The 144,179-nt window shown below is 45.9% G+C and overlaps 1 protein-coding gene across 6 annotated transcripts; it reads right to left on the reverse strand.

The window, feature by feature from the left end:
• Positions 1–8,085: 8,085 nt before the first annotated feature.
• Positions 8,086–95,439, reverse strand: bbc (choline/ethanolaminephosphotransferase 1 bbc). Of its 6 annotated transcripts, none has more exons than XM_075690894.1 (10): positions 94,916–95,437; positions 69,771–69,918; positions 68,072–68,213; positions 64,240–64,324; positions 58,935–59,066; positions 52,769–52,927; positions 49,073–49,198; positions 43,845–44,013; positions 31,772–31,789; positions 8,086–15,244 (listed from the first exon to the last, which is right to left on the reverse strand). In XM_075690894.1, exons 1-9 carry the CDS (start codon positions 95,150–95,152, stop codon positions 31,782–31,784), a joined length of 1,206 nt encoding a protein of 401 aa, XP_075547009.1. In that variant the 5' UTR covers positions 95,153–95,437; the 3' UTR covers positions 8,086–15,244; positions 31,772–31,781. The 6 variants fall into 6 exon arrangements, with proteins under 6 accessions (XP_075547009.1, XP_075547004.1, XP_075547003.1 ...); XM_075690893.1 differs by lacking the exon at positions 8,086–15,244 and adding an exon at positions 18,621–19,456; XM_075690889.1 differs by lacking the exons at positions 31,772–31,789; positions 58,935–59,066 and adding an exon at positions 60,268–60,399 and having other exon boundaries at positions 94,916–95,439.
• Between the last annotated feature and the right edge of the window lie 48,740 nt (positions 95,440–144,179).

Here is a 144,179-nt window from a genome sequence, read left to right on the forward strand (position 1 = left end):
GCCCGCTTGCAGATCAAGAACCAGCAGAGGACCGACAGCCGACACTACAACCTCCGACGACGCTTCGTCGAGTACCAGCCCGGCGACAGTGTTTGGGTGTGGACCCCGATACGCCGACGAGGACTCAGTGAAAAACTACTGCGACGATATTTCGGACCCTACAAGGTCATCCAATGTATTGGCGCACTGGACTATGAGGTCGTGCCAGACGGCATTTCGCATTCACAGCGATGCAGCGCACGATCTGAAGTGGTCCACGTGGTGCGTCTTAAACCCTTTTACGAACGCTCACGAACTTCCTTATTTTGTTGTTTTCTTTGCTAGGAGTGCTTTTCTTTTATTACTTTCGTTTGTTTGCAGCATCGGGTCGATGCTTTTTAAGAGGGGGGGGGGGGTATTCACACATGTACTTATATTTAACGGGCGACCACGTTTCGCCACCTAACAAATGTTATTGCACAGCGCGGGACGCGTCTGCATGTATCCGAAGTTTCTGGAAAGTTATCGATGCTTCTATCCGCTGTCTGTTGTCGCCGAACCTTGTGTTATCAGATTTCATCGCGTGACTCGAATGTTGTAGAACTTTGTGGAAGGCATGCAGGTCCCAACAATTAGTCTGGAACATTCGATGACTGCTGTATAAAAGCCGAAGCACTTGACCCGCTGATCAGATTTTCGACGATCGCAGACTGTGTTCGCCGCTATCGTTGTGCTATAAGTGTAGCCTGTTTTTGTGGGCACAGGTTTGCCCAATAAAAGTTTGTCTTTCACAGTATTTGCTACTGTGTTCTTCAACGTCACCACCACGTGACAATATCGACCTCACCCTAGCATCTGCTAACCGCTCACTTGGTCTTCTCAAACGTAACCTCAGACACGCCCCTATGCACGTTAAAAAACTGGCTTATATACCTCTAATACGCCCTAAAATCAAATATGCTGTGGCCATCTGGGACCCTGAGCAAGCCTACGTTATCAATAACATCAAATCCTTGCAGAACCGCGCTGTTCGCTTCATATTTTCAGACTACTCACCCTTCACAAGTGTTACAGCTGCAACGGGGAAGCCAGCACTTCTCGTCTTCTTCTTTTGCACCAGCACCTCAGCACCATGCCCACTGCCCAGTGCCCTCAGTACAATCACTCGCCACCGAAAGAGTAGCCATCCTGGCGACCTAAAGACAGGAGAACACAGGGGGGTCATGGCACTGCTTGAGCCGGGAGACGTGGACAATTTCCTGGCCCCGACGACGCTGGTCGGAAGGCGTTTCAATTGGCTCGATGAGGTAGTTGACCGCGGATGTTTGTTTCAGTACCCGATAAGGACCGTGGTACTTGGAGAGCAGCTTGGAGGAAAGGCCTGGAGGAGTAGAGGGCACCCACAACCAGACCAGCGAGCCAGGCGCAAAGCACGTAGCCGTAGTGGATGAATCGTGGTGAAGCTTTTGGCGCCACTAGTCCTGGGATGTGAACGAACGAGCGAGCTGGCGACATTCTTCGGCGTAAGCAGCCGCTCTAGAAACAGTCGTCCACTCCGAAGCATCTGACCGGTAAGGTAGAATCGTGTCCATAGTGCATGAAGGTTCGTGTCCGTAAAGGAGAAAGAAAGGGGAGAACCCAGTGGTGCTTTGCGTGGCGGTATTGTAAGTATAGGTGATGAAAGGTAGAATGCGATCCCAATTCGAGTGGTCAGATAAAGCATACATGGCCATCATGTCACCAAGGTGCGGTGAATATGCCGTGGTAGTGCGGTGAATGATGAGACACTCCTTTAGCAATGCTGCAACGATGTCTGAGAAGAAAACGCGACCGCGGTCGCTCAGTAATTCTCGAATTGCTCCATGACGTAAAATCAGGTTTCGAAGGATAAAATTGGTGACGTCTTTTGCTGTGGCAGATGCTAGGGCTGAAGTTTCAGCGTACCGCGTGAGGTGGTCGATAGCAACAATAACCCAGCGGTTGCCGCTTGGAGTGTTGGGAAGCAGACCGTATAGGTCAATGCCGACGCGTTCGAACGCGCGTGCGGGGCATGGTAAAGGTTGCAAGGGGCCGGTGGCATGTTGAGGTGGCGTCTTGCGTCGTTGGCATATGTGGCATGACCGGACATAGTGGCGAACGAAACGGTACATACCGCGCCAGTAGTACCGAAGCTGGAGGCGAGAGTATGTCTTTAATACACCAGCGTGGCCGCATTGTGGGTCGTCGTGGAACGTGGCGCAGATGTCGGAGCAGAGGTGTTGGGGTATAACAAGCAACCACTTAGGCCCCTGGAATTGAAGTTGCGGCGGTACAGCAGGTTATCCCGAATGATGAAGTGCGTGGCTTGGCAACGAAGCGCCCAAGAGGTCGGTGTTGGCGACTGGCTGGACAGGAAGTCAATAAGCGAAGAGATCCATGGGTCTTTGCACTGCTCTGACGGCATGTCCGAAATGTTGAGGGCGAAGGCACCGCAGGTAGAAATAGACGAGTGGACGGGACCAGAGGGCAGGGGTGACCAGAATAGAGCGTCTGCGTCTGAATGCTTTCGGCCTGAGCGATAAACAACGTGGATGTCGTACTCTTGTAGGTGCAATGCCCAATGAGCAAGCCGACCAGTTGGATCTTTTAGTGAAGATAAGCAGCATAGGGCATGATGGTCGGTCACGATGTCAAATGGATGCCAGTACACATAAGGACAAAATTTGCCAATAGCCCAAATGATGGCCAGACATTCCTTCTCAGTAACAGAGTAGTTCGCCTCGGCTTTGGTAAGGGTGCGGCTGGCATACGACGACGTACTCTTCGAAGCCATCCTTGCGTTGTGCAAGAACAGCGCCGAGCCCAACACCACTAGCGTCCGTATGGATCTCAGTTGGAGCAGAGGGATCGAAGTGGCGCAGTACTGGAGGCGAGGTGAGAACACGTCGCAGTTCTTGGAATGCGTCGTCGCACACCAAGGACCAGGCTGATAGGTCAGAACTGCCGGTGAGAAGCTGTGTCAAGGGGGCAATGATAGAGGCAAAGTTATGGACGAAGCGTCGGAAATATGAGCACAGGCCGATGAAGCTGCGAAGCTCTTGCATGGTGGTTGGTTTAGGGAACTCGGATACAGCGCTAAGTTTTGTGGGGTCTGGAAGGATAGTCTTTTGAAACTACATGGCCGAGAATAGTAAGCGTACGAGCGCCGAAGTGGCATTTCTCCAAATTTAGTTGCAGTCCTGCAGTGGAGAGGCACGCAAGTACTTGCTCGAGACGGTTGAGGTGCGACGCAAAGTCGGTGGAAAAAACCACAATGTCATCCAAATAACAGAGGCACGTTATCCACTTCAGCCCTCGAAGAATGGTGTCCATCATTCGCTCGAAAGTGACAGGCGTGTTGCAGAGGCCGAATGGCACGACAGTAATTTCATAGAGTCCATCAGGCGTTACGAAGACTGTCTTTTGACGATCGGCCTCTGCCATTGGCACTTGCCAGAACCCGGAGCGCAAATCCAGTGAGGAAAAGAATTCCGCTCCCTGCAGACAGTCCAAGGCATCGTCGATGCGCGGCAGTGGATATACATCTTTGCATGTTATTCGGTTAAGGCGGTGATAGTCGACGCAGAACCGAATGGAGCCATCTTTTTTTTTTAACGAGGACAACCAGAGATGCCCAGAGACTGTTAGAGGGCTGGATGATGCCACGCTCCAGCATGTCGTCAACATGCTGGCCCATGATACGGCGTTCAGCAGCCGACACACGATACGGACACTGGCACAATGGTGTTTGTTGACCGGTGTGGATACGGTGAACAACTGCGGACACTTGGCCCAAGGATGGTTGGTCAATGTCAAATGAGGAACGAAAGCGTTGGAGGAGCTTGACAATTTCTGTGTGCTGCGCAGGTGTGAGTTCTGCGTCGACGGCATGAGTGAAGACGTCTACAGGGGCATCAGTCGCGGCAGGAGGAGTGACGGAACAAATTGGAAGTGATGCCGTATCACCAAACATGGTGGCCGGGAGAACGCTATCGAAAGCTGCAGCAGTACCCAGGCACTCGTCGCGGAGTAGGGATGATGGGCAGGCGGACGGATTGCACACGTAAAGGGCAGCAGAACCGTAGCAAAAAGTGACGACAGCAAACGGAAGCAAAAAGTTCCGGCGGCGCGCACAAGTGGCCAACGGTGTAAACAGAACAGATGAGTTTGCAGAAGAGTTACATGACACAGGAACCAGAGCGGTGGAGAAAGGTGCGATATCGATGTCAGAGGCGGCAACAACTTTAGGAGAAGAATGGTCGTCAGGGTCGAAGCACGGCACTGATAACGTAAGTTCGGCCCGAGCGCAGTCGATAAGAGCTTGATTGACAGATAGGAAATTCCATCCAAGAATAACGTCGTGTGAGGAACCAGATAGGATGACAAATTCTATAACATACATAACGTTTTGAATGACAACCCGGGCTGTGTACGACGCTGAAGGCTGAATGCGATGCGAGGTTGCCGTACGCAGAGAATGAGAGGTAAGGGGAATGGTCACTTTGTTCAAATTGCGGCAAAGCTTCTCACTAATAATAGAAATGGCGGCTCCGGTGTCTATAAGTGCGTGTACGGTGATGCCGTCTACGGACAGTTCAATTTCATTGGCCGGGTTAGAATGAGGCCTTGAAATGTTCGACATAAACGCAGTTCTTGCTTCTGGAACTGTGACTGTTAGTTTTCCTCTCGGGCTGGGCTGGGTCAGCGAACCATCGGGGAAATGGATCGGCGATGTGGGGAAGGTGACCAGCATGCATCGAAAGGGAGGCAGCTGTAAGATGAGTCTGGAGGAAGGCTAGATGGGTCCTGACGTAGAAGTTGAGCAGGCCTGTAGCTTGAGGCGCCCCTAGTGTCAGGTAAACGGGGGCTGCAACGGCGGCAGAATCGTGCTATGTGGCCCAGAAAATGGCAGAAATAGCATATTGGCCGGTTGTCAGATGTACGCCACGGGTTGATGGCAGGGGCTCCAGTGGCCGAGTAAGGGACGACCATCGGGCGTGAAGGTGGAGGCGGCACATGGAAGGTGCCAGTAGCCCGGTAGGCATCAGGAGCCGGAGGAGCACAAGGCCGGGCGACAACGTCAGCGTACGTTAGCGGTCCAGCTGCAGGCTGCGGAGGAGGGGCAGATGGCAGCGCCGCAGCAACTTGGGTCTGAATGACGTGGCGAAGCGAAGGAGCCAAGGTTGTTGACGGCTTGGGTGTGCTGTTCACCAGAGAGAGTTGGCGTGCGACTTCCTGACGGATGAACTGCTTTATCTCCGGCATTAAAGCAGAGATGTCGGCAGCGTTGCGGCCGAAATCCAACGGAGATAGATCCGTGGTGTCCTGCTGAGTAGAGCATGTTGATGCACGCTGCTTGCGCAGCTCGTCATACTGCTGACATAGCTGTATGACTTCGGCAATCGTCCGCAGACTCTTCGCGACGAGCATCTGGAAGGCATGGTCATCGACGCCTTTCATGACGTGCTTGATCTTGTCAGCTTCGTCCATAGATGAGTTCACGCGCTTGCATAGCGAGAGCACGTCTTCAATATAACTGGTGAAGGTCTCCTCCTGGCATGAGCTCGACCACGCAAGCGCTGCTCAGCGCGAAGCCAGCAAACGGCGCGACGGCCGAAGACTTCTGCCAAAGTTGCCGTGAAAGCCGACCAGGTGGTAAAATCGGCTTCATGATCGCGGAACCATAGGTTTGCCACGTCAGTCAAGTAAAAGATGACATTTGTGAGCTTGGCGCGGTCGTCCCACTTATTATAGGCGCTTACACAGTCATATTTGGCGAGCCAGTCTTCCACGTCGTGGTCGTCTGTGCCGCTAAATATAGCCGGATCACGCTGCCGGATCACGCCAGAACAGACGATGGCGGGGGGCATGGGAGCAGCAGTCTGGGACGGTCCCGGTTCATCCATTGCAACAGCTGGTGGTAGCGTTCGGCTGCGGAGTTCCAGGATGCCGAAGAGAAACCCAGCAGCTCCACCAAATGCAACGGGGGTGTTCGCCTAGCAGAAGGGTCACTAGTTATAGGTTGTAGCGCTAGGCTTAAACAGGTCGGCGCTATATCGTAACGGGGAAGCCAGCACTTCTCGTCTTCTTTTGCACCAGCACATCAGCGCCATGCCCACTGCCCAGTGCCTTCAGTACACAGCATTAAAAAAATGTGCCGAACTGGAAGATTTGTCATATCGCCGCGAACTTGCTCGTTCAACACTTTTCCATAAACTTTATCACCACCCCTCCCTTCAAAGCGATTTGTTTTAGTCACCTCATGCCGACTTTCCACACCGTGATCATTCTTCCAAAATTAAACGTGTGAAGTGTCATTCGTCGTCTTACGCCAATTCATTCATGCCCCGTACTATCATTGAATGGAATGATTTACCATCAGCCATCGCCACAGAAACTGACATTGTAAAATTCCACGAGTTTCTTCGCTGTGACAGAAATGTGTAAGATTTGCTGTTTTTGTTTGTGTTCATTTTTTCTTTTTATGTTATGTGTTGTTTCATTACATTTATTACTGAAATGTATCGAGTTTATTAAAAGCTGTATCGTCCCCCCCCCATGTAATACCCTCTCCTGGAGGGCCTTTAGGGGTAACGTGCATAAAAATCTGCGTGAACGCCCATTTCATTGGAAATAAGTCCTGGTTGCCCTTGAACACTCAGGAGCAATAGGCACTTTGCAGATTTGCCACCACATGATCTTGAAACAGCTCTAATACTTCACTGCAGTTTCATACTGTCATTGCTAGAAAAGAGTCTGGTGCCAGTGACTGCTTGTGGTACCAGCGTGGGAATGATAGTCAGTGCAGTGATTTATGTAAATGTAACCCTCCTGGCTTCACATGCCAATTTTTTGTTGTTAACCCAATGGTAATTTTTCATGTAGCTGCTGTCACTATTTGAATACTTTTAGGATAAAGAAAATGTCAAATTTACCCATGGTGAGCTCTGCAATGCCCAGCCAGATGTCTACGTTTTGTTGCACAATTCTCTGAAAGTGTCGCAATTGTTATTTCACAGGATGTCGTGCGACAAAGTGAATTACATAAAAATATCTGCTCTAAGCAAAGGTTGCGAGGCACGCGCACGAAGAACCGAGCCTCACCAAAAAAATGCTGCAATGCACTCTCAGCAAGGTTGTGCCAATTCCTTAAAAATCTGTTTAACACTGCCAGAGTAGCTGAACTGCAGCACCAAATTTTTTATCTAAGTTAAACAAGCAGCTCTAGCTCCACCGAGTGGCCTGCAAGCTTTACATTCTCACCCGTACATTACTATTATTTTTTGACAATTACTATTTTTCATCGGATTGTCACTGTTATCAATTTGTTGCGATTGTATCAGAGAATTCATGTATGTTGTCGAGAGATGTTCACTGCTGTTGGTGTACTTAGAGTGTGTGCTTGCACTTCTCGCCACAAGTTCGTCTGACAGAGTTCAGCATGCAAATTTGCAGTTTTGGCACTGTCAGGTTTTGCACCGTTGCTACACGACATCTAACTGCAAAAAAACATTACTGGCAGGAAGACGCTCACGTTAGAATTGGCATGAATTGTGTATTACGTCCCGACAGTATGCCAACAATGCGAGTGACTTCATAATGTCAATTTGTTTTTACACTACGTGACAGTCGTAATGTGATGCAAATAAATTTCCCGTCAGGCATGCATCACACCTTCCAATATCCCGTTGTTCTTTCTTGGCAAACTGTCACGCACACCTCTGGATGGCAGACAAACGGGAGTCCACACATTGCATGGGCTCTGCGATGGCACTAACACCTTCAACCTTGTAGGCCACGGCCTTGGCTAGACAATTCAGCAAAGGGTCACTTGATCGGTGGGTGCCAATCTTGCTGGCGAGCTCCCGCACTTCTGCAATGTGGTGCCATGGGCAATGGACCACACCAGGCATGAGCGAGAAAGGGGGCAAGTTTTTCCGTAGCATCTTGAACAATGACCGAGTAGTCCATTACGTTTTGACTGAGGCCAGCTGCTTGCGTTTCCATTGTCCTCTTGCTCATCTGTTCAATACAAAATCCAGTAACACTTGTACAGCGTACCTTCGGACCCAATGAGTGGTTGACACAGTCACCAAAACTGTCAGCACTTTATTTCTTGTTATAAAAAGCACAAGTGCCATTGGCTTCGTGAATTTGCCAGCACAGCAGACAAGGTGACAGAGCCGATCATACTACACAATTGAAACACAAGAGACTCCAAACATGTTGCACAGCCCAGGAAGAGGACATAGAAATAATTGTGCACAAAAGAAAAAAAAAAGTGCTGACACTTCCACTACAGCAACATTTCAGCCACTGGGTGCTCCATCAGTCGGAAAGGGCGTTCACGTCCATAGATGCCCACATAGATACCCGAGAATGTGGACATTGAAACAGCCACTGTCGTAGCACACTTGGTAGCGCATTGCACACGTAATGCGAAGGTTGTGGGCTTGGTTCCCACTGGCGGCAAGTTATTTTTTCGTCAAATTTCATTGCCCATTATCATTGCTACACTTCAATCAAAACTACACAACTTCCCTGTGCTTTCCTTGGCTTCATATGGTCGCAATTCAAAAATTGGGCCTCTTGGTCACTCCCACCCTTCCGCTCTCGTTAATTGGAAATTACTTCTTAATGTAAATCTGTATTCTGGCACTAAACTATCTTTTTTTGGCATTGCACAATTTATGGTACCCTGGTGTCCACTTTGTCTAAGGAATGTCATTTTACATGATTTAATGTTCTTGGTACGTTAATCCAGCACATAACTATATTTGGCTCAAGAGATTTCTCGCTCTACTGGCAGCACAACTTTCCGCAATGGAACTAGTATCACAAACAAAAGGTTAATGATATGAATTTTAATAAGAGTGGTGCATGTAATATCACACTGTGCCTGTCCAAATGCCCAAATTAAAATTACATTAACTGCAAGGTCTGTCACATTAAAAGCATGTAATATAACTGCGTACAGAAAAGTGAGTTTTGTACTACACAAACTATTATTGTGGACTACTGCTTTGTGCTTTGCACAAAATTTACAGTGAAATACCTCCTCACATCTTTTCATTATAAGAATCTTGAAATTTACTTTGTTGCATACATTGTTAAAATGAGCTTAGCTGTGCAGCCATGCTACCTGATCCAAATTTTTTTTTTTTAGAAAAGTCAGAAAATTGTTTTAGCCAACAAGAATTTTAAAAATTTCTCAGTGAGTAAGGCACAAAGATGATAAACTGAAGAGAGCAACCCTCACAAGGCCATTACACTAAACAGTAACAGGTAGTGGCCAATGTAAGTAAACTTTTGACCGACATTCTCAATTTTTTTTTTTGTACAGCGCTGATGCCACATGCCTGTCATTGGCACCCAGATTCTTGTTGCTTTGTCATAACCTGAAGAGCATGTCTGCTTCAGTGGCAAAAATATGCTCAGCCTAACGATGGCGCTAGTACATATGCCAGAGTAGTAGTTATGGCGGGAGTTTAGATTTAAAGCCAACACATTACTTCCTATTGTCGAGTCTACAGAATTGATTCAAAAGTTCTGCACGTAAACAAATGGTACTTGGAAGTAAACAAGTGTCAAGCACTGGCAGCTATGCAAGAAGTGGAAATGCTTGGGACCAAGTGTCTGCAAACTGATACAGTACAATTCACGCTAGACAAATGATACCCAAAGCATCAAGAGTGATTAGAAGAGTAGCAATACTAGACTGTTTCCCCAATTTGCAAATGCGCTTCTCTGCACTTTACATGTGCTTGACCAATGGTGGCTGTTGTTCAAATGAAGGAGCGCTAGCTGCACACACTGGCACTTGTCGCGCACGGTTTCTTCACAAGGCCCACATTCACATGTCACAATACGACCAAACTGTGCTTGTACAGTCGGGATCACTTGTGAAGAGTGGTCGAATGACTGGCTGCAAACTGTGCCAGCGTCCATAAGTGCTAGTTTCCACAAATGTTTCTTCTATAGCCCATGGACCCAACATGCAGCACGACCATGCATGGTCTGCGATGGCAGCCTGCACTTCTTTTTTTTTCTGGAAGACTGCGGCCAACTGATTACTTTAGGCAAGTGCGATTCAGACTATATGCAGTGTGCAAAAGCGAGCATCCCACCATTAGATGAGCAAACTGCCTCGCAGGAAAGCTGCTGCACAATTCTGAAAAGGATCTGTCACCCACCACCGAGTCTGCTACATCACTCTGAATGTGGACAGCAGGAAAGGCGGTTATTTCAAGTACCACTGCAGAGTCCTAGTTTTGCAAGGCATTCAGATGCAGTACACTTTTATCATGTGCTTTGCCTTCTTTCTAACAAACTACTTTGGGTCAACTTACGGGCATGCTTACAACATTCTTGAATGCTCGGACGCTCATTTCCCCTCGGTGACGGTGCAACTACAAAGACCGAGGATGCACAGTGTACTGCCAACTTGATGGTGGGGAGGCCTTGTGCAACACATTCGACCGCCTGGGGAGGTGCGGCCCTTTCTCGGTGCACAGACATTCATTAATCTCCTCTCGTAATGCAGCTGCCATAGCCAGGAATGAAACCAAATCGGTATTCTGTGCTCGGCCACAGTGGCAAGTGCTGCTTGACTAAGGTGACAGAAAGTATCTCAACGTTTAAGCCACAGTCCATTTGTCTGGACCCACTGACACATTTCACATGGGCCAACACCAGTGGCAATAGTGTAGGGCACAGCTTTTGCGAGGTCACAAGATGAACAGTGCCAAATTTTTCAACCCTTTGCTGGCATGCGCATTTGATGTAGAAGCCACATCATCCGAAAAAGCATTCAAGTAAACAGACATATACCGATTTATTTCAGCAAATGTACTTATTCCCGAGACTCTCAGGAGTACTTCAGCACTGTGTGGTAGCGTTTGAAACACTGCTAGAGGCCCAGATTTGCAGTGCAGCGCTGTAGGGCCCTTAGTGTCACTTTCTTATTTAAGCACGTCAGGAGGGTCTCGGCATGTGATCACAAAGGGCCTGTGCACAGGCCTGAACAGGCATCTCTTTCTGGCAGTGGTACTGCACTCCCCCCAAGCAAGCACACGGCCCCCTGGTTAGCCCACAACCACTATCTCGGACATCAGGGGAATAAAGTGGAAAATAAGGTGAACTCATACCCTCAAACACGATTATGTCAACCAAGTGTTAATATGTATGTACGTTGTTCTGCGCCCTGCAACTTATTTATATAGTATCATACATGACAGTATACAGCTTATAAGAATCGAAGAGCTGATTGTGCAAAATAGCCGATTAACTCATGGGAGCATCATTGCAGATGCGATAATACAAAGAAATAAAACTACTTTCCACATAGACTCTGTGTCAAATGAAATAGCAAAATGACACTAGGCAAATTATGCTGAATCTGGCTGTGACATACAGTGAGAGTCACCCTACACCCTCTGCTACGATTAGGAGGACAAATTCATTGCAGGACCATAATCAGAATATACATGCCGCACATGCCAGATGAGTGCTGAGCCTCACCGAGCAGACAAGAGCCAAGCCTATTTCACACTTAGTCTAGTGCTTTGGTAACTATCACACCAACTAACAAAGCTGTTATTTGATTGCTAAAAACAAAAGTTATTTCTTTCCTAGTTCATTTTCTTTTATTTTGTGGTCTCATCAACACTACGAAATGCAGGTAACCATGCCCCGACCCAGGAATTGATTGTCTCGATGTTGCACCAAACAAACAGGGCATGTAAGAAATGTTACTATTACACATAATAGTAACATGCATAATAAACATTCCCCAGTTGCAGATTTAAGGTCAGCGTGTCTAGGTGCCGTTATAAGCACAAACAATTTAACCTGGAGATACTATTATAAGTGGATTGCACCGTAGTTATTACACAGCAACAATAAATTTATGTTTGGAATTGCTTACAGTACCCGTAACTTAAACGTAATGCCATACGTGTGATTTGCTGTCCTGCACACAAGCACAGCTGCATAAGCAGATAGGCTAGTACCATGTTGGCACATGCAGTCAATGATGAAATGCATGAAAAAATTGTGAAACCGCACTTACTAAGTATTACCCAAATCTATCAACACCCAAGCACTGCGCAATTTTGATTGAAAGCAGCATATACTAGGCGATACATTGCATTTCGACATTTTATTTGTAAAGCAAGAATGATGCAAGAAACAAGGAGGCCAATCAGAACACGGAAACAGCAATATCAGAGATGACAGGTGCTCATCATGGCTCATTGTTCATTAGGTTTTGTTTCAAAGCTATACTCCAGGCATGAAAGGTATAAGGTACTGGAGACCTTAACCACAGGATGTAAGTACTTACTGTGCATCAAAATCTTAGTGTATCTGGATGCCTGTCACCCACATTATTGGTGGGTGACTGGGAATGGAGTGCTAAGCAGCAATTCCTTAGTCCCTGAGCTACCACAATATGTACTGCCCAGAATTCCCATAGCATATGCACAACAAAGACAAGGACATAGTGCATGTGACGAGCACCACTGCAAACTTGGAACCACGGTTGTCCCGTCTAGTATGTTGTCCGTTACTTTTTTTCTCTTCTCTAAAGTTCCTCGTCATGGTGCAGTGAACTAACCAGCTCCCCGAAATACCATAGCAGATTAATGGTTGCCAGAGTTGTTGTATGTGGGAGCGACGATGTGCCATCTTGCAAACCAATTCAAACATGGTCTTAAAGAAAAGACAAAAATGCACGTTTGCAAGCCAGGCTCAATGTAACCTGAGCAACGAGTGCTCATCCAGCCTGCTTCATATAGGGCACCCAGGGAACATCTAACTACAAAAAATGCAACATTGCGATCTATGGTAGACATTCAATTTCTTCACAATGTGCAGAAATATCTCACTGCATGAACCAAGGCCATGTTTAATGCAAGAGCGTTCACTCCACACAGTGCCATGCCACTATCTGTCAAAACGCAGCCACAGCAAAACTGAATCGGAAATAAGTTTTTCAGGACTCGGTGCTGAGCCAAAAAAAAAGACAAGACCACCAAGTTCTAGTAGTTACTGGGGCAATGGTTGACAAAAATTGCATGTTTAGACTGAAGAGTGAAGCACCGACTACGATAGCAAGGTTTATCAGTGCGCTTGAATTTCTCGGATGGTGTTGTAACTATATGTGTGAATGTGAATTCATGCACATGAATGTGCCAAATTTCTGGCACCCTTAAAGACGCCCTGCAGGGCCTGTAACGACATCCACAGGTACCACTACATTGCCCGTAAAGAGCCGCACCAGTAAAATTGCACCACTTTCAGGTTCGAGCACCGATGTTGTTTTGAACCTTTAATATCTAATAGTCCAAGAAGATTCAAAATAAAAAGGCATGTGCTGTGAATGTTATGCATCATGAAATTTTTTTGCAATCTGCCATTGTCAAAATTCTTTGGAATAACTGGTATCACCAACTTTAGTGATTGAATAGTGTAGCAATCTAACCCGCATATACGGCATGCATAAGCATATAGCACACATACACATAAATATACGTGGAGTCCAATGCTATGATGATGGCAAGAAATTGCTTGGGGTGTCCATATAATTGCTACTGCAACAGAATTGCGCTACACTAATGAGAGACACTGGCACCACTACACCTATGGCTTAGTGGGAGGTCTCTCTTTAGTACACGGCTGCTTTTTGGACCATATGACCCAGCTTGGTGAAAAGAATCTTAAACAAACCTAGGAAAACTCCAATAGCCTAGTTGCTGCTCCAGACTGTCGCACAAAGACCACGCGGTCTTTGTGCAACGCTCCAATTGGTGCACTGACTTTGCAGGGTGCAGCCAGGAAGAGTTCAGTAGGCTGCATATCGCATTTGTTCTCCAACATGCATGCAGAGCAACAAAAATGCTCAGACTGGCATGATGCCTTGACAGGCATCATGCCAGTCTCAAGGTTGCGAGGTCTCGGGTCTTAACATCAGCTCTTTTGGGCAACATCAGCCCCGGTCTTCTGCCTCTTCTTCCTTTGTGCTGTTGCTGCCACTCACCGAAGAAAGTACATTGTTTGCTGATGGATTGGCAAGAGTTCCCACAAGGTTCAGAAACCATATTTACCAAGAATACAGGGTCTCACAAGCATCAAGTACACATACACTACTGCCTTTTGTTACACAATCTGTCTTTTGTTGCACAAGCAGTCTTTGGCTGCCACAAGGCTATAGCAGCATCTGCACAAGAACATAAGCCTTGATTACACTGCACTTAAAATGCTGCCGAAAAGTATTCTGCATCAGAAAAAAGAAAGAATGCCTCTGTTGGAGTCACTTACTCGGAAGTGTAAAGACAAGAATGGGAATGATCGACTTCCTGCCAACTGCTTTTCATACCTGTCCGTCACAGCCAACATCTTCGACTGGTGCGGCTTGTACTGCAGCCACTCTTTTCTTCAGTGTCTTGCATTTGTGGAAATGGGATGGCAGCTTTTCAAGCATAACAAAGCCCTATCACCAGGTGTGTTCCGTACACAGTGCACAGACAAGGAAGCTTTAAAAGTACATGTGCCTTCAAGCTCTTCTAAAGCACGGCAGCACAGCTGCTCTCATATGGCTTCACAAAGAGGTAAGCATTCGCCCAGAGACCTGGCCCCCTAAAACACTTGAGTGAACAGTCGAGCGCTAACCCTGCCTCTGCAGTCACACACTGGCCGAAAGACCTCTTAGCCAGTGCAATCCCGATTTGTAGACTACCTATGCCTGGCAATCCAAAGTATGTTAAATGCTTTCTTACATTTGATAAGTGCACCTTACACAACACATATGAGCTTTCCTGTAAGCACATGTTTTCTTGTCTGTCATTTGGGGTAACCGAAGTGACAGTGACAGAGCTGTTATCAGTGCGCATGTACACTAATGTCAGTCAACATCTTGTGTAGGATGTTGTAGTGCACAATCTTGTCAAGGCATGTCAGACAGTGGGTGAAAACTGACAACGGGCACACATGCACGCACACCCACAGACAGCACTGGCCAGTCGTCATCTGCTTGGAGAGGGAGAAAGGAGAGACAGCATACGTAGTGCACATGTTTGTGATGCAGATGTCTGTTTTTGGCTGCCCTCTGCTCGTCATTCAGTCCTGTGGGAGGAGTACTCCTCCTCGCTGGCTCAGGCATGGACTGTGTCGCAGTCCAGCTCCATTAGTGACTCGTGGTACGGTGGAGGCTCCTCGGGCGTTAGCAGGGAGCAGGCCTCCTCTGCATCTGGAATGAGAGGAGGAGCCCTTCCGAGCGTCAGCGGCTGCACAAGCACATCACACACACACTGATGCAGCATACGTGAAACATCGGTCTTCCGAGTACAAAAGGACTGAGAATCAAACAAGCAAAAGTTTGCACGGGCAATGCATGCCCCAAAGTGAATGGCGCTCTTGTGCTTACGTAGATTAAAAGGCCGACGCTGCCACCTTCCCACACACTGCCTCGAACTAAGTGCAGCCTTCAAGGCCTTCAGTTGTTTTTTATAACTGCATTTACACACAAGTGGGAACTCTGCCAAAGCAGGCACTCTTGGGACATCTCAACAGAACATGGTGCCCAATTCATAGTAATTGTGTCTCCTGGGGCACCTCCAGCATTTCACAGACAAGCTGCAGAGCCATTAATCTGCCTCCATGCTTTGACCCTAAGACTCAATATGCTGGGAAATCTACACCACAGCTGTCAAAACTGCATTTTATTTTTTCAACTTAGTCTACTCTTCAGCAGGTCAAACACAGTGCACTTGTATTTCTGATCTTTGATACGAGATAACTATAGAATAGTTTATAGTTCACCACGAACCATGAATTTTAAAGGGCCCCTCTCAGGAGGCCTCATAGCGAATTTTGGTCATACACTGGAAGTTGTTACATGCTCTCTAGGGAACATTCCACTTACAGCAAGAATTTTTCAAATTGGTTCATTAATACAAGGGGTACAAATAGTTGTGTTGCAAACCCATGATTTTAGGAGGTGAGCTAGACTGCCACCGTAGACACCTCTCCACTTGTCCCACTTAGCTTCTGCAAGCAAAATTCCTTCCCCAAGTTCTCCCATACCAGAGCTGGAGGAATGCGTCAGGTCCTTTTTAAGTTTTTGCTGTGCAGAGCACTTCCGGCGACCATCTCGCACACGAGCTGTTGAGTTTGTCTTGTTTTGCACTGTGCATAAGAACACCTGCATTACTAAGTCTGTTACGATTCTGACCAGCATCAGAGACAGTCTATGTAGACAGCTAAGGAGACAGCTTTGAGGCCATGTAATGGAACGGGTTTCTAGCCGTCTGGAAGACTTACAGAAGACTCGTCTGCGACGTGACGCCACCTCACAGCAACAAGTTGAGAAAAGCACACATTATTTCTGTTTTTAAGTCTTTGTGCTTGCAAACCTATAAAAAACACAATGTAGCTTGCACTAAAGGCATAGGATCATGTGTCTAAGTTTTTTTGTGTGCAGGCAACTTTCCTGTCAGCTTTCCAAGTGCCCTGCTCAGCCGCCATCTTGTTTGGACAGGAAATTAGCCTGCATTGTTTTCGACTTTAATGATGTCTTTGCAAAGCTGTCTACTTTGACGTCTTCGTGAGATCTGGAACGAGACTGAAGATGGCTGCTGCCCACTTAGCCATCTACTTAGCCGTCTATGGCGAGTATTGGAACACAGCCATTGTCTAGCTGCTTCTGCACTACATTGAAATGAATTCCTCAGTGCACACAAGTTTGTTTCCTTCTTTTGCGTGCATGACTGTACAATGTGAGAACAAGCAGACGAAGCAGAAGTACATCCCTCTTTCTATGGCACAGAGTAAAACAAAGACCCGCAGGCATCCAGTATGTAGGTTTTACTGTTTCTCTAAACTTGAAATCGTCTAGTGAAGCAACGGATCGAACAAATAACTGCTGTAGCCTCAAATCATCCTTAAAGTCGCATGTCACGGTGAGCGACATTTCAGCAATATGAATCATGTAGGCACACGTGTGAGTGGGGCTCCCTCGAAGAGGGCACGCATAGTTTGGTTTCAAATTTCAGCTGTTTTCATAACATGCGGTGGTGTAATAATTGGCAGACAATTGTGAGCACACAATGTATACACTACACTTATTGTTTAAAATGGCCAAACCCCGTGAGGGGCCCTTCAAAGGCAGAGACAAGACTCGGCAGAAAAGCAAGAAAGAATGAGCTTGGTGACACTTGCCATTACTATTTACGTTAGAAGGGAATGTGCATACTATCAATCCTTTGTCATCACCATCACCGGGGGGCGGCAAGAAGGATAAACCAAAGCACGTTAGTCCTGCCAGGCATTCTAATGGCTTCCATTGCTTAGAATATGGCACCAAGCACAAGAAAATCCCATGAAGTGTTTGTGTGCAAGAGTACACCGAGATGCATGCGTGACGGGTGTCAACCTACAGGATTGCCATACTCTCTTGGTTATCATGAAATTCATTCTGTCACACTTCAAGGCATGGGAGCACACTTATGACACCAGGACTAGACACACACTGCAGATAAAATATGCAGTGTGCTTTACACAGTCACACACAGCAGTGCTGTACAAAAAAGAAACGTGGACGAAAAGTGTTGTACATATAGATAAAGATGGTCTTCTTATGTGGTTCCTAAACTGCAATGTGTGCCTTACAAACAATTACTCTGCAATAAAGAAAAGCTACCCCTTGGCACATCAATGATAGAAACATGCGATTGGTAACATGCCTCTTTGTAAGGATTGTATGTTGATTTATGGTGTTAAGCCTAATGGCAAAGATAGCTATAGCCTTTACGAATGTCACAATGCCTCCATGTACACACACACTTTTGAAGAGACTTTACAACAGAGTTAAGAAGCAGGCTTTCGCTCAAAATTCTTATCAGTCTGTACAGTAAACCCAACCCAGACAAGGCAACGTGTCTTGTCCAGAAATCAATACAAACAATCTGTAAAGAGACAGAAGTAAGGGTAAGAAAGCAATGACGCTGCAGTTTGAAGAACATGATGCCAAGCGATGCTGTACGCAGTCCCACAAGATGGAGTGCTACAAATGAACAGAACCATCAGCAAAACACAGCAGCTAATTAAAAATTCAGTTGTTTACTACTAAAGCATCTACAGCATTGAAATGTCACACTGTTTCATCGTACTTGGGCAATTACTCTATACATGCATGCATAGAAAAACCAAACACGTAACACACACAGTTAACTATTGGGATGCATCAAAACTGGAGACCAGAGCAGCAGCGTTGACACGAGAGCAACACAAGTCATGGCGCAACAACTGTAGGCATTTTTATTCATCTACAAAATCTCTACCACCCCGACCTCCCTGGTTGGGGAAAGAGCAACATGGCTTCACGTAACGATATCACTGCATCTCACCGGCTAACAGCAAAGCAGTGAACGGTGAACACGTGGCACAAATGTCTTTGGGTGAAGTTGACGCTTGCACATTGCAAACGGGGCAGTTTGAAAAGCAAAATGGGTGAACCACAGCAGAGCAGAGCGAACAAAAACTACCAGTCAAAAAGAAGGGACTAATTGAAATCAAGTTTTGAGCAGCAGTTAGAAGTGAATTGCACAGAGTAAGGCTACAATGCAGACAGTGAGAAACTTTTTATGCAGAAAACGAATCTTTTGAAAAAAGTTTTTGTAATAGAACACTAATGCCAAGCAAGCCGTCGTATGGGATTTCACAGTAATTTTTCCCGGTGACAATGCAATGAAAAACACTAGAAAAAAATAGAAATGAAGAGAGCGCAAGGGAAAAAAGGGAATACGGCACAATGACTCGGGTGTCATTCTAACCTAAAGGAGTGGCCAGCTGCAACACACAGCGACTGCAGCAGCACACAACCGTGGCCCTCCGAGGAGGAGCCCTACACACGCACACAACATGCACGCCTTCGCAACGTACTTTCGCGTCGCTTTACCGAAGCAACCAACGAGTTCTGCATGCAAGTGCACCTCTCTACTGCCTCGATGAAGCATATCAATATCAGTCCAATAAAAAACAACTTAAAAGATCTTCTTCGGCGCCGAACACACACAAAACCGCAACTCTCTAGATGTCGTGTAATCTCTCTAAGCTCTTGTCATGCCGCGCATCTGCAACAGATGGGCAGTCCCTATGCCGGTGCAGCGACAACCTCTTTGGCAAAGTTTCTGTGCCCCTCGAGTGTACCGCTTGTTTTGGCCAGCCACTGCACAGCCGAGCCGACGGGCACACGAAACGAGTCCCTGGTGTTCTTTTGCAAAGCGTTGCCGTCCCGATGCCGTAACCAGCTCGGCTGCGATTGGCAGGATCGCGTCGGCGGGTGTCGTTGGAGGCCTAGGTCTCTAGAGGGGCGGCACATGCAATGCGTGTCGCAGCGGCTCCGTTCCTTGTCAGGAGCGCAGGCGGTGTGGCTGAAGGTGCATCGCAGGCCGCCGAAGATCTACAGGGTGAAAGGCAGAGAGAGGAGAGAGAGAGAAAGACGGGGAGAATGGATACAGCGTGCCATCCGTCAGCAGGTCCAGCCAATGATGGTCAACTCTGATTGACCCCTTAGGACACAAACAACTGGAAGTTATAAAGTCACCAAACGTTGCATAAATGCTAGGTCTACATGAGACTCTTCTCTTGCTGGCGCTCGACTTTCATGCTCCAATGTTCTTTCATGGAGCACGCAGTTTGATGTCACATTGCCACATGTGAATGCATTACTTGCCTGTATCAGACAAAAGGAATCGGAGGCGCACAAAGTCTGCAGTGACAGAACAGAAAAAAAATTGCAGACTTTGCTGAAAGAGCGAAGTGGTACGACCTATCGCCACAATAACAAAACATGGCACATGTTTTACCCCAACAGATGGCACCACTATTTTGTTGCAGCAAGATTTAATACATTACGCATGTTAATTTTTTCTTGATAAATGTAATACATTAAAAATGCAGCATTAAACTGCATGTACCATGAAAAGCCACCTCAATGCAAAATTTGAGTGTACGTAAGCCAGCAGTTTGGCCATGAAGTTTTTCAGACCTGGCGCTCCTATTCCTATGACACTTGATATTATTTAACATGTTATGGACAATTGATGAGAACAACACATCCTTCATTTGTTTAATAGAAAACTTACACAACCATGTGAAACCAACCAGCCTTAAGACCTCGAAGCTTTTACTTACAACTTTAAAGCCACACTCCAAAAACATGCAATTCTGCACACAGTGTACATTTATTTTCAACATACTACCGCACTAAGGGGTTAGAGGAAAAGAAGGGAGAAGAGTGGGTAGAAATGCAATGCTGTGCACAAACTTAAAGAAGAAAGTCAATGGTTCACAGCATTGGCACGGTGTTTTCAGATTGAGTAAACCGATGGTACATGCACAGCAGTGGAAAGAGACTCTTTCTTCCAGTCATTGCTCATCCTTCAGTGTGGCGTCAAGCAAACAGATGTCAGCGGGAAATCTAGAAGCCCTTGGCTGGTCACTGTGTCAGCTGGGGGTATTTGGCATTGTTTAGCAATGCAGCCATTGTTTTCCGGCACAGCAGTAAAGTTATGCAAGAGGCTATAAAAGAGCGCCACATCTTCAAAAACTAATGACTGTGCTGTCCACACATTGGTAATTCTTTGTGTGGTTTTCTGTGCATATATGAGTTGAGAAAGGGTCTTTTGGAGTTATTTGTGTGGCTTGAATAAAAGTTGCAGTTTCACCCGAAAGGTGAAGCATCAATTGCGATAGCAAATTAGCGGACAGCTATACGATGTAAGGATAGCAGCTTTATCGGCTGTATAAACTTGTAAGCATTTGCTTACTAACTAATTTATCAAGGATTGGTCATGCGCACACAAGCAAACAAACACGTCTCACTCAATGACCCCGGAAACATGCTGTCGAAACGCTGGAGTGAGGACGCAGGGCAGCATCAGTGAGCGAACTGACCTTCGTGCTGCCTCTTGCTGCAACATGAACTAAGTGGTGAGAACACGCTCGGTGCACTCTGTCCCCATCGCAGATTACTTTCAAGATAGGGCCCGTGCGGCTGCGCCATATGCAGCCACCACCAGAGTTGAACCCCCACGGTGCCTTGCATGGGACGAAGACGGCACACTTCCTCTCCGCTTTCCTCTTTTGCATGTGCGTGATTGAGCCACCATCGACGACTCACCCTCGCATGCTTGCACTCGTACATACAGCATACGGCAACAACATTGTCACCCTTGGACTTTATACGAAACATCACAGTGGCGGCAGAAAAGCGCCTGGGGTGTCCATTAATTGCTATCACAATAAAAGTCTGTTGCAAGTACTAGTATGATTGTCTGCCCTTTTCCCTTGTGTTCTGCTTGACATCTAAGACACCGCAATTGTGATGTGAATTGGCAAAGCCTGAGCGTTAGTTTTAGAATAGAGGTGCGGAAAGCCAATGTTAAATTGACTGGTGAGAAAACAAGAGTTCAGTATTTATAGTGCCTTGAAACCCTTCCAGGGTATGTTTGTTCTTGGGCAAGTAATCGCAGGGTGCCTGACTGATAACAGGAAAATATCTAGATTAATAAAAATATTGCAGGCACTTGGAATAGCAAGTCGCGAGTGGTAGCTCATCAATATCCTCGAAAAGAAAAAGGTACAGTCATTGCATTCTAGTGGAACTAACATGTGGGGCATGAACTTGAAGGTTAACAAACAAGACTGAGAAGTGATGACCGAACACTGAGTGACAGAAAAAATTATAGGTGTAACATTACAAAACGGGAACATGACTACGTACAGTTGACTCATTAAACCCTGATGTGAAATAAAAAAAAAAGAAAGCTAAAATACAGCCCTGCTTCAGTTGGCAGTACTTGCCCTCATTTACTTGGCAGCGCAAAAAAAAGGAAGGAATAGAAGTGGAAAGAAGAAACACACGATCACTCCACTTACAAGTGAATTACTAGCTAAAATATGGTCACTCCACAACAACTTGCCTAATTTTAATTAACTATTTTTCATGGGGTAAAAGTAGAAAAATACTGTAAAAATGACATAACAGCTCCTAAACAATGTAGACATCCAATCCATACCTGACTGAACAAGAAAAATGTAGCGCACCTCCAAATCTGCCAATTGAGAAAAGATTAAACCAGGAAAGTCTACTTTCTCAGAACAGAAATTTATTAACAATATCTTTAACAAGAACACTACATTGAGTGAGTTGGTTTATTTGTAGGGTAGCTCTAGAGCTACCCTTCAGATCACGAATTACACTTTCTTTACTATTGCTCACTTTCGGACAGTACTTTATTGTTGTCTCCGGCGCACATGTCTTATGTAAGGTTAATTGCATGTTTCATACTCTGCATTTATCAAATGACTCAGCAACAATCACAAACACAATGGTGTCCCATGCCTAGACCACGGTGTAAGAAGTAGCTTAGGTGACTCAGCGGCGCGGGCTGCGCGCTAAGCGGAGGGAAGGCTTGGAGTTCTTTCTATCGTGTCAAGAGAGGGCGCTGGAAACTAGCGCCCGCTGCGTCGACTTTGCGCGCGCCGAGATCACTGACCGATTGCCGCTGTGTTGTCGCCACGTGTTTTCTGCGCACCGTGTTTTGTCAACGCATTTTTCACTTGCCTGTCAGGTACGTCTCATCCTTCGAACTGTTCCATGAGTCTGCATAATGGGAAAGTGTTTCGTACCATTTTGCAACAGTGGTTACAAGTCTTGCAAACAAAAGTGCTCGCTTTTCAAGTCGCCAAACGAAGAAACAAGACTTGAAGCGTGGAGACGAGCTATACCTCGCAAAGACCGCGTGCTCCAAAGGACAGATCGAGTTCGTGAAAAACATGTTACATCTCATTTTATCCTGAAGACATGGTCTGCGGAAATTGACGGTCATATCCTGATGTCTGGAACAAGAAGAGCGGGCCTTTCAAAAGACGCTGTGCCGTCTTTCGAATTTTCGAAGGTGCACCAAGCTACCTCTCCAGGAAAATTAAAAGCCCTCGAAAGCAAGTGAGACGGCCAGGGCTTCCCACGGCTGCTTCAGTGAGCAACCCGAGCAGCGACAACAACAGCGTGCCGACGTCAGCGAGCAGCATAGATGTTTCTCCAGCAGACACCATGGAAACGTCTTCCGACTATACCATTTGGGACGCAAAGTCCAGTGAAAACGGCTTTTCAGTGCAGTATCTTGCATTAGCCTACCACAGCCTTCATGAGCAGCACATCTCATCGACGTAGCAGGAGTGAGGGACGTCGTGTTTATTGACGCTGCGGTGGCGCATAGGACAAGCGATGGATCGTCGGTACTGTTTAACAGGAAGGCACTCCATATCAAAAGTGACATGACAGTCCAAGTCTACATCTTAGACAAGTTGATAGACTACTGCAGTGGGGGTAAGTCCCTTCGCCACGTCAAGCCTTGAAGTTGAATCCATGTTGAAAGTTACAGACAGCATAGACGTGTGCAGCGGTGGGCCAAGTTTAAAGGACTTCCCTGATGTATACCCTGAATATGGACTCTCAAAAGACCTGGAGACACAACAAATGCCTCTTGGTAAGTCCTCAAGGTGCAATCTGTCGTCTGTGTTCTGGCCTTGCTGACACAGGATTCACGCTGATCGCCGAGCTGCGCGAGCCAAGCAGGAAATACCTTTCAAGCGTTTCAGATTGTCGGTGGCGCCTGCCCAGCAACAGAAGCTTTCTGCTTTGCGACATGCAAGGTCCCCATTTCAGCGGTCAAGAGCACGACTGGCAAAGCGCAACAAGCTGCTATTGGGCCAGTTGCAAGCGGCGATGCAGCAGCTAACAGATTTGCAGGAGCAAGAACTCAGTGAGAAGCTGATGGGACTTGATATACCGCCACCTTTTGATACAAGAGTGTATAGCAGCGGCTAGGTGCGCATCAAAAACAAGCAGATGGTATACAGACGACTGGACTCTGTTGTGCCTTTTGCTGCACATACGAAGCCCGGCCACGTACTCTTTTTTGAGAAATAACGACACATTGCCTTTGCCGTGCGTCACCACAGTGAGAAAATATATAAGCATGGTTGGTCAGAAGTGTGGATTTGATGAAAACTTCTTCAAAGCCCTCAAGATAAAGGTTGCCGCAAAGACCACATTCCAGCGGAGGGGAATCCTGATCCTGGACGAAATTCAAGTAAGGAGAGAAATGGCTGTCAACTCGCAGACAATGACATACACCGGCCTTGTTGATCCCAGAGAGCAAAATAATCAAAGTAATGAAATGGCAGATCATGGCCTCGTCTTCGCTTTTGCTCCGTTAGGTGAAGCCTACTTACAGCCAGTAGCCGTGTTTGCATCTAAACGACCAACTAAGGGGACGCTGCTTTCTCAACTCCTGATCCAGTGCATCGTACACCTGGAAAAAGCCGGAGTGTTCGTCGACGGCGTAGTGTGTGATGGTGCATCCACCAACCGCACGATGTGGAAGCATCTAGGCATCACTGGTGCACTGGGTGAAGTCCGTAATTCCTTTGAGCACCCATTGGACAGCTCTAGAAAAGTGTATGTACTGTCCGACACTCCATCTCTTCAAGTGCGTCATAAACAGGCTCCTGGATAAAAAAAGCTCTGAAAGAAGACGGAAAACTGATAAGGTGATCCTATTACGATGCCCTGTTCGTTGCGGACGGCATGAACAAAGCAGAGCTAAAGGTGTGCCCCAAAATAACATACAATCATGTAAACTCCTCCAAGATGCTGAGGATGCGGGTAAAGGTTGCCACTCAGATATTTAGCAACTCCGTGGCTAAAGGAATTCTTTTCTACGCAAAGAGAGGCGTGCCTCGTTTAACTAATGTTGAGCCGACGGTCGAGTTCACGCTCTTTTTTAATGATCTGTTTGACGCTTTAAACCGGCGGTTCCCCGCAGAAGGCTTACAACTGGAATGCAAGGATTTATGTGTTCTAGAATCTGCATCCGAATGGCTGGACTCGTGGGAGCAACAGGTCGTGAGCGGTGAAATCCACAAGGACCTTTTTTTGACGCAGTCAACCGCCGAAGGGCCTACGCGTGACACTGAAATCTGTGCGCGAACTGTCAATTTACCTGCCGAAGGACTGCGGCTTCAAGTACGTATTGACAGCGAAGATGAATCAAGACCCGCTGGAGCGTTTCTTTGGCATAATCCGGCAAGCTGGTGGTCAGAATGAGCACCCAACGTTCCCCACATTCCTACAGCTGTACCGCATGCTGAGCTAGTGTTCTTTGGTAAAACCGCCAAAGTTTGGGAATTGTACGGTGCCTGATAAAAGCCAAGCCGCCGTTGTGACTTTGGCTGATATCAGAGAGATATATAAGGGGTCAACAACGCAACGTGCAGGAAAGTTGCATGAATTGAAGCAAAGGCTTGAAGGGCTCATCAATGAAGGAAGCTGGGAGTGTGACGACGTTTTCGATTTAGACGAGCCTGACGCAGATGCAGCTGTAGTAGACTGCATTGTCTATTATGTTACAGGGTTCATGTCAAGAAAAATTCACAATGGAACAACCTGCTCCATTTGCAAGGATGCTCTTGAGGGAAAAAAAGGTCTCGCAAATGTGTCCGAAGCCAATCTCGTGAACTGCAAAACCAGGGGCTGGCTCAGGCATCCAAATATGCACCTCTTTGACTTCTTCAAATACACTGAAGAAAAGCTCGCTAAGTATGCAGGTCACAGGGATACATACGACAAAACTACTGACGCCGTGCTAGACAATTTCCACTTCACGTTTCCTTGCAGTACGCACAAAGAAGAAATGCTGGCGAAGTTGCTGCATTACTATATATGCCTACGCATGCATCAGTACTGCAGGCAATTGAAGAACAAGCCTGGTGCAAAAAAGAGCCATGACTTGCGCGAAATGTCAAAGCTTGTGTGAACACGACCTCTTCAATGAACTGAGCATGAACTTTCTTGCTTTTATGCATTCCGTGTGCTTTCATCGAACATATTGGGACTTCTGTTATTGCTTTTTTACTTAAGCTTCTAAAATTCAATCAATAACTGTGAAGAAAAAACACGTGTTGATGTGATCTTATGCTAAATATGCATAGAAGAGCAAACAGATACGACTGAGGCTTTTGAGCAAGTGATGCGAAATAAAGTTGATTAAAATATTACATGCGTCATTAAAAATATGCGATTGCACGGGCTGTCGCAATCGCGTATCACCTCGCAATTGCGATTTCCCGCGCGATCGCACAAGTAGCTGTTTTAAAGTCCTATAACACCATGTAAATACCACCATATTGCTCAGGCCTTTTGTCATTCAGGCAATATATATTTATATGCAGCCTCCACCAAAACTGAACCACAAGCCGGCAATCATTCTTCTGCCTGATTTGTTTCATACTGCATGTGAAGTGCAATTTGCGGGATCACGTTGATGCCATCGTATTGCTGAGGCATCGACTTGCATTATTAAGAAAAAGTAAGTTATATGCAATCTCCAGCAGAACGACAACACGCTGGTACCCATTCCTCCGCCTGGTTTGTTTCATACTGCACATGGATTTCAATTTGGGTGTGAGACTTTGTCGGCACCGTGCAACTCATTATTAGCATTGTTCAAATGCCCAGGTCTCACAGTAAGTACAAACTGTTCGAAAGTCGTTGAAAGCACTGCGTTGAAACGGAAAGTTTCAATGCCTTGAGCAAAGTGCTTCTAACATCATGAGCGGGGCACAGTGACAGGGCGTGCGAAAAGCAAAGCCAAAAGGGCGTCAGTTTCTCGCGCCATCTATCGGCGCTCCCTAGAAGCAGAACTTTACCGCGGCGCGCCCTGTGACGGCGTCTTCTCACCTAAGCTACTTCTTACACCGTGGCCTAGACTAATTACTTTGCTAGTCAGTCCCGTGAGGCATGCAATTCTCAGTAACGCCAAAAATGGCTGAAACTTTTGCTGCCACCAACTTATTGGTATGTACAATAACTATATTTTGAATGAGCTTTTGTAATCAATTCCTAGAAGTGGCACATTGTCCTTGCTATCCCTGCGTGATAACTTGTTCTGTCACCATCCATAGGTGACAATGGTGACGACGCTGGCTCTGACAGTCGCAATCACTGCGAACACTGCTTTGTATTTTATTTCAATAAGCAGGCGATATTCAAACCAATTTTCCGAATATTCGGTGTCTGAAAGATCGGTTGCTGACTACAACTGATTGGCAAAGCTTGGGTTATGGAAAACCAATAAAGCACCTCGTAAAATATTTGCAATCTAGTAAACATAACTTTCAGGCATGTTTCTCAATGAATACAGGCCACCGAGTGTGCAGGTCATGGTGCAGGGAGTCAAACAACAACGAAAGAAAATAGAATAAAGCTTAAAGCTAGACAGGTGGAGTGCAACAATGAAGAGCACACTTTTGTATCTATGCAACCCCACCTGCATGGTTTTTTGACCGCAGTATATCCTAAATAAAACTTACCTAGAAGAGACAGAAAATACAACAATATAGAGCTAGAAAACTGGGAAGAAAGATTGAAAGGAATGGTCCTATGATATAACTTGAGGGGCTAGGGCAGGCTGTCTCAGAGTGCAAAGCTGTAAAAGTAGATTTACCCGACAAGATGATCTGTGTGTAGCATGTAAAAATACTGCAGGGACAACTATACACATCTTGTTGGAATGTCATAATATAAATCTAAACAAGGATAAATATGTGGTCAGCCTCCATGAAGCCTTGGGATTGAAAGGCAAGAATGAATGGGTAAGCATATAATGGCAATAGACATTCAAAGAGATGTTGTGAATATTGGTGGTACATAGGTGGAGGAAAAACACAGTGATGTCTGATAAATTTTGCTATATAGTCTCAGAATATATAACTATGGATGTATTACAGATATCAAGGAGCTGGAATATCTAACAATGGTAAAGACACAAAAATTTGAAAGGACCCTGAACCACCCCTCGGGCTTGGTGAAGTAACATAGTCTGCGGGTAGCATACGCTGCTGTAAACATCTCAGCCAAGTTTTTCTGTTGTACGTGGTGCGTGGAGATCGCAAGCAGATCGCGAGGTCACTTTTCTCTCAAACACTCTCTTGTTAACCAAAGGCCCTGTCCTCACTCTCTTCTGGATGCTTTATTTTGTCATTCCTTTAGACAGCTGCTATTGGCCGATAGCCGACATCAAGCTGCGGTCAGCTACACAGCATAGATACCATGGCCACAGACATGAGTCCACTTGCTAAGCGCACTGCAGCTCGGTGAAGACATCCGCATTTGGCTTACATTGAGTATGTCATAGGCACCAAAGGTGGAAGTCGTGGCGTCTACGTTAACATCCAAAATGAAATTTCAGCTGCATGCCACAATGACATTTAGAAAACGGAGCACTGTTGGCACGCTCCACTGTGCCGTAGCCTTCGCAGTGCAAGGCATTGGAGACGGAACAGGAGCACAGCGGAGGCCATGGTTGATTGCCAAATAACTTCGCTTCTGCTGAACGCATTGAAGTACTTTTTGCTGTAATGTACTTCTGAAATAGCCTGTTTTCGCTTCAAATGCCTTTCTTCACTTTGATAAAAAAACTGGTTCAGGGCCCTTTTGAGTACCATATGCTGGAATGTTATGGCACATGCAACCGCCTTACTTAAAAGTGCAATTTGTTTATAATCATCATTGGCATGTTGATAACAAGGATTATAAAAAGACACAGCTTTGACACGAGTGTAATGGCAAATACAGCAGAACCTCGTTGATACGATCCTGTGACTTATGTTTCTCCCGGCACCAACGTTTGCAATTGAGAACACAAAAAGTGGCCTAATACAGACTTGTTTTCTACCGGTTTATAAGTTCTCAGAAAATGCAATCCCCAACGTTCAGTACATCGCCAGACTAGGATCGCATAATATGTTTTCCCGTCGCTAGATCCCGTGCAAGCGAGAAAAGGCACGAGGTGTGCGCAGTCGAGAATAGTAGCCATCTGTCGCCACAGCAGCCTCTCCCATCATACTCGCCTGTCTGTCTCGCGCGAAAATGCCAGCATGCCTTCAGTTTCCCATTTTGGTGCCAGCAAATTTCCTCCAGCTGCACGCTGCATTCACAGCTATCACCACAGGTGCTGTTGCGATAAGCATCTTCACCTATCTGTTCCACAGCATGTGGGGCGTGGTGCCGTCGGAAGCGTACTGCACACTTTTAACCCTTTGAAGGTTTTTGCCGTACATGTATGGCGGCGATTTTCTGTCCCGCAAGGTCTTTGCCGTACAGGTACGGTTTCGATTCTCCGTTTGAAATTTCACGCCAAAATGACGACGCGTGCTCACTGGGAGGTGCTACCACCTCTTAGGACTTGCAAGAAATGTTTGAAATTTGTGCTACCTTCTTGGGGACATAAACAGAACTGATTTCTAGCTTCAGCGCGTCGCGCAGACTGCAACAACACCCCTTTTGCGGTTTTGGTTCCGCCGCATGATCGCAACAGAGGCGCGCAAAACGTCAGTTTTTTCTTTGTCGGCACTCTCTTGCAGGGGTGGTGGAAGTTGATTTCTATCTTGATTGGCGCTGCTCTTAACTTGTTTATCACCTCCGCTTGCGAGCTATTCTCGCTCTCAGCGGTAACGCGCTTTCGCGGTTTCGGTTCCGCTGCCTGATCATAACAGAGGCGTGCGAAACGTGATTTTTCTCTTTGTCTGCATGTTCTTGCAGGGGCGGCGGAAGTTGATTTCTATCTTGATTGGCGCTGCTCTTAGCTTGTTTATCACCACTGCTCGCGAGGTATTCTCGGTCTCTGCGGCAACGCGCTTTCGCAAGAGGGTGCCTTGGACCTCTGCCCAAGGCAGCCGCACGCAGAGAAGATGTCATGTGTGCGCCAACACAACTCGTCGCTCCAAGAGGAGAACAGACATGCATTTTAGGTGTGCAGACTGCGATAAGGTGCTGTGCGTAGAACAGTGTTTCAAGGGGTACCACACTCTGAAATACTATTGAAAATTTTGTAGTTCTGAGCGATGCCGACACCAAAATACTGCTCCTAATTTTTTTTTACTATTTATTCCCGACTTTATACATTTTGTACATTCAAGATCCGCAATAAAGTAATTTGACCACCTGTGAAAGTTTTTTTCAAAATAATTCAACCCTCAAAGGGTCAAACTCAAACGCGGCGCTGCTGTTCCATGCTGCAGGTGGCACGAACTCAACGTCAATCGTGTTGCAGTCAGGTGGCATCATATTCCAGTGTTGCCCACAAGCTCGATTTTGTTTTGGTTTCACAAAGGAAAGTGACAACATGCGATTGAATGACAGAAGTCACTTGGGAGCTACGCAAATCAGCGTCTTGTGCCATTTGCGCCGAGTAGGCACGTGAAAACTTCCCGCCAAAGTGCCCCACTTTGAAAAGGCTGGTGACCCAGGCCGACTTCGAGGAATGCAAACGAAAGCTTGCTGAAGCTGTGAAAATGGCAATGTGCATCTTGGGTGGCTCGGCGCCCATGAGGGCGGCGTGCATCAGCGTCTTGCGCTGCAACGGTTTGTGCAACACTTCACATTACGTAGATGCCAACACGTAGTGTTTCCACTTTTCGTTGCGCAAACACGGCGGTGCATCGTCTCCATCGGGCGGCCCGGCAGAACAACAAGCCTCAGAAATCAGCACAACGGCCTCCAAGCGCCCTGTGCGTTTGCGCATTTGCGCGTTAAGGCACATCAAAATTAACATAATTTAGGAGCCTTGCCAGAGAGCGTTGTGGCGTCGTGCAAGTGAGAACTCGCGTCATGCCGAAACTCGGATATAAAAGATGCCAGGTGTTTAGCTTAGAAAAAAATCAGACATCGTTCGTGCTATTGAATGTGACACGAAAAGTCCATGCCGGCACGCAACATGGGTCTACTGTTGACTACGGTGTGTAACATTTGGAATGCGAAGAAGTTGCTCGGCAGTGCTGCCGTGACTGCGAAGACATGTCGGCTACGAAGTTCGACTTTTTGCCATCGTTGCCTCTGTTGTTGCCTAGTGTGATAAGGACGACATGGAAAGCGACACCACGGGCGATTCAGGCCCGACAGTGGCAGAAGCTGCGCATTACGCCAGCCTCATAAATGCACTCGTCGCGACGAGAGCAGCACCCCGCAATGAAAAGGTATCCCACGACTTCTGCAACACTACCGCGCCTGTGCACGGAGAATATGTAATGCCAATGAGGAATCTGCCATGCGAGTGTTTGCCGAGAGGAGGGGGCTGGTTGAAAAGCTGGCTCAGAGCTTCAGAAAGTTTGAGGCCGCTGTCGTCACTGCTGGGCTGCTGCGGCATCGAACGAAAACAACACGTTTGTCGTGCGAAGTAAATAAATACTGCATGTTTTTTCCCCTTTCATCGCACTCTCTCCAAGTTCCGTGTTTTACAGGTAAATGGCTGATCATCCTATTTCGGTTAGGCAGTACTACCGTTTAGTATGTACTTTTTCCAAGCTCCTGCCAACTATGGTTTAACGAGGTTTCACTGTAGTAAGTTTTCTGTCACATTTTTTTCCAGAATGTATAAATGAGGTTCTACTGTACTGCCTCGCCTACTTAAGTGTGTCAGCCACTTTGGTTTGTCTTGCCAGACAAAAAAAAACATGAAGATGCTACCAACATGCTGAAACACTAACCCAACCTTGTATGTGAGGTAGGGAGTGACTTTGACACTGTGTAATAACTTGGGACTAAAAAATAAAAGGCCTTGCCTTATACTCTAATCAACATGGTAACTACACTGGAGATAAAATGTGAAAGACGTTAGTGAAAGAAGGAGGAGAGGTATTGCAAACTCACCGCACATGTGTCACTGACCTAGAAGTGCGAAAACAAAGCAAGCATTAGGGGAGCCGCAAAACATGCAGGCGTTACTGCGAGCAGGCACTGCAGACAAAGGTGTAACAATGCTACATAATACATGCTTGTAGTAGTACAACCAATCAGCAGCAAATAAAGGGGCAGTCATGAGTTGCTGCACAGAAGCCATGCATGACATTGCACAAGGCCAGAGGGGGAAAATATCTAGACCAAGAGCGAGTATCAAGCATAGCTACAGCATAACTCACTTAAAGTAGTTGGAGGCTTCGTAATAATAGGGTCTAAAGTAGAGGGCTGAAATTATAGCAAAGTGGTTGATCATGTAGAACAAGATTTTGTACTGACAGACAAGGGAAGATGTCTGCCAACACAACCTTATCCAACCATAATGAACAGCTGCAATAGTGCGAGTACAGTCTGCTTACTGCATTCCCTGTTGTGCCTGGTTGCCAATTGGTTTGCTTGAACTATTGACAATCTTCCATTACAGGCAGAGTTTAGGGGACAGTGAGGTGTTGAACACATGTTATCTCCCATTGAAAATGCCTATTTTTGGCCTGCCCTAGGAAGGTTTTCAAGCAAATAATGGCAGCTCACAATGTCTGATTACGATATTTACTCGATTCTAACATGCAACTTTTTCTTTCATAACAAAATTGAGCCAAACGTGATCACGGCCTTCGTATGGTTTGCTGCATAACAAGGCTGCACGGCGAAGCTGAGTTTAAAAAGTGTGCAGCATAATTTGTTAGAAAAGCAGCTGCCACTGTGACCTAACGTATTAACAATAGCGCTAAAGGCTCCATGTCGCAAAAAATCCGATGTCAGCGTTGGACGCCACTTGGCGAGACATCATTCCAAACCACAACCAAGCAGGACATCCGCGTGGCGCACAAGTTGGCATACAAGAAAACATAACTGTTACGTGGAAACGCAAACACAAACCCCTTTTCCAGCACTTCTAACATACATAGGGCAGCCGTAGCCTCCAAGATTTGTGCACCAATCTCGGAGGCAGGCCATTGAGCGGTGCGCCTGTTTCTTTGTAACACCTCTAGATGGCGCTTGCCTCTGCCACATCACAAAGTGGTTACGAGTTTGTGGAGGACGGATGTGTGTTTCCAGGGCTCCGTGGCGGCGATGAAAACTTTTTTTTTCTGCATGCCTTGAGCTTGCTTTCGTTTTTGATTTGCTGATTTTGGCTAGTTTTCATTTTTTTCTTTTTCGTGTGTGCGGGTATGTTTCGTGCATATTTGGTTTTGCAGGATAGTCGGAGCGTCCTTTCACGAAATGAGTTTCAGCACATGCAAGCATGTACAGAACGCTTACGTAAATACCTTGGAAAATATCTACAGAGGTTCTACAGCTGCCTTAATTCTACATAAGAAAAGCAGGAAGATACCTATAAAGAAAGGGGCCACATAGGGAGACACAATCTCTCCAATGCTATTCACTACTTGCTTGGAAGAAGTATTCGAGCTATTAAACTGGGAAGGCTTAGGAGTAAGGATTGACAGCGAATATCTCAGCAACCTTTGGTTTGCCGATGATATTGTTCTATTCAGCAACAATGCAGACGAGTTACAAAAAATGAATGAGGACCTTAACAGAGGGAGTGTAAGAGTGGGGTTGAAGATTAATATGCGGAAGACAAAGATAATGATGAATAGCCGGGCAAGGGAACAAGAGTTCAAGATCACCAGTCAGCCTCTAGAGTCTGTGAAGGAGTATGTTTACCTAGGTCAATTAACCCTTTGAAGGTTTTTGCCGTACGGGTGCGGTTCCGACCCACCGTTTGAAATTTCACGCCATAATGAGTATTCACCGGGAGGTGCTGCCACCTCTTAGCACTTACAAGATGCGTTCGAAATTGGTGCTACCTTCTTGGGGAGATAAACACAGCTGATTGCTAGCTTCAGCGCATCACTCGGACTGCGGCAACGCCCCCTTTGGCGGTTTCGGTTCCGCCGCTTGAGCGCAACGGAGGCGCGCGAAACGTCATCTTTTTCTTTGTCGGCACTCTCTTGCAGGGCAGTGGAAGTTGATTTCTATCTTGATTGGCGCTGCTCTTAGCTTGCTTATCAGCACTGTTCGCGAGGTATTCTCGCTCTCAGTGGCAATGCGCTTTCGCAGTTTCGGTTCCGCCGCATGATCGCAACGGAAGCACGTGAAACGTGGTTTTTCTTTTTGTCGGCACGCTCTCACAGGGGAGGCGGAAGTTGATTTCTATCTTGATTAGCACTGCTCTTAGCTTGTTTATCACCACTGCTCACAAGGTATTCTCGCTCTCTGCGGCAACGCGCTTACGTGAGAGGGTGCCTCAGACCTCTGCCCAAGGCAGCCGCACGCAGAGATGTCATGTGTGCGCCAACACAACTCCTCGCTCCAAGAGAACAGACACACATTTTAGGTGTGCAGACTGCGATAAGGCGCTGTGCATAGACCCATGTTTCAAGGAGTACCACGCTCAGAAATACTATTGAACATTTTGCAGTTCTGAGTGATGCCGACACCAAAATACTGTTCCTAATTATTTTTTACTATTTATTCCAGACTTTATACATTTTGTACATTCAAGATCCGCAATAAAGTCATTTGACCACCTGGGAAAGTTTTTTTCAAAATAATTCAATCCTCAAAGGGTTAATCACAGGGAACCCTGATCATGAGAAGGAAATTCATAGAAGAATAAAAATGGGTTGGATCGCATACAGCAGACATTGTCAGCTCCTGACTGGAAGCTTACCATTATCATTGAAAAGGAAGGTGTACAATCAGTGCATTTTACCAGTGCTTAAATATGGGGCAGAGACTTGGAGACTGACAAAGAAGCTTAGAAGCTTAACAAGTTAAGGACCGTGCAAAGAACGATGTAATGAAGATTGCTAGGCATAGCGTTAAAAGAGACAGAAAGAGAGCAGTTTGGATCAGGGAGAAAATGGGTATAGCTGATATTCTAATTGACATTAAGAGAAAAAAATGGAGCTGGGCAGGTCATGTAATGCGCCGGTTAGATAACCGTTGGACCATTAGGGTTACAGAATGGGCACCAAGAGAAGGGACTAATGTAGTCGAGGACAGCAGAAGACTAGGCGGAGCAATGAAATTACGAAATTCGCGAGCGCTAGTTAAAATCGGTTGGCGCAGGACAGGGGTAATTGGAGATCGTAGGGAGAGGCCTTCCTACTGCAGTGGACATAAAACAGGCTGATGATGATGATGGTGAAATAGTAGCTTGGAAGTCACAAGCCTATTTGCTATTAGTGGTTGTAGTGCGTGTGCATTGGTATTGGGAATATTGCTTTAGTAATACAGCGAGAGTGTGGCCACGTGTTTGAACATGTATCATACGTTTAATCCGTGCAGCATTTATTGCTTCTAAATCATTGGTGATAATTACTTTGCAGCATTTTAAGGATTTAGATTCTGTGCATATCGGCATTTGCTAGAAGGCACGTGTTCTGAAAGTCAGTGTTTGTATTAGAAAAAGCCAAGTGCAACACGTGGCAAGAAAGACTGTAGAGCATGCAGAGTGCGCGGGATCCCCCACGGTAGACGAGGGGACGGATGAGAATAGAGAAGAATTAGAGTCAATCGGCAGAAAATGTGATGTTGATGCTAGGCTGAAGAAAATGGTGGCTTTCCAGGATGAGCTTGTCAAGCAGGTTGAGGAGCTCAAAAATGAACTAAATATTCAGTGTGATGCAGGGAAGGTGGTGGAGAAAAGACCAAGCAGCCAAGGAAAAGCTGAACAGGGCCGCCATCGTGAATGAGGATGGTTGTGACAGTGGAATGCAGCCTGCTGATGTGAGAGGAGAGGGACTGTCAGCAAAGCATGTGGAATGCGTGCAACCTGGGGAGGGGGTAGCGGGAAAGAGCTGCACCTACCTTGACACGGCAACAAAGGAAAGCAGGAACGCAGGGGTCATTGCCCCTTGTCAAGTCCAAATCGCACAGAAAAAGATGACAAAGGGAAGCAGGGAGAGGCCTCGGCAGTAGCAGAGAATGAAAGGGCGATTATCACCGGCGACTCAAACCTGGCCACGAGCTCAGAGGCAATTGTAGAGAGGGTAAAAGGTGACAGAAGAGTGGTGGTAGGTACATTTCCAGCACAGACACTGGATGCTGTCATGGCGTGATCAAAAGCAAAGCTCACGGACACAATCTTGCCATAGTAGCAGGGGGCTAAACGACGTCCTAAACAAAAAAAGGGACAGAATTAGCCCAGCGCTTGGCAAAAGGGTAGACAACTTGCACGAGCTGTTTGCTCAGGTGCTGACTGTGGTGTGCACGGTGCCGGAGGTGCCTGTACGTGACAGTTACGTACAAAGAGCCATAGTGGCTGCTAATGAGGCAATATGGAAAATGAGTCAAGAGAATGTTTCAAGGTTGTCGAAGTAAACATGGAAGTGAGGAGGTGTGGTGGTTTTGAATGAGACGGGATCTACTTCAATTACAGGCTTGTACGAGAAGTGGGCTGGTGACTTGCTGGTCGCACAGTTGCTTTTTTTGCATGGCCCACGGGCAATCAAAGGAGGCCAGTGTAGGCAGTAATGAAGAATGTCCCCTAGGGGAACCCCAAACAGTGTCGCCATCAATAAGAGAAAGGAGGAAAACAAGAAAGCGAACTTGCCATGGAATAGGCTACATAAACATGCAGGGCGGCAGAAGAAAGGAAAAGTGGGTAGAGATTGAGGAGCAGTTAGAGAACAAATAGGTGTGTATGTGGTTACAGAAACGCGCCTTAGAGACTCGCAAGAGCTGCCAGTGATTGAGAATAATGTTTGAGAAGGGTGCAACAGAACTAAGTCAGAAAGAAAGGGAGGGGGAGTTGGAATGCTCATCCATCAGGGAAGCCAAATGCAAAAGAGTACATTCAAAACCTCAACAGAGTCTTTGGTTATCATGTACAATGAGTGGAAAGAAAACTTGGCTGGGCATAATGTATTTGTGGTCTGGAAATAATTACCGAAAGAAGAATCAAGAGTTAGTGGAATGCCTAAGTGCCGATATTGAAGGCTTCGGGAATGATGCCGAAATTATCCTATTAGGTGACAACAATGCCCACATACAGGATCCAGATGGCTATACGAACAACAGGAAGTCAATGCTAGATTGTTATGAGCAACATAACCTCTTTGTTGTGAATACAGGGCCTAAGTGTGACAGGCAGATCACGTGGGAAACCGGCAATCGACCATTGATTACTGCCTGGTGACAAAAGAAATCCATGATAAGTTAAGGGAAATGGTTGTTGACGAGGAAAGGTATAGCAGCTTAGGGAGTGACCATAAATGCATCATTTTGAACATGGCATATGTAGCTGCAAAGGAGAGCCAGAAGCACAGAATGGCCAGTTGACATTTGAACGCTGTGCAAATAGCAAATATAGTCACAAGGTCTAGGAAGAACTTGGCAAATGGCCCAGCAAAGAGTGGGAATTTGGTGAGCTAAGCGCAATAACGACAGAAATATGCAAAGAGAAGCAACATGTTAGTTGGAAAGGAAAAAAGAAACAAAAAAGCTGGTGGAACAGCGAAATATGAGAAGTGATCGCTGAAGGACAGAAAGCATCACGAGAGCACAGGCAGGCAAAGGCGCAGTTGCCGCAGGATGGAGTAGCCAGTAAATTGGAAATATACCGGGAGAAAAAATATGGTTCCAATACAGGCCTTCGTCCTGCAGTGCACAAAAAATAGGCTGATGATGAAAAGCTCGTTAATTTAAAGCTAGTTAATTCAAAACCCAGCTAATTCGAAAAATCAGACGATTCGAAAAATCAGACAATTCGAAAAATCAGACAATTTGAAAAATCACGAAAAATCAGACAATTCGGAAAGCCAGACAATTCGGAAAGCCAGACAATTCGGAATGCCAGACAATTCGGAATGCCAGACAATTCGGAATACCAGACAATTCGGAATGCCAGACAATTCGGAATGCCAGACAATTCGGAATGCCAGACAATTCGGAAAGCCAGACAATTTGGAAAGCCGGACAATTAGGAAAATCAGACAATTTGGACAATCAGATAATTTAGAAGATCAGATAATTCGGATTCATCCTCTGGTCCCGGTAGGCGTGTGCATTATTTAGTCAAACTCTTGGTAATTCAGATGTGGCTGCACATCACTTAATTCCGAAAACTCTGGGAGATCAGTGAGCACAGAGCACTGCAAATGCAAGACATAAAAGAACAAAAACGGCACTAGCATTCAACAGAAACAAAGTGAGGCAGTCCAAATCACCATAGTCATCAGTGGAAATCGTACGTAAAAGACGGCAAGATTGGAATGCTTCATCACTATTCGTGCCTTTAAAGCTTTTATTCTTGCGTTTACCATCACGCATAACACTGCGTCGACTGCAGGCGTTCATAACTGCGTAGTTGCCATCTATGATTGTGTCGATAGTGACCACGATTTCATACGCAGTTGTTGCAGGAACCAGCAGTTCTCTTTTGACTAGGTGTGTGTCGGCCCTGTGCCTTCAGAACAGCAAGGTTGCCGTCCGTGATCGTGTCGACAGTGGCTGCGGTTTCGTTCACAGAGGTTGCAGCAAACAGTAGTTTCATTCTAACTCAGTGCAAAGCTGTCGAGAATAAAGAGCCCCAGCTGCACTGTAATGGACAGATGATCTGTTGACGACCAGGTTCAACAGCTAAAAAATTAACGGGATGTGCACGCAATTGTGAAAGGCACATCTCAGATGAAGACATGTGCTGCTGCCACACTGGGAAGGAAGTCGCAAGGTATTCGCCATTGCGAGCGCTAATCAGTCACGAGATGACCGAGAACTGCTGCTTCCACACTGCTTTTGTGCAACATAGAAAGAGGATTTACCGATTCATTCAGTAAATAAAAGCAGGTTGGCGTAGCATGCATCTGTTTATTTTCTTAACACCCTCGGTAATTTGACACTTGGTTAATGAGGAAACCTTTTTTCGGTGTTGTGAAATCTGTATTAATAAGGTTTTTCTGCAATTGCGAACCACACTTAAACTATGGGATAAAGAGCGGCTACATTGACTCCTTTATGCTTAAGGGGGACGTGGCTTTGAAAATCAACTTCCTTATTTCTTCGTCGATCTTGATGAAAATTGGCACAAATGTTTAGAATGTCTCCCTGATGGTTCCATAAAAGTTTCAGAGCGATATCTTGTAAACATTTTATTGAATTTTATTGAGCAGAATTTTTCTCTCTCTAACTTTCTGGAGAGCTTGGGGAACTTAAGAAACGTCATAGATGGCTTGTTAAGTACTGACTGCATAGCTAAGTGCGTGGTGAAGGTCGTGACATTCTTGATTTTTTTTTTTTCGCAATACAAATTTTTCGGAGTGTCATTTTTTATGTAACCTTCACATCAAGCAAACTTTCGGCGTAGACATATAGCCATATCGTAAACTTAAAGGGACCCTGAATCGCTTTTGACGATTTTCTACAAATGTACTGAGTCGTTAGAGTAGGTCCTTCTGATAATTCATTGACACATCTAAGTGCTATGCGTAAAGCGTGTAATTTATTATAAAGTTTTGAAAATGCACATCGCTGCCAATCGCAGCACACTGCTCGGCGGAATTTTAAGCCGCCCCTACCCATATGACAAAAATCACCCATATGACGTCAGTAGGGCGAGCTATCCGATTGGCTGACCAGGACGCATGATCGATAATTTTTCCACCTTTATGGTAAACAAATGATCTTCGTAATAGTTGGAATGTTAGTTTATTTGTTTTTATAAAAAGAAAGTAACATAAAGAGAACGCACAAGAACAATTTTTCAGTACACTTAAGCACTTCCGGCACACAGCAAGTGTCATCTGCTTGTGTTACAACATACTCCATTTTGACGAGAGCTCCAAGGTCAGAGTCGGTCTCAGTCTTTTCGTGAGCACTATGATTTGACTTTGTTGCCTTGTGGAGTGCAAACGTAGCGACTGGCAATACGTCAAGCTCCGACATCGTGTCCCTGTGCAAGGCAGCATACGAGCGAACTGGCTGCTGCACATCGAACTGCCGCTATCCGATCGGCGCCAGAATTTGCGCGTTGGTGGCAGTCACTTTACACTGGAAGAATACTAACGCAATATCGTTTTGTGAGTCTGGTATTAGGGCAAACGCAAGCGTAAGAGGACAGGGTCTGGCCGCTTGACTGTGCCGTAACAAGATGAGCCATGAGATGAGCCGAAAGGCAAACGTGAATGGTCTGCACGATGCAGCTACCTGGTGGCACAGAGCTCAACCATACACAGTAGCAGCAACGAAGTGTATTCTTCTTTGCTGCTGGTGTATTTTTCACAGGAGTGTAATCATCAACACGTTGTTCTTATAAATGTTTAAAATGTTTTACACTTAATTAAAGCAATATTAGCGCTTTGTTTGGTTGGTTAAGCGCTGCGCCAACAAGTGTCTGGACCGTGCAGACCGATCAGGCCGCTCACGTACGTCTATGCTAAAGTTCCTTCATCAGCTTGAGTTTATGCCTCCAGTCATTTGCCGAAATGACCAGCTTGCCTGTAGTTACCGGAATACGAGACACGTTCGGTGCTAGGACAGAATGCTTGCAATGCACGCTGCTTCGATAGCTCTTGCTTGAGGTCGACGGCCACGCGGCTAGCGGAGAGGTCTCGCGCGGGCGGGGCGGGCTCCAAACCAACCGGAAGTGGACGATGTGACGTCGCATCGTGACGCAGAACCAGTGAAGGTGGAGCTTAGCCCCGCTCGCTTGGCGAATGAGTTGAGGAGGAAAAGCATGGCTAGGGAGGAGGGTAACTTCTAATCGCTTGTAGCTCCATTAATACGCAACGCTTCACTTAAATTGGGGTGCGGATGTAATACTTAAGCTGTACCCTACGTGTCTACAAAATTTGTCCGAACCGTTTCAGGGGCCCTTTAAGAAGAGTCAAGATAAAGCTAGAATGTCACGACCTGCACTGTAGCCCAAGGGACATGACCAAAAAAAAAAAAACTGAATAAAAATATGCTAAACGGTAACAAAGAAATCAGCTCCAGAAACTGAGTAGAAAAGCAAAAAAAAAGCAGTTTTGAGAAAATGGCTCTCAAAGTTTCACCTTCTCTTCAGTTCACTAAAAGGCACCAAATCTGTATTCGTTGAGGTGTTTTGTGATGTGGGGCTTCCTGTGCATATGGCCACTGGTCTGTTGTGCTCCCCCCCCCTTTCTTTTTATATGGCATTCTTTGCTGCTGCAACTCTACAAAGAGCATGGTGCCTGGGTATCAAACGAAGTGACGTGCAGAACTCTGTGTGGGGATAAATATAGATCCAGTGTTGTACCTGCAGGCTGCCTGATTGATAGCAGCCTCCAGTACAATCAGTAAGGTATTTTTTTTTTATTTGGTAGAATTGACCATGTTACTGAATGAAGGCATAGAGTGTCGGCAGCCTTCCAAGTCATTTTTACTTGACAATGGCTGCAGAACTTAGGATCAGAGAGCCAGTTATGCAGCTGCTAGGTGCTTTCTAGAATTGTACTTTTGTACAATGCCTCGGTCACTTCTGCAGCCAGGTGTCTGTGCCAGTCCAAAGGGCTTAGTGGACAGAGCTCATGATGAGATTCTCTTTATGAAGGGGTGGTATGATAGATATTGTTACGAGCTATCATGACAATATGACAATAGAGTGAACGTGCAATATGCTTCGCTGCGGGTCCGAGGTGCCAATGTGTGAAATGCCTAGCCGCAGATAGAAGTGTCCGACGCACAAACTGCAGTCCGAGGTGCCGAAGCGCGAAATGCCTAGACGTGGGCTCGAGTAGTCAACGCTTAATGTGCTTAGTTGCGCAGTCGGAGGCACAGATGCACAAAATGCTTAGATGAGGGTCCGAGAAGTCCACGCGCAATGTGCATGATCGCCGAGTCGGAGACTCCCTATGTGCGAAATGCTTAGCTGTGGGTCCGAGGATTGCGTGCACGATGTGCTTAGTCACAAATTCCGAAACAACGAGTGCTGAAAGGCTTAGCCGCATGTCCGAGGATTCTGTGCGTGAATCTTGGTCGCGAAGTCCGCGTCACCGATGCTAGGAATGCTTAGCTGCGAGTCTGAGACGTTTACATGTGTAGGTATCAGCCACGCTACTGCGATTTCCGCGTAGCGCCCATTTTGACACGTCGAGATTACGGCGAGTGGAGACGGCCAGACTTGTGAGGTGCAAAGAGCTGAGCAGACGACGCGAGTGACTGACCAATGGCGAACTGCGCTGGAGCCACATAACGGCCGCGGCCAATCGCAGACTCCAGCATGACCTTCATTCATTTGCTTTTTGTGTGCTTGTTTCTGTACAGAGGAGATAGGTGAAGAGCAGATTTGAAGATGGAGAAAAGTGCTTTCCAATGAGACCAAGATGGCTGTGTTCGGTCGCACCATTCCGGAGATATTCTGGCTTGAAAAACGCTGTTCTTTCTCGATTTCCGTGAGATTTTTCGCCAGCTTGGCTGGCAACGAATTTTTTAGAGCACTTCTATGTGGTTTACAGTGATGATATTTGGGAATCAGACAGAAAAAGAGTTACAGAAACTGAAAATGTGATTTTCAAAAAATCTATTTTTTTTTGGCCATTTTTCGCAATGTGAAAGCCGCGTCCCCCTTTAACATGTTAACAGTGTTAAGAGCGTGTGTGACACAGTGCTGCACTACTGCACATCTTCCTTAGTAACCAGAATTCCTGTTATGTTCTGATTAACAGGAATTATTTATCTGGTCCCTCGAGGTTACGTTTAACAAGCTTCTACTGTATATATTATTCCAGAAATGGATTCAAGGTGCTCTAGCTCCAAAGAAGCTGCCATGCCATTACATGGGTAGTGATTGGTACCAAAGTAAAAAAATACTAGCTGTCATGTCACGACACACAAGCAAAGGTAAGAACCAAGGAGAATTGGCACTCAAATAAATACAAGTGCCATCCTTGCAGAAGTTTATACAGTGCTTGCAATAAGTAAATCTGACTAGTACACGCAAACTTGAATATGCATAAAAATTTGAACTGCATGCGAAAATCTTTCCTGGCTGTCTACTTCTACGTCTTTCTCTCACCCCCAAAAAACACTGCAGCTTTTTAGCTTTATTTCAGAGAAATCAGCTGCACTCTGTGGTAGCAATGCATTGTTGAGGTTTTGTCAACAAAAAGCGCCATCACACAGTCTGTTTATATACAAAGTTGAAGATCGTGTAGCCCAGAATCTTGCCTGCATATTCTGCCGTTCACACACTAAATGTAGCACCACTGCAAAAAAGATCTGTAAACAGCAAAAGCTGACATCCAGTAAGCTGCTATAAAGGAAGGCCAAACAAGTTCTTCAAAGAAATGATGCTGAAAACTGCAAAAAATATTTGTTGTACAGGAAACATGCTAGATCTCTCGCTCAGTGAGGAGGTTGCTTTCCCATTTAATGTAAAACATTACGTGTTTCACAATCACGACAACTTGTGTTTGCAAGTGCAAAAATGCTGGAAAATAATTGTGCGCCATGTAAAAAAACAGGTCAAGATTGCCAAGGTTCTTGCCCACATCTACAGTCGCACATGTGAGCTCAAAGTTGCAGGCATAAAAGTCATTAGAAACGTCTTTCTCCAGCTTACAGTACAAAGAAAAATTACTTCCGTGTTTACAAGTCAAAGTGTAGTTCACCATAAACATAGGACATAGAAGCATAGAGGAGCAGAGTTTTATGGCATGGCACCCCCCCCCCCCCCCCATTCGACTAGTCACTTTCAAGCATTCTGCCAGCACACTTTACATTTGGCTAGTCAAAATCAAGCATCCAGAATGCATTCACCTGGTCCGTCTTTGAGCTGGGAGCGCAATTAAGATTAGATATGATTCTGCTGCTCCAACTGCTCTGGGAGCAGCTGAATGTTCGGCTCTGGTATGCTTTCCCTGGCTCGAATCTCGAGAAGGCCCCGCACAGTTGAAAAGTCAGTCAGAGAATGGTAGGAACCCATTTAACATGCCATTACTTTTCAAGCTGCAGCTTCACAGCACGGCCATTGGCCAAGCCTGCCACCCAAAGCAAGAAGAGCCCAACCACTCACCGGCCTGTGACTGGGTGGCCGACACCTTGTCGGAGGAGACCGATGCGGAAGCAGGGGAGGCGCCCACGGCATACCTGGGCACAATCCGCAGCAGTGGGATCTGCAGGTGGGCGCAGATCTGGTTGCACACTATCACCGAGTAGTGCAGAAGGTCTGCCACCGAGTACACCTGCACACACACAAGTCACGTGTTAAAATACAGCGGGGGCTTGGCGTCCCGAAGCTGCACACTGAGCTGCGAGTCAGGAAAAGGCTCCAACGTCAAAAATACTGGGCTCGTACCATATCAACCGGAATGTAAATCAAGATATCTTCTTAAGAAAAAAGCAGGCTAAACTGACCCTTCACCTTCATACCGCGTTACAGATATTACCGTATTTACTCAACTCTAACACGCCCTCGATTGTAGCGCGCACCCGTTTGCCGTGACCTAAAAAAAGAAAACTCTTTTACATTACTGCGCACCTCATTTATTGTAGAAGTACAACTCTCTCTTATTTGGAAAAACAAATATTTACTCCCAATGCACTAAAGTTGCGATAAATAAAGTCACAGTTTCGCCCGAAAGGCAAAACATCCATTGCGATAGCAAATTAGTAGACAGCTATACGAAAAGAAAGGATAGTAGTTGTATCGCCCATATGAACTTTTAAACGTTCACTTACCAACGAAATTAACCAACTAAATAAACAAGCATGGTGCTGCATGGGCACAGGCAAACATGAGCACGTCTCACTCGATGACCATAGAAACTCTTTATCAAAACACTGGAGTAAGAAAGTGTGGTAGCAGAACCAAGCGAATCGACCTTTGTGTGGCCTCTCGGTTCAACAGGAACTAAGCGACGAGAACACAGCGTGGTGCACCTAGATGTGCAGAGTCTCATTGCAGATCGCTTTGAAGATGGGGGCCGCGCGGCCGTGCCGTGAGCAGCGGTTGCGGAAGTACACCTCTCCTGTTTGCGCCAGTCCCGCACGCAAGTTTCGGGAACTCCGAACGCCCTTGATGCGGCCAGATTTCCGTCTGTCTCCGCACCCGCGGTCACTTTCCTCTTAATTGCTACATTGTGATGAACTCGGCATGTCCTTGCAGTCGGCACTTCCATGATGATAGAGTGAACGGAGAAAACGGGAAGACGGACGGTGGACTAATTTACTTGAAGAAAAGAGCACTACAGTAAAGCGCTACAGAGTAAGAGTCCTACAGCGAGGCATGCTTCATTTTATTGGAGGGCATGAATTTGAGGCAGCCACTGACAAGCCATTCGGTGTAGAGCGCCCAAATTCTATCTTTCACCGGCTTGTTCAAAAAAACATCGAGCGGATGGAGCTGCGATGTCATGCCGCCAAGTATCACGATAAGGTCGGTGTTGCATGTAGCCAGCTTGTCCTTGATGTGCTGGTCAAGGTGGCACCTGAAGGCATCGAGCACAAGCATGCCCCGCAGACCCAAACTGCTACCCGGTCTTTTCCCCCAAACGTTGTCAATCCAGTCAGCAACCAAGTCCGTGTTCATCCAACCTTTTTCATTTGTGTGCACTATCACGCCACTCGGAAACACGATTCCTTTCGGGAGCGTCTTCCGCCTGAAGATAAGATACGGGGGCAGCTTGTGCCCATCCGCAGTGCAACAAAACGTTGCGGTGACTAGTTTTTTTGTAGCCATAAGACAAAATGCGCACTTGCTTTGCCCCTTTCTTTTCAACGGTTGTGGTGGCAGGCATGTCAAAGTAGAGTGGCATCTGATCGGCATTTCCTATCTGTCCAAAGTGGTAGCCGTTTCTATGACGCAACTTCAAAATGTACCACTGAAAACTGTGCAATTTCTCTTCATTTTCTTCTAGCAATTTTTGGCATGTCCCTGTCCGCCTTCCAAGAGAAAAGTCTTTTCTTTTCATAAAATTTGATAGCCAGCACCTGCTCGCTTTGAAGTCACTCCACATTAGGCCTTTCTGTAGGGCTAACTGCATCGCCTGTACTTTGAGCAGATCGGCCTTCACAGGCCACTGTGCCGCTCACTACTCTTGCACGTATTCTGCAAGCTGCTCTTCTATTTCGGCAAAGCAGCCCTGCTTCATTCCACTGAAACCCTTCCTTCGTGCTTTGCTGGCAAAAATAGTCTGTTTGCGCCAGTCCCGCACGCAAGTTTCGGGAACTGCGAATGCCTGTGATGGCGGCCTGATTTCTGTCTGTCTCCACGCACATAACTTTCTTTTTAAATGCGGCATCATGGTGGACTCAGCGTGTCTTCGCAGTCGGCACTTCCATGATGATTGAATAAATGCAGGAAATGGGAAGACAGGTAGTGTACCAGTGCCTGGTTACAAGTACAACATGGAGGTATGCACATGGAGGAAGCTACAGCAGCTAGGCTAGAAGCGCATACGAGGCGGCCATTTTTCAACTGCCGATGGTGATATGGTAACGCGGATTTAGGGTCGTACTCGATTCTAATGTGCATGCAATTTTTGGACCCGTTCTATCGGAAGAAAGGAGTGTTAAATTTGAGTAAATACGGTACTCAATTCATCCGCATATATCTTTCTGGTATACAGCACATATGGAGAACACTGCATCCTGCTGCAATGCACTGAAGTCGAAGTCTTGTCATATCATAAAGATACACAAGTGTCTTAGTATATAAGTCTTATAGCAAGAGGTCCCAAAGTGAAAACTGTTCGGGGGACCTCTATCAGTATGACATTGGTTGATTACAGGGCAGGCGAATCTGAAGCAGTTGGCATACAAATGATTAAAATATGTAACAAACGAGCAATACGAACAAAATACAGTTAAACCTTGATATAACACACTTCAACACAACGCAACTTTCTATATAACGAAATAATCAACCTTTTATACCTTCTTGTCCACAGAACATAATGTGTTCAGAACCTCAATATAACGAAGTGTTTTCAATGTAACGAAATTTCACTGCCTCTGAGAAGGAATACTGGGACAATAAATGGAAACTTCTGCAGACACAGATGGTCAAATGGTTGAATTACAAGCAGCTGCTTGCCAAACACCTCTCAAATCGCATGCCACGCAACCAAGAGGGACCACTGAAACAGAGCAGTGTCTTGTTTTGTATAGAATCCCAAGGCTGATGTGAGAGTTTTTTTCTCGGCAGTGGTGGCTGTCGGTGCGGCTGAGCTCATACACAGCCCGCCTGCCCTGTTTTAGAGGCAATCTGCCACATGTGCAAAGAGCAGGCGGGCCGAGATTGCATGGCATCATGCGCACGGTCTGTCCGCATGTTTAGTACTCCAGTACTTAATCTCCAGTTTCAGAAACACGCCGAAGGGAGAGGCAGACAAAGTGTTCGTTGCAGCCCTTTTCATGTTCCACTGTGGGTGACACTATCAGCCATGGGGGCAGAGTAGATGCAAAAGCATGGCTGCCTTCATCACTTCGTACTGCCCGATGTGAACATATCGCCGGCTTTGCATGAAACTATCTTTCGTCGCAGACTCAAATTCAACAAACTTAATTCTTTTTCTTATTGAAATTAGTTTTTCCACTTGGCTGATATATCGGAATACTTTGCAGACCCTTCCGTGTAAGAAAAATCCATTGGCGATTGTACTTATTTGCATAATAGGTTGGATTTTAATATAACGAAATTTCATATAAAGATGCAAATGGCCGATTTTACTGACTTTATTATACTGCGCTACATTAAGCACAAATTTAAATTATCAACAAGAAACATACAGTAAGACAAAAAAATTAAAGAACGGAAAAGAAGCAGGATATTTATCCTAGAGTTTGCAAGAAAGCACCTTTCAAAATACAGATTTATAAATTATAAAAAGATAGCAGTAGACAATGTACATGTCATACAAAAAGCACAAATATATGCAATATGTAAACACATTAGTTCTACAAGAAATGTCAGACTGTGAGAGGGAAGTATTTGCAATATGCAAAATCTAGTATAGAAGTTCGAATAAATGATCTTTCAAGCTGGTTTGAAGTGATGCTAAGGTTGGGCATGTTTTAATAAACACAGGCAACAGCTTTCAGGGGGTAATTGCAAGAAACAGCCCTGTCTGCTTGCCGTAATTTGCGTGAATTTTCGGCAATAGAGAATTATAGTGGTAGAAGAATTCCGTGCCAAAATTTGTGAGGCAAGATGACAGGATGCATTTAAACTCTGTTTCATTCATACGCACATGAAAAGTTATAATTCCTGGCCTAAATTACCCTATTTACTCGCATAATGATCGCACTCTTTTGTAAAAAAAAATTGACTAAAATTCATGGGTGCGATCATTACGCAGGTTAAATTTCCGGCAAAAAGAAAACAAATTTAATCTGACATTTGCTACGGGATGACAACAGGTCAACAAATAGGCGGCTGCCGCTGTATGTGGTGCTGGACACCAAAACAAAAATGGCAGCCAGCGGATCAAGCCAAATGCGATTTTTTTTTTCTCTCGAGTACATTAAGTGCATTAAAACAGTTTCTTCCGTATCAGCAATGAATAATATCGGCAAGTTTGCGGCACTAACGCAGCCATGTCCACTTTGAGGGGACAGAAACAGATGGGCGCACTTGGCTGCCAGTGACATAGGAACACATGGCGGGCATGCTGCGGAAACTGCGGCATTTGTCTTCCCTGCTATCCTAATACGGCCAGTTTCCGCTAAGGGTGGGTGAATATCTTAGCTCTGTTACAAACGTCGGCGTATGAATAGCGTACACTTCTAACGTATCAATGTAAACGTGGCTGCTATCATTGCCGCTTCCAATTTGTTGCGTGCCCCCGAGTGCAGATGAGAAGAAGCGAAGGCGCCTTTTTTGTTGTTTTTGTTGACCACAACCATTATAAAGCCTACACATAATAAAGGCAAGTTTGGTTGTATCTTTTTTTTTTTCATGGAAGTGCGGAAAGTGATAGGAATGAAATGGGGCATCTGCTTAATGTTTTGTGCGTGCAGACTGCTCGGTTTGTCTTGAAGAGTCGTTCGCATAGCATTTGACAGATGGTAAGAGCGATCATTATTAGCTAGACTTGGCACACAACATATCGCTGCGGCAAGTTCGGGGCGCGATCATTACACGGGAAATTAAAAAAATAGAATTTTGAAGACAAAATTTAAGGGTGCGATCATTACGTGAGTGCGATCATTATGCGAGTAAATACGGTATATGTCATAACTGCCCTTGGAATGTACAACACCACCGTTTTGAATAAATCAAAGTGAGACTGAGGGCCTTACTAGACAGACGAGCAGAATGATGTACTCGTTGATGAAAGTATTGAAGTACTGATTGAGGAAAAGCATGCCGGGACCCAGCAGTGCAGAGTCCATGTAGTCCATCTCGCTACGGCACATGTGCGCCACCTGCACGAGCATCGAATTAGGTGGAAACGATGCATACTGGCAAACAGCTACATTCATAGAGCATGTGACAGCACACTAGTACGATACCACTGATAAAGGCCCAGCTGATGCTCAGCCAAGGCCTTGAGCAGTGGCTAGGTCCAAATTCGGCAGAACCTCAAATTGTTAACCCATTAAAACATCAACTAAATAGTACTAAAATCTGAGACAAGCCCAAGCATTAATTAGGGATAACTTCACTTTGGGCATACAACAAACAAACAAACAAACAAGACCTAGCCAACAACAAGGATGTGTGAAGCACATTGCTTCCTTTGCAGAACATCGTTCATGCCATTATACCTTCTTGTACTGCAACTCAGGCCACATCACTTTCAAGTTGTAAGCACAGTTAAGGCACTTAACACAAAACCAAGCCCCTAACTTACAATATCAACGATGAATTAACTTCCAAGCTCTTGTGTGTATAGCATGCCAAGAAATTAGGGCTAGCAGCTACTTGTGCAATTGAACAAGTGTGCACCGTAGTTGTCAACTTCAGAACTTCGTGTCACATGTGCAAAATCAACCCTGCTGTAGAAAGGCAGCTTATACCTCGCTCTGCTCTTTGCCATCAATATACAATGAACCCCCCCCCCCCCCCCCAAAGACCCAACGCCGATCACCTTCAGCTGTGAGTGATAACTTAGGGTGCAGAGTCGCACTCACAAGGCCATGTTGAGAAGTCCGGCTAAACATATTTGCCGCCAACTGCACCAGTGCAACCTGGCTTCGTCATCTGTTTCACTTCATTTGGTTATGACTAAAAAAAAAAAATCCAGCCCTTGGATTTTTGTATTATACTTGCTCACTGCATAATGAGGGCTTCAAATGTGGCAGTCTTGATGCCATGAGAATGCATACGACGACTTATTGGCACAGCTCGCTGCACCTATGCCAACATACTATGGTTAAAATAACTTCCAGATCAGCTGTCATGGCTGCAAAGGGCTAATACTCCCAGAGCTAATACTTGGAGTATGCACTAGAGTATACAAGCACAGTTTGCAATCCAGTCCCAGAGACTAACGTTGCCACTTTGGAGATGAATCAACAAAAAGCTGTCCAAATAACCATCTAAACATTTCGTACTACCGACTCTTCTACTTCCTTAATAAACTACAACGGCATACCAATACTTGAAGCTTGGTGTAAATATCTATGGCTAGCATTTCCTTCTCTGCTAAAAATCAAGTCGTCAATGAGTATCAATTCATATATAAATGCTCTGACACAACTAACAAGACATCGTGACAAACAATCCCCTTACGCGCAGAACAAACACTTTTTCTTGCTCCCTAGAACAGCAACCAACTGGAGCTAGCTGCTGCTGCCAAACATATTAAACAACCATTAAGAGCTTTGATAATTTTCTACCATAATTTGTGTTATATTACTGTGCTAAATATTTTTTCTTCATTGTATAATTCCTCTCAAACCTGGGCCTGACGAAGACTGGGAGTATTGTATAAATAAATAAAAATACACAAACATCCAAGTTTATGCATAGGAGTGTGGCCACCACCAGTAGCTTAAAGGGCCACTAGAGGAAAATATTAAGCCGAGCCAAATCGATAGCCTATTTGTGCAGAAGACTATCAACTTTTTCTGCATGCTAATAATATGTGAAATTACTGTGTAAAATATAGCCACCTAAGGTCCTGCTGCTCCTCAATTTTAATTGCCTGTGCCAAAATGAACAGTCATGTGACCTCCATCTCCTGTTGCTCTGAATCAGCCAGTGCTGACCTCATTCATAGTCCAAAATAGGTGGTGCCACTCTAATTTTCATCATTTTATCACTTACAAGAGCTCTGTTCGCGCTACCAATGACAAAGTCATTAGAGAAGGCTAACCTTTCAATCTCGCTGGACTTAGCATTTTCCTTTGGTGTACTTTTAGTTGGTACAGCAACTCAAGCGTAATGGAGAGGTTGGGGTTCAGCTTCCATGTGCAGCAAGTACTTTTTTTCTGCACACTTTCATTTCCATTTTTCCTAAGACAGTAGAACCCGGTTAACATATTTTTCAAGGGACCACAGGAGAAAAAATGTAACAGCGAGGAAAACGTAACAGTGAGGAAGGCCACAAATCACCACATCAACATCAGAAACAGCTCTGTATGGCTGCCAGTACAGCCATTAGAAATCTCGGCGCTCATACTGCGACAGGAAACAGCATTTGCATGGTGTTCCGTGACAGTGGCCCCCTTCAACTTTTGGGTTTGGGTTTATTTAACCAAGTGGTACACAAGAAATGCGCGTTTGTGGTTCAGTACGATGGGAAAAAGGCTGCATAAAAGCAGCTTGAAGGGCCCCATCACCCCTAAAACAAAAAAACAAGCACAAGCAGCAGAGAACAACTTTTGATATGCTTCACCGCATAATACAGCTTTATTGCAGTGAAACTGACTAAAGAGAGCAGTGATTACCCATATAACATATATAAGACCCTTGCTGGCCCCAGAACAAATGCAGCCCAGTGCTCGGCGGATTTGGCCCAGTGCGCATGGTTCCCAGTAGCCCACTATGCTTGTGCTACTTGTGCAGTGCCTGGCTTTTACAACTTCGGTTGCTTGTTGCAACGTACCAGTTGCTTGCTTGCAACATCAAAGAGCAAACTTTCCTCTGCACTGCCAAGTTTACCTGACAGTCAGTCACGTTTAAGCAACGCAAGATGAGGGAGTGTTACAGAATGGCGGCATGTTAAATGGGAACACATGGGAGTCAATGGGATTACGGTCAGGACCGCAAAAATGCAACGTAGCAACTCGTAAAACGCAACAGTGAGGCATATACCAACAGAATTACATTGTATTACTACGTTCCAATTAAAACATAATTAACTTCCCTTATGCTTTCTCTGGCTTCATTGTTTTCTTCATACAGATAAAACTAAATAAAAGAAATTAAGAGACACTTGCGTCACTTGTCACACACACATGGGCACTTCTTCCAGATCAATATTAAGTAGATGATCCACAAGGGAGGAGTAAGGATTGCTCTCTGGCAAACAACAAGAAATCATGCATCAATGAGTGCCTCAGTGATGTCCCGATGACAGGCATTTCTTTGCTCCACCTATGTAAATTTGTGCTATCCTTTTCTGTCCAGTTATTTGCAATTCAGATGTCAGGTCAGGCCAGGTCAGCTTATTGCCTTAATTAAGGCTCTGCCGATGGGAGCGTTACATAAGGGGCAGTGCACAAGCAATGAACACTAACATTACTTTGGTGAAACAACGAAAAAGGTAAGTACAGTTTTAAGCATAAAGAGTTACAATAAAAAAGCAAACGCATGTGTGCTAGATGATGCATTCGTACAAGAACAGACTATTATCAATTTAGCAATGCTGAAGAAACATCAGCAGCAAGTGGCTAGTGGCTGATGGCGACTGGTGATAGCAACAACATGGTGGGAAAGGGCATTCCAGTGGGATGCTGATTTGCGAAGTAGGAAGAGAATGCCATAACACGCTCAGCAGAGCCATGAAGTGATTGTGCCTTGGCAAGAAAAAAAAATAGGTCACCCACCACAAGCCTGTTTGTGACCTTGGCAGCAACCATGCCAAAGGCGATGATGTACAGGCACGGGTGGTTCTCGTAGATGCTGGTGCTCGACTTCTGGTAGATGATGAACGCTGGAACCACCACCAGTGCAATGGGGATACTTGGAGATAGAACGCTCGTGCCCTGTTCATCCGTGACAAGAAGGCAGTGCCCAAAGGGGGGGGGGGGGTTGTCACAACACCGGACTGTCTATGAAATGTCGCAAAATGACACTACAGGCAACATGCTCTGGTCACTGTGTTAAGGGCCAACTGCAATGAAATTAACTTCCCTGCCTTTCTCTCATTTGCATCTCTCTCTCTCGCAACAAAATTTCTCTTTGGCTGAATTAGTTGTAACCGAGTAGTATGAATTACTGAAGCAATCTTGGCAAAGCCACAGTGCCGGTAATTGTAAAATTTTTCTTATTAGCAGCCTCTAAACAGCAACCAAGGAGATGTGTGCACCCACTGGGTAGCACTATGACGCAAGCCCCAGCATGTTGCCTCCAAGAGTTGCGTTACAGGCACTGTCTAATCTTGGAGGTCACGCCAAGGAGCTGTGAAACACCTTTGGAAAATGGTAATGTCTGTGTTTTCTTTTTTCAATTTCGGCATCAAAAACAGCTATTTGTGCGAACTTTTCGGGACACTTCCACTTTTATAGCAATATACAAAAGTTTAGCTGCTACTTGCACAATATAAAATTATACAGAATGCTTTCATATGAAGCAGTTCTCCCAGCTAGCCCACCTACCACTTTCTCTGCTCTAGGAAACCTCCCTGTAATTAAGTTTGCAGTGCAGTTCTTTCACACAGCTCTTATGCTTTCAAATCAATGTTCCTTGAGGGTTGCTTAGCCTCAATTTAAAAAAATGCCCAAGGGCCATCATTATGCATATTTTATTTTTCGTTGCAATTTCTCTTCTGCAATGTGCTATCATTCCAAGGTAGCTGATCCCTACTGACACTCACGGGATACTTTCTCCATTTCTCACTTAAACATTCTGCACAAGCATTGCACGGACAGGAACAATAGTCAGTTTTCATGTTATTGCATATTACATAGCTCATTCCTGCAGTCATTCCAATTTTATTAGAAATGCCTTCGATGACGAGATGAGAACAGTTGCAGAAATTGCAGTGCAAAATGTTTTAGGAGATGTTGCCCACATTTGGAAGCGCCATTAAGTTGGATTTTAATAGCTTTTAAGGTGCCTTGTAACCTTTAGTGCCTGTCAATTTTATCTTCCCTTTGGTCTCACGGTTCGTACTTCCGTCTTTTCCAAATATGCTGCAACAACTCGGCCAAAAGAACAATCATAAAAAAATCTAAATCATAAAAAGTGCCAGGACTAATATACTTTCCTGTCAATGGAGTCATTTTCATATAAGCTAGTGAACTACCTGTGTAAAAAAGTTCAATTATTCAGCGAAACTTAGCACAAGCATTTTTGTTGTTTTGTTGACTGTCCGAAATTTATTGTATGTTCCAATATATGTTTATAAATAACGTCACAGTTGTACCTTGGTGACTGATTATCGCAGTGGTGAGCAAGTAAAATAGTAACCTACTAAACAGCAAAGCTAAATTAAGCACTAAAACTAAACTAAAACTAAAAGCTAGAAACTAAACAATTAAAATGGCAACTTAAACAGCAACTGGCACTAGAACCCCAAGCAACGAGAAATGTTAGAAGCCATAGACCCTTCCTGTGGAACGGTTTGCTCAAGAGGTACGAGATGATGCTTCCGGCTGCACATTGCCTCAGTGAAGGCGCACGAATGTGAAACGATCACTGCTGCTGCCCTGCTACTGTGCATTCACATGCCCGAAATCAAACTGGGTGCTTGCGCATTGCGCTCCATTCATGCTGCAAAATGTGGAACAGTAGAGACGAAAGACGTGTGCAGTAGTTGGCTGCAAAAATAGTGAATGGCATATTGAGGAACGATACGAATTTGTGTGAGCAAGTTTACTAACCGCTGCTAATTAAGGACTGCATGCATTGCTGGGTCTTCATGATGCATGGCTTTCCTCAAGGATAAAAAAAAGTTCACCGATCCGCCAGCGTTGTATCACTAAGCTCCAAAGTAAGGACATCAACCCCTGTATGTCGGCAACAGTTAGTACTGCTCGTTATACAATGACAAAGGGAATGGCACCGCTTCCCGGCAAAGTAAGTTTCTCACACTTTATTTGCACATATCCAGCCCAACTCACACGCAGACTTACGCCCACTCTATCGTCGATGTATGAAGACTAAGTGAACGGGTGCAAACTTGCGTCAATGCGCTGAAATATGGGTGACGGCAACTACACCGACAGCTCACGAATGTTTGAAGCTGTACATTTCATGATGGCCCACAGAGTAAGTGACTAACTAGCGATAATAAATTTTTGCTACATGCTATTACAAAGTACAGAAGACCCAATTCCAAGCCTTGTGCACAACGAGAACAAATCTATTGTAACTAAGCACACCTGCGAGCGATTAGGCAGAAAATAAATAATCCCATAGTGATTGCATCGAGGAACTTTACCGAGTCAGGAACATGACAAGCCGCTGCTTCAAGGTGTCTGCCAATTAAAGAAAGAACAGCAAAACACTGATACTGACTTATTGGTAAGTGGAAATTTTGGACAGCTTGAGAAATAAATTTCTAGCGTCGCTTTTAGGACAAGCACTGTGCATGCTGCTTGCACCATTTCATCAAGGCGTAACGAGCACTGAAAGTGCTTACACGTCCTCTGAAGCCAAAGCTTGGTGGCAGCTACCCAATCACTGTCTACAATATCTGTCAAAACAAAGGTTTGCTGAACCACACAAGGGCGTCATGCACATCCGTCGTAAACACAGAGGCCAGCAATCGACATGTCACTATGTGGTGGAACCCACGGGATCACAGTGAAAAGGGTCTACACAGTCTTGGTATATATAAAGTTGAGTTTTTTCTGAACAGCACTCTACGTTCTTGCTAGCAGCTGTGCTGGGAGCAGGAACTCAATCAGTTGTTTAACGCACAAAGAAAGGGAACATGCAGCTCTCTTGAAATCCACAATTATTGATATAAAGACCCTAAATTGCCCCACCTTCTTCAAACTGTATTTTAAAGCAAATTATTACTCAAATTTCTTTATTCTTTATCGACTGCTTGCATTGACATTTGTGCTCGTTAAATGTGTCCTTCCATTTGTCAAATTATTATTATCCTTACTACGAGAGTTGATCCAGAAATAGGGTTCCCATCAATTTTAGAAATACACAACATTGTTTATTCTTATAGAAATTTACATCATTGGAAAGATGAAACTTTTCTCTATTTTTCTACATAATCACCATATTTTTATATGCATTTTTGTAAACAGTGCTACAATTTCTGTATCCCAATGTCGTAGCACTCCGCCGCCAACCCGTTGAAGCGTTTCACCTCTTTGACTTCGTTGTCGCTCCGGAAGCAATGGCCACTCAAATGTTCCTTTAACTTGAAGAACAAATGATAATCACTAGGCGTGAGGTCTGCGCTGTATGGTGGGTGGGGCATGACAGTTCACCCAAAGTTTGTCAAAAGTTTCTGGGTTTGAAGAACGTGAGGTCGGGTGTCGTTGTGAAGCAGCGTTACACTGGCTGCCAGTTGTTCTCACCAGCGGTTCTGGTTAGCTCGCCCGGGTTTTCTTAGTGCTGCACCATAACTGTCTGAGTTGATTGTTATCCCATGTTCCATGAAACTGATCAGCAGTATCCCCTTAGGATCCCAAAAAACATTGGCCTTGACTTTGCCAGAACAAGGAGTTTGTTTTAACTTCTTTGCGAATGGTGACTCCGGGTGACACCACTTTTTGAATTTTTGTTTTCTTTTGGGAGTGATATGAAACACCAAGTTTTGTCTCCCGTAACAATGGAGTCCAACAATCCTTCCTTATCTTCTTGACACTTTTGAAGAAACAGGTGAGCACAGTCAAGGTGTTTCTTCTTGTGGTCTGATGTCAATAGCCGCGGTACCCATCGAGCACAACACTTGTGATACCCCGATTTTTCAGTCAGAGCTCTTTCCACTGTACCGTAAAAACTCCCAGGAATATGAGCAACAAGTTCCGGGATGGTGATCCTATTGTTTTGAAGCACTTCGCGTTGAACCATCTCGATAACCGCCTCCAAAACTGATGGTATTCCACTCTGTTCTTCACCGTGAGCTTCCTTCCGACTGGTACTAAACTCCCTGCACCACTTTCCGACGTGCTGAACGGACATGCCCTTGTTGCCATACACCTCTGTCAACTGACAATGAATATCCACGGGTGGAGTCCCTTTGGCATGGAAAAAGAGAATTGCAAAACGAATTTCGCACTTGGTGGGATCAACAATGGGACGGCTGCTGAGCCAAGAATGAGTGGCGCACTGAAGCGCGGCCAGGAGGAACAGAGTGTGGGGGAACAGCCGAGCGCAGCAGTGTTGCCGGATTTCGGCTCGCACCTTCCAGTGTGGCTGGAGCTCTTTGGGAACCTTATTTCTAATCAACCCTCATATTAATATTGTTGTTGTGTTGTTGTTATTATTATTATTATTATTATTACTATTATTATTATTAATTGAATACTGTCTACCCTCTACTGAAGATGATTACAAGGAGGAGAAAAAAATCTAAATCTAAAGAAACCCTAATCCACACAATGTGACCTTCTGTTCATTAAATGTGTCATGACTGAATGTGGCATTCTGCAAGTGGCAACTAGGCTATAAAAAAATTAAATTATGAGTTTTACGTGCCAAAACCACTTTCTGATTATGAGGCACGCCGTAGCGGGGGACTCCGGAAATTTTGACCACCTGGGGTTCTTTAACGTGCACCTAAATCTAGTACACAGGTGTTTTCGCATTTCGCCCCCATCGAAATGCGGCCGCCGTGGCCGGGATTCGATTCCGCAACCTCGTGCTCAGCAGCCTAACACTATAGCCACTGAGCAACCACGGCGGGTTGGCAACTAGGCTGACATGACATTTATTCTTAGCTGAACTCGCTAAGAATAAATCCTACCAAAACGTCTTATGCTTTTTCATTCGAATCATAGAACACCAGAATTCATTCCCACTGTCAACCAAAGTCTTTTGACATCAGTGCAGTTAATGAATGCTCATTTTTTGGTATAATTCCTGACTCAATATTAAAATTACGAAGCATATCGCCTATTTGAAGCGCAAAATTTCTCCTGATATTAGAATTTTACTTAAATCTAGGTATTATTTTAGCAAACCAACATTGCTAACTTTGTATTATTCTTTTATTCGCAGTCATCTCAATTACTGCATTACAACATGGGGTAACACACATCCAACTCATATAGCACCACTACAGCATTCAGAATCAGGCCATCCGGATATTGTCGTTCAGCTCATTCTACTGCAATGCTGCTGATATGCTTCTCCCAACCACAGAATACTTTCAGTAGATAATCTCGGGAAACTTAAATTAGCCGTAATGTTATTTAAGGTAACACATAATCCTCCCCCAGTAAATATAATTTCTGAGGCTACTTTGGTTAACTTAAAACCGCACAAGATTTGCCGCTAACAACAATTTCTTATTGCCACTAATATACATACTAATTATGGAAAAAAAAATCTGGATATTTCGCAGCATTATGTACTTGGAACAGCCTCCCACTAGATGTCAAGCGCTCTTCGTCTTTAGGTTTCAAGGAAACATTCATTTTCTACTAGACAGCCAAAATAATTCACATATCTAAGCTATTCACTTCACTCCTGCTCATTTCCTTTCTATTTTTCCCTTTTCTTTAGTTTCTTTTTCATTTGTAGCCTTTATAAATATTTTTGGTTTGTTCTGTCGCGAATGCCTTAAACTACTGTTAATTCTACGACTAGTTATTGACTTTAGATTATTTTGCAGTTTGTACTATATTTACTTTGCATAATCTTCCACTTAGTGACTACTATATTGCTGTTTTATGCTGTGTATTTGCTCTAATGTGTATATTTTCAGATAGGAGGTCCCCTTTTAGCCACATGCTCTGGGACCTCCTTCCGTACACTTGTGTAAGCATGTATATTTACTTATTAAAGAAACAAACTGGAACTGGTGGTCTTATAAATACACATGCAGACACGCATTCAGATGGGCAGGTGTTAACTTACAGCCACGGTCGACCCGTTTTTGCCCACGCCGCCCGAGAGAATGACCATGATGTCTGCATACCACATGATGGCAGAGACGGACAGTGCCGTTGCCACGGGCAGTAGCCGTAGTTCCACATTGAACAGCGGCAGCTGAGGCATCCACCACCACCGTCAGCGGTCATCACATTTCCAGTGCAATCCATTGTGCAAGCACCGGCCAGGAGGAGGGCAGACAGGCAGAAGCAGCAAAGACGACATTCATCCATTCGTATTGGTCAGTCGAAGGTCAGGGAAGACGCACAAGGTAAACAGGTGATAGGGGGAAAGAGAGAAGGAAAAGAGGCAGTCAGTTAGTTGAAAGGGGCAGAAGAGAGCCATTGAGGAGGCACCTGCACAAACAGACCCCTTATGCAGCCTAGTATAGACCTCGCCCTGTTCGACTGTACGGGCACCTGGGTCACGATATCGTAGCAATGCCTTTTCCGATGCTTTTCCTTTTCATGCTACCTCAGTGGTCAGAGTGACGCTCCGCCTGCATTATTAACAGGATTAGCCGGTAATGGATGGTGAATGACAAGTGTGGCAAAGAATTTAGTACCTAAATGGATGGCCATCTGAGGAAATCTCCGTACCAGCCAAAACGGGTACTAAGCTAAAGCTAACAAGAAGTCAGCACAGCGGTGCACACAAGGCTTCGGTGAGTAGTAAATTGACCTGCAGACACAATTAACAGCCAATCACATTAGCTAAAAAATAGCCTGTTATTCTTCACTTTCTCCCAGCTTAACTGTCTCATATACCATTCAAATAAAAGTTATGGAATGGGAGTTTGTTAAAGTGCCTCCTCGAGAAAAGTTTAACAAAAGATGCACTAGCTCTGGTATAAGCTCTCTCAAAAAAATTTCGATTTGCGAGAAAAAGGTAGACCACTTCTTTTACTGTCATACACAGATAAGCATGGGCAAGAAACAGCACGAGCCAATGTGCATTGACCTGAGTGCACAATTGTCAAAAAAAAAGAGCTCGAACTGCTGCCAACGTATCCTGTCTGTACAGTTATGTTCAAAAAGAAGAGAGGCCAAGCTGAGCACAGTGAAGTGGGTCGCTGAAAAAAAAAGGTTAAGAGTCAAAACAAGACAAGATTGCCCGTCTGTTCACCAACCACCCATGCACAGCACCGTGCCTGGTTTTAAACGCAAGAAACACCAGAGAGACAAGGCTGATTAATGACAGAAGTGAGTTGCCGGCTAGAGGCGTTCTCCAAAGCAGCGCAGGCACAGAGAAGGCAGACGTCAACCTGACGAAGAAGGCGCTCCGCTGGCGAAAGGTCGACGACACTGCCCCGACTTACGGCAACTGTCGAGCCATTCTTGCCGACCCCACCGGTGAAGATGGTCCCGGCATAGCTGAAGAGGGCAATGCTGCCTGCCGTTAGACCCGAGCAGAGAGGCAGAAACTTGAGTGGCAGCTCAATGACGGGAACCTGCAGCGCCCACAGCTCAGCTCAGGGCACATATTTTTTGTTGTTGTTGTCGCCGTGCAATGTGTGGACTGCTTCTTGGGCAAAACCACCGAACAGAAATTTCACTCCCGCAGGTACAACACAGAGTGTGAAAATGGCACCTGGCACTGACGGTGACGGTGAAGTTCAGATTGCAAGTGCTACATATAACCAAGGCTTTTGTACTAGGAATATAAAGTAAGGGTGTGCGAATACTCTAACCGAATCTCATAGTGAATGTCCAAATAATTTTATTCGCGAATTGAGTATCTACTATGACTTTTGGAATATTCTATATAGTCAATGTAGAGCCCCTCATGCTCCATGCCACCCAAGTGAGCGTTTCACTTCATTTTCGGCACAAAAGTAGGGCCGAACGTGCCATGGATAGGCCATCCTGGCTGAAGCGGTAACGGACTTAGTCACTGCGCGTGCTCCCCTACGACGGCCCTGTGCGGGATAGTGCACAGAGCACCCTAATGCCGCAATTCGCAGAATGGTGCCACATTGGCAGAGGCTATTTCTGTGGGTACAAGGTGTGTCTGGGTCGACGGGACCGATTGAAATGATAACGAGACACGGAGAGAGGGAACAGCAACAATAGCAGTGCATATTTCATAAAGTGCAAGAGCATACATAAAGATCGGGCCGATTAGCTGCTGATGCGAGCAGATACACGGTGTTGGATACATGGCGACGCACTTCACACCAGTTGAAGAGCCGTCAATCTAACCCACACATGTGATCTCTGGACCAATCACTGATGATCGACCCGTTTGAACGTATCTGCAGCAAGCACTCCACGATTGCTTGCAGCCCGTTACCACATTGGCCAGTGGCAAATTTTTGTCACTGCCACACTGCCTAGGCCATTAGGCCTAATTGGCATCACTTCATTGGACATCAGTTTGGAGGTGAACGGTGTGGGGAGCACACGCGCCCATCTTCCCCTGCGTCGTCGCGGTTGCATCGAGAGCCGGCGTAGACACTGGAGAGGCGCACTACGCCTTCTCCCGCTTCTCCCTCACTCTCGCAATGCACGCGCACCCTTCCTCCCTGACTAGCAGGAAGGTAGCTGATGGGCGAGGAAGACATTCCCCTTGCCAAGGTAAAAAGGTGCAAAACAGCGCCACCGGGGGAGACCCTCTCTCTTTGAAACTGGACCCCTAACCTGCCGGACTGGAGTACCTGCCGCAACCTGCTAGTGACCTTGTTTGCCTGACTATCCCGGGCAACGAGGCCAGCCTGTTATTACTTATAACAGAGAGGACGTCCCTCTGCCAGTGTTCTTTATTGCTGCTAGCAATAAACATTGTTACAGTTGACGCCATTGGTTGCCCTATTCATTTAAACCCAACGTAGCCGTGATTCCCACGCTATGGGTTGGGGAGTACCACGGAGCAACTGTGTGGGGCTAGATCTGGAGCTCGCCTTCAGCCATAGCCGCATGCAGAGTGGAACCCCTACAATGGACACTGACGTAATCACAGCCGCCCCACAACAATCAGAAAGCCAAGAAACCACCTCGCAAATGAAAGTGAGTGTACAGTGATGGTAGTGTACGGAAGTTGTTCATGGCCACCATCTTTGCGATGTATCTCTCGTAAGCCTCTCGTTCGTGACACCATTTGTAGATGCACATCGGTGTCTTTTTGTAGCTTTGAACAACCCATTGCAAGACAGTTGCATGCCCATGTGCAGACGTCAGATGAATAAGGGCCGAGTGGAAAGGGGACTGGCCCTTTCGATATCAGAATCTGACAGGCGGCAAATGATGTGCCAAACCTGACAATGAAACTGTGCGGATAGCGCCTGCTATTGGCCGTCAGCCCCAGCTACGCGCAGAGTGGTGATGAAGTCAGGTGGTGCGCAATCATTTCGCCTGTCACGCAGGTTGGCCTTACGATAACCCAGCTGCTGTAAGGTTGTGACAGCCCTTTTGTATTATGAGAAAATCTGGAAAGCAAAATTTTCTATGCAATAAATAAAAGATTGCCACAACACACAGGCCCCCTATTAAACTGAGAACCTCACTGTTATTCAGTATAGCAGGACATCACTCATTGACTAGTTTCAGAGGAAATAAAGCACTTACATTGTTCAACAGAAACCCTATTGATGAAAAAAATTAAAAGACCTTCATATACAACAACTGAGCTGCAATCAGTGCTGGCACACTAATTTGGCGTTCCCTTTAATAAGAGTAGACCATACTGTATATTTTGATTTCTATGTATCTAAGTTACTGATAGCTTGCTACATTCTTGTTATGCAATGCTAGGAGACTCCCGGGCATGCGCCGCACTATGTTGTCCTGCCCCAAATTTGTAAGCATGAAGTTTTGTAAAAAAAAAAAAAAAAAAAAAAAAAAGAGTATCTGGTTTCTGATATTCATCTTTGTTTTTTTGTTTCGATATTTGATTCAAAATCTACTAGTATTCAGTATTCACACACCCCTACTTTAAAGTGCTGTGCTTAAGGTTTATGTCTAGTAGAAGGGCTCTGTTATATGTATCACCTACAGTCCAGCTTCATCTGTCGTTGTCTTCCGAGCACACCCCAGAACAATGTGTGGAGTCCAGCAGCTGTGTGGCCGCATGCAACTGTGGCTGGCTGCCTGGTAAGAAGCCTTCTGTCCGGCTAAATGCACGCATGTGCAACAGTACTTGACCATTAGGCAAGACCTTCTGGTCTTGCCTAATGTATCATCCGTACACTACAGCATGACTCTGCTCTTGACAACTAAAAGAAACGTGGTGTAGCAAGGCGGCAAAGTGGGCTAGTCTTCTGGGTTTCTTTCTTATTATGGTGTTAACAAGGTGCAAAAAAGTGGCAGACAGGCTTCTGATGTTGTCAATACAGTTTTAAATTTTTGTGCTTAATGCATCCGCCATCTTTAGCTGGCGATACTAGTGTGTGAATCCGTGTACATTCATGTTGTCGCCATGTTAATAATCCCTTGTGTATCAGTTCCTGCCTCTGTCGGCCTTTTTTCGTCTCGTTTCTCATGCTGTTACTCGTCCTTAAGAGCGAACTTCAAGAAGCTCTACACTTATGCACGGAGCTGGATTTTATTATACATTCGCATTTGGCCGCGCCTTGTGTATAATGTAGAAAACAATTATGCCTAGCAACAAGAAAACACCACTAGATGTCGCAATGTTTTTGCAGTATGTGTTGTAAGCACACATCACAGAGGAGAGGAAAGGTCGCAATGGCAGCGAATATCTTAGTTATGCTCCATCTCTGTACGCTCATGGACAGCTTTCAGTTGCTGTGCTGGCAAAGCTACAGAACCGAAGCACACATGTGGACTGCGGCAGGACATGGTCCCGAGTTTAACAGCTACGTTTAAAGCATTAAATATAAAATTTAATTTAATATAGTAGCTGCTTTTAGTACTTGGAAGAATAAACACCCGGAACAAAACAATGGCACGGTCCTAGCTTAGTTGACTGCATGGTTCATAGCACAACAGGCGCCCCTGTGTCAACAAAGTTCATTTGTGCCAACAAAAGCACCAATGGTGTCTAAGAGATTTTTTTTTGCTGATCTGGCCACTCAATGTGAACGTTCATTGCAATAACAGCAGTTTCACAGCAATTCAGGACAGCATTCAATACACAAATAATCCAACACGCAATCCAACTGCTCATGTCAAGCAAACGGTGCTACCTTCTTTCAGCGAATAACTTGAGCAAAAAAAGGCTCACACACACCATCAAATGTACGCTGAAAGTGACAGCTCACAGGTCAGCAGCAACTCAAATAATCAAAGGGAGTTTCTAGTAGGAAAAAAAAAATTCAGCCCGAGTCACCCACCTTGGTTGCCCAAATGTCGGGGCCAAAGAGTGCAGAGACGATGTGGATCATCATCACCGAGAACTGCGCTTCCGTCACATCAAACCTGCCGAGAGAAACACGTGGAAACAAGAGACCATCCAACACTGGAAAAGAATGCAGCACACAGAGTTAATATCCCACTAAATTGACTGCCTTCCAATTCTAACAGCAGGTTAATTCTACACAATCCCTGCCTAAAAATTTGCCTAAGCACAGTAGCCATAAATGCTATCAGCAAAAATCTAGATGTAGCATTCCCAAGATATTCCCAAGCATTCCCAATTGATTGACCAGATTTAACATATTTCTTATGACCTTGTTATTGTTCATACCTCGAGAAGGAAATTTACAGAAGAATAAAATTGGGTTGGAGCGCATACGGCAGACATACTCAGATCCTTACTGGAAGCGTGCCATTATCACTAAAAAGAAAGGTGAACAATCAATGCATTGTACCGGTGCCAAGATACTGGGCAGAAACTTGGAGACTGACAGAGAAGCTGGAAAAGAAGTTAAGGACCGCATAAATAGCAATGGAACGAAGAATGATAGGCGTAACATTGAGAGACACGATGAGAGCAGTGTGGATCAGAGAGCACATTAAGAGAAAGAAATGTAGTTGGGCAGGTCATGTAATGCATAGGTTAGATAACCAGTGGACCATTAGGTTTACAGAATGGGTGCCAAGAGAAGGGAAGCGCAGTCGAGGACGGCAAAAGATTAGGGGGGGGGGGGGGGGGGTGATGAAATTAAGAAATCCATAGGTGCAAGTTGTAATCGGATGGCGCAGCACAGGTGTAATTGGATATCGAAGGGCCTTTATCTTGCAGTGGACTTGAAATAGGTTGATGATGATGATGATGACCTCGAGCCATTCAGAAGCTGTCTTTCCTGCTGTGCTTTGCCACCTGGCAGCTGAGATAACAGCATTTGGTAAGCTAAAACCAAAATTTGAAAAAAAAAGAACATAATTGAAAAGGTGCTTTGTCAGACTTAAATTACGGTGAAAAAAGAAATGCTATATTTGTCCAAATGCAGTAATAATCACAGTAAGCTACAAGACTGGCTATGACTTGTTACAGCGAGTGCCCGTTGGATAGTGGCAACCACTTAGCCTCAGAATGTGCAACGAAATCTCGGCAAACACGAATTAATTTTGCTTGCAATGGCAAGCAGCCACTGAGACCCCAAAGTTTCACACTAAAAATACTAAAAGGGAACCTGGCAGTGCAGTTGTTCAACCTGTTATGGGAATTATGGGTAGGAGATGGGTTTTTCTACAATTTTGATACAGCTCTATTAATAAATTGCGTTGTGGCTTTTCTATTACAATTCTTTGTCATTTCATTACATTGCGTTCTAGCCTCATGATGTTTCTTTAGTGCTACAAGCATTAAATGTCAACAATTAAGTCATTTCGTTATGCAAGCATTGCACAATTGAACACTTAAATATGTGCGTCACTAAGTTTAGACAATATCTGAGCAGCAAGACTGCCTATAGGCAAATAGTATTTTTAGGCTTCCTGTTCTTTGTAACATCCTGAGAAATGTTGAATGGCAAAAATCAGTGGCTAATTGAGGCTAACCATTGCCATAGAACAAATGTGCAAGAAATAATTACCTCGTAGATGGCTGTTCACAGCCATGACACTTCAGACATATTGATCATCATGCCCATGCTAGCTGAACAGTCATACTTGCAATGCGCATAGACACCAGTGCCAGTTTTTCCTTGAGCGTTTCCAGTACGAGCAGGGTGTCTACCATGTTGGCATTTCCAAATTCCCTGAGTTTTCCAGGTTTTCCCTGAGTGCCCTTGCGAAATTCCCTGAGTGATGAACTATGCTTTATGTCAAGACGGGCTGAAACCATGGCGCCTGTTGCTGGCACTCTCTAATAAGCATATGAAAAAATTTTAAAACGAAACCGACTTAATCCAATTTGAATACTAAGGAGCAGTGTTTATGTTATTCAAGAAGAGAATAGAAGGGGGTGGGGTTAGTAAAATGTACAGCAAATAAAATGTCTTCGAACAAAATTACAAATGGAGTCGGACATTCTCAAATACGAATAAAAAGGAAATGTATACAGAAGCAAATATTTTAGAATTTGAACTATTTCTATCAACTGACCGCAAGCTCAGCAGTATGAGGCCCGAACTTTGTCACAATTGAGATTCTCTCTCAACAGCTCGTAAGCCAACCTCAACTGCCCTGACATATATGTCAGGACAGTTGAGGTATACCCTCAGCCTGCGCACGATGCCTTAGTGTTGTGTTTCACTGCTTTAAAGAGCTTATTTTGGTTTGGATGAGGGACACCTACATCTTGGCATCAGCCAACACTTTGTTTTTTGAAAAAGCTCATCTCCTTCATAACGGCAGTAGCACGCTTCCTTTCCCGTTCATTCCTCAATGCGTAAGTCCTTTCTGTTCTTGTCCTCCTTCCGCCACTCGTTTGTCCCACGGACTATTTGAAGCATCTTCTTGGTCAGTTGCACAGGCAACATCTGATTTTTCAAACTCCCTAGGGGCCGTGAAAACATTAGAAAAATCGGCCAGTTCGAAAAAATAAATGCATGTCATTTATTGCCCTTAGGAGCTCAAACTGCCACAGGCACGTTCGGAAATGCTCTGAAGGCCTGTCGGTACACATATTAGGTATATCGGTGCTTGTACTGTGACAGGCAATACCGCGTGCACGCGTGTATAATTAAGGAATACATATTGTGCCTTGTGGCAATAGCCCCTTCCCACACTTGTTATGCTTCACCAAGTAACACTTCTGTACAGAGGCAAAGCTGACTTTCAGGAATCAGCATTATGCAACGCACCGAGCTTTCCAAGCTTCTAAGTCAATCACGAGGACCACAAAGGCGGAGTCCGTGCCATTGCTGACCAGCACCGAATTCTTTCAATAAAAAACACGGCACCCAAACGGCAAGAAGCTTCATAGCGAACATTGAAGCAGCTAGGCCTAGCGTTGCCACAGCGGTGGCTACGGCTGCCAGCAGATCTGCATGCTAGAGCGCCAGTTCGAGGCAGCGAAGTAATCAAAATGGCAGCGGTGGTGGCTTTGATTAATGCCATTTCAGACCTGCGGTCACGGCAAAACGTCTGGAAAATTGACGGCAAAGAGTTCTTGCGTCCATAAATTTCAGACGTTCTGATACACTGACACTATGGGGTAAGTGGTGGTGCCGCGAAGCCGTCCAAATTATCGGTAATCCGGAAAGTCGGTTGTTGGCTGTACACTGGTAACTCCTCCAGCTGACAACAGGGCATCGAAGACGATTCATTATGATTGCTGTCTGTTACTCGAGCCAGCATTACCACGACTATCAACCCTTTCAATAAAATTACAGCTAATTTTCCCTGATAGAGGCACAAATTCCCTTAGTTTTCCCAGAGGTTTTCTAGACTACTCGAAATCCATGAGAATTCCCGGTTTTCCCGGTTGGTAGATACCCTGATGAGACTATGAATGCAGCTATTCTTGAAGACTGCGTACTTTGCAACAGAAGGACTCGACGGCTGAAGCACTGCAGCAACAAGTGGAGAGAAGGGACCCAGGCAGAATAGTGTTTGCCTGAGCTTGCTCATTGACCATAGCAAGAAAAGATTGCCACAGAAAGCATAGACATGAACAAACGGGCACTGCAGAGTTTGTCTTGCAATATGAAAAGTGTCAAAGCAAATATTAAATGTTCAGTTGCTAGCCCAGCAGTGTGTTGTCTTGCCCTCCGACCTTGTAAATGATTTCTGCTGGAAAGGCTTTCTTGGTATGACACACAAAGAGGTGCTGCTCACTTTCCAAAGCGCAGTGTCCCCGACACGTAGGTCTGCCAGTGGGCACAGTAGAACAGGGTGATGGCCACAAAGCACTGGAAGAACATCCAGCCCGGGTATGAGCCCAGCTTCACAGCTATGCACACCGCCAGGGCTACGAACACTGAAACCGGAGAGGGCAAACACAGGTACTTGCCAGTGCTGCTACAGCAAAAAAAGAGTGTCGATTAAGAGTGGCACACCAACACCAGGAGCTGCAGGAAGATATTACAAGTAAGAAAGATAGATTCGACACATAGATGACAGATTTGACCAACTGGGGTTCCTTACGGTGCACCCAATGCCTGGTACGCGGGCGACTTCGTATTTAGCCCCCCTATGGAAATGTGGCTGCCACGGCCGGGATCTGATCCCACACCCAGAAACAGATCTATGTGACACTGAAAATATGTTTAACAGGAAGATGGACACCAGTGATTGAATAACAGATGTCTGTCTGGGGCCAATGTTTAGACAAGGGGACCAGTCTTTAATGACAGACACAAGTACCATTGTTAAAACACTGGCTCCAGACAAACACCTGTTGTTCAACCACCGTTTATCACTGTAAACAATGTGTGAGAAACATGCCACTGCTTTGAATGGAAAAAATAAATCCTCCATAATCAACCAAAAAACAACCTGAATGCATGTGCCCAACACACACATTTCATTACAGAGCGAAAAGCTCCCCAACTTATAAGTAAACCCAAAGCAACGCAGTAAACACATTCCAAATCTTTAACCTGAACCATGCCCTATTCTAATGTTAGGTTTAAAAAAAACATGCAGCAGTCACAAAAGTGATGTGCACATGAACTGTTATTTGCTGCTGCTTACAAAAGATTTTCTGAAAACTGAAAAACAAGAGAGTGCATTCATTTCAAGCCACAAGCGAATTAAAGAAGTACTGATCATGCGCAATCCTGCAGCACTTGTCATGCATCAATGCAGGAGTTTTGGAACATTATCCCTCTCACTTCTTTTATAAATTCTGTACCTGTGCTAAGTTCTGTCCCTGTCTAACTTAGTTCTCTTGAACCGGCGCAATCAGTTGCTGTGCATGCATTTCTTTTGAAAATACTTTACTATGCAAACAGAGATAGCACAAACTTCATGCAAGTAACCACTACGTGACGAGGTAGCATCAGTGAATTCGTCCATAGGAAAACAATAAAATTGGCCAAATTGTGTTTTCTTTCATAACGAAATGGAATGTAATTCACTCTTTGTTATTAGCAGCGAGTACCCTTTATCAATTATATATGTGACACATTATGACTGGGAGCTGGCCCAGTCTTTTCGCCCAGGTGGCACCAATCATGTCCCATGTTTGTCACTATTCTTGCTTATGGATGCTCTGTTCTCGGTAAAAGTTAGGCTTTGTATACCTTGCAGCATCAATCTCTCAAGGCAAAGAAAAATTGTCATCCACCTGAAAATAGTGTTAAGTCACAAAGGAAACCCAATATGCAATTCTGAGAAATAAAGCCTCACAGAAAGAAAGCTGCAAAGCTTTCCAAGATACCCGTATTGAGTGGCTAGTATTTGAGTGGATGAGAATTTTACATTTGAAGAACCCTCCTCCACCTCATATGGATTTCTGCAAAACTGATTTACTAATCTGTTGCAGTAGCTTGCCTCAACATCAGACTTGAGCATCTTGCCGTGAGCCACTTACCTGTTGATATGGAGTCGCAGCCGTGGTCGAAGAGCTCCCCGAGGGGAGTGTTGGTGCCTGTGCGGCGCGCCTGCTTCCCATCGCAGGCATCGAGCGTCTGGTAGACAAAGAGGCCAAGTGCACACAGAAGGAATGCCCACCGAGGAACCTGCAAGGAACGTGCCGGAATGCTTCAGTGTGTGGACTTCAAAAATTTAGATGTTTCAAATACATTTTGATAACCAACAAACTAAGAAATAGCATTTGTGCGAGGTCCATGCATGACGGGCTGTACAAAACACAGCACAGCACCATCATGTTACAAAGCCGGGACACAAGGCTAACTTTATTCTGTGGCTACGAGGAATGTTCACAGCTTGAAGCATATGCACACTGCAGTGCTCTGTGGAAGACAAGCACAGAGAGGGCTCTGTGAATACCTTAATGACCTTAGAAAAACAGGGGTATTGTAATGACTAATAGGATTTTTTTTTTATTTCTCCCCCTTTCCCTCCTTTACCTCAACACTACTCCTGTGAGCCACCACTGTAAAGTTGTGTAGAGTAATTTTGACCCCGTGGTGTAATATACACAACTGTTCCTGCATACCACCAGTACTATAATCAAGCCTGCAACATTTGGGTTCGTGGCATGACGCCATAGTTTGAGCTACTGTCATGTATTTGGCGACATTTGGTTGGCGACAGCACATTCTTCTGTGCTGTCATGCGCTGAGGCACTTTGTTCGTGAACAAAGTTTTGTAACTCAAGAATGAGGTGATCGAAACTTCAGCTAGCAGCCTACTCAACCAGCAAGCATACAATCACCAATGCCCTGTACAAGCGTGGAGACTTTCAATGGTACAATACCATTGAATAACAATAACAGGCTTGGCAAACCAGAAGGAATGCAAAAATGAAACTCATGGGGCTGCTACATAGATTCCTCCACCATATTACCATGACAAAAGATTATGACAGTGTCTCCTTGGGTCTAGTTCAACTCTTAAAATGCTTGCACTCTAATGCTTAAAACCCTAGTAACCAAACATTCAGAACTAGCGAGTTTCAAGAACTTGTTTCCGCACCAAGACGGCCTAACTTCAAGATTTGAAATCTGAGACATCTTACTGATGTACCTGCACAGAGACTGCAGCACGAAATTCAGAGAAAGCAAGCATAGCTTTCACAATCCAGTAACAATTTTTTCTAACGAATAAAGACAGAGTTCTGAAATAATCCTACAAAAAAATTCAGTTCAGTGTTTTAAGATCCATTTATTGCCCCGAAGCATCCAAATGGCTATGAGAAACGCTGTTTATTCGTCTACCTATTTATTCATATTAGTATTACACTATAACAGACACTGAAGGAATAAGCTAAGGTGCAAGCTACTTCTCTTGCTAAACAATGCTGCTCTTGCTAAACACACCGTAAACAGCCTTCACACGTACCAATATACCTGCAGCTGCCCAAAAGGCTCCAGTAGGACAATAAAGACATTTCTTGCAAACAAAAATGGTGCAAGAAAAAAAACCCAATGTAAATAAAGAACGCAGCTGAGCACTGCAGATTAGCTTTGACCAGACAGGGTTCTTTAAACTGAACCTAGAGGCAAGGTTTGTACATAACTGAAGCGAAATTCAAGGACGATTCAAGGAATCCCAGGTTGGTGAAGGCTAAAATGCAAAGAGGTTGAAACAAACTTCAGTCACAAAAACAAGCTAAGGAATATTCAGATCTCCTTCCTAGCATCAACTCTTTAGAGCTAGCAGGGACTGTATTGCGCACACACACTTTATGCTCTTCAAGTGGCTTTTCTAAGTCAACCTTCCCGCTGTAACAATGTCAATCACCTTGTGGTACATCGCACACTTTGCTCAATCAGAGTTAGTAGTATAGTGTCCGGCTTCACCCAAAGATACTCACCACATTGAAGCCTAATGGCTGAAACTTTTCTCCAAGCATTGGAGCTCGCTACAATGATGGCTGCATTGTAAACCAAATAGGAAAACAAAGATGGTGGTAGAGCTTGGTCTGTCTTTGTCGAGCACCATGATGGCAATGGCGATTTAAACAATTCTATCACAAGTGGCTGTAGACATGCCACACCACAATTGCTTAGCAAAACTCAAAAAGAGAATTAGATAGGACATTTACATTTCCTGACAATGTCCACAGCATAGCGCCGATGCGGAGTTTGTTACTTCGAATGTTCAGAAGTCACCCTGAACCCCAGATTTCAAGGTAATCAAGGAGCATTTATTTCCAAGGAGATTTAAGGGCACTTAAACCTCTTTTTCCAAATTCGACGGGCATGGCATGGCAAGAACTTTATTTTAGTCCAGAGAAACTAGGGTCCGAGGGCACAAGCCCCCAGGCTAAGTCGGTGGCTCCGCCCACGTAGGAACCGGTAGGCCAAAGGCTTTCCCGATGTCTTGAGCTCTCCGGACGGCCAGGAGTTGATCTCGGAGGACTTCGCTGGATATGAGCTGACTCCAGTCCTCCTCACAGTTGAGATCCGAAGCCCTTTGGTTGGGGCACAGCCAGAACATATGATCAAATAGACACGGAGTGTGTCTACAACTTTTACATTCCGCAGGAAAATCCTCGTCAATTTTGTTAAGCACAAAAGGTGTGGGATAAGATTTAGTTTGAATCATTCGTAATGTGACTGCCTGAGCTCGGCTGAGCTTCTCATGGGGGGGAGGAAAAAACCTCCTGCCATCCATATAGTGTGAGGTGTTTCAGAGAATTTCAAGGAGGTGTACAAATCCTACGGGAGTATTTTTTGCATTCCATCAACCCCCAATGGAACACGACTGCTGCAATCTCACGGCTTGGCCACAGAATGCAGACAAATAAGCAACATTTTCTGTAAGGCTTAAATGATCACAAGTTGAATCCTGATCCATGTTTCCACAGTTGGCATTCAGATGCCCTACACCTCAAGAGGGTGTGGATACAGGAAAGTTTTCACAAGCACTAGCACGATGGGCCACACAAAATGGGTAGCACAAAACAAAAGAATTGATACACACACAGACACACATGCATGCACAGGAGAAAACAGCACTGTGTACACGCACATCTGCTCTCCAAATGTGCACAAGCTGTTCTTGTTTCAAAAATAGATGTGAAGCTGACAGTGACAAGTTGACATTGATAATCTCACAGAAGGCACCAGTCTCAAGGAGAGGCACACGTTTTTGACATTTGTAAGCGATTAGAGATGCTTCTGGCAAATTTTGACTTGGATAAATTTTTGCAACAGCAAAAATTGCATTTTGGAGTGCTTTAGACTGACCAAAAATCAAGCTTGTAGCATCTGTTGCAGCGCAAATTCCCCCTTCATTATTCCTTGCTCCAAATGCATCAAGTATATGCTTCGATACCATAAATAAAATTAGCTCATTTGGTGAATGCTTATCCCTAGCTGTATGTAAGCCATTAATCCACAATTACATACAGTGTGTTTCTGCAAAGATTATTAAAAATAGCAGATGCAAGGCAAAATGAAATTTCTTTCTGTCCAAGTTTCATAGCAGTGGCAGACATCATAATATGGTGTGATAATAATGGGGAAGATTTTCACTAATGACCCTTTAAAGTAACTCTTGGCAACATGGTGTAATTTTAGAACTGGAATCCTCCAGTACTCTAAGTATAACGGTTTGCTAGAAACACCTTACGTTGCATCAGCTTTGAGAAAGTATTAGTATTACTCCAAATGTGAAGCAAAAGGGACTGCTGTTCCTGCTAATATTGTAAGTATTCCCACTGCGTGGAACTAGAATGGAAATGCCTTTTCACTCATTTTCATATTTCACTCATCCCACAGCCTGTGGCTGCTGCAAGCTAGGAATTGAGCTCGCAACTTTATGATGCCAAGCAGCAGAACACCACAGACACCAAGCTGCTGCAGCGAGTCCTTTGTTTCAAGAAACAATACCTTTCGAGTATGTAACGAACACATGGCAGTGCTACGGGTCAAGAGCGCTCACTGTTAAGAAAGATGTGCGCTGGGAAGTATGGGTGGCCTCAAAACCATAACGGAAGCAAATGAAAAAAGTCTACGTAGAAATATTTTAAGTGACTAATGCTGTCATCCACAGCACATTCAAGGTCGCAAACATAAACACTATAATTATGAATATTATAATAATGTAGAAGCCTTCCCAATACCACTTAGAAGCATACCATTATGAACCCTTATGGGTGAAACATGCAATAATGCAAATTTTGAGCGCAGCTCTATATGTGTTTTCATGTCACGATATATTGAGGCATTGCACCGACTGGCAGAGCCGCGACGGAGCACTACAGAAAGACTGGCCACACACTTGCCGCTTCCCTGCAACTGCAGCTTATGCAACCGTAAGCTTTAGTGGGAAACGCTTGCGGCAAACAATGTGCGTGAAGGTGGGCTTTCTGGTTCTTTTTCTTTCCCCCAGAAGGCCAGCGCCGCTGCTGCCACAGAAGCACCGACGTGAGCGCTATCTGGTGGTGCTTCAAAGTGGCTTCCTCCGCTTTCCTCCTTGCTCTCTCTTCGGTATCGCAGTCTACTTTTCTCCTCACACTTTTGCCATACTCTCCTCCTCCACTTTCCACCTCATGCTTTCACTATAGCCTCTGCCTCCATTTTCCTAATTGCGCCCTTTTCGCTATCACCTTCTTTCATTCTCTGCTGCACTCCGCATTTGCTCAGTTATGCCAAGGGAGGACACGAGGCACACTGACTCTGAACGCAGGAACAGGCGCCTAAGAGCTGCACTTTAAAAGTTCAAGACTGCATAACGGTGATCTAAAAGGAAATGATAAGCTTATCATAGAGCTGGCCAGATTGGAGTATGGATTAGAGGTAGAAAGCAAATGGAGCACACAATCTGGTTGAGAGATTAAGGGGGCATAATTGCAATCGAGCTGGTTGTGAAATCCGTAGAGAAGGCAAGTGCACACCAAAGGAAGGGAAATGAGCATGGTTGGACTTTAGTACAGAGCCGGGTCATTTCCAGGATAACTGAAGTAAAGGAAATCAAAAATTAATTTTAGAGCAGAAAAGAAAAAACGAGGACAAGTTTGAAACAATGTGGGCACTAATTCAAATTAAGTTCATTTGCTGGCATTCAATATATATATATATATATCGCAATGCCTATTCTGTGGACAAGACCACAGCATAAACCCTCACTATGCTGTGGACCAGACCACAAAATACACGTCAGCTTTATTTTGTTGGGTAGTGCGGTAGTTCCCCCTGTCGGTCGGTTGCGCTAGCGAACATTGAACGATTGGGATCTGCGCTTAGTGCCTGCTTCGGAAGTCTGCACGTCCTTGTGCTGTGCGTTGTATGCCATGAAAGCGGGATGAAAGTTCTCCTCGTTATAGGAACTCCGATCGGCAATAGCCGACTATGAGCGCACGGTTTACGCCAAATTTTGGATTAGTAAGTTGCGAACCGTTCATGCTGCAAGAAAGAAAGGCATCACACGCCCCATTGACAAGAACCTGACCTACTACAGTTTGATGTATAGCTGCAAGCACGGCGGAAGAACGCACAAATCCGTGTCAACAGGTGCTTGTCCTAAACAAATGTGAGTTATTGACTCCTCCGCATATTTAATTCACTTTATTGACGTTTTACGAATTGTGAAATAATGGCATTGGGAGGGTATAGCATAGTGCAGGAATGGCGTACACCACGTGGAAAGCCGTGAATGTATGTGGCAGGAGGAATGTAACTTCACTGCTCCTATGTATCTATTTTATACAGGACATACAAGATCAACTGCCCGGCCCACATTTCCTTCCTTGCCACCAAAGATGGGAAATGCTTGGAAGTAATTGAAGTTGTTGACCAACACACTCATACGTTGAGTGAGGTATGTCTACTAAACTGCCATTCAATCAACAAATTAGTTTCCCTTTATCCCATAACTGTACTTTAATTGAAAACTACAAATACTACCCGCTGTGCTTTCCTTGATATCTGTTGGCTTCATATGGTTGCGTCTAACAAGAACGCTAAGGCCCTCGGTCAATTCTTTCATACAAAAAATGTAAATATATGCAGCAGTAGATGAGCTCCTGAATACATTCTTCTTCCTTGCAGAAATGTTTCCAGCACCTGCCACGCCAAAGAAGACTCAACGAAGAGGAAACAGGTGAAGCGAAGAAATTTCTTGCACTCAAAGCTAATAAGAAATGCATACAAGGGCACTTCTTCAATGATGGGAAGAGAATACTCCTGCGTGACCTTCACAATTTAACAACAAAGATGCAGGTGGAGAAAGTGAAAGGCTCAACGCTCGACTTCATTGCCTCCCTGTGAATCTGGCGGCACTATGGACATGCTTGTAGATAGTGATGATGTGCTGATTGGCCTTTTCTACCAAGATAGTGACATGAAAAAGGCATATGAGAACTTTCCAGAGATTGGTTTCGTTGATGCCATTCACAAGACTAATGATAAACAGATGCCATTGTATGTTGTCCTTGTGGAGGATTCCAATGGTGAGAGTGAAATAGTGGCATTTATATTGTGTGCAGGTGAGGATGAGGCAACATTACAAGCATTGTTTTCAAGGTTTAATGTGAACAACAGGTCAACCAAGGACACTAAAGTTAATATGACTGACAAAGATTTTGTAGAAAGAAAGACCTTGAAGAATGTGTTTCCCTGTGCAGTGAGCACTAGATGCTTATTTCATGTCCTGCGAACATTTGAAAGGGAGGTGACCATAGAGAAGACGGCTGTCACTAGTCAGATGAGGATGCACATTCTGGAATTATTGCAGAAGTTGTGCTACTCTCAAACTGAAGAATACCAAGAGACCTATAAAAGCTTGCAGAACACTGGTTGTGCCAAGGTTCAATATTTCGATAAAAATTGGCACCCGATACGCAATGAATGGGTGGAAGGTTTGAAACATCAAGCCACAACCTTTGCAAATTCCACAAATAATCATGTTGAAGCCATCAATCAGAAGATAATGCAAGTTGTCAAGTGGTATGCCCCTCTCCACGAGATGTTTTCTGACCTGCTTACTGTCATGAACAGTCTGCGTCTTGAACGGGATCAGAGAGCAATGGAAGCCTTGCTGAAGGCCCCAGCGGGGAGAAATTTAACAAGTTGTGAAGAAGAATACTGCAACATCTTGACACCATATGCATTTGCTATAGTCTCCAAGGAACTGAAAAAGACAAATGAAATGGATTCCTTACAACAGTATGCTCATCTGAGGAAAGCTGCTCTGAGGAAAGTGTGTCCTCTGAGTGTCTGAGGAAAGCTGCTCATGTAGACTGTCCAAAGCAATGCGCCTGCCATGTAAACACACATTCTTTTACCGTAAAGAGCTTAGTCTACCAATGTTCTTCGACAACTCAACACCAACAAGATGGACAAGAAGCTTTTATAGTCAGTCTTGTTGACTCTTTGCCACAGATCCAACTGTTGCAGGCCAAGCTAACGTGGTCTCTCATCTAGCTACAAGAAAGGTCATGTCAGAGTGTCAGAAGCATAGACAAGCTATGACGATTCTACTAAATATTGCAACACTTGTCGGGGAACTGCCAATGCGACAGTATCAACAAACAGTAGAACTGTTGAAGGCATTGAAGAAAAGCATCAAAGAAAGAAAAGAGGTGTTCCTTGTTGAAATAGCAGCACATGACGGTTCAGACGACGTCAGGCAAGTCATAGACAGTACAAGTGAGTGTTTTGTTTCTTGCATTTATGCCTCGGCACTAGTTTCATATTTTATGTGGCGACACGCATAGCACCTGTGAAAATCAACTGTACATTTTTATGGCAGGCCAGCCCATGGACATGCCAGCATCCAGCAAAGGAACAACAGGGCCCGTGCCACTACCTACTCTGGAAGGAGTGCCTGCAGCAACATTACAGCAAGCATGGAGTGCAAGTGGTAAGCTGCATTGCAGTTTATGCCTCAGCACAAGTTTCATATTTTATGTGGCGACACGCATTGCACCTGTGAAAATCAACTGTACATTTTTATGGCAGGCCAGCCCATTGACATGCCAGGATCCAGCAAAGGAACAACAGGGCCCGTGCCACTACCCACTCTGGAAAGAGCGCCTGCAACAATATTACACCAAGCATGCAGTGCAAGTGGTAAGCTGCATTGCAGTTTATGCCTCGGCACTAGTTTCATATATTATGCGGCGACACGCATTGCACCTGTGAAAATCAACTGTACATTTTTATGGCAGGCCAGCCCATGGACATGCCACCATCCAGCAAAGGAACAACAGGGCCCGTGTCACTACCCACTCTGGAAGGAGCGCCTGCAGCAACATTACAGCAAGCATGCAGTGCAAGTGGTAAGCTGCATTATTGTTGCTTTCAGTGATGCATTTCCATGATTTTTCTGAAAAGATGCCAGTTCTGTCTTATCTTGCACTTAATTTTTTTTTTATTTATAAGTTTATACCCTCAGGACCCAGAGGGCATTGCAGAGGGGGTGGGTACAGTATAAATACAAAGCTATAATAGGGATTCAAAGGAAAATACATTATGTTTGCGAAATACATACACTGTTGTGAAGCTTTTTATTGATGTTGAAGAACTGTTGTATGATTCTAGGTTCTGTGGACCACCTTGACCACATCAAGTTACCAGCTACATTGAAGCACAGTGGAAGGCCAAAAGGAAGGGGGCAGACTGGTAACGGTCTTACCACAAAACAAAAGTGCACACGTCCAGTTCCATTCACTAAGAAGGCACCTGCTGATCGTGCGACAGTCATGCTTGGATGGCTTGTGGACAGTTGCAATTTGGAAGCTGCAATGAATGGCACCAAGATTTCTGAACACATGGTGGAGGTATTGCCAAAAAAGGTGTCCTCGGCAATTTTAGATGATGCCTGCAGTTTGGCAGAGATAAAGCCATACTTTGATGATGATGATGCCTGGCTCTCTGTAAAGTCATTAGTAGAAATGAAGAGAAAACCGGTATGGTTCTGTCCCGCATGCAAAAAATTTATTGGCAAGACGGATTCAGTATGTTGCGATTCCTGTCTGGAATGGAGACATCTGAAATGTGCATGTCTTGATGGTTTGCCCAAATCAAGTACATGGTTTTGCAGAGATTGCCATCAATAATGGATGACACCCTTGTTGCCACTTCATTTTTGTATTTTTATTGCAATAACACTATCTATAGTGTTTTGGAAAAATAGTTCTAAGTTTGGCCTTCAAAACCTGTACAAACCATACAACTTGTAAAACCACTGGCATTGCTACCATCGTGGTCCCTCTGTCAGAATCATTGTTGTGGCAAGAATACGTTGTAATAAATATTCATTTCATCTGCATTAATATGGCTATTTGTGTGCTTTAATAACCACTCTGGATTTGTTCTGTACATGTACTGCAGGCAAGCTTTTATGAACAGCAATTTTAAAAATGCATTACTTTACAAGCATGCTGTTTGTAGACTGATGCAGAGATGGCACGCGTATTTGCATCTGAGCAGCAATTGCAGCCTGTTAACTGTCAAGCTAACATCGCCAGAATCTAAATACCTTTATGACAGGCAAGTTCGAAGTAAAGTGGGTTTCGAACCTATGTGAACGAAGTTATCTCTGCGCGTTTACGGTTCCGTTTTGCAGCTTCCACTTGCTGATCTGAAAAACCACATATGGCAGGTGAGAAAAACTTGCTTGGGGGCTATGGGCTACAGCACATAGCACATGACTCTGGTCTAAAGCTAAGGCGCATGACGGAAGTCTATTTCGTGCTGTCCCCTGGTACACAAAATAAAGCTGAAGCGTATTTTGTGGTCTGGTCCACAGAATAGGCACTGCGTGTGTGTATGTATATATATATATATATATATATATATATATATATATATATATATATATATATATATATATATGCAGATGGTTATGAGCCATGAGTACAGTCAAAATATGGAACTTCTGTTTACATCAAGTCAAAACATGCGCATGAATACACTATTTTTAATACAGACCATGAAGACGATAAAATGCATTTGTTTGCAAGCTGCATAGACTGCCAGTCAGGCTTGCAAAACACTATCACATAACACACACAAAGGATGAAGTGGCACTTAACATGTGACAAAATATGGCATAAGTATCTGTGTACACCTCACATGCTTTTCCAGCCAGTTTTAAATGTTCACACAAGATGATGAGCCCATGCCCTCACAAACAAGCAAAGATTTCCAAGAGTACATCTCAGAGAGAACAAACACAAAGGGCTCCTGAACAGTTGCACAATCTGTTCCTCGTAAGCAAAGCCAAGTTTTTCTCATGAGTGTTGCAAACCATTATTCTTTAAATTGCACCCAGAGGCAAACTTATGCCAGCAGTTACCACAAATATGCTCTAGCGGTGGCAGGGAAGAAGTTTGGGCGTGCTGGTGGGATACATACAAAGTGGGATACACAGCGCAAGAAAGACACGGACAAGCAGGAACACGGGATAGCGCCCGTCCCATGTTCCTGCTTGTCCCTGTGTCTTTCTTGCGCTATGTATCCCAGTCTGGCGGTGGCCCAAGTGCTCTGGCACACAAAGTGTTTCAGCAATGCAGTGGAGTCGCATGCGAAACGGGGTAACGAGTAAGCCAGCTAGCATGTTAGGCTGTAAGCATTCACGCATCCCATACACTGCCTTAGACGTAATGTCACCAAATGAGTTCTGACTGATGAAGCATTCTTTAGAACTAATTAATTTTGCATAAGAGGTCGATTACTACAAGACAAAATGTAGGGCAAACTTCTATTTACTGAACTTTGTGCTGTAACTCCATTGCCGATGCATCATTATGACGTGAATTGCATATAATTTATTGTACCTGTTTGTCCAAGGCCTGAACAGATGTGCTATCATACCAGACGTAAATTGAAACAGAGAGGAACAAAAGACATCTTACGCTTAATTACTCAAAGTTCTTACCTTGCCAGTTTTCTCAGAACTTCCCTCATGAGACTTATTATTCAGAGTGATTATTTTAGTTTACACAAAGTTTTCTGTGTAACTGTCCCTTACGTATTATTACAATATCTGTATTAAGTTCTACACACAGTTCACATGTTTGACATTTTGCTGTACGTGCCTGTAGGTCAGTTAAATTAAATTATGGGGTTTTATGTGCCAAAACCACTTTCTGATTATCAGGCAGGCCATAGTGGGGGGACTCCGGAAATTTGGGCCACCTGGGGTTCTTTAACGTGCACCTAAATCTAAATACACGGGTATTTTCGCATTTCGCCCCCATCGAAATGCGGCCGTCGTGGCCAGGATGCCTGTAGGTCAGTTTATTATTATTATTATTATTATTATTATTATTTGAATCATTTGGCTGTGTTGCCACTGTTTCATCATTTTCGTTTGTTTGCGTCACATTTTCTCTACTACACGAGTTTAAGTGCCTTGGTCTAAACACCTACTGCTCACTATTCTCCAACATATTTTAGCCCTTTGACTAGCAATGCACATTTCGTATATCACATCTTGAACTTTGTGCAATGCACCCCCTGACAATAATGTTCACTAGATAAATAACGAGACTCAAAAGCAGATTTAGTTACAATTGTAATTTCTTCAGAACACTGACTATAATACAGTGAAATAGCCAGACACACAACAGAACAACCTATTATATTTAAAGACAACTGATGCCACTGCAAAAAGAAGTAGTAGCTATCCTCACTGAGCTACGCTATCCATGAGGTCTAAAATGCACGAGGTATAAAATGTAGGAAGAGCCAACTTGTGGAACGACCACTGTTGTTAACGATGACATCATCAAAACTATGTTTTAATGGCTGTTAATAAAATTTCTTTTTTATCCTGCCCTGAGTTTAACATGCAACAGAGGGTCCAGAAGAGGCACAACAAAAGCGTTGGGCATGAAACAGGGAGGAAAGTGACAGAACAAAATGTAGATAAGTCACTGCCAAGGTAACAACAAATGCGCACATGGAAAATGTCACATGGTGACAACGACCACGTGCTGTGAAGGTACGTCAGGATGCACTTCAATATAGGCAGAGTGGTTGCTGAATCACAAACTGTCAAGAAAAAACAAGACCTGCAAATCTCCGCTTGCATATCAGCTGACAAGAGCAGGGCAACTAGTACCGCGTGAAGATGAGATTGTTACAGCCTTTATCAGATTTGTCACTTTTGAGCATATCTACATTGATAAAAGATTATGCTCGTGCTACTGGTGATGGCAGAGACTGAAAGGCTAGCGGCAACTTGCAAGTTAGGTAAGAAAGCCTGCAGCTGTGCCATAAAAAGAGTACAAAGTGGAAATGTTTCATTACAGTTCAGTCTGCAGTGGTGGAAATAGGGCACATTAGTAAGTAAGACAACACACGCACACAAGTGCCGGCTGTCGAATAGCATCTCGTGGAACAAAGACATGATGCATGCTTCTGCAACAACTATCTTAAACAACTAAAAAGCAGGGGAGTTGACATAAAATGATAACCTCTGTTGACCGGACAGGTCATCATTGAATACGACCCACTTTGTTGTTCAGCATACTTAAAGGGACTCTTAATCGATTTTTAAGGGCTTAGTTCCTTATGGTGCCATGAAAAGCTCACCCACTCTAGGGAGTGTTTACACCTGCAGCGGTTACTACCCAAAGCATGTGGATATTTTGTAAGCAGAATTTTTCGAGCTGAGCGGCCTCTATGAAAGAGTTCCTCCTCCAGCAACACTGAGAATGATGTCGATAGCCCAGCTCGCGAATTGCGAAAGCCACCTATCATTCTGTTTTCACAGGAGCAAGTGCAACTGTGGCTAACCACCTACGTTTTGACCCTTTCAACCACTTTTGAAAATACATGGTAGACCTGTAGACCTTTCTTACATTTGTACTGCGTTTTTCCCCAAATATACGACTACGTCATGGCTGGCTGGCCCCTGTCGTCATTATTCTGTCGATAGACTAGCAAAGCCAACTCGTCGAAAACGAAGGCTTATCTTCACATTGTAAGTTAGAATAAAACTTATAATAGAAAAAAGCGTAGTGCATTTCAATACTAATAAAAATACCAGGAACCACGTACACTAATAGGTCTTGTGACAGGCCACTTACGCATCTTCACGTTTCTGTGACATGGGATGCCAAAGGTAATCCCTCACGACTTTTAGTGAAGAATTAAAAATATAAATCCACATTTAATGAGAGAAAACACAGTACCCTGCCACTATGTGAAGAAGGATAACCAGCAAAGCTGTGTATGTGGGCCCCTTAATGGAAACTGCCCCTCCGCTGTGGGTCGGCACGGCATTTCACTATCTTTGGGATGGACCACATATGAGGAGTGCTTAACGCCTGCGTCAGCTCCAATGCGGGTCAGCCCTCGGCACTGTACTAACTTCGGGATCAGCCCACATATGGGGAGTGCGTAATGCCTGCCTCACCTCCGCTGTGGGTAAACCTGGCATTGCACTATCTTCTGCATTTTTTTCTACATGCGGACATGATAGTGGGAAAAGTAGCTCTAACAGCTTCGCTGTAAAACATGGCTCATTTTAACTTGGCAATTTTTCCATCAGGAGGACTATCTTGATTTTTTTCTCAGCTGTTGTCCATTCCTTTAACAATATCAGTCCCGTGGCTCTACGATGTGAGAACCTAATGCTTGGTATATTGCAGTCTAATGCAACATCAGAGTGCCCAATTAGCTGCTTGTCCATGGTGCTGCATGCATAGCTTCGCGAAAAAAGGGGGTTAACCGAGGGGCCCAATTTTTATTAATTGTATCATGAGAAGCCAACAAACAAACACACCAAGGACAACATAGGGGAAGCTACTTGTATTTACAAATTGAATTAAAGAAATTATAAATTAATGGCAATGAAAGTGGATGAAAAAACAACTTGCCACAGGTGGGCATTGATCCCACGTCTTCGCATTAGCATTATGCGTGTGATGCTCTAACCAGTTGAGCTACTGCGGGGCCGTTTCCCCATCCATTTTCTTGGATATTTATGTGTTACTACTAGAACTAACCTTGGGAGTCCAAAATCAAGAAAGGGGCTGACTGATGGAATAGCACACAGTGGTATAAAGGTTATAAACAGGGATAAACGCCTCAGAAAGGCTGGCCAACATTTCGATAGGTGGACCTAACTTCGTCAAAGGCAGCCTTGTCATCCTCAGCATGTTAGTTTTAAAGGGTTAGCAGAGTGACATCACTTGCGGTTGTTGTCGGTGGCAGCTGGTTGTGAAGGGAGAGACTCATAATCAGAAAGTGGTTTTGGCACGTAAAACTCCACAATTAAATTAATTAAATTAGACTTCAGAGAGAATGAGTGTTGTCGCTTGACGTCTGTAAGCGTGCTTTCTATGACGAGGGGACAAGAGCAGGAGAGTGGGAAGGCGGGGAGAAAAAAAAAGAAAAAACCCCCCTCATGCCTTTCTTTTTCTTTTCTCATTCTTTTTTTCCTTCTTGGTGTCATTGTTTCCCTTTTCTTTTCTCCTCGCCTTCCCACTATCCTGCCCATTTAGTTTGGGCGACAGCCCAAACTAAAGCCAATCACTCCTGCTCAGTGATGGAGTAATTTCTCTCGGCAGATGACAACAGGCGGCTGGCATAAGCTATCACGCACTCGGTACCATTCTGTTGTTGGACGAAAACAGCGCTGATATCATGGCCGCTTGCATCAGTGTGGACTTCGGTCGGTGCAGATGGGTCAAAGTGGGCAAGTATAGGAGGGGTGGTCAGAAATGCGATGAGAGCAGCAAACGCATGAGCTTGCTCAGGGCCCCATAAGAATGACGTGTTCTTTGGAAGGTCTGTCAAAGGCCAAGCAATGTCGGCGAAGTTTTTGATGAAACGGCGAAAGTAAGAACAGAGGCTGACGAAGCAGTGCAAGTCAGAAGCAGAATGGGGCACAGGGAAACTGCGTGCCCGGATGCGTCAACCAGGTGTCCCAACAAAGAAATCTGACGGCGTCCGAATTGACGCTTCGTGGAGTTCAGTTGGAGGCCGGCTTTTCGTAAGACCGCAAGAATGGCAGCGAGTCAGGTAAGGTGGCTGCTGAACATGGGAGAAAAAACAATAACGTCATCAAGGTAACAAAGACAGGTGGTCCATTTGTAGCCTCGCAGAAGAGAGTCCATCATACGTTCAAATGTCGCAGGAGCATTGCATAAGCCAAAGGGCACGAATTTGAACTAATATAAGCCATCCAGCATGATGAAGGCCATCTTCTTGCGGTCCATTTCATCAACTGAAATCTGCCAGTAGCCGGATCGAAGATCGATGGACGAGAAGTATTTTTCTCCGTGCAAGCAGTCTAAGGTGTCATCGATGCGTGGTAGTGGGTAGACGTCTTTTTGGGTGATGATGTTTAAGTGTCAATAGTCGACGCAAAAACACCAGGTACCATCTTTGTTTTTCATAAGCATGACAGGCGAGGCCCAAGGGCTGGCTGATGGCTTCTTTGCGGAGCATTTTGTCCACTTCTGATTGGATGACTTGACATTCAGCATGTGATCCACAATAGGGACGCCGACGAATAGGATTCGTGTCTCCAGTGTTTATACGGTGGTGAATAACAGATGTTTGGCCTAAAGGCCTGTCGCCGAAATAAAAGATGTCCCTGTACGATTCAAGCAAGAGATGCATGTCCGTGGCCTGTGCCGAGGTGAGGTCAGGTGCAATCATTTTCGCAAAGTCATCCGTTAAGGAACCAGAGCTGTCAGCTGCAATTGGTGCTAATAAGCAACTCTCGGCATTCAGACTCTCAATGTCCAATTCGCAACCACTAGAAACGCCGGCCACGAACATGCCGGCCGGAAGCACTATAGGGCACAGGCTGAAATTCAGAAGCGGTAGAATGACGTCGTTATTAGTAACTGTGACCAACGTATGCAAAACCACAACGGTCCAGTTCAAAAGCACGTCAATGATGGGGTGAAGCACATATTCACCGCCAGGAACCTGTGGCTGAGCGATCAAAGTGATGTAAGTAACTGCTTCAGGTGCCAGACGCACATCATGAAATGAGCATGAGTGCAAAGGGGCGGTGCTCGGAGCATTGGCGAGTTGAGGCAGTTCTAACTGAAGAACCCCGATTGCGCAGTCGATGAGAGCAGAATGAGTGGATAAAAAGTCCAATCCAAGAATAATGTCATGAGGGCAGTTGTCGATCACAGCAAACAGAACAGAAGTGGGGCGGCCGGCTATACCTAAATGCGCAGTACACATTCCAAGAACAACCAGCATGCCGCCGTCGGCCACACGAAGCACTCGGGCAGCTGCTGGGGTGAGGACCTTCTTTAAACGTCTACATAAGCTAGCACTCATCACAGAAACGTGGGCTCCAGTATCGACGAGTGCTTGGACAGGTATGCCATCTATTTTAATGTCAATTACGCTTCTCCTTGTAGGCACAGACAGAGGATTTGCTGCAGTAGTAGGCAATGCAGCACCACATCCGAGGGCTGCATTTTTTAGTTTTCCGAAAAGTTGCGGCCAAAAGTCACAGGGGACGAAAGGTGACGTGGCTGTGGCGAACAGGAAGATGGGCGACTTGTCAACATATGGAAACACTGATCTATTAGGATATACAAATACAATGGCTCACATTTACATTAATTACAATGATCACATTTCAAAAATGTTTACAAAAATACGCTCTAATCTGTTTTCGAGTCAAGGTACTTATGATAACATTTTCTTCCCCAAACTTATTTAACAGTGAAGGTAGCGTGTGTCTTAGCGACTGCATGAGGTAACTTGTATGCCTGTATGGTACTAACTACCTGTCCTTGCTGCAGGTACTGTCATATTCTGTCGCTACCCCATGTTGTGTGGCATAGTATTTTAAGTACATTGTTTTTAGACATCTTGCTTTAAAATATTTTATGCGTGGAATGAAAGTAAGCCTGGAGTCAAGTATAACACCTAGGAATTTGTGTTCTTTGATTACAGGTACAGAAAGCAAGAATTTTTGTTGGGGTTCACTTCGAACCCATTTTCGTCTGCCCACTTAGAAACATTGTTCAAGCACTGTTGTACTTGTCTCTCACAGACTGTTTGGTTGCATGATTTGAAACATACTTGTGTGTCGTCTATGTAGACGGAATAAAAAATAGATAGTGGTAATGAGAAGTGTGTTCACTTTAATGACAAAGAGCATGCAACTCAGTACGCCTCCCTGGGGTACCCCAGTTTCCTGTATGAATGCATGGGACAGCACATTACCTATTTTCACCCGGAATGTACAGTTGTGTAGGCAGTTTTCTATAATGTTTAACATAGTGCCATGGATGCCCAGCATTGACAGGTCGTGCAAGATTATGTAATGCCAAGTTGTATCGTACGCCTTTTCCATATCAAGAAACATGGATAAGAAGGATTGTTTATGTACGAAGGTGTCGCGAATGTTTGCTTCTATGTGCACAAGATGGTCGGTTCTAGACTGTCCTACTCTAAAACCACACTGATATGGATAAAGAATTTTGTTTGATTTAAGGAAGTGTAAAAGTTGAAGGTTTATCATTTTTTCAAAAAGTTTGCAAATACAACTTGTGAGGGCAATTGGGTGGTAACTTGTTAATAATGTGGTGTCTTTGCCTTGTTTCAGAATCTGAACAAGTGCTTCTTTTTATGTGGTAGAGAAGTACCTCATAGCCCATATAGCATCAAAAAGTGCGAGTAGAGTTATTTGAGTATCACTGGGGAAGTGTTTAATCATGTCGTACATGATCCTGTCAGGTCTAGAGGTGCAGAGCACTGCCATGCAGTCAGGGGGCTCTCAACTCGGCAATGTTAAAAGGCAGGTTATAGTCGTTGTTTTGTCTGCATTTGCGGTCGATGGCCTTGCATTCTGCTATTTGTTTGTGTTTTAGGAATGCATCACAATAATGGTTAGGACTGGAAACATGCTGAACGTGTTCACCAAGAGCGTCAGCTTGGTCTTCGAAGCTGTTCACTTTATCGTTCCCTAGGGGCAACGGGTGAATTTCTTGTCCCTTTAGCCTTTTCAGCCTGTCCCGTACTTTAGTTTCTTGAGTATACGAATTTATACCAGAGAGAAACCTCTGCCAGCGTGCCCTCGTTGCCTGTCATTGCGTCTTTCTCCCCTGGGATTTAACATGTTTATATTTTATTATACTTTTGGCCGTAGGACATTCACATAGTTTGCCCCAAGCTTTATTTTGTCTCCTCCGTGCCTCTATACAGTCGTCATTCCACCAGCGGACCTGTCTTTTGAATGAAGTGCCACTTGTTTGACGAATAAACTTTTCAACGGCGGCAATGATAAAAGTGGTAATGAATGATGCAGCATGATCTATAGTAAAATTATTTATAAAATCTTGTGACAAATAGGTGGATTCCTTAAAAGCTTCCCAATCAGCTGAGGCCAGTTTCTAGCGAGGGACATGCGGAGGGAAGTAATGTTGTTGGTTTACCAAGTTCAGCGTTACTGGGAAGTGATCACTTCCGAATGGATTTTTAATACACCCCATTCTAAATCAGGGAATATAGAAGCGGAGCTGATCAATAGGTCTATTGACGAGTATGAATTATGGTGAGGATTGTAATAGGTTGGTTCCTTTTTATTGAAGAGGCACACACTGGAGTTTAAAAGGATATTTTCAATGAGTCGACCTCTCGCATCACATCGCGAGTCTCCTCCCATAGTGTTGCGAGTGTAAAAATCTCCCACGAGTATGTAAGGCTCAGGAAGCTGATCAATGAGGTTATAAAATACTTTTTTGAGATAATGATTTGGGGGTATATAAATGGTACATACAGTGACCAACTTATTAAAAAGAATAGCCAAAACTGACACTGCCTCAAGGGGAGTTTGAAGGGCGACATGTCGGCAAGCTACAGACTTGTCGGCTACTAGTGCTGCACCGCCGGAGGTCACGCCTTGTCACAGTCTTTTCGGAAGATGGTTTAATGATAAAGAAAATTAGTGTTCGTAGGTTTCAGATGTGTCTCTTGAACACACAGTAACTGTGGATTATGTTCGTGTAGGAGTTCTTTAATACTGTCAAGGTTACGAATGAGTCCTCTAACATTCCATTGTAGTATTTGTGTCTCCATTACGATAAAAGTGTTTTGTGCAGTGTGTTTAAGAGAGGAACATTAGCTCACGGGCCTTTTCCAGGTGCCATGATGCGAGCTTTGTCTTTTTTGGAGCGATCGCGAGAATCTCGCTACTTGTTAGGCGCTGGTGGCACCATCTGGCTGGTGGTTGTGTCCATTGCCTCTTGCAAGGCACTGGACACACTGTGCTTGACCAGAAGGCCTTGACACTTTGGAAGAAACCTTTGAGGCCACTAGCCCGGAAGTCAATGGCCCTTTTTGCCAGGGTGGCGAGCCTATGACGGACAGCGCCTTGTCCGTCGTACATGTTCATCTTTTAGTCCGCGTCTCTGTAGTGCTCTTTTCTTCAAGTAGGCCAGAATAAGATGTTACAATTGATTTCGTTTTGGTAACGTCTTATTGTAACATTTTATTACAACCTTCAACTCACGAGCATGTGTTCCCTCCAACAGTGGTCAATCCTGCACCACGATAGGGTGTTTCCCCATGAGGACATATCTTTGAAGTATCAAATGAGAATGCAACTCCAAAAAAGGTTTAGGCAACTGTGCAGTTAGTTATGTGTACTAGAATAATTTAGCTTCCTTTCAAGTTTCAAAGCTGCAGAGAGAAAGGAAAAAAAAAATCCATGCATGCACTGTGTACTTGCCAAGATGGCACATCAAAAAAAAAAGCACTGTTGAAAATAATTATATTTTAAGATGTGCCGAGCACATCTCGAAACATGTTTTACTGAACCTGTGCACGAAGTTTGAGTAATGCATATGAAATGTTTTAGTAAAATGAGTTGCAAGGTTTGGTTAGGCTTGGTGTTTGCTTTCGGTGTGAGTATGTACCCATGTAGAGAGCTCATTTTTGTTTTTCACAATGTTTAACATTAGGAATACTTTTCTAGTAGCTGGATAGGTTCTTTCCAAGCACGCTATACATGAAATAGTTTGTTTTTATACAATGTTCCTGTAGAGACGTCTCGCATGGAGGCAACACTCCGTAGACTTGACCAAACTTGTTGAAGAATTTAATATTATTAATCCATTCTGCAGCAGCACACATTTCATGAGCAGGTAAATACCAAAAAATCTAGTAAAACTAAATTTTCAATGGAAAGAGTTAATTGAACAGCAAAGCCTTGGCCTGGTTCTAAGCTGAGGCTTCCCTAGAGTGCGCACTTCCATGTCTCCATCAAGACTCCTTTGTCTTTGACAGCCTAATAGGCAGTTCAAAAGATAAATACTTTTACCTGTAGAAATATATCTATAGAAGTATAGAAATACACAGTTCTTAATTTATCAGGTCCTTATGATCAAATACATTTACTTGCAAAGATACAATTAACTTTCCTATGACTGGTGACTCCAGTTTTATCAACCCACTAGTGTGCATCTCTTGCTCATTGAAACAATGCTGCCTCAGATTTGTCAGGCAATGCATATCTCTACAAAAAGTGCCGACACACCCTCACTACTAGAATGAGAAAATTACCCTGCATAGCAGGCAGCGACGTTCATCTCACTGAGAAGCAATGTGTGCCCAAAGCACTCTTGCTTTACAACCTATCGCAGAAACAGGCGAGCAACTGGTGGAAGGAAAGATAAGGACGATCACGCTAGGCGGAAGCTCTCCTTATCAGCTTAAGAGGGCTGAAGAGGCTACAAGGACAGCACACACCTCCACTGTGGATATCGGTGGCAAAAGAAACACCGAAGCACCTCAAGAAGGCAAATCCCCCTCCCCCCCCTTTTTTTCACTGCAAGGACGACTGTCTATCAGCCTCAGTGCACAAAACAGAACGATGAAGGATAATGCAAAAGACCTTCCTCAGACAAGTCAGTCACCCAAGTACTTCTAGCAACAATTAGGTAACCAGAACTTCTGACCGCCGTCGAATTCATTTACTCATGTTTGATTTTCTGTACCATCGGAGACATAGTACAAGAACTTGTTGCACAAATGTCTAAAAGCTACAGCATGGTCTGGTCAAATATTGCAGGCAAATTACCAATGCTGCAACAAATGAAGTGTGTGTACCCACTCTGTTTATGACTTATCTAACTGCACAAACCAGCAACAAGCAAGAAATTAGGGTGGAATGGCAGTAGTTGTTTAGTCACTGTGACTATTCACATAAAGTACAAATCTGCAATCAAGGGTGTGCTATTCGCAGGCTGGCTAACAAGTCTGAGCACATTTGCTCACGTCACCTTCAACTGCCTAATTTAAAAGCAGCACTACACTGTCACGGGCAGAACCAAAACAGGCCTTAACACGACAGTGCTGCTTAACCAATGACAGGGCGCAGCCCTTACACGAATGTGACCCTTACACGAGTCTACACAGTAACCACCAAATTTTTATAACTTATTGCAGAATTAAGGACCGATACATTAAACGGATCGACCTTGAAATTACAGTAGTAGAACAAGGCTGGTTGCTTGGGCTAGCTGGTAATTCATGGTAAAACAGAGAGAAACGGTAGGGAGGCTAACCATGGATGTGCCCAGTTGGCTGCCCTACTCTAGGAGAGGGGAAAAGGGAAGAACAGATAAGGGGAAAAAAATAAAATAATAGTCATTCACAGTCAACCACAGAGGAACCTCCGCTGCCACAGGTGTTCATGTAATCCAATGTCCTCCAAGAAAGGCAGAAGGGCTTTTGTGGCCTTTTTCATGAAAGAACGCATAGGCCATGGTCCAAGGATTTTTTCTTCTGAGAGTACTCTATTGTCTAGCAGGTAGAGCTTAGCTTGTAAAGTACGTCGTTGAGTGTCAAAGGATGGGCAATGACACAGAAGGTGCTCTAGACTCATCGCACCAGCACAAATTGCACGCCGCACTGTTAGCCATTCCCATCAGGAATGAATAGGAATTTGTAAATGCAGTACCTAACCCCATGCGTCACAGTAAAGTTGTTTCGTGACAGGAGAGTCCAGGTGGCAGACGAAGTCGTAAGTTAGGGTCGAGAGAAAAACGACGTACGGCACGAATAACAAGGTCAGAGAGACAACAAACACTGCGATGTACAGCAGCCAAAATTGCCAGGACATAATAGCGCTCTCAGGATAGGTATGGGATCTCATTTGCAATACGACTACAGCGTGCTTGTCCAAAGGCTGTCGCCACAGTGCACATATTCTTAGTGGGCTCTAGATTTGCGTGGGCAGCTGTGCCCAGATGAAACTTGCACTTTACTGCTCAAGACACGATCCTAGCTGAACCTGCAGCTGAACACTTTATGAAATGATTCCACAAGTTTTCAGCAAAAAAATTTAATTTAAGACCTATGGCCTTGAAAAACTGAGAACAATCTACCCTTTCAAAGGGACACCAACAGGGAATGCTAAATCAAGCTGCAGCTACAAACTATGCTTCCAAGAGACAAAAATGCAAGTCCTACAAAACACAGAGTTGGTAAGCCAGAAAGGAACAACAACAGAAGACCTTGGAGTTGCCACGCTAACTGCCTATGACGTCACGGATTGGGACATTGTCTGCTTGGGACTAATTAACATTCTGTAGATAAAAAGGGAATACGTTGCATTCTGAAGAAACCAAAGGCTAAAGCTAATGTGTTTCGAGAAACTTCTTAGCACAGAAGTCCAAAAATGTGGAAATACTTTGACATCAGCAATGTGACGATGTATACATGTGGTTTGCATGCAAGTTTTAAGAAAAAAAATGTTGGGCCTTCATTTTATAAGCTAGTAACAATGCCTTTACTGCAAAATAAATGAAACTCATGTAAGTTACTCTTTAGTATGCTTTTAAGTATAAGCCCCATGCAACCAATCTTGCGCGCGACAGCAACAATGAACACAGTGGAGATGGCTGTCACGTTTGCTTGTCGCCTACAAGTCAAAGCCCACGTGAGTGACGACTGAGCGACATCTCCCCGGTGTTGCCGATATGAGGGCAGCAAATATGTGCCAAAACAGGGGTGATGCATGCTTTATTAATTTAAATTGATCTGTTTTGCTGTAAAGAGCAGCATAAAATATTTCTGAAGGTCTCACAGTAGATTCTTATCCTTGCACGTATCAAAACTTGGTTGTTTTCTTGTTCCGTGCGACAATCGGTAGTACTTGATCGATGCACTACATCCAGTTTCAGCTTCGCATTAGCGACTAGTTGCTCATAGCACTTCTCGGCAACAAGAGACGGATTCTCAGTTTCCAGAACCGAGCGATTGAATGACAAGAATGAGCGACCTGTTCGCACAACAGCCCATTTTGTCGCTCGAAGTCATTGCACACAAAATAGCTCTCATGGAGTTTGGGTTTTAAATTGTCGACACTGTTACACCAAATTTTGACTCCAAAATGAAACACAGCCGAGGATTTATTTGGTGTGCGGGGGCTTGTACAAAGTGACCAGACATGCGATACGATTGAAGTGCATCGCACTTTCATCAGTATGACCAGAGTCCTGACAACACCTTTCCTTTTTCACCCCATTTTTATTCACGTAGTAGCAAATTATATGCCAGTGCAGCTTAGAAACAGCAATGCAGGCTTACTGCAGTCGTTCTACAAAAAGACACACTTCCTGGAGAAAAAGGCAACGTCACGCTAAATCGACAATTGGCAGAGTACCTGAATATGGACACGGCCTGGTTGCTCATACTAAAGCAAGCCAGCACCTACCTATAAGGACAAAGTACTGCCAGCCAGCTACCTTTGTCTCACTTGGTGGGAATGCTTTGAAAATGACTAGCCAACACGTTGATTGACTTGCTGAATATTATCATTTTTCGCATTAATGCATATAAACCATAGGTTGGAATGCACATTCACTGTCTGGTCGCCTTTGATAACACAATTTGCCGGTTCCTAGAATTTTTGTAGAAGTGCGGAATAGTTGAAGCAACGGGCTATTTGAATACCTACGAGGTTACCTTACACGGGTGTCACACGGCGCGCTTTAGTACGCCGCCAATCGCGCACGATGGTCGCAATTGGCTCCATTGCTCAAGCTGCGGTAGGGAGTCAACCGCAGTCGAGAATTTCGATCCGGATCGGGCTCGATCGCGATTTAAAGTGCGCCGTGCGACAGCAGTTTTATGGCTCTTTAGCACCTGAAATTCGCATTAAGGTCCGTCTGCTCGTTCGAGGCGTGAGCACGCTACGCCAGACACAAGGCTAGCGCGAACACGTGTAGCTGCGCATTCACAACTGATAACGCGTGGAGCGAGCCGCAGCTGCGAGGAAAAACGGAAGCAAGGTCGGGGATTAACGTTGCGCGAGTCACGGTCTTCCGCGGCGCGGCCTTGTGTCATGCGCCGAACAAGGTGGCGAAACTGGGAACAGCCGCGTGCGTGGTGGTGGAAGTCTGGGCTAGCCGTAACTTGGCGAGAATTTATTTAATTTCACTCAATTAAGCCAGGAACGACAATCGGGTGAAGGCCTTGACAACAGACCGGCCGCAGACGCACCGGAACTGCACGTGCAGAGCGCGAGGTCTGCAACGCCGTCCGCTCGATACATAAACGATACATCAATGCCGGGAGCCATGTAGCGGTCGCCGTGGTTTAATCCGGCCGCCACGCAGACTGAAATACAAATAGGGACTTGACTCGGCCGGACCGAAACGAAAGAGTGTGCCGAGTCGCACACGTAGATTGCGAAAGCGTGCATGTGGCGGTAGGGGACACCCTATCCGTTTCGCAACGCGCTTTCAGCACCTGCTCGCGCTTTGGGTCGCCGCGTGCGATGCAAGGTCGGCCCGTGGTTGGGCACACCTTGCGAGGCTCGGCCTCGGCATAACGGAAACAGTCATGGACGGAAAATACGGAGCGCGGTCCGTCGAGAGCGGGTCAACCTTCGAGGACAATCGCCCTTGCGATGCAGCGCCGTCAATGTGGGCCGAGAAGAGGGGCGAGGGAACGACGACGCAGGCGCGTGCGACCCGAAGTTTCTCCTCCGCCCCCCTCTCCCAACTCCGGCGTCAGCGGGCGATACGCCTGCCGAGGGTGTCCCCCGGCCAGCCAACGGATCGAGCGGGTGACGTGTGTAACGGCCGGGCGCGGATACCCGATGCGACGAACGAATGAAAGAAATCGGCGGCGGCAACGTGCGCCCATCCCTTACCTCCTGCGTGGCCGTAGGGCTGTACCACACGAGCACGAGCGATGTGGCAATGTTGACGAATAGTCCCGACAGCGTCATGAGGTTAGGCGCCAGCCAGAATGGGCACTTGCTGGTCACCCAGTTCCAGAAGGGTTGCATGAAAGGGTCCGCAAACGAGGAGCCCGAGCAGCTGTACTTGTGCTCGGAGAGCCGCTTCAGCTGCTGCTGGGTCAGGATGTCGGCCGAGCTGAATATCATGGTGGCGGTCGCGCACCGATGCAGAATCGCACCACACAGTCGACGGAATCGGAGACCCTCCGTGAACGCACACACCACAGGCACTCACTGAACACTGCTTCGCCGGCCTCTAGCCGCTACCGCAGGCGCCATCGTCCCGTTATCAGAACCACGTTCGTCGGTCAGCCGGAACTGCACCGCACAGATACTACGACGACCAACCGTAGAATAAAGACCAACCGTGCAATACGAAAGCGAGACCGCGAGGTATGAGGTTATGGCGAGGCGACGTCAAACTCATTATTGGCTAAACTTGCTGATGATGATAGCCCAACGCGAAGCCACCTGTCGGTGCAACTTTCGCAGCGCTTTAAGTTTCGGTTTCCGTCTTGTTACGGGTTGCCTGCTGTTGCTGGGCGCTAACGTTTTGGCTCGCCGCTGCCTATAGCGAGGCCCCGCTGCGCGTTCCTTCAACTGGGGGAAAATTCGGCGCTTCCATCGGGGGCGCCGTAGGGTTCCTCGATGCGCACCCGCGCTATGGTGTCTTTCAAGACACCATACCCGCGCTTTCTTTAGGACATAGAGTTTCTCACTATAACACCTAGAGGGTCATCTGGCGCCACCGTCTATGGGAGTTTCTTAAGGGGCACCGTGCCGTCATCGGAATGACAGCACAGAACATCTATGATGACAGTATATGTGCCTGCGAGGCTTGTGTTGGCTGGTGTTGTAAGAGGCTTCGTCTAAAACGTGGATATGGCTACGCAAATAACGCGTTCTCAAAGTAACATCTTCATAAAATGTTTCCGTTCACGCATATTACATCTTTACTCACCCACAATGCATGACCCAGCGAAGAAAAGCAAGAACAGACGACCAACTGTTTCAAAGTGAGCGCGAACCTTGTCGTCTGTCCTCCAACTTTAGCGGCCCGCTGATACTTTTTACGTAACATGTAGTCGTACACACAATAACAAGTTCTCATAGTTAAACAAAACATGTTTTCGCGTAATAATAAAGCTAAAACAGCTTTTCAGGTGCTGTTTCAGTAGAAAATGAATCATTGTGACAGACGGAACGGTGCTTGTCAAGCACGTCTTCAAGGTGTCCTGTCTCTACGAGATCGATGCCAATCCGAAGACACAATATACCGGCATTCCTATGGTGGCATAGGCATTCCCATGCATACCACAGCGCAGCAGCGCCAGATTTCCATCTAGGTAATGTAGTGAGAAACTCTATCGTTTAGGGATAGTCAGAATCTCAATGGTTTAGGGTAAGGACATAGAGTTTCATATTAGTATACCCAGAGGGAAATCTGGCGCTGCGATCGTTCAACCATCATTGAGTGCTAGGGTGCTGTTCTCGACACGCATGGCGGCTGCACAGCCGCCATTATCCGCCATGTTTACACTCTGATTGGCTGTGTGGAGAGCTCACGTGCCTTGAAATTTGTGCCGGGAAACGGAAGTTTTGCGAAATGTCATTTTGCGTTTTCATCAAGATGACGAAACGTGACGTGGAGCTGCAAATTTTATGGATTAATACATTTTTTGGTCCTTGGCAGATACATTGTGATGTTAGCGCTTCAAAAAATTACCGACGATTACGTTACTTCCTAATGCGAAATTTGAGCGCAGCAAATAAGCTGTTTCACCTTTTCGATAGATTGAGGCAAAGAAATCGAGCAACACGTGTATGCGCTATCACAGAATTTTTTTTTATTTTTCACACGTATTCCTTTAACAAAGACTCCACTAGGTAAGCTTCTGCTTCGGCGGCACGCACCTCTGGATTCTGAAGGCGACGGCGCTGGGCCTCTGCTCTGGCAGCTCGTTTAGCAGCAGCAGCAGCAGCAGACGGAGGACTTCCATCGGTCGTCTCGCTCATGGCTCAGAAAGAACTGGCAGATAATTTCGCAGTGGCGAACGGCAGCGGCAATTTCGGCTCGGGCGGTGCACATATACAGATCCGCCGCCACCGATCTGGCTCTCTGATTGCCACCGCACAGGGCGAACGGCAGCGGCAATTTCGGCTCGGGCGGTGCACATATACAGATCCGCCGCCACCGATCTGGCTCTCTGATTGCCACCGCACAGGGGTTGCATTGGAGGAGGAGCGAAGAAAGGAATTAAGTTCGAGCCGGCGCTTTGACAACCGGAGACTCGCAGGAAGAGGGGGGAGGGGGGCGGCGTGTACACCCAGCGGCAAACGATGGGGGCAGAAGCGCGCGCAGCAAGCGGACAACACGATAAAGGGAGGAGGGAAGAGATAGCAGCGACTGACTGATGCCGCTGACGCCGATAGTGAGTCAACCCCAGCTGCGGAGTTGGTTTCAGGGACAACGCCGCCGATGCCGACACAAACAATATGATACCCTCGCTTCCGCAGCGCTAAGAACCAGGTCTAGCCGTGGGAAGGTGGTCACGTATTCGTCGACGTGCCGGGGCCTACGTGAAATAACCGGCGCGTCGGCAACTGAAGAGCACCCTATCCGCCACACAAGAAGAGGGGGGGGGGACCCTTTCCTCCTCTTTCTGCATGGCGGCGACGGTGTTCTATGCAGTCACGTTATCTTGACTCTCTAGCGGCGTCAGCGGCATCCAGCGGTATCAGTCGGTCGCTGCTAGCGCTGGGGGGATGAAAGGGGGGCGGAGCTGGTTACGAGGCCGACGACAACGCCGACGACGACGCGAAACCCAGGAACGGACGCCAAAGAGCTGCGCTCTAAAAGAATGTGAGCGGTAGTGTGCAGAAGCCAGTGCAATACATCTGCAATTTCGCGAATATGTGGTGGTGATCCAAGATATGCGCCATGCCAGCTTGCTGATTGGCTGAAGGAATATCTCGTGAGGAGCGTCACAGGAAGGGCTGTTTCGTAAACGTCATTTTGACGATGCGTGACGTTGCGCTGGGCCGCCATTGCTGAGATTTTCCGCCACAATTTTCGCTGCAACGAACCGCGCGAATTATGCTAATGAGCAGACATATGCAATGGCAGCCGAGAGGAATGCGTATCGCCACATTTTCCCTGTCGTTTGGCGCCACGAAAATCTTTTACTCATAACGCGTGCTCATAGTATTTGCATCGCTCTCGGGTGGTGTTGGCATTTGTGTTTGGGGCCATCATTTTTTAAAAGAACGCGTTTATACGAAATAATATTGGTTGAACATAGCAAACTTTCGGCAATGTTGTCCACTTTTCACTGCTGCATTTGTATTGTAATCAAGATTAATGCCTTTTCGCACAATGAAAAGTTATGACAATGGCCTCTTTCTAATTTATAAAAAGAAATGTACGCAAGGCGGCGCCTCGAAATTTCCTCCCGCAAAATCACTGAAAAAAATTTCAGAGTACCGCATTCGTTTTCCCCGAGCCGCCGACGCGTTCATTGGCCCAACCGTACCACGTGACTTTGGGGTGTCATATAGCTTGCAAGTGCAGGCAGCGCAGGTTCCCTACGTTTCTTGTGTTCCGATTGTCACGCTCGCATTTGACTGCAAGGAAATCATGCCTGGCTGCTGCACCTTCGGATGCAGCAACCAAACTGAGTCTGGAAAGACTTTTCTCTAGATTCCGACCGGGAAAAATGACCGATAGCGTCGTTCTGCGTGGTATAAACAGAATCGGCCGGGAGAACTTCAATTAAGCCTACAAAAAACACCCGCGTCTGCGAGGTATAAGTACACCTTGCTTGCGCTTTTCGGCACTGTTCTAAAAGATATTTAAGCGAAGTGCACGTGGTGTTAGCGATGCTACGAAAATAGGAGTTCATTGCGGGGATCGTTCGCGTCTTGCAGGCTTGACGCGGGTACACGTGTACGCGTTTGTTGCTCAACACACGCGGTTATTCCGTGCTCGTGGCACGCGAAGGCACACTTGTCGCGCGAGAATTCCGCGTCCTCACGTGCACCAGGTACTCGCATGATTTCTCCGCGCACGTGAGCGTGCTCTCGCCTCGAGTCACTGATGATGATGATGATATGTAGTGTTTATTGGCGCAAGGGCCAAGTGTGGCCAAAGAGCGCCAAGGCAGTGGTGATAAGTTCGCAATGTAGTTATGAGTTCTATGGGGTTAGTGTAAAGTGGCTGTATAAGGGCCTTAAAGATAGTCGCTCTATAGTGCGTAAAATCTATCTGTAATAAGATTATGTCGATGACAAATGACGTGTTCTATGTGCAATAAATACCATCGTGAAAGAGTGATGCAATACAGAAAATATATTAGATGGTGAAATTATCTGGAGCACCACTGCCTTGCCAGGGCCCTTGAAACACAAGGGCCTAGAGGCATGTGCTATATGAAACAGCTATCACAGCGGCATCCTCTAAAGAGAGGAGACGCTACGAGTGTGTGGGACTAATATAATACAACATCTTTCAGGAAGCCCAGGCCTGCGTTGGTGTCAAACAGCAGTTCTGGGCCTAGTAACATTACTGGATGAAGGGGGATGTGCTGCCGGTATGCTAAGGGAAAATGTTTCTTTCTTTCAGATTCGGCTTTCCGACACTCCAGAAGGACTTGGAGGACGGTCAGCCTCTTCCCGCATTTACCGCATGTTGGAGGCTCGTTTCCGGTGAGTAAAAAGTTATGTGTGCCAAATGTGTGTCCTATTCTTAGACGACAGAGTAGGACATCTGTCCGGCGTGATTTTGTTACGGAAGGCCAGAATCCTCACTGTGGCTTTATCACGTGGAGCTTATTATTTGTTTCCGCGTCCCATAGGCGTTGCCAGTGGTTCCGTAGTTTCCTCCGTAAGAAGGGCTTCAGATCTGTGACAGGGACTGCGGTGGTGGGATTAACAGAATGCGATGCAACTGACGTGGCCATCTGGTCCGCCAGAACATTGCCTTCGATGCCCCTATGAACTGGCACCCAGCATATGATGACATGCAGGTTTCCTATATACGCTTTACACAGAATGGAATATAGTTCATTAATTACCGGATTTTTGTGGTTACAGAATGACATCAAGGCCTTCACAACACTAAGGGAGTCCGTATATATAACTGATTTCTGGAGTTTTGATTTCCTGATATGCTTCACAGCCGACAATAGTGCGTAGGCCTCAGCCGTAAAGATACTAGTTTCCGGATGCAGTACATCGGATTCCGAGAAGGATGGACCGACGGCTGCATAGGACACCCCCTCGCGCAATTTCGATGCGTCTGTGTAGAACTCGGTGCAGGCATATTTGTACTGGAGTTCCCGGAAATGCATTTGGATTTCATTATCTGGAGCATGCTTTGTGACTTGCACAAAAGTTATATCGCATTGTATGAGCTGCCACTCCCAAGGAGGTAGCAGCTTGGCTGGATGCATTAGGCGGAGCTCGAGGAGTGGGACATGCATTTGATCACTAAGCTCCCTCACACGCAGCGAGAAAGGCTGTCTTACGGAAGGACGATTATGAAAGAGTGTAGCATATGTGATATCGTTAATGGTATTAAAACACGGATGTTGAGGATTAGAGTGGACTTTCAGAAAATATGTTTGGCTGATGTATGTTCTCTGCAGATGAAGTGACCACTCATTTGATTCTGCATTTAAACTTTCAATGGGACTTGTTCTGAAAGCTCCAGTGGCCAGTCGGATTCCTAGATGGTGGATCGGATCTAGCATCTTTAGCGCGCTCGGGGCTGCAAAATGATAGATCACGGCACCGTAGTCCAACCGTGATCGAATGAGGCTCTTGTAAAGATTCATTAAACATTTCCTGTCCCTGCCCCATGTTGTGTGGGATAACACTTTAAGTAAGTTCGTTGTTTTTAAGCATTTGACCTTGAGGTACTATATGTGTGCAATAAAAGTTAATTTAGAATCAAGTATGATGCCTAAGAACTTGTGTTCTTTGTTCACAGGAATTCGCTGACCATACATTTCGATACTGGGTTCTGCAATGAGCCCTCTCTTCCTTGTGAAAAGCACACAAGAACTTTTGTTGGGGTTCACTTTAAATCCGTTTTCGTCTGCCTACTTGGAAACCTTGTTCAAGCCCTGCTGTACCTGTCTCTCACATACTGCGAGGTTGCAGGATTTGAAGCCTATTTGTATATCGTCTACGTATACGGAATAAAAAATGGCCGGTGGCAGTGAAGCACGTAGCGTGTCCATCTTAACGATAAAGAGAGTGCAGCTGAGCACGCCTCCCTGGGGTACACCAGTTTCCTGCGTAAAAGGTCGTGACAGTGCATTACCGACTTTTACTCGGAAGGTACGATTTGACAAATAGTTTTCAATTGTGTTCAGCATATTTCCACGGATGCCAATTTCCGACAGGTCTCGCAAGATCTCGTAACGCCATGCAGTGTCATATGCCTTCTCCATATCGAGGAATATCGATAGGAAGAACTGTTTGTGTATAAATGCATCACGAATGTTTCCTTCAATACGTACAAGATGATCAGTTGTGGAGCGCCCCTCTCTGTAGCCACACTGATAGGGATCAAGCATTTTGTTCTCTTCAAGGAAATGAATGAGTCGCCAATTAATCATTTTTTCAAATACCTTACAAAGGCAACTTGTGAGGGCTATCGGGCGGTAACTTGCCGCCAAGGAAGGGTCTTTACCCTGCTTAAGAACAGGGACCACGATCGCTTCTTTCCATGTGGATGGGAGGTATCCCGCAGCCCAAATATTGTTGAAAAGTGTGAGAAGTGTAAGTTGTGTTTCAGTATGTAAGTTTCTGATCATGTCATACATGACTCGGTCAGGTCCCGGTGCAGTGCTTCTGCATGTGTTCAATGCAGCTCTCAACTCGGCAATACTGAAAGGCTGGTTATACGGTGCATTCTGTCTGGATTTTCGTAATATTGGCTTACGTTCTTCTATTTCTTTAAGTTTAAAAAAGGATTCGGAATAGTTGATTGAGCTCGACACGCGGTCAAAGTGCTCCCCAAGTGAGTCTGCCTGAGCTTGCAGGGTATCGCCTTCTGTGTTTACCAAAGGGAGTGAATATGTTTGCCGCCCTCTTATTCTACTAACCCTGTTCCAGACTTTGGCCTCATCTGTATACGAGTTGATACCTGATAAAAAGTTCTGCCAACTCTCTCTTCTGGCCTGTCGGCGGGTTCGCCTGCCTTGGGATTTTGCTTTTTTAAAATTGATAAGATTCTCCGCAGTGGGAGAGGCGCGTAGCAACCCCCACGCTTTGTTCTGTTTCTTTCGAGCGATCCTACATTCGTCGTTCCACCACGGGACACGCCGTTTGAACGCCAAGCCATTTACTTCTGATATGCATTTAGATGCGACTTCTATTATGAAGGCTGTAAAGAACTCGACTGCAGCATCAATTCCTAACGAAGACAGGTCATCCCATGAGATACTAGTAAGAGATCGAAATTTCTCCCAATCAGCTGTCTCAATCTTCCACCTAGGAGCGTGTGGTGGATATTCGTTTTCTTTATGTGATCTTAGCAGTATAGGGAAGTGATCGCTGCCGTAAGGGTTGTCGGTAACTTCCCATTCAAGTTCAGGCAGTACAGACGGGGAGACTATGCTAAGATCTATGGAGGAATAGGTTCTGTTTGCAAGAGAGTAATATGTGTGTCCCTTCTTATTCAACAGGCACGCACCAGAAGAAAAAAGGAACTGTTCGACAAGACGTCGTCGCGCATGTATACGAGGGTCGCCCCACAGGTAGTTATGTGCATTGAAATCGCCAAGAACAACATAGGGTCCTGGCGATTCATCTATAAAGGTCGGAAATTCATGTTTGCTTAGTTTATAATGTGGGGGTATATAAAGTGAGGAAAAAGTGATAAGTTTGTTAAGCAGAATAACTCGATCCGCCACTGCCTCAAGGGTCGCTCGTAGCTATAAACATTGACAGGCTATGCTTTGTTGAATTACAATTGCAACACCGCCCGATGATGCGACAGCATCATCGCGATCTTTGCGAAAAGTAACATACTGTCGAAGAAAGTTTGTGTGTTTGGATTTTAAGTGTGTTTCCTGTAAACACAGCACTTTTGGATTGTGTTTTTGGATAAGCCCTTGGACGTCATCAAGGTTCCTAAGAAGACCTCTGACGTTCCATTAAATAACTTGTGTATCCATATTGAATGTAATTAAGTGCTGTGTGTATGGAAACGGAGGTGATGCCTTAGGTTACAGAGCTCTTTCGAGGCCCTGTAACGGGGTTCTGCCCCTTCTGGAGCGTTCAAGGGAGCCTCGCCGCTCCTTAGGCGTTTGGTGCGCCTTGAGGACAGGTGTAGTGTCCATTGCCTCTTGTGAGGCGCCGGACGCGTGCTCTTGCGAGCGAGAAGTTACAAGAGAGAGTCCTGCCTTGGAGGGCAAGACTCCTGCGCCCACCAGCCCGGAGGTCGATGGGGCTCCCTGAGGGATTTGGCTGCGCCGGCTGTTGCCAGCGCTGGAAGGGGCCGGGGGGGTTGGGGCAGCCTCAGATGCGCCCACCTTCGGGGTCGATGGCCCCGTCTGCTGTGTTGGCGTACCAGCGTTAGCTGCAGCCGCCAAGGGGGCGGATGGCGTAACTGCCGACTCACTGCCTGTGGGTCGGACAGCCGCCGGAGGCCGTTGTGGCGCTGCCCCCTGACGCGCCAGATCGGCAAAGGTTTTCTTGGGCAGGTACGATACCCGCCTGCGTGCCTCCTTGAATGAGATATTCTCTTTTACTTTGATCGTTACGATTTCTTTTTCTTTCTTCCAGGAGGGGCACGACCGCGAGTAGGCGGCGTGCTCCCCGTCACAGTTTACAAAGTGGAGAGCGTTCGCACAAGCTTCAGAGGTGTGTTCTTGAGCACTGCATTTTGCACAAGTTTGGCGGCCTCGGCAGCTCTGCGAGCTGTGATCGAAGCGCTGGCATTTGAAACATCGGAGTGGGTTTGGCACGTACGGCCTAACACGGAGCTTGATGTACCCGGCCTCAATTGATTCGGGCAAGATACTTGATCCAAAAGTAATTATTAGGTGCTTCGTCTGAATCTCTTTACCATCTCGCCTCATCTTAATTCTTCTGACATTGATCACATTTTGTTCGCTGAAGCCCTCCAGGAGTTCCGCTTCAGTCAGCTCAAGCAAATCATCATCTGACACAACATCACGGGTAGTGTTCATTGTACGGTGCGGGGTTACTGTTATGGGGGTCTCTCCAAATGACACTAGTTGCGGTAGTTTCTCATATTGTTTTACATCGCGGAGCTCCAAGAGGAGGTCGCCACTTGCCATCCTCGACACCTTGTAACCTGGACCAAAAACATCAGTCAGGGACTTTGAAACAAGGAATGGTGAAATGTTTCGCACTGCTTTGTTTGGCTTTTCGGAATGAATAACGTGGAAGCGGGGAAAATTCTGGGTTTGGCGTTCAAAAAACTTGATGACATCTTCGGTGCACCCTCGTTTCTGAGGGCGATCAGCAAGGGAGGGGAAAGAAGTTTCCATGAAAAAATGTATGCATTCGGCAACAGCGCCGACCGCCCACCACGGAGCCCAACGAGAGGACGCGGCAGAGCTTGCATACAAGTCTGCACGACGCCAGTCGTACGCCGTCACTATAACCGAATATGGTGTACCCAAAGTTGGATAGCCACACAGGGTTAACCCTTGCCGCCAGGAGAAAGGAAGTAAAAAGAAGAGAGAAGGAGACAGGAAAGGTCAAAAAGTGGGAGATAAAGACGAAGATTCGAGGAGGGAGAGACAGGAAAAGGCGACTGCCGATGTCCTCCAGGTGGATCAGTCTGGAGGTGCGGTCTATGTGAAGCCGAGGCCGAAGAGGTGTGTTGCCTCCGCCGGGGGGCCTTAATGGTCCAAACACCCAGCATCGGCTTAACCCCCAGGATCCCCTTTTCCCCAGACACGGCTAAGCCGCGCACGGCTACACGCGGGAGGGTCCAACCCTCGTGTGCTCGGGTACGTGGTGTCGCAACACACCAAACGCCTGCTGATGCAGACGCCCCTGCGGGGTCGAGTCACTCGACCCATATGGCACTTGTTTTTCGCAGATCGTGACGGTCGCAGTCAATAAAAACAGGGTCAATACGAGGCCCATGATACTTCCTTTTTTCCACTTATCCTTTGCTCATTTACACATACGCATTTCGAGCTTGAATCCAAAGTCCAGGTATATTTGCAACACATGCTTCAAATTTTGAGCTTGTAAGCCGAGCACATGCAATGAACTGAAGTCAGCACACATACCATGTTTTATGTTGAAATGCTACGGTGCATACCCAAATAATGTTGTGCTTGATGCATAACGAGAAATACAAAACAACAGAACACCCAGTAGCTTTAGCTTCACTCTGTCACTACGCATGTTACATAAACCGCTCTAAAAGCACAAGAATTTTATACATCGCCTATGTAATTTAGAAAAAAAAGTGCTGCGTCACCAATGGGCATTCCTGCTTTTTTTTTTTTACACAGGCAGCAAATCTGGGCAGTCGAAGGAAACAGCCATAAATAAGTTGAGAAGAGTAGCCGCTCATGGGAACGCACTAGACAGCCGCATTCATAAATCGCAATGTAGCAAACTCTCGCTTATTATCAGTGTACAGAAGTACATATACGTTGCTGTAATTAAGCAAATGGCTCATATTGGACTTCCACAAAATTTAATGCGCAAAATGGTAATCGAAGTTGGTTTTTACGCCTGCTTTGCACAGATCATCTTACGAACACGGCCAAACACCGGTGCGCACACGGCAGTCGCAGTGTGTCGTGCGTATACGGCGGACGAAGTCGCCCGGCAGAATCGAGGACGCGCGGTATCCGTTTACATACTAAATTAAATGTATCCGATTTAGCTTGTTAAATTATACAATGAACGTACGTGCCTGTGACACTGTCAGGTGTTAGTTTCGTCCTGCTTGGAAACATTCAGTAGAAGCCGACGGCGGTCCACGATGTTCATGCCCAAAAGCACAAGCTTGCCTCATTCCGGCTGAAAGTGACGAAATGTTTCCTTCGTAGCTCGCTCCGCGGAAGGGGAGCGAGCTACGAAACTACGAAAGCTACGAGCTTCAGTAAACACTCAACCCGATGTGTCACCGAATATCAAGCTCTTCCAACGTGGTGGTGGCCTTCCCGCGACGCAGCCGGCTTGGAAGGTATATGGCGGTGGTCGCTCAGTGTTGCCAGTCAAATCCCCGACCTTTGCCCTAGGGGCGCTATCCTGGGGCCAAATCTTATAACGGTTCGGTTGGGGAACCGTTCTTTTGGCCTCACCTGATTGGCCAAAATTTTGATTGCGTCACAGGTCGTCAGAGGCAGCGGGGCGGTATCGCAATTTTCGAATACGTCACGCATCTGTCAATCATCTTCAAAGCGAACCGGTCGTAGGAACCGGAGAAGGGGTAGTCCACGTTGGGTTCCGTTGCTGTGGCTTGGCTGTTGGCTTGTGACCCTGGCCGCGCGCGCCGGTCGCGCGCCCCCGGAGACGCGCGGGCTTCGCGCGCGCGTGCGTTGGTTGCTTTAGAGGCTATGACTTGCCTTCGTCGTCTGCTTGGCGTTGCTCTTTCGGTGTCGACCACGGCTGGAAATGCGATACGCTTTCGAAGAAGTGACGGATAATGAGTTGCACCGCCCTTGCTGGCTTTCTAAGTAGACCTTTTGCAAGCTACGCTATCAAATGGAGGAGACTCGGGTGCAAGCGTACGAGTGGCCATTCCACGCAGAGGAAGGGATATTGCGCGCTGCGGTTCATCGCCGCCGGCCTGCAGCTCCCAGAGCTCAGTCGGACGCGAGGCATTAATCGGAATTGCCTAGATCTCTGCTGCCGGCATTGTCCACAAAGTTGCTCTCGCAATTACTGTGTTGGCCGGTTGAAGGGCTGGGTCAGCTTTGCCGTGACTTCAGCTTCAAAGTCAATGCCAAGGAGATATTTGCATGGTGAGATCGAATTCCCAGTGCTATCGCCAGTGTGAATAGCTCGCAGATCGCCGTTCAGCAGTCAGAAGGGTTCAACCTAGGCTGGTTCAGCGCTTCCTTCGTTTGGCTGATAAAACTATACAGTCAGGAAGGGAAGGTATTGTGGAGCTCTCTTATTTGGCTTGCCATTTTTCGCTAGTTCGGGAGTGCCACACTTTGTTTCTCAATTTCACGGCACAGCGCGCACCGTCAGCACCGCACTCTTCGATTTGACTTCGCGCAGGCAATGCAGGGCCCGTATACCGTAATGTTCGATTTAAGTTCCACTGCTCCTATCACGCGACGCGCCGTGGGGCAGATCGCAGGGATAGCGGCAGCGCGGCGGCGAGCGAGTCATGTCCGAGCCGATGACGAAGGGCGAAAAAAGAAGGAAAATTGATATAGTCGGCTAGTAAAGGTGTCCCTAAGAACCAGTTCACGGTTTTGTCGTGCTAGCTACTTGAGAAGTGCTGGTAGTGCGTTCCTATTGCATGCATCGTGCGAGCTCCTGGTAGCAGACGACGTAGCCCTGCGCTCTGCCAACTCCGTGGCCAACTCATTTACGCTTACGATACCGCCTGTGGGCTGAGAATGAAAAAGAATGACATTAATAAATTACTTCTGCATTGCGTAAACGCCTGACACCACAAGTTTATATTTCAAAACTTGGCGTATAATATTTAATTTATATTTTACATTCATTCAGCAAGCAGAAACATTCTGCAATTCCTCGATTAGCTCGTCATATAATGACGTACACTTCAGAGGTGGCACCCTCTCATCTATTGGTCGCGTACTCCCCTTCTTCCACCGCCGGCTTGGGAGTGGCACATCTAATGACGTAAGCGGCGAAGCGGACGGTTCGTATTCCGAACCGTTATAAGATTCGGCCCCTGGACATTCCGCCATTTTCTTCGGTGCGTGACGTAGGCGCGACGCAAACAAAATGGCGCTGGTGGCTCCGTTTTGATTACGTAACGTGACGCCAACTTGACGTTTCGCCGAAGAAACTAAAATGAAGGCACTGAATGTAGCGTTATCGGTAAAGCAAAACAGTTTTCCTCCGCAGCAAAAATAAAGCAGCTATCTCAAAGCGTATGATTATTCCGTCGAAAACGCTTCTCGCTTCCGTCGTCTGCTGCGTACAAGCCGTCGTCTGCTTCAACAGCTAGGATGCGTGTACCCGGAAAATGGAATGAGTCATCGCATGTTGGTGCCAACGCGCTTGTTTTCTTGCTTGAGACAACATACGCGACATACCAGTGGTGATGCGCGCACGTTCTAGGCCCCGTTATCGCTATGTCGTGAAACGCAAGTGACTCAGCCCGACTCGGCTGGCTGAGAAACGGCCGAATATCACCGATAGTGTTGCGGGCACCCGAGATATCCACTAGCGCGACGCAAGCGCCGGCGCTGCCATGTCTCGTTCATTTCGCTGGTTACTTGCACCGCGGGAGGAAACTTCAAGGCGCCGCCTTGCGTACATTTATTTTTATAAATTAGAAAGAGGCCGTTGTCATAACTTTTGATTGTGCGAAAAGGCATTAATCTTGATTACAATACAAATGCAGCAGTGAAAAGTGGACAACATTGCCGAAAGCTTGCTATGTTCAACCAATATTATTTCGTATAAACGCGTTCTTTTAAAAAATGATGGCCCCAAGCACAAATGCCAACACCACCCGAGAGCGATGCAAATACTATGAGCACGCGTTACGAACAAAAAATTTTCGCGGCGCCAAACGACGGGGAAAATGTGGCGATACGCATTCCTCTCGGCTGCCATTGCATATGGCTGCTCATTAGCATAATTCGCGCTGCTCGTCGCAGCAAGGGCGCTATTCTGGAGCCGAATCTTATAACGGTTCGGTTGGGGAACCGTTCCTTTGGCCTCACCTGATTGGCCAAAATTTTGATTACGTCACAGGTCGTCAGAGGCAGTGGGGCGGTATCGCAATTTTCGAATACGTCACGCATCTGCCAATCATCTTCAAAGTGAACCGGTCGTAGGAACCGGAGAAGGGGTAGTCCGCTTATATAGAAGCGTCTCCCCGCAGGCTGGCTGTACCCGGTTTGGAGGCAAACCGGATGTGACGTGAGCCAGTGGCGTACTCCCTGCCCCCAGATAGGTACTTGTACGCCTAGAGAAAGACGCTGCTAGGTGCTGCTGCTAAATCCCTGTGGTTTCTGCCGGCCACTGCCGGCTCACGTAGGTTCGTTCGCGTGGTCTTGTTACGCCTCGCTGGATCGTGTTCAGTCATGCCGTCCTTGCGCGGCGTCATTGTCGGGGAGTAAGGTTAAATTATTAAATAGGTCGCGCCTGCGCCTAATTGAGTCTATGAAAGCCTGCACATTCAGTTTTGCTGGCTACAATGCAGTGCGGCTGGCGTGAGCTGTCTCCACGATGCGCTTCGAGCGTGTCGATTTCGCCGTTCTTTATGTTGGCGGAAATGACCTTGAAAGCAACATGGATCCACAAGAAATATGCGACAACATCAAGGTAAGTCTACTGAAATCACAAAATTTGAAACAATAAGCGCTAATAGTTGTGTTTTCCTTTAAATTTTAGGCCTTGATTGTTCAACGAGACGGCCCCCGTCCTGCTGGTTTTCAAGGTGCTCCCTCGCTGCCTAGAAGATGCTGATGCGGAACAGAAAATGCAAAATCGTCGCTTGCTCAACCGCAAATTGACGGCTACGCTGAAGCGCATGCCGTGTCTGCAGAATTTGAAACCCGAGGTATGGACCCCCTTTTTCCAGCGGCATGCCGTTACATACCGTCAGGAACACGCTTGGCTTATTTCTGACTCGGTAAAAAATGTTTCACTTTTTCTCGCTGCTCGATGCGGAAGAACTGCGGACCGTTTGTCGTAGTTGTGTCTCCATTACAGGGTGGCATTACTGCGGTGAACAAAGCAAGTGTTGCCGCACATACTGTGCGCACTTCACCCTTTGTTGGGCGGTCGGAAAATATTGGTCCCACTTTTCAGGGCAACTTCGCTACTCTGTAGCGGTGAAGTGTAATTTCTACCATTGAACATTCCTGTGTAGATATGTTTCTGAATCACGTTAAGCACATTTTTTCGTCCATTTCTTTGTCAAACAACGCGATAGAGCGATTGCGCAGATTGTTTACTTCCCTTTCTACAATGTTTAGTTTATTCTATCGCCTTCCTTCAAACCACCACAGCGGCAAATGGACTCTTTTTATAGAAATTCCGCGTTTTCATAATAGCTGAATTTTGGTGCGGTTAGGTATCTAAATTTCTCATGCCCACAGCTACCAAAACAGGTGATCAAATTATTAGCATCGCGAACAAATCGCATTCCTACATATGCGAGCTGCTACATATGAGCCCTCAAGAATTTTCGAGAAGCATCTTTTTTCTAAGAACCCTTGTGATATTGGAAAGCCCTGATTGAGGATTCTCATACAAAGCATGCTCAGTAAGTATAATGAAAACGTGCACAAACAATGTATAATGTACTGGGTACTCAGGCCGCTTATAATCACATTACAGGTGACCACGAGTAGGTAGAAGCGGGCCTTGAGGCTGTATAGTGGGATGTAATATTCCCACTTTTCGCTATTACAGAATCGTAGTCAGCTTTGTGATTTTACGTTATGTGAAAAATACTTCATACAAAAAAAAAGTACTTGTAATGTCTCGGACACAAAGCGGCCTGTTCTCTGCTTGCGTCTATGAAAGGGTTAACATGCACACACTATTAAAAGGTCGCATTAAGAACTGAGTTGCAGGCGCTACTATGCTCCGCAAGCAGCAGGATACTAAAAGGAGAAATGAGCGGCACCGTACTGCCTTCATTTCTTCAAACCCTTCAACAAAGCTTGAACAAGAAATGCACGCGAGGGTGTCACTACAGACAGCTGCGGCAACACTGACGCATGCGCGAGAATATAAAATGAGGTGCAGCTGTGCGGTGCACGCTGCCGTGAAGTTTGAATTACAGTTTCCCCCTTGCGAAACTACCGGAAACGATATATTGCATCCACCGGTGTTAATATATTTTCTAGCATATTTTCTTGTTTTCAGCCAACATACACATCCCCGTTAAATCAAATAGATCACTGTAGATGGCTGCCACAAGCATGATTACAAGAACTGTGAATTGGAAGCTGTTAGCTACCTGTGGCACGAAGTCATGCAAGGGTACATGTAGTCTTTGTGTGCACATTGACTTCATGTTTTACTAATTTGACTGGCTCCTATTGCACTCTGGCTGAATAGCAATAACACACAGGCCACTTTACGTTCGAGCTACTCGAAAGCCTGCGAAAGCTGAAGGCACATTCATAAAAGTTCATAAGTCCATGGCATTAGTGAAAAAAATCTAAACCTTTTCTGGTACAGCCGTGCGTTGTCAGAAGTGTCTCAATGCATTGCAGTGATTGAACAGGCACATATTGGCTGTACGACTTGGATTTCAGCGTGCATGCGTTGGCTGGACAAAAAATTCTACCATATTTTACCTCCAAACTTTTGCTCACGTGTGGAAAGCGCTGTTTCTGTTGTAAATAGATGTGGCTTGCACACAAGGTATGTGCATGCTAAGTGTCTTGGTAAAGAAAAGTAAAGGTATGCTGCATGAACAGAAGGTGCTGCAGCCACGTAACCTGACCTTTGATCTTCATTATGCTCACAGATTGAAGGGATGGAACTAAGTGCGTGTCTTTTAAATGCTTGATTTCAGCCAGTTAAATTTGCCAACACGGGGATTCAAACCACTGGTGTCCATCTGCTGTTGGGCTGGACTCTTAATTTAGTGAGAATACTAACTACTGCGTTCATTGGTGCTGACAGATATCAAGTCAGTTTTAGCTCGGCATTACTGTATTCCGTCACCAAAATGCTAGAGAACCACTTGAGATCCTTCGATGTCAGCATCCTCATAATCAGTGGGCACCCCATAAGAAAAATAGGTCAATTTTGGATGGTATCCTTGCAAGTGTGAGAAGGCTAGGCCACAGAAACTCGCGTTTCTGATTTGTGCACTATTCAGCCACGTTAAAATGTGGGGAGCCTAGACATCTAAAAGACGAGGAGCAAGCAAATTGAATGCAGCTACCAAGCAAAAAATGTGAAAGCGTAAGCTGCTGATTTTTTACTCTAAAGGCACGTTCACACCGAAGACGGAGCGGCTAAACCGGGCAGAGCTCTTGGCCAGGCGGATAAAAGCAGGCGTTAAACCAGGCGGCAAGCCCGATCGCTCGCGGACCACTTCTTTTCCCGCCCGCCAGAGCTGTCCGCTTTGCCGCAGCCAATCAGAACACCAGACGACGGTGGCGTGGTGACGACGGTGGCGTGGTGACGACGGTGGCGTGTGCGCGATAAGGATGGACGACCCGTGTCACGAGACGGCGACAAGTGCGCCACAAAAACGTCTGATGCTCGGCGGTGCGGGCAGCCAGACAAGCCGTCCAGTATACAAGGTGTTTCAGCTAACTTGTGCTGAGGCTTTAAAAGAGAAAGAAACTAGGCCTGCAGTACTCAAATGCAATCAATTCAGTAAACTACCCATTTGAGCAACTTTAATACTTACGGCTCATTGAGAAACATCTGCTTTATTTTTATGAAGATAGCTGCTGTGGTTATTTTTTCAGGACAAAAGAAAGTGCACAAAATCGAAAAAAGTACCATGCAACTATGCACTTTTGAGCAGTGACGAACAAATGAACAATGCGGCATGCAGACAGGATGTAAAAAATATGCAGATCCGACACACTGTGAAAATTATGTAAGCAGCTTTCTTTGCTGCTTCTGTTAATTGATGGCATTTGGCAGGGATATGTTAAATGTTACCTTGCATGCACCACTTGTGTTTGTAGTACAGAGTTCACAGGCAGACGTGCGCTCAATGCTCAAGGTGGTGTTGTGCACCATCCATATCCTGTGAGAGTAGTGGCACTGTCATTCCCTCGCACGGCACATCGCATAGCGGGTGACGTAGAGAGATCCGTTTATTAAACCCTTAGGAGAAATAGTTGCTGCCACGTCCTGTGCCCGACAGAGCAGCGCCTGCTGGCCACCCAGGCTTCTGTCATGCAGCATGGCCTCCCAGTGTTGCAGTGTAGGGACATTGAAGTATTGATGCTGGACCACCACTTGCATACTGTCGTTTTGACGCCGTGGTGCTGTATTGCAGCTTTGCATCTGCACATCCTGTGTCAATTGTTGGCATGGACACACTTGCCGTGTTTTTTTTCAGAAATAGCGTAAACATGCCATACCACACCTTGAACTATCATTATAATATTTTTAGTTTGCCACCACAACTGTCACCATGTCTAGTTGTAGTGTTTTTCTTTTAAAGAGACTCTATACGAAGGATGCTTTCTGATGGCATCTTTACCTTCTCGTGTGATCATTCAGCGTGCACAAAGTGCTGCAGCTTCTGCAATGCTTTTGTCTATTCCTTCCAGGCACACTACTCTCAATGTATCATTAGCGCTGAAATAGAATACCGCCCGTTGCTCAAAGCAGCTTCAATATAGATTCTAATCGGAAGAATAGGCAGACTTGTGGCAGTATACGACTTTCTATAGCCATAAAAGGCAAGCTAGCATAGTGGGGCATCTCAATGCTTGTAAAAGCATTCAACTGCATGTATCTCCAAATAACTAAGCTCAAGCAGACACTGTCAAAATTCGTGCTTGTCACGGTGAGTTGGTGCGGGAACTTGAAGGTGTCGCTTTCCCTTCATTTTTGTGTCTCTTATGTTTTTGCTAAGGCTCTTGCCACAGCAAAGTTGCTCTTGTGGTATTTTAGAAGGGTAATTTACTAATCACCTAGGCGATGTCATTTCCTTCATTTGGTTGCACTGTGTGCATCAGTGCAATAAATGGGTCTAACGGCTTACTACGAAATGTTGCCAGGCCATTTTGGCACGACACTTGTGGATAACATTTTGGTGTGGCTTGGGCGAGACTGAAAGAGAGAAATTGACACACACAAGCACAAAGGCCAGGCACTGTTCCCCTGTGGCCTGGACAACCACTAGAATAGCAGCTAGTCTTATCAATTCATACTGAGTATCACAAAGTGTAACATTGCAAGAACTGTAGCTTGGTTGATGAGACAAGGCACTTACAGCTGTAGCTGAAACATGTGGTGTGATCAACATGTACAAAGTTACAATACTCTACACCCTTTTTGTATTTAAGTTTTTAACTTTGCCCACAATCTGATTACAGCTTTCCAGAGTTCCTTGGAAAATCCTCCCATGCATCTGCCATGTACATTGCCCCTCCTCCTCGATGTGGCGTGCAAGATGGCAGCAGCAGCTGTGGGAACAGTTGAAGAGGCGAAGAAAGGTCCACATTATAATAGGTTGTATGTAAATAAAACTGATCGAACTCAACCGATTCGGCTTCCACTTTTATCAAGACAATTGTCAGCAAAGCAATGGAGCAATTTCAGTAGGGCGATACTAATAAAAAATTGGAGGACGCTTAAGCTTCGCCTTCAAGAGTGGAACGCGACAGCGTTCCCGTCGACCCGCCAAGGGGTGTAAGACAATGGGCTACGGCGCAGCGACTACACGCCCCGCATCGGACGCGGTGAGCGTCGAGCAACGCAGCGTTCTGCGCGACAACGAAATGTGCGCCTGAGCAAGCGACGCACGCCTGAGTCTTAGAAACAGAGAGAGAGAGAGTAAACGTTTATTTTAAAAGAGACTGTTTGGTTATAGTGGGTGGAGCCCCTCCTCCAGGGCCCCACTGGTTACAGCGGCTAGCCGGGCCTGGTCAAGGGTCGCCAGTTGGCTTCCCAATTCCACTTCCGCGAGTCGCGCCTCCCACGACCAGTTATGTGGAGTGTTGTCTAGCAGCGGCGAGGTGGCAGCCGCCGGACGTGACGCGCACTGGAATGTTATGTGTTCCAATGTCGGTGTTCCTTCGCACCACGGGCATGTGTTGCTGTATTTGTCTGGGTACATTTTGTGTAGCCTGTATAAATGTGGGAAAGTGTTTGTTTGCAGGCGGCGCCAGTCCCGTGCTTGCCTCCTGTCTAGGTCTGGGTGAGGAAGGGCTTTGGTTCGCCTACTGAGCCGTTGTAACTCGAGGATTTCTCTTGGCGCACCGGGTGTCGAGGTGTTCTCCCGGGCGGTGTGGCCCGCGGCTCGGCCTGTCATGCCTCGAGCCAAGCGGTCCGCCCGTTCGTTCCCCGCTATCCCTGTGTGCGCCGGGCACCAGGTCACGCAATGATCCATGGTGAGGTTCGTTCCTAGGATGCGGAAGACGCAGCCCGGTAAAGCCCCCCCAAGGAAGAGGCGGCAGGCGTCCTGCGAGTCTGTCAGCACGTAGGCCGATTGGCCCTTAGCTTCCGCGGCGCGTATAGCAAGGGCTATGGCCACAGCTTCGGCCGTTGCAACCGATTTCGTGTGTATAGATGCTGCTACGGTTGTTCGTCCTTGGCTAGTCACGACTGCTGCAAATGTATTGAGGGTGCCTGGATTCTTGTGTCTTAGAAACAGCTCGTTTCTAAGGCGACACCGCGTTCACTAGAGGCGCTTTTGTACCGCTTTGAAGCATCGAACTCGTGGCTCAGTGGTAATGTCTCCGTCTCACACTCCGGAGACCCTGGTTCGATTCCCACCCAGCCCATCTTGCAAGTTGTTTTTTATTCATGAAGTGCCTGCTGTGGATTTATCGCTCACGGCCAACGCCGCCCGACACCGACGCCGACGACACCGGCTTTTCTGCGACACGAGCTCCTTAATGCTGTCGCGTTAATAGTGCATAGAAATTCTTGGAAGTCCCGTCAGCTTTCTTGCTGTTAACAGGCTGTGTTAGTGAGCAGGTTTAGGCAGGGAATGCCAATTCATGAGGGATGGTCATGGCCACCATGTTCAATGTATGTGCAGCATTAATCAGTTCTCTAGACCGAGTGCACTAAAGTCACGGCAGGCGAGCACTTTGTCACATGATACATTTTCAGACCGCGCATGCTTTCTTTGGGGCTGAGAAAATTAATGAAGCATGAAACTAAAATCGGCATGTTGCAGTTTTCAATTAACCATCACTGCATTTGTCCATTCTTGAAACAAATTTTATTGTACCAAATGCATACAGAATGAATTTGTGGAATATCCAAAGTATATTTTGCTTGTTTTGGTCAAGCAGCTGGCAGAACAAAGCCACAAAGTTCCAAAGCAGAAAGGTAACACTTCTTTTGAAGTAAACAACTGGCGAAACAGTGTTGCTAACACACGAGTGCAGAACTTGCCGCCGATTAAAAAATAGAAGGGAGCTGCTACACACCACCTGGTTCCTTGACCATTTATTTTTTCTTTTGTGGCTGATTTTTAAAAGTCCTTGCTATAGCAAATGCAAGGACATCAGAAAATCAACGCACAACAGATATTGGTGCTATGGTGTAAAGTAATGAAGATATAATTCTGCATGCACATTATTTAGTCTGAAATAGAGGGATACAGCACAAACGTTATTCTTCAATCTCAATAAAAAATATGGAACTCGTGGGCTACAAGAGGGCTACGGATAAATATTGAGGGCCTCGGATACTGTAATGTGCAGCTATACTTAAGTACACAAGCATTTTTGGATTCTGCCTCTACCTGGGTGCAGCTTTGTGACCTGGAATGAAAAGCCACAGCCATCGAGCTGCTGCAGTGGCGACATCACAGTAAAAGGTAATAGCGAAAAATTAAAACAATAATATGGTCATGCAACTTGCACATCAGATAGGTCACCTGAAGCTTCTATTTCCAATTTTTCTGGTGTTGCATAGAAGGACAAAAATTTTGAAAAGTGATAGTGTACGATTTTCATACATTACCAATTATGCATATCTAGTTTTTTTAACCATGCAGATATTTAGCAAAAAGTTTTGATCACGGAGAGCCCGGCGTTCTTGCAAAGGAGTTTCTAGGTGAGGTGGACACACTTTGCTGCTAATGCGAGTTTCAGAAAATTAATTTTGAAAAATTCAGTCACTTTTTTATTAGTAACTTGGCGGCAGCATTCTAAATGGCATACTTGGAGGCAGTCACATGTGAACGCACACCCTTTCCTTTTCTAAATCTGGAAAATTGCACTTATTTTGAAATATTCATTATCGCGCTCAATTGAGTACAATCAAAACTTGGTGCATCCTCCTCCACATCAGGCGGCAGTGCCCTGTCAAGAAGTGTGGGACAAAGCTTAAATGATAGCCTGACACGGCACACTGACGCACATGCTTGCCAGGCAAATTGTGTCGTATCAGCAGCTACAATGACTGGCCAAGATGTTGTTTCAGACTTTCTCGAGCCTGTTGTCGGGGGTGTTTCCATCTGATGAGATAGCGGGACCTTCTTTTCTGCGCTCCCAGCACACTCGGTTCCAATATTGCCTCGATTTACCAGTGAAATTCAATGATGAATATCTTGAATTAGGTCCAACTTTCAAGATTTGTAAGAAATGAGAGCGCATTAAAATGTGACTGCCTCCAAATTTGTGGAGTTCCAAAATAGAGGAATTCCTCTGCAAGAATGCCACATTTGCCGCGCTCATAACTTTAAAGCAAGAAAATCTGTATGGTAATAAAAGACACCCTGTACGTATACAGTGTGCATTGGAGCATTTCATGCAACCAATATTCAAGCACCTTCTGCCTACAAAGAATTAATAAAGCAAATTTATGCATTAAGACTGGAATCAGTTACGAGCACTGGAAATGCAAACACTGTTACAATTATTGTCAACGTTTATAGTTCTCCCAGAGAAAAACAGGCGGATTTTGAAAACGTGGTGGCCACCGCGGTGCGACTCGCTCAAGGTAGGGACAAATTAATATTGTTAGGCGACTTTAACGCTCAACACTCAAACTGGGGCTACAGTAGAGCCAATCCCAAGGGCATATTGTTAGCAGACGTTGTAGAGCGCTACGGACTTTTCCAGCTAACTCAACCGGATCTCCCAACGCGAATCGGGAACAGCGTGTCCCAGGACACTTCCCCCGACCTCACGTTCACCAACAACGAAAGTGAGACGCGATGGACGAACCTCGGTGAAAACCTAGGAAGTGATCACTATAATATCGGTTAATGCAGCCAGGATTCGAAGAGCTATTGGCAAGGCAAGGCTATCCGACTGGACCAAATTTCGTGAAAAACAGAGAACAATCGGCAGCATAACAGACGTAGGAGAATGGGCCGAGCAGATCCGAGTTATTCACTCTAGGGTCACCAAAACAATTGAAACGACAACGGAGGCTCCAGCCGTGGATCGTCACCTGTTGCATCTCTGGGAAGCCCGGAGAGGCCTCACAAAAAGGTGGAAAAGGCAGAAGCTTAATCGTAAACTCAGGATACGGATAGCTCAGCTAGCGCAGGAAGCTAACGAATACGCACAAAAGTTAAGCGACAGCAATTGGCGTCAGTTCAGCGACTCGCTTCGGGGCACGTTGACTACAAAGAAAACATGGCGCATTCTTCGAAGTATGATTGACCCGGGAGGAACAAAAACAGTCGCGAATCGCACACTTAAGCTGCTTGAAAACGAGTTTGAAGGTCGGGAAGCTGACATGATAGACAAAATTAAAGAGATATACGTAGGAACTGTACCGACCGGGCAATCCACCAAACCCGTTTACGAAGGTCAGGACCAACCGGAACTGGACGCCCCCATAACCTTTGAAAAGGTTTACGCAGCGGCACACTCCTTCAAGAAAAACACGACCCCAGGGGTAGATCAGGTCACGAACGCAATGATTCGCAATCTAAGTGACGACACGCTAAAGAGCTTGACCAAATTATTTAACGACACGGTCTGGACAGAGGACGGCGTCCTTCCAAAAGAATGGAAGGAAGCAAAAATTATTCTTATTCCAAAACCAGGTAAGCCTCGTAACATCAACAACCTTCGACCCATCTCCCTAACGTTGTGCGCGGGGAAAGTCTTTGAAAAGGTTGTGCAGGTCCGGCTCTCGAACCACATAGAGCTAAACAACATGTTCCCCTCCAACATGCTCGGTTTCCGACCACACGTGTCAGCGCAGGACGTTTTTCTACTACTAAAGCACGAGGTCCTGCACCCCAACAGAGGGTCGGAAGATAAATTTGTACTGGCATTGGACATCAAAAAGGCCTTCGACAGCATCTCCCACCACGCTATTCTGGAGGGACTGGAAGCGGTGAACTGCGGAACGCGAATTTATAACTACGTGCGCTCGTTCCTCAGCCACCGCACGGCCACAATCGGATTAGGCTCCACGAAGTCCGACACCTTCAACTGTCCCGACAGAGGTACCCCTCAGGGAGCTATACTCTCTCCACTGCTATTCAATGTAGGGATGAGAAAGCTAGCCCTGGAGCTAGATAAACACCCGAATCTCGGTTGTGCGATATATGCCGATGATATCACGTTCTGGGCTCACCAGGGGTCCTACGGGGACAAGCAAGAAACCCTTCAAAATGCCATAGACGCAGTCGTGGAATACGCGAGGGCGGCGGACATGGCATGCGCACCTGAAAAATCGGAATTCATTCGGGTGCGTGCGAAGTATGCAAGAAAGAAGGACTGGGTGCCGCTCACTCTGACTCTCGACGGGGTGCCAATTCGTGAAGTGGAGACACTCAGAATATTGGGGATGTAGATACAGCAGAATGCTGGAACATCTCACACCCTACAAAAACTAAAGGCGGTCACAGGAAACGTGGCCAGAATGATAAGGAGAGTGGCAAGAAGCAGAGACGGCCTAACTGAGGGAGAGACCATCAGCCTGGTTCACGCATTCGTAATTAGCCGACTCACATACGCCCTTCCGTATCAGGCCTTGACAAACCAAGAGATTAAACAGGCAAACGCAATAATAAGAAAAGCCTTCAAAGCCGTCCTTGGTCTTCCCGAATGCACTAGCACAGAGAGATTCGAGGGACTGGGCCTGCACAATACTTTTGACGAGTACGCAGTCGCGACGTTATATGCCCAGAAAGAACGACTTTGTTCTTCAACTCAGGGCAGGGAAGTATTGGCGAGGTTAGGCTTTCCCCTGAGACCCCAGTATTGCGGAGAGGAAACGGCACAGATAGACCGCAATGTTTGATCGCACATCGCGGTGGCCCCAATTCCCAAAAACATGCACCCCAAGTACTATCCCGGACGACGCAGAGAAAGGGCAAAGACCCTTCACAAACGTTTCGGCATGGGACCGGGGTGTATTATACGGATGCCAGTCGAGCCAGCTCAGACGCTTTCACCATAGTCTCTACATGCAACAACAACGTAACAACGGCATCCTTCAAAACCGCCTCGGCATGCGTGACAGAGGCTGCAGCCATCGCCTTGGCCATTCAGGACGCCGAGCGCCAAACTAATTCGGCTGTCATATTATCCGACTCACAAGCGGCTTGCCGCCTGTTTTTACAAGGAACGGCACCCAAACCAATAATCAAAATTTTAGGCACTCAACTAGAAGGGCACACACTATCGTCTGGTATCCGGCACACGAGCGACTGGCAGGAAACGCTAGGGCAGACCGTATTGCTCGAGGTTTGAACATCCGAGCAACGGCATGGCCTAGCGACGTCCTTCCACCGAATTCTCGTGACATCCTCCTACAGCAAAGGCAGGAGCGGAGACGTTTTGGACATCCTCACTCCGATTTAAACAGCGAACAGGAGAGGGACTGGCATCGTATTCAGACGAATACATACCCCAACCTGCACCACCTACACAGAATACAGCCCACGAGGTTCACTGACGAGTGCCCGTGGTGCACAGACACACCCACACTAAAACACATCACATGGGAGTGCCCCAGGAGGCCTCCGCACATAGACAGTCCCATATTACACCAACATCCACTAATGAGTAATAGGCAGTGGGAGGCATGGCTTGCGGACGAGGGTCGGGAGAGCCAGTTGGCTCTTCTGGACCAAGCCCAGCGAGCCGCTCGTGCCAGTGGGGCCCTGGAATAGGGGCTCCAACCATCGTGTCTTATTTTATTTACATTGAATAAAGTTTTACTCTCTCTCTCTCTCTCTCTCTCTCTCTGTTACGAACCCTGGTCACATGCCAGGCATTGTGTTGCTGCTCTCTGCGTGGAGGGAACGGCACCCTCCACGAAAATGCTACGCGAACGAAGGATTGAGACTGGAGACTATTTACAAAGTATATTTACAAGGCGTAGCTGCAGCGCTGGCCAGTTCAGCCAATCGCTCGAGAGCCAGAGAGCGTTCGTCGTCTTCGTCGAGGCACCCGCGTGCATCGGCCACAGGAAACACGCAATATGCATGTATCAATATGCATACCTACACAGATGATGGTACAGTATTAGAGCGTGCCAATGTGTTCAAATATTTAGGTCTCTATATATATAGCTCATAACATTCGTTGGGATAGTCATATCACTGCTATTTCTGATAAAGCTGTGACCAAACTTCATTATTTAAGGGGGGTCTGAAGAATGCATCTAGCAACTCCGAAATCGTCGGTTTCAGAGTTCTAGCACTGCCAATTCTCAAATACCCAAATATTATCTTGGACCCTTTCTAGAGCGATTAACCTACATAAACTGGAAAGTGTTCAACGTAAGGCTGTATGGCCTATTTTTAATAATTACGGTCCCTCATCTATTACACATTTATTTAGCCAAGCAGACTTGAAATGTATAGCAGTAAGAAATAAAATGTCACACCTCAAACTTATGTTTGAAGTTGTTATCATCGTCATCATCGTCAGCCTGGTTACGCCCACTGCAGGGCAATGGCCTCTCCCATACTTATCCAACTACCCCGGTTATGTACTAACTGTGGCCATGTCGTCCCTGCAAACTTCTTAATCTCATCCACCCACCTAACTTTCTGCCGCCCCCTGCTACGCTTCCCTTCCCTTGGAATCCAGTCCGTAACCCTTAATGACCATCGATTATCTTCCCTCCTCATTACATTTCCTGCCCCCTTCCCCATTTCTTTTTCTTTATTTCAACTAAGATGTCATTAACTCGCGTTTGTTCCCTCACCCAATCTGCTCTTTTCTTATCCCTTAACGCTGCACCCATCATTCTTCTTTCGATAGCTCGTTGCGTCGTCCTTAATATAAATAGAACCCTATTCGTAAGCCTCCAGGTTTCTGCCCCGTAAGCGAGTACTGGTAAGACACAGCTGTTATACACTTTTCTCTTGGGGGATAATGGCAACCTGCTGCTCATGATCCGAGAATGCCTGCCAAACGCCGCCATACCCATTCTTATTTTTCTGATTATTTCAGTCTCATTTAAGTTGTTAAGGGCAAGTTAAATAGCCGAACATGTGACTATACTTCATTCTCCTATGGACATTCTACAAGACAACGGCATCCCGTTTCATTAGTCCTATTTAAATGCAAAAACGTTTTTGTATATTCTTTTTTTTTTCCAACTCTAATAGAGCGGAATGACCATGAGTACATGTAGTCACGGAAGTTGACATTAACCAATTTCAGGCTCTTCTCGAGGTGTAACTTTTTACTTGCATGACAAAAGGCTTCTGTGTTTCTTGAAAATGTAAAATATTGATATTGCGAGACAGCTGTTAAACCTCGACGGTTTATTTTTCAGGTTGCGCCCTGAAGACGATGACGCTGGCTTAGATGATGAGTAAATACAGATGAAGAAGATGAAGAAGATGAAGATTTCGGATTGCAGCGGTGCTCGGCGTTCGATCTCCGCCCCGGTGTGCCCAAGCTGGAACTTACTTGGTGGTTTGGCTGAGTTTTGGGTGGATTTGACCTTGTTATCTTACTTATCTTATTTTTGTAGGACTCATCTGTGATTGAAACAACGCTGATGTCTAAAAACTCTCCTGGGCAAGGGCCTAGCCCTTGGTCAGCCTCCCTTTCCCCTGATGATTTGCCTTTGCAATCTTTCTTCCGCAGCGGTGTTAGCAGCATCCCTGTCGCGCTGGTGCCCTCGAACGGTGGATTCATCCGGCTGAACAACCCACAAGCTGTTCAGGCCGAGCTCCAGGCCATGACGCGTCATTTCCAGATGATAAGCGATGTCCGAAAATTTGGAAGAGGTGGGATAGTCTGTAGGTCATCAGATTCGACCTGTGTCGCAGACCTCCTAAAGTGTAAGACTTTCGCATCTGTCCCGGTGAGTGCGTTTATTCCTCCTCATCTAGCATGCACTAAAGGCATTGTCCGGGGCGTAGACTCTCGATTGAGCCCAACTGAGACTCTGGAGAAACTGTCTGATGCTGGCGTCATAGCTGTATACCGGTGTAACCGACTGGTAAATGGAGAAAAAGTGGCCACAGAATCAGTTATCGCTACGTTTGCTGGCCTGTCCTGCCCTTCTGAACTGAAAGTGTGGCCGCTTATTTTTAGAGTGGAACCTCTCGCTTCCCGTCCACTTCAGTGTCGGAACTGTTGGCGTTTTGGCCATAGTGCAGGAGGCTGCAAATCAAATGGACGCTGTCGCGCCTGTGGGGCCGATCATTCTCCCAATGAGTGCACAGCTGAAGCCGAAACTTGCTGCTTATGTGGAGGAAACCATGCGGCTGACTATGCAAACTGCTCGGCTAGAGCTAACGAAATACAGGTACTCGAGGTAATTGACAGGCGACGATGTTCGCGGCGAGAAGCTATTGCAGTCGTCAAGGAAAGAGCCTTTGGATACGCTGGCGTCACTGCGAGGCAATCTATTTTACAGGAAGACAACTTATCGAAGCTCATTGAATCAGCCGTAGAAAAAGCAATGACAAAGGCTATGCAGCATATTGTCACAAGTGTTACCGACTGTCTTTCCCAAGCGTTTACTGCGCAGATGACACAGCTATTGCAAACAGCTGCAACTCCAATCACAAAATCAATTGCTTGTGCTGCAGAACAGGTAGCCAGTTCCGTCCTGGTGCCGAGTACCACATCGGATCCAACATTTCTTGGATCCGATCCTTGTTCTTCGCGTCAGTCAGACTCGCAGGTCGACATGGAAACAGGTCATGATACCAGGCCGCAAAAACGAACCGGGTCTCCAGTAACTGCTTCTTGTCCATATACCAAAAACAAAAAGGGTAATCCAATTTCTCATTCTGGCATCCAAGAAAGTTCATTGCGACGGTAGTCGCTGAAGTAACTATATCAGTTAGATCATCACCATAGCTTCTTTAAAAGTGCTACAGTGGAACTGTCGTTCCCTGTTTTCTGCTTCAACAGACTTATATTGCTTAACAGCTCATCTTAATCCTGACGTCATAATCTTACAAGAAACCTGGCTTACTCCTGAGAAAAATTTTCATTTTAAAGATTTTCGATCTTTTCGATTAGATCGCCTTACACAAGGAGGTGGCTTAATGATTTTGTTGTCATCTAAATTCTGCCATAAGGCGAAAATAGCTTTCAAGTTAATGTCTTCGGAATGTGAAATTTTGGCAGTGCACCTTAGTATGCCAGGCTACCGTACATTCTCAATTATAAATGCTTATTTCCCTACAGGCGTACACAGTACATATCAATTGGATAGTGCGCTTGCAAGCTGCAAAAATGAAGTCATTCTTACTGGTGACTTCAACTCGCATCACGTGTCTTGGGGTTACAAAACAGATTCAGGTGGGACACGTCTGTGGAACTGGACCATAGATAAAAACCTTTCATGCCTTAATAGCAGTGGACCTACATTTGTCCGCGGACAATCTCGCTCAGTGTTAGATTTGACGTTTTCTAGCACAAGTGTCACTGTGACATCTTGGACAACGATTGATTTCTGTACAAACAGTGATCATCTCCCGGTATACTTTGAAATAGCATGCCCTTTGACATCAGCTGAACGACAAGGCAGAATATTTGTTAATTGCAAAAAATTTAAAGACTGCTTGCGGTCCACCATTGCATCACTAAATAATAATAATGACGAAGAAATTGGCTTGAATGTTTGCTCAGCATTACAGACGTCCCGACAAAAGTCCGAATTTGTAATTCAGACAGCTAAGCGTTCCTCATCTAGTCCCTGGTGGAACAGCGAATGCACACGAGTTTATAGAAGAAGGAAATCTGCTTGGAAAAAACTTCTACATAATCAGAGCCCACAAAATTGGAAAGATTATCAATTTATTTCGGCAACCTTCAAACGTACTATTAAACATGCAAAAGATGAGTACGATAAAAACCATTTTAATTATCTATCTAATTCCAAAAACAAACGTGCTTTATTTAATTACCTTCGTTTTAGAAACAAACTCCCAATGAGCATTAATGTAGACTCAGTCGTATATACCTCACAGGAAATGCAGGAGTCCTTAGAACTACTAGCTAAAGGACTGGAGAGTCGATTCGCAACGCGTCTTCAAACTTCTGCTTTTTCTCCTGCATTCTCAGGCTACAAGGAGATATCCTATTCGGAAGTAGCAAAGGTTATGTTACAGTTGCCAACTACAGCGCCTGGCCCGGACGGCATAACAAATGCAATGTTAAAGATTTTCTTTCAAGAAGCTCCACGTGAGCTTCTGAAGTTGCTAAACTACTCTGTTAGTAACGCATGGATTCCACAAGAATGGAAGATCGCCAAAATTATTCCGTTAATTAAAGAACCAGCGGCAGGGTATACTATCGACAACATCAGACCAATTGCGTTGACATCAAACATAGTGAAACTTATTGAAAGAGTGCTTCTCGGACATATTTTAGAGTTTATTGACGACAATAGATTGTTGAGTCCGTGTCAAATTGGATTTCGATCTGGCTATTCAATATGGCACGCGCATGTAGACCTTGAAAGTCGCATTAACATCGCCAGACAGGAAAAACAATTCGCGGCTCTAGTTACCTTAGATATATGCAAAGCCTATGACAGCATTGAACATACAATTTTAACGAATCGGTTACAGAGCCATTGCTTTCCAGGCTATATAGTAGCATGGGTGCATGAATTTTTAAAAGACCGGGAGTTCTATTGTTTTCGAAGCGGCTATTCTTCCAGTAAATATAAGCAAACAAGAGGTGTGCCTCAGGGATCGGTACTTTCACCAGTATTATTTAATATTTTACTGAGCAGAATCCCCGTTCACCCAGCTGTCAGTACATACGTTTATGCTGATGACATTGCCTTTTTTGGTATGGCTAGCGACATATACTCTCTTTACGAAATACTGCAGTCGTATCTAAGGGAACTGGAAGGCTGGCTGGATAGCTTACACTTAAACCTGAATGCTAATAAGTGTGCTATCCTTGTTTTTCCCGTTAAAGACCCAGTATACATATCGCTTAACTATCATCTCGAAGATATCCCACAAGTAGAATCACTAAAATACCTTGGAGTGATTTACAACGGAAATCTTAACTGGCGGCCGCATATTGAATATATTGCGACAAAAGGAGCTCGTTCAATGGGCATTTTGCGCAAGTTGAGCAACCGAAGAACAGGTATGCGAAGAAAATCCCTCTTGATGGTGTATAAGATGTATGTTCGTCCGGTGTTAGAATTTGGATGCGTTTTATTCTCAGGTGTTCCAGCATACAAGCTTCGGCCGCTAGTTTTGTTGGAACGAGAGGCGCTACGTCTGTGCTTAGGCCTCCCAAAATTCGTTTCGAATGCCGTATTATACCTGGAGGCAAGAATCCCACCCATAATATGCCGATTTCGCCTTCTGACAGTTCAGACTTTCCTAAGGCTATATGAATCCCCATTAAACCGCCTTCAAATTATTTTCCTCTCTAATCCAGAATTATTTTTTCCTATTCATTGGCCCAGGTTTCATAGACCACAGATTATATTTGTGCAAACATTACTTGAACCACTAAATGTGCACATTCGCGAGGTGCTTCATGATAATACGCATTCAAATTACCCAGAGATCAGGTTTGATGACATTTTCCCAAACCACGCGAAACTCCTCCCTTACGGCATTTTAAACGCCATGTTGCAAGACCACCTGAGCAGCCTAGAAACAAACGTTATCATTGCAACAGATGCCTTACAGTGCGAGGAAAAAGCTGGCATTGGAATATTTTGTCCTGCGCTCGACTCGTCTTTTTCTTTAAGGTTGCCTGATTTTGTGCCTATTTTTCTGGCCGAGTTGTTAGCAGTAATCCTAGCTTTACGTAAATTAGACCCAATTATTACAACGGCTGCCATTCTGACTGACTCTCTTTCAGTATGCTCTTGCCTTACCGCTACCAATGAGTCACCCATGCTAAAACTATTCCGCTTACTAGTTCCTGCCCATGTGCGATGTGTTCATTTGATTTGGGTGCCAGGGCATAAAGGTTTGTTTTTTAATGAAACTGCTGATTCACTGGCAAATGCATCACTATCCGGCCCTGTTCTTCCTATTCTACCAGTGACAGCACAGATCACGGCGACAAGATTTCGGATGCGATCAATAAGATTAGCCTCATCAAACCCACATTTGACTGCTTCTCCAGAGTATAAGCACCTGGCATTTCCCTGGCATAGCGAATCCTGTGACACAAAGATGCTGGAGGTCTGCCTCACCAAATTACGCTGCCGCATACCCTCGCTGAATTTCTACTTACACAGGTCGGGTTTGGTTCCTTCCCCCCTCTGTTCTTTTTGTAATGAGGAAGAGACGATACACCACTTTCTTCTATCTTGTCGCCGCTTTACTGCGCTTAGAAAAAGATGGTTGGAAATACCTTTTCGAAGAATTGGCCTGGACTTGACAGAACCTGCAATTCTTTCGTTCGGAGCGTCCACTTTGGGATTCAGCCACACGGATGCATGCTTCGCTGTCCGAACATTCCTTATGGAATCTAAACGAATGCCCTGCTAGATTCCTTTATTTTTGTTTTTACTTTTAAGTTAATTATTACCAATTCAATATTACCTTCCTGATGTTATTTAACAGGCAATTCTGCGCTATTCAATGCTATTTCAATAACTATTAGGAAATTTATGCTCCATAATAATTTCGAATAATCCACCCATCTCTTGGCCAATCCCCCATGGTGGGTAGGAGCCACACGCATCACAGGCCACAACAACAACAACAACAATTTCCCCCGCGCGTGGAAGCGGCCAGCCTGGCCGCTGGTTATGGCGGCAAACGCCGCATGAGAGGCTTGAAACGGGAAACCTGCACAATTTCTATGGCACGGCAGCGGCCGTCCAAAGGCGGAACAACTGGAGTGACACGATAGTTAACTGGCGAAGTTTGTGCTCAAACTATGTAGGGTCCGATAAAATGGGACTGAAATTTCTCGCATAAGCCAGGAGCGCAATCTGGGATCCACAGCAACATTTCGTCTCCATAGTGGAAGGAAACGACACGGCGGGATGCATCATAGCGAGTTTTGCGGTCTTGTTGATGGCGTCGGTGTTGAGGCGGGCACGTTGGCGGCACCGGGTAATGCGCGAAATGAACTGCTCACACATTGATGTGAACGAGGGCACGGGGACACCGTAGAAAGAAACGTCGAGGATAGTGATCGGTTGGCGACCATACACAAGGAAAAAGGACGAGTACCCCCTAATGCGTTGTACGGCCGTGTTGTATGCGAAAGTGACGAATGGTAGAATGACATCCCAATTGGTGTGGTCAGGGTTGGTGTACATTGATATCATGTTGGACAGCGTGCGATGAAAGCGCTCTGTGAGACCATTAGTTTGAGGGCGGTAGCTGGAAGTCGTTATGTGGATGGTATTTGACGCACGGAGAACATCGTCGAGAAGGTTAGACAGAAAGGTCCTGCCGCCGTCACACAAAAGGACACGTGGGGCTCCGTGCCGTAAAAAGATGGCTTCCAAGAAAAAGACTGCAACCTCCTCTGCGGACCCCGAAGATTGTGCGACTGTTTCAGCGTACCGTGTCAAGTGGCGACGATCCATCGTTTACCCCCAGTGGATAAGGTTAGCAGTCCATAGAGGTCGATAACAATGACTGCGAAAAGAACTTCCAGACACGGGACAGGTTGGAGCAGTCCAACCGGAGGTGAGGTCAGTTGTTTGCGGTGTTGGCAGAGCGAACAGGAAGCCACGTATTTCTCTACGCTGGTAGCCAGTCCAGGCCAAGAGAAGCGACCGCGAATTCGCTCATAGGTTTTATGGAAACTAATATGACCGGCAGTGGGATCGTCGCGAAAGGTCTCCGGTATCTGGGCTCGAAATTATCCGGGGTACGACATGAACCCAACGGTGTCCTTCGGGAGGAAACACCCGTACCAGTATAACAGAATTTTCGATCTTGAAGTTCAACTGCCGACGGAGCCAAGCGTTAGGTGTGCGAGATGATCCGCGAATACGTTCTCTAACGGAGGGGCAGTAGGAGTCATTACGTTGGCAAGATGCAAACGTATGAGAATGGCTGGATGGGAGCCGGTCAAGAGCTGCGAGTGAAGGGAATGCAAACGACGTGTCCTGTGGTGTGCCCACGGAAGGTGGTAAGAAAGCAGCGTTTGAAGACGGTGGTAGGGGACAGCGAGAGAGAGCATCGGCATCCTGGTGTTTCTTTCCAGACTTTTAGGTAACCTCGAAGTCATTCTTGTAAACGAAGTATCCAACGGCCGAGACGTCCATTTAAATTCTTTAGCGTCGCCAACCAACACAAGGCGTGGTGACCAGTAACGACCGTAAAGTGGCGGCCGTGCAGATAAGGCCGAAATTTTTGGACGGACCAAACAACGGCGAGACACTCTTGCTCGGTAATCGTATAATTTTTCTCTGCAGCTGTTAGCGTGCGATTTGCGTAGGCAACCGCACGTTCTTCGGAATTTTTCTGACGTTGCAGAAGAACAGCGCCGATACCGTGGCCGCTGGCGTCAGTATGTAGAAGAGTGGGTGCGGTGTTGTGAAAATGACAAAGCACAGGTTCGGACGTGAGGGCGAGCTTGAGGGCGTCAAAAGCAGTTTGGCATTCGTTTGACCATACGTAGGGAGCTCCAGAAGGAAGGAGCTGATAGAGCGGTGCCGCAATGGTGGCAAAGTTACGTATGAAGCGCCGGAAATACGAAGCTAGCCCAATGAAGCAACGCAAGTCTTTGGCGCGTTGAGGCCTGGGGAAGCGGAGGACAGCGGTAATCTTTTCGGGTTCGGTCGAAGGCCCTCCTTGCTGACAAGGCGTCCGAGCACTTTAATTGTTTTGCTGGCGAAGTGGCACTTTTTGTATTCAGCTGAAGGCCAGCAACTGAGAGGCATGTCAGGACTTCGTCGAGGCGCTGCAAGTGCTGACGGAAGGTCGACGAAAACATTAACATGTCGTCAAGGTAGCATAAGCAAGTCTTCCATTTTAGGCTCCTATGTACGGTGTCAATCATTCGCTCAAATGTGGCGGGAGCACTACACAAGCCGAAAGGCATTACGTGAAATTCATAAAGTCCATCGGGTGCGGCAAAGACAGTTTTTTCATTGTCTGCTTCGTGCATGGGAATCTGCCAGTATCCGGCGCGTAGATCAAGGCTGGCGAAATACTCAGCGCCTTGTAAGGAATCTAACGCATCATCGATTCGGGGCAGTGGATATACATCTTTGCGGATTATTTTGTTCAAGGCACGGTAGTCTACGCAAGATCGCACTCAGCCGTCTTTCTTACGCACCAAAGCGACAGGTGACGATCAAGGGCTTGAGGAAGGGCGGATTGTACTACGTTTCAGCATATTGGCAACATGGGTATCGATGACCTCGCGTTCGAAAGAAACGCTATGTGACCACCGGCGCACGATGGAAGTGCCGTCTGTGAGTATGCAATGAGCCGTCGCAGAAGTCCGTCCCAGTAGAGGAGAGTGGACGTCGAAGGAGTCTTTATGCTTGGACAACAACGCCAGTAACTCCCCCGTCTGCTGTGGCGTTAGATCGGTGCTGATGGCACTAGCGAGAATAGAAGCAGGTACCAGATCTATAGCTGTGGGTGGTTGTGAGACAGTAGTAGTCGAGCTAAGCACAGAGACGGGCTGAGTGTCCAAGACGCACATGACAACAGTGCCTTTAGGAAGCAGTAATGGCTCAGTGGTTGTATTAAGTACAGCCAAAGTGCCGTTGGTGAAGCTAAAAAGGATGGGTGCCAGAGCAATCCCTTTGTATAGGCAGCGGGCTAACGGTACAACAAAAACATCGCCATCGGTGATGTCAGAGTTAACTACAAGAAGTTGTACGCGGCCAGGTGGTACCATACAATCGTCAGCAGTTCGTAAACGAAGGCGCGGTTTGTACACGTCGTGAGAATTGTCTTTGTCAAGTTAATGAGGCGTTGATGGCACGAGATGGAAGCTGATGTCGAAGAGAGAAAGTCCCACCCTAGTATAAGCATGTCAGTACAGGAAGTAAAAACTGTGAACTGGATATGGTGGCGTATCCCGTCGATCGAAACTCGAACGGTGCATTGCGCCGATCGCCGAATCACAACATTACTTGCACCACGAAGAAGAGTTCCATTGTAAGGTGCAGAAACTATGCGTAGACGAAAGCACAAGAAATGGTACACCTTCTACACACGAGTAAAGTAATGACCGGGCACGGTAGAGGAGCTGTCTGTGCGAGCCATGCAGCTTTCCCTCCAAAAACTGCATCATCTAGTTTTCCGATCAGTAGTCAGGAGTGCGGGTGGCCGGTTGCAGGTGTGATGTCGAGAGTCGGAGAGGGGAGGGCGAGTGGCGGCGCCCTGGACGGTAGTTGCGAGGCGCTTCGGGAGGTGGAGAAAGTGAGCGCGGGGAAAGCCGGCGCTGGCAGGGACTCGAAGGAAGCAACGGGTCTCTCTCATAAACATCGTAGCCACGGCGTTAGCCCTGTTGTCGTCTTCGGCAAAAATGCGATACGTGCCCGCGAATACCGCAGTAATAACAAATGGGGTGGGGCATAGGCCAGGTAGTGTAAAATGCTGTAGCAGGCCGAGGGGGCGCTGGAGTCGCCAGATGGTTGGGAGCAGTAGCAGAAGGAGCACTCTGAACGAACGCTGGTTGCATATCCGCAACTTGAGCATCGAGGTCGACGGCGAAGGAGGGGCACAGCTCGCAGCGCATGTCATGGAGGACAGCTCCTCTTTGATGTCGCACAGGCCAGGAACCGAAGGTTGATGCTGGAGAACGGGAGGACTGAGCAGGCCACACGCTTGGAGCTCTTCGCGTATGAGAGTCCGAATCAGGATACGCAAGTCTGCATCCGAGGAAGGAGGATGGCCTGCAGTGCGGATGGCCTGCAGTGCGTCCAGATGTTGGCAAGCCGCGATCACATTGTTAACGCTATTCGGATTCTTGATCGCTAGTGCGTTGAACGTGACGTGGGCAATGCCCTTTAGGATATGACGAACACGACCAGATTCCGTCGCTTAAATGATATTGCGCGACATAAAAACGACACGGACGTGAAAGAAGACGACACACCAAGCGCAAACTTTCAACTAAGTTTATTGTGCCACTGCGTCATTTTATACATGGCAGGCAACGTAGATCGCGCATGCGCTTACAAGGAAATGAAGTGCGAAGTCATGTAACATGGTTACGTGTCAAGTGACGCCGCGTCCAAGTAACGTAATTCTTTTTCTGTGAGAGCCAGAGACGGGAAGCTAACACACGCATCACCAAATTTCGCGATCATCTGCGCTTCAGATATCTCACGGATGAGTTGCGTTCTGCCACGGGAAACAATCGTGCATTGATGCTCAAGAGGCTTGCACCCATGATCGCGACAGTGGATCGCCAAGAAACCACCTGAGCCGTTTTTTACATTGTTGCTGTGTTCGCGGAGCCGATCATTGAGGCAACGCCCAGTTTGTCCGATATATTTCTTCCCACATGAAAGCGGGAGGTTGTACACCACCCGGTGTACACACTCGATAAACTTTTTTCAGTGATGCTTTCTGCACTTATCGGAAGGGACGGCATTTGGATCAGTCAGCCTGCAAAGCTTGCCGAGCTTGTCGGGAGCAGAAAAAACAACTCTTACGTTCGCCCTTTGGGCAATCTTTTTCAAGTTGTGGGATATCCCGTGCATGTATGGTATGACACTTACTTTAGGGCGTATGCCAGGAGGGGCATCGGCAACTGACTTCTGCGTGCTGGATCGCGTTTCTCTTAAGATGCGTTCCGCGACAGACACTAGCACCACCCTAGGATATCCAGCCAGGGACAACCGTAAAGTTTGCGCTGCTAAGCTTGCGTCCACAACATGACAGCAAGACTTGCTAAGGGCATTCTTGAAGCACAAACTGATAATGGCCCGCTTAACAAGCTTAGAATGTGCGGACATATACGGCAGAAGTGGTTTGTTGGCTCGCGGCTCATACGACCAACACGTGTGGCTGTCCTGAAAGTTCAGGCGAAGATCAAGAAAACGAAGAGACCTATCTACCGGCATCTCATGAGTAGTTTGAAGGGGGACTAAGCACTTCTGAAACGTTTCTAACGCTTTCTTACTTTCCAGAATGAAGGCATCAGAAGAGCAGTCAATGATAATTAAAAAGTCATCAACGTATCTAAATGTTTTAAAAACTGCAGTGCCTTGCACTTGTAAAGAAATGTCACGGTCTAAACAGGATAAAAACAAGTCACTAAGAATGGGAGCAATGCAAGAGCCAATACAAACTCCGCTCTTCTGCAAAAAACATTGGTTATCCCAAGTGATAAAGGTGGAATTAAGATAAATCTGTAAAAGTTCTAAAAATTTACTGCAAGACATGCCGGCCTCATTCTGGAAGGAAACAGCACCATACTTATCAATACATTGCTCGACACAGGACAGTACGCTTCTATGCGGCAAGGAATAATAAAGATCCTTTACATCAATAGAAAACGCCTGAAGACCACGGTCAGAATGTGACTTCAAAAAATCAATCGCAGTATCTGAGCTCTTAACGAGGAAAGGGTCGCTGACAGGCAGAAGGCCCAACTTTTGTTGTAAAAACACCCCCAACGGCTTTTGTCAAGTATCGATTTCTGACACAATAACCCGTAACGGAACACCGGGGGGGTATTTATAATATATGCTAACACACCCTATTATTTTCTGTATAGCACCGTGCAAGAACTCCTACTATTGGGATTAGCAATATCCTAAATAAATACATAAATAATTCTCCAAATTAAGAATTACTAATTATGAAGGTAACGATATTTACAGCATGTGGCAGACATTTTTGGCACATTTATGATTATATCTATGCGACAACGTTGATTATTGGGTTAAAGTTCGAGTGCAACGAAATATCGGGCTGTGCAAAAAGAAAATGTCGAGGTTAAGATACGGCAAATATAGAGCAGCCTCCAAGCGAAACTGCACTTTTGAAATCCAACTAGAGGCATCGCGAAAGCTCACGAAAATTGAAGATTGGGACACTGGGACTTGAAAAACAAGAACTATATGAAGCCAGAACTGCCAGAAATGATGCAGAGCCCGTATTGCGAAGAAATAAATCGGTGCCTTCAAGATTTGGTGGTGGCACTAGCGCAGCAAGAAACCTTGGCAGCTATGTTAAGGATTCGAGTCATATCCACTAAATGCCAGGTACCTACATCTAAGGTGCCGATTTGAACGAGCCCTCACGTGTCCGAAGCATTTAGGACAAATGGCACTCGTCGTTGCGGTATTTATTCTCCCCTCAAACCTTTTGTAGAAGAGACGCTCGTCCACAGCTTAACTGATGCTTCGCTCGGCAGATGACAGCACGTGCACGGTGATTTCTTTCTTCTACATCTGGACAGCATTTTTCGTAAGCCAAGCGGGAATCTGAAAATTACATCTTGCGGAGGTTATGAGCGTGTTGACAACTGACGTTTTGGAAGAAGAGGCATTTCTTCGTCGTTATACTCTAGCGATGATGGTTCAATTCTAAGGTGTACATTTCAGGAAGCCAAGAGAAATGTGATGACTGAGTTCAGCAGCTCCTCGGTCGAAAAAGACAGAGGAAAGATCACAGGATGACGTCGCAACTATTTTGTCCCATCACGCTACGCCTCCTACTCATGAACATCTTGATGAAGTTAGTTTCGGAGGTGACAAATGTAGCAAGCCAGCTATCAAATTGAGCGCCAGGTCCTGACGGCCTTACTATGCCAATAATAAAAAGTTTACTTAAGATATCACCTCACGCATTCCTTACCATAGTAAATGATTCCATTAAAATTCAAGGATTCTTCCGGAATGGAGATTTAAAAAAGTAATTCTATTGTTTAGAAAAAAAATCTGCCTCTACTACAACCTGTGAAAGTAGGTCTACAGCGAAGCCGACGATAGACAAACACAACAGACGCTAGACGACGTTACACAAACAGCACCACCACCCCAAACGACGTGCATCACATGTACGCGCACGCGCGCACTCGCGCGCCCCTCCTCTTGTAGGCCCTCTTGTAGGGCCTCCGCCAAGCGCAAGTGCGTTATTGCACTAATTCAATTTGTCAAAGTGAATTGCGTCAGAAAATTCGTAAGGTACGACTGACACACAAGCTGGAGACATGATAGCTTCGGAATGTAATCCCATTACACGAGAAAAAAATTTGTTGCGGGAATACTGAAAGACGAAGCCCTTACCCAGCCGCCGTTTGAGGTCTGAGTGCCCGCAGCCACTAAGTGGCGGTACTGTTTATGGGAGCACAGCGTGAGCCAACGCGATATCCCGACCCACTACATGCTCACAGCTTCGCAGATAAAAAGGCAAAGTAAGCCTAATAAAACTCTTCGAAAAGAACTTTACACAGCCGCATAGATAATTGTCTTATAGAGAACATAATTTTGAGGCCATCCTTTATTGCCTTGAGACATACGTGATCACTAGTGTGCCCATGTCGGACCTAGAAAATCTAATTCAGCTAACTTGATGTGAGAAAAATGCTGCCGTAGTCAACATGAATATCACTAAAGGCTATGCCAGTGTAACGCATGTAGGTATAATAAATGCAGTTCAGTATGCAGGTCTGCTATTTTATTTTGTGGCGTGCATTATAGCATTTTTAACAGCAATGAATTTTACTGCTCTTAATGCGGATTGTCTTCATTAAAGTAAAAACACTCAAGAGGTCTCCCCGAAAGATCAGTCCTATTGCCATTTTATTGAATTATAGGGTTTTACGTGCCAACACCACCTTCTGATTATGAGGCACGTCGTACTGGGGGACTCCGGAAATTTCAACCACCAGGGGTTCTTTAACGGGCAGCTAAATCTAAGTACCACGGGTGTTTTCTCATTTCGCCCCCATCGAAATGCGCCCGCCGTGCCGTGGCCGGGATCTATCGCCTTTGCTGTTTAATGCTTTACTAAGTACTGTCCCTTCTCAACAGGATATCAATGTATACGTGGATTTTTGCTGCGTCGGCAGGTATACATACATTGTACTAAATGCTGCCGTCTATATGAGTGGCCTTGTATTGGGATCTGTGGTATAATCTCTTAATATCAGAAAAAGCGCCGTCCTTGTTCTCCCTCGAAGCATTGCTGCGCAAATTTTTACTCTTTATTGACAAGAGTATCCCGTTGGTGAATTCACTTAAGATTTTTGTTGTATGTGACACCCAAATATTTAGTTGTTGTCCTCATATAGAGCATATTACGTCAAAGGGATCACGCGCATTGGGAATGCGGCGCAGACTTTGCAACAGTCGATCAGGAATGCACCGGCTTGCCCTCATTGTGATCTATTGCATGTGTATTTGTCCGACAATAGAGTTCGGTTGCATTTTGTTTTCTCGTAGACCTGATTACAAAATTCAGCCTCTCGTTTTATTAGAACGAGATGCATTAGGTTTGTGCCTTCGGCTTCCCAAATTTATCAGGAATGATATATCAAGAAGCACGCCGGCCTTCTCATGCGCTTTCATATCCTAACAATACAAGTTTTCTTAAAAATATACGCATCACCATAGACGTCGTCGCAATATGTCTGCATTAACAACTCAGCCTCATTTTTAACCATCAGTGGTCTCGCTCAGGTTGCTCTCAAGTTGTTTTTGCACAAAAGCTATTGCACCTATTAAATGTCCACCTACGCGATGTGGTCTTACTAAAGTCCTGTTCCATCCAAGGAAATGGAATTTCATTATATTTTTCCAAACAGTGTTTGCCCAACATTTGCACTAGCAGTGTCTGAATGGTATTTTGGAAGATCACCTTAGACACCTTGATACAAAGACCGTGTTAGCGACTGATGCTTCTGTCTGAAGAGAAGGAAGGTGTGGGAGTTGTATCACCATATCGAAATACGTTTTTCTTTTCGACTACCTGAGTTCACGCCTATCTTTAAGGCTGAATTATTGGCAATTGTTTTAGCTTTACCATTATCTTTGACATTAGCCTTAATTGTAGCTAATTGTCTGTCTGTTCTCATTAACCAAGTCCAACTTGTCAGACAGCTAGGCCGTTAGAGATCAAGGTGTAGTCAATATGCAGGGTTGAAGCACTTTCTCCCCATTCATTGCAATGTGTTCAGTGTTGGCATTAGGGCCACAGCATTAAGAGATGCAGATCAGATCTACCATGCCGCATTTGCGAAAATGCCCGCGATGCGAAGACATGTCAATGTCAGAGGGAGCGATGCTGTTTGTGTGAGGGTTCCCACCGTGGGGACTGTACGAAATACCCTTTAGAAGACCGAGAGCTTCATATTCTACAAATTACAGAACAAAGTCGATGTTAGCGTCTTGAAGCTCGGGATACTGTATTACAGAAATTGTGTGCGTGCGCTGAAACTGCTGCTCGCCCCTAGAAAGCTATGGATGCATCTCTTGGCGACATTGTAGCTGATGCTTTGGAGGAAGCTATGGCAAAAGCTCTTGACAGTCTTTCGACGAACCTTTCAGAGACCAATGGGCAAGTTTTCACTGCTCAGGTGCAGTAACTTCTGCAGGCTGCTGCGCGAACAAGTGTTGCTTCTGGCTTCACAACCTACCGACAGAGGCCTCGCCCCGCAGTCCTGACGGTACTGGTCCTTCCGCATCTCATGACGAACGCGAGGGTGGTAACGTTGCCCAGAGAAGTTAAGGGAGCATTCAGAACATGGATTTTGAGGTTCCAAACGTCTTAATGTCATGCTTCTCCATACTCCCCAAGAGACACTATCCTCCATAAGCTAAAGTTTAAAACAGTCAAAATGACATTTTATCGAACGATGATTTCCTAAAGGATAGGCTTCTACGGACGCAGGTCATACTGTCTGTGCATGGTCAACATAGGTGCCTTGAATAGCTGTAGTGGAACAGTCATTCCACTTTTGCTGGAGCCACTGATTTGTTATACCTCTGTAAACACATTTCTCTTTATTTGAATATTTGCAAGAAACTTGGTAATCCACAGAAAAGAATGTTCATTAAAAATTGTCGCATGTTTAGTCTGGATCGCCCTTTCTGTAGAGATTTATTATTGGTAATCTCATCGAAAAGTTGTCACGAAACTAAGATTACTGATGAGTCATTGTTCCCAGAAAGTGAGATTCTAGCATTGGACGTAATCATTCCTTGATGTGCCCCACTTTCATTAGTCAATGTTTATTTCTTTACAGCAAGTGTTCATTAATACAGGTTCGCTTGATGCGGAAGTTGCAGCATGCAGAAAGGATATTGTCGCGAGAGGAAAAGGCAAGCAGTCAGTTCCAAGCGAACGGCCGTTTACTGTTCGTTTCTGCAGCAGCTACCATGCGCACTTCTTCCTCGGCTTCAGCGTTACTAGCGTGTGGCATTAACCCTCCCTCCCCCCCCCCCCCAAAAAAAAAAGAGGAAGACAACGAACGGACGGGATGACAGGGACCGCACCACAAAGTTTGTGAAAAGGAGTCAGCGCGAGTGGTAGGACTTCATCCTGGTTACGTGAGCAATATCAGAGGAACGTGGTCTACGGGAGTGGTGAGGTATTTCGGCTGGAACTGCTTCGTAGTTGACAGGACTTCGGCGATCCAAAACTAATCAGGGTCCAAAGTATCGGCACAATAATTTTTCTGAGCGGCCTCGTTGACGTATAGGGGTCCAAACCCATACGAGATCTCCCGGGTTGTATGTTACGCCTCGAAGACGTATTTTGTATCAATGAGCACCTTGACTTTGTCTAGATAGAATTCGTTGCCGTGCAAGGTGCCGCGCTTTTTCGGCACACTGAACAAAAGCATCTGTATCTGGTGTGCTAGGTTGAAACGAAGTTGGTAGGAGCATCACGTTCAGAATAGTGGTGACGTCGCGTCCGCAGACCAGACGAAAAGGAGGAAACACGGTGGCTTCTGGTAGCGCAGTGTTATACACGAATGTCACATACGAGAGCAGTTCCTCAGAATTTTTATGATCCGTGGCGACATACACAGAAAGCATATCTGCAATGGCTTTGTTGAGACGCTCAGTTAACCCCTTCGTCTGCGGTGATACGCAGTTTCCGTAGGGTGCGTCGTTCCACTCAGCTGCAGAATATCTCGGACCAACTCTGTGGTGAAGGCCATACTACGGTCTGTGACGACGACAGCGGGAGCACCATGTCGAAAGACAATATTTTTGACAAAGTTGGCTACATCTCAAGCAGTAGCTCGCTGAACGGCTAGTATTTCGCAGTATCGAGTGAGATAATCTGTGGCGACAACGATCCAGCGGTTATCAGCCGAAGACTTGCGAAACGAGGCAAGTAAATCCATCCCGGCTTGTTCAAAAGGTGAACAAGGAGGTCATAAAGGCTGAAACAGACCGGCTGGTTTCATTGGTGGAACTTTATGACGTTGGCCATGTCGACTACTTCTGACGTGCTGCTTCACGGTTTTTGTGAGTTTTCACCGGTAGTACTGCTTGATGCTTGACAGAGTACGAGTGAAACCAAGATGCCCGGATGTTGGTTCGTTGTGGCATGCACGTAAAATTTCGTCGCGGAGAGAAGCGGGAACAACGAGCCGGAAAACAGTTGCCGTAGGGTGAAAGTTCCGCTTTTATAGGATGTCGCTGCGTAGGCAGAAAGAGGACAAGTGACGCGCGAACTGCCGCGGGGGTTCTTGGCGGCTTCCTTCACGGTACTCAATCAAGGATTGGAGCACGGCATCTTGGCGTTGCTGTTGGGTTAGGTTTAAAGACGGAAGAGTACAAGGAAAGCCAGTCATCGTCAGTATCTAGTGGTGCGGGTTCGACGGTGGCGAGGGAGAGACAATCTGCATCCGTGTGTTTCTGACCAGACTTATAGACGATTGTCACGCCAAATTCCTGTAACCGAAGGCTCCATCTTGCGAGCCGGCCTGAAGCATCCTTGAGATTCACCAGCCAGCAGAGAGAGTGGTGGTCGCCGACGACGCGGAAGGGACGTCTGTACAAGTATGGCCTGAAATTCTGGATAGCCCACACGACTCCCAGACATTCTTTTACAGTTGCCGAGTAGCTTTTTTCAGCAGCAGACAACGTGCGGCTTGCATAGGCGATAACGCGTTCAACACCAGCTTGAAATTGTGCGATTGTCACTCCGAGACCAACGTTGCTAGCATCAGCTTGCACTTCTGTGTCGGCCTCTGCGTCAAGATGACCAAGGATCGGTGGTGTCTTTAGATATCGCTGATGGTCGTGGAATGCATTGGATTGTGCAGGGACCTAAGCAAATGGGACGTTGTTCTTGATGAGTCATTGCAAAGGTTCGGCAATCTCAGAAAAATTGGGCACGAAACAGCGGTAATACACACAATGTCCTAAAAATCGGCAGACATCGTGCTTTGTCTTCGGTATCGGCAAGACAGCAACTGCCATGGCTTCGTCAGGCTCAGGGCGAACACCGGTGCTGCTGATAACATGACCCAGGAATTTAAGCTCCTCGTACGCAAAGTGACATTTTTCGGGCTTCACAGACAGGCCGGCGGTGCGGATGGCTTGAAGAACCGCCCCAAGCCGCTCGATGTGTTGCTAAAACGTAGTGGAAGAAACAAATACATCGTCTAAGTAGACTAAAGACGAGTGTAACTTGAGGTCAGATAAAACTGTGTCCATCATCTGTTGAAATCTGGCCGGAACGGAACACAATCCAAAAGGTAGGCACAGAGACCGTTGGGTGTTACAAACGCCGTTTTTCCGGTCCCGCTCGTCAAATTCAATCTGCCAGTAACCGACTAGGCAGATTCATTGAAGAAAAGTAACGGCCATGTCGCAGGCGATCCAGAATCGTCAATCCGAGGAAGGGGATAGACGTCTTTTTTCGTGATCTTGTTCAGTTTGCAATAATCGACACAGAATCGTAGCGAACCCTCTTCTTAACTAGCACAACAGGTTAGGCCCAATGACTTTTCGACGGTTGTATGACATCATCTAGCATTTGTTTAACTTGCTGACAAATAGTATCCTGTTCTCTCTGCGACACGCGGTAAACGAGCTGGTGAACAGGTTGGACGGTCGGTTCAGTGATGATTCTGTTTTTGGTTAAAGGAATCTCCTTGAGCTTCGGCGTGGTGGTGCAACTGTCGCTAAATGAGGATATGCTGAAGAACCACTCCTTTTCGGGCTATTCTAGGTGTGAATTGACGTTGATGTGGCTGCTCAAGTACACATCGCTGTCTTCCTGAATAGAGATTGTCATTACTGAAGCACAGGAATTGCACTCGTCCACTGTTTCAAAGTAGGCCATGATGGTATGCCTCGCAAGGTGCTTGTATTCGCCACTGAAGTTGGTAACTAGGATCGTAGTTTCCTTATTTTTGAGCTCTACGAGGCCTCATGCGACGCCGACTTCTAGATCCAGCAAAATCGTGAGGCTACCTTTGGCGACGCCTATTCCTTGTTGGTTTTGGGGGCATTCAACGAGGACGAAGATGGTACTTCGAGGCCGTAACGTCATGCAGGCATCAACCACGCGTAAAGCCGCGCGATGATGTTCATCCTCCACACTCGAATCCGAAGAAGCAGAAAAAGTAACAAACAATTTAGTCACGCAGATTAATGATCGCCCCACATTCATGGATAAAATCCATACCCAATATAAACAGCAGAGAACACTTGGGCAGCACAAGGAAAGACGCTACTAAGGTTAAAGGACAAATAGCAAGTCAGGCAGTGCATCCTCCAATGGGTGACACGAGGTGTCCTCCCGCCGTAATCAGATGTGGGCCGTCCCACGCTGTCAGCACCTTGCGTAGCCGAGTGGCCAGTGAAACACTCATAACCGAGTAATTAGCTCCCGTATCGACAAGTGCAGTTACCGGATAACCGTCGACGCAAACTAATAGCAGCGGAAGTTCTTTTGGTAGTTTCGAATGAAGGCGTCAGCGGCACATCGCTAGCGAGTGGCGTCGGCGGAGAACATTTGACGGTTCGCATGACAGCCAGCGTCACCCCCGGAGGTCACAGTTTTCAGTTTCCCCGGCGTGGGCTTCCGCCGTTGACGGCAGTGGAATCAAAAGCGGGTTGAGTGCGGTTTGGTGACGCGTGCCGACTAGGTGATGGCGACCGTGACTGTCCTCGCTGCGGTGCAGGAGGAAGACAGTTGTTTTTCGAGTACTGCTTGATTTCTTGGGGACGTTTGCCATAGTGCGGGCAACGGGCGTCCGGGTGGTATCCCCGCAGACGAATCCGTCGGTACTGGCTGTCGCAATACAAGCGTCCAGCCTCCCCACAGTGGTAGCACAACTGACTGTTGTCGGCAGCACGCTATACCGTAGACTTGCGCGGACCAGGATGAAAGACTGCTTGCGGAGTCGTGCGTTGGATTGGACTTGAAAAGTGTTGAGGAATCCCAGCAGGCGGTTGCGAGAAACGGGCTGTCGACGGCGCAGAAGCTTGAAGAGCGTCCGGGTACGAGAGAGGGGGGGGTGTCGGTACGTGTAGGTGGCGAGGGGTGAAGGACTTGCCTGATCTCCTCCCGAATGACGTCCGCAAGAGCCGCGGAACTCAGAGGTGCACAACGCTTCTGGAGTTCTGGAACAATCTGCCGATTAGTTCGGTAAGGGACTCCGTCATTTGCAGGTACAAGCGAGCATGCAGCAGTCATGCTGGTCTGGCGTTCATACTACGAGAGCCGCTGCCAAAGCATGTGCTCCATGGCGGTTTTAAATGATAACCTCAAGCTCTCGTCCACCACCGGTATCGGTGGTATCACCTCGAAACTTACAAAATACTAAATATATCTCAGCTGAATTTTGTCTCTTATTTGCTGAGTCACTTTCAGCAGGCTGCGTCCCTCATGACTGGAAAGTAGGAAAGGTCATTCCCATCTACAAGAGAGGCAACACGAATAACCCACTAAATTATCGCCCCATCTCTTTAACGAGTCTTCTATGTAAGATAATGGAGCACGTCATTTACTCACTCATCATGGACCATTTGGACGCCAACCATTTCTTTTCAACCTGCACTGCATAGATTTCTTAAGGACTTTTCTTGCAAGGCCCAACTAGCTCTTTTTCTTCACGACTTTCATGCGAATCTTGACTGTAATCAACAAACTGACCCTATCTTCCTTGGCTACGAAAAAGTTTTTGACAAAGTCTCTCACCGTCACTTACTACATAACTTTCTTTTTTGAATTTAAACATGAATGTATTAAAATCGCTAGAAAAATTCCTCACCGCGAGCAATTCGTAACTATCAACGACCAGTCCTCCGTCCTCCTTTCGGTATCTTCAGGTGTTCCTCAGGGGTATGTTCTTGGTCCACTTCTCTTTTTCATATACATGAATGACTTGCCCATTCATGTAACTTGGAAAATTCGGATGTTCACTGATGATTACGTGATTTATCATATCATTAACAATGACACTGATGGATATACGTTGTAACAAAATCTCGACCATGTGCAGTCTTGATGTGCCCGTCGGCTAATGACTCTTAATCCAAAAAAATGTAAGCATATGTCATTTACCCGTAGTCGTAAACCCTTCTCGCCTTCTTACACAATAGCCAACAATCCCATTGCAACAGCAAATCACTCAAGTACTTAGGCGTCTTATTTTTCCTGTGATCTTAATTGGGGAACGCATATCAACAGCATAGCATCATCGGCGAAAAAAACACTCGGCTTTATGAGGCACCACTTGCGTCATGCGCCTCAGGACGTCAGACTTGTGGCGTACAAATCACTTATCAGGCCTAAAGTCGAATATGCGTCACCAATCTGAAATCCATATCAAAAATACCTCGTTAACGCACTTGAGTCCTTCCAAAATCGTGCAGCAAGATACATTCATTCATCCTACTCATATGACGTAAGCATATCATCCTTTAAATAGAAATCTGAGTTACAGTCGCTCTCGCACCGCCGTAAGATAGACAGTTTTGGTCTTTTCACAAGTTTTTCTACAGTACAGTTAATCGTGTACCAGAGATCCTTCCACCCACAGGAATATCACAACGCACTCGTCGTCTGCTCCATGTCATAAAA

The sequence above is a fragment of the Dermacentor variabilis genome, chromosome 4 (assembly GCF_050947875.1).
Source record: "Dermacentor variabilis isolate Ectoservices chromosome 4, ASM5094787v1, whole genome shotgun sequence".
Classification (NCBI taxonomy): Eukaryota; Metazoa; Arthropoda; class Arachnida; order Ixodida; family Ixodidae; genus Dermacentor; species Dermacentor variabilis.

Coding starts and splice junctions, on each gene's coding strand:
- bbc (XM_075690889.1), bottom strand. CDS start 95,152: ATGATATTCAGCTCGGCCGACATCCTGACCCAGCAGCAGCTGAAGCGG. Junction 49,199..52,768: donor AGGTCACAAACAGGCTTGTG/GTGGGTGACCTA, acceptor ATGCTCGTGCAG/GTGGCGCACATGTGCCGTAG. Junction 44,014..49,072: donor TCATTCTGCTCGTCTGTCTA/GTAAGGCCCTCA, acceptor GTGTGTGTGCAG/GTGTACTCGGTGGCAGACCT.